This window comes from Emys orbicularis, chromosome 6, assembly GCF_028017835.1.
Source record: "Emys orbicularis isolate rEmyOrb1 chromosome 6, rEmyOrb1.hap1, whole genome shotgun sequence".
NCBI classification, from domain to species: domain Eukaryota; kingdom Metazoa; phylum Chordata; order Testudines; family Emydidae; genus Emys; species Emys orbicularis.
Genome location: NC_088688.1, coordinates 28609967 through 28712588, shown reverse-complemented (window position 1 = coordinate 28712588; position 102622 = coordinate 28609967). Strand labels below are relative to the sequence as shown.

Here is a 102622-nt window from a genome sequence, read left to right as displayed (position 1 = left end):
TAATCTTAAAGCTGCCCTTTTTCTATATAAATCTGACCCAGGACATTTTTTAAGTGAAATGCCAACTTGCATTTTTGTTGTGATTATTTTTCATGCTTTATGTGAGACAACCCACCTGCCTCATTTATTTTCTTGCATTTCTAAAATATTTAGGAGCTCATACACTGTTAGTCTTGAACTTGTCTAGCACCTTCCATCTCAGCATCTCAAAGTGCTTTACAAACATTTGTTAGTTAAGCCTCACCCTCTCTTTCTGATCTGTAACGGTTGTTGAGTCCATTTTACTGATGGGAACATTAAGGCACAGAGAGGTTAAGCAGCTTGCCTCGAGATACAGAGGAAGTTAGGGGAAGAGCTACTAATAGAATCCAAGGGTGAAATCTTGGACTTTTGAGGTTTGTGGGAGTTCTGCCATTGACTCCAATAGAGTCAGGATTTCACCCCAGTCATGCTGAGTTCCAGTGCTGTGCTTTAATCACAAGACCTTCCTTCCTTTCTCAACAATTGCCACACAATGCTCAGTTTTATTCTTTCCTGCGACAAGCATCTCTCTTCTTTTGTGGAAGAAACACTTTCTTTGTAATAATTTTATATTAAGTAACTAGAGAGGCAGTTACTTCCCAGTCAGTAGCAGAAGAAGCTTCATTTACTTTGTCATTGTAAGCTCCAGATAAATGTCTGGTTTGATGGATCGGTGCCCAGGGGCCTACCTTATAGTTGGGCATGAGGAAGAACACCTGGAAAGGCAGCACATAGGAAAAAATCCATCAAGATGACAATGGATTCTGAGACCTAGAAATTCGCAGAAGGATAGCTGTCTCTATACAGCAGCTTCACCGTTGCACAGAGAAAACCTACCTGAGCATCACTAATGTAGGAAAGAAGGGTAAAGTATTTTCCAAACTAAGTGTAAGGAGCCTACAGTAGGTTCACCAGAATATCTTTTTGTTTGTTTCTAAATGTGTATTATGACAGTGCAGGTATAATACATGGAATACAGTTGTTATCACAACTTAATTGCTTAAAACAAGAGGAATTCACTGGGAAATTGGCACAGTCCATCACATTTTTGAGTTCTACATAAATGGTAGATTCCTCTAGCAGGACATAGGAAAGAACTGAATAATATTTATTTTTTGTACAGCTCCAGGAAGCGGTCCCCCAGATAAGTTAAAATCTTGTAGTCTGGAATGAGGATGCAATGGTCACCATTTTAAAAAAAAATGCACATTTGCCAACAAGCCACCACATCGTTACCACAGTTAGTGATTTTTCCCTATGCCTAGAATATCTCAGATTGTGTAGTAACCTTGTGAATGCCTGACTTTTTAATCTCAACCGCTGCATATGGGACAGTGGAGGTAGGTGTTTTCAATATAAGAATATCAGAGAGAACAGGAATTGTGACCAATGGCTGTATGGCTACAATATATGTGCAGACGTGCAAGGTTACCTTTTGCAGCAGGTGCAGTAGACCTGTTCTGTGGCTGTAATGGAGGGCTGCTTTTTACTGGCGTGTGATAAATCTGTTGCTGTAGTAGACATTAGTCCTAGCTTGATTCCCTTTGAGCCTACTCAGTTTCTAATGCAAAGCTACAAGCTGCACTCAAGAATCTCCATTATTTTTTTAAATACAAGGTCTATGGCATTTAACTGCAACAACTTGCTGCAGTTCCGGACAAGCTAAGATTTACATATTCAGTTGACTGGAGTGGTTCCTTAAATCTTCCAGTTCAGCAAGAATGGCTTTTATGTCCTTCCATAGATTCCTGTCCAGCACACTTCTGTTTGTGGCCTAAATAATATGGGCTTAAAATGCATCTCACTTAGTGCTGACTGTTGACATTGCTTATGGAGTTAAATTGACGAAGGAAGTTACAGAACAATATTTTTGTTCAGTTAAAGCTTAACTAAAACAAACAAACCATCTGATCAGAGGGGTCAGTTACATTTCTTGATTTGAAAGGATGTTTTCAAACTGCTCCCAGAGCTGTGTAGGGTTATGTATGCCTGTGACACTGCATTCCAGTTACTTGGCAGGCAGCCATCTCCTTTTGTAAATTGTCCAGCAGACTTGATGTTCCATGACTTCCCACAGTCTCTGTGAAACACCAGGGCAAGTCTGCATCTTTTAAATGGGATCATTCATATGCATTGTGCATGTTGTGGATAATGGAGCCTAAGGGAGTTAGGTGCCCAAATTCCATCCCTTAGTCCAGCGGTTCTCAAACTGTGGGTCAGGACCCCAAAGTGGGTCATGACCCTGTTTTAATTGGGTCACCACGGCTGGCTTACACTTGCTGGGGTTTGGGGCCAAAGCGTGAGCCCCACGGCTCAGGGCCGAAGCCAAAGCCTGGGGGCTTTAGCCCTGGGTGGTGGGGCTCAGGTTATAGGCCCCCTGCTGGGGCTGAAGCTGTTGGACTTCAGCTTTGGCCCTCCCGGGGTGGCGGAGCTCAAGTGAGCTCAGGCTTCAGTCCCCCCTCCTGGGGTCATGTAGTAATTTTTGTGTCAGAAGGGGGTCACGGTGCAATGAAGTTTGAGACCCGCTGCCTTAGTCTCTTTTGAAAATCCCAGCCTATATAGTTAATCATGTGTTTTCACACCCTTTCATATAGCGTGACTAAACCATTTAAGAGCAATGACATTTTGTAGTGAATATGGTGTCTATGCAAGGTATTTTCCAGACCTAGTAGCTGAAGCCACAGGATTAGTACACTAGAGAAAGCATTAGTGCAAGTTTACCCACACCTTACCCACCTGATCTGCAGGAGCCACATCAGAGAAAAAGAAAATAGGTTGTCTCTGGGCTCTTTCAGCCCTTGGCCTCTGCTTGGACTGCTAAATAACTAGGGTGCTGGTTGAGATGGTGCTTCTTGCAGTGCACAAACCTCAAGTCAACCAGGTCATTTTACATAGGCCATTATGATAGCGTGTCCACCCCACACAGGACTGGAAGGGTTAAGATGGCCAGTCAGGCCAATTAATTCCACAGGCTGCACCTGGAGGAGAAGTCAGGGAGCAGGGAATTGATTGGAAGCAGATTCAGCTGGAGGGGCCTAAATAAGCCAGGAAGTTGGCAACAGAAGGGGCTGGAGGGAAGGAGTCTCTAGTCACTCCCTGGGAGAAGGGAGGTTTGTATGGGGCAGGAGGCACGAAGCCTGTGCTTACTCCCTGGGAGGGGAGGGAGAGTGGCTTAGCAAGCTCAGAGAAAGGGGAGAGCCAGAGAGTTAGACAAGACTGAGGGGGAAAGCAGCAAGGTATGGGGCAGGTCAAACCTTGGCTGCCAATGTCCTGAACCCGGGCTTATGTTCCCCTAGCAGCCACTGACAAAGTGGCACCGGCAGGGCAGTGAGTAGGAAGACTGCCTTAGCCTGTTTGTGAAGAGAGACTTTCCTACCCTGGAAGGGGGAACGCTAGAGTGACCTGGCTGGAGGGCTAAGTCATAAAGAGGAAGCTGAAGTTCCTAAAGCAAGAGGGGTTCAGCAGAAAGAGAGGACGATGGAAGAAACACCACAAGGAGAGAGTGCAATGCCTGGCCAGAGCTAAACCCCAGGGACTGCCAGGAAAAGATGCCACAAGCGGTGAATGAACCCGGGACAGCTTCTGGGTGTTTGACTTTTGGTGTCATCCAATGGAGACTGAACTGAAACTAGTGATAGGGGCTGCATTTACAGATCTGACTCATCCAAAATGCCCACTGATTTCAATGGGAGTTATGCATGAGTAAAGTCTTCAGGATGGGGCTCCTAGAAGTGGAAGAGGAATCCTTTAAAGAATAAGAGAGAGAGCAAGACCTGGGATTTATGGTCCAAGTTTCCTCCCAGGCTGATTTTTGTAGTTGGGTGAATAAAACCTGAATAGATTCATAGATGCATAGATTTTAAGGCTAGCAGGGGATCCTTATGTTCATCTGGTCTAATCCCCTGCATCACACACATGAGTGTTTCACCCAGTAATTCCTGCAACAATTTTGATTGAGCTAGAACATGACTTTTGGAAGACTCTCAATCTTGATTTAAAGATCTCAAGCGATGGAGAATCTATTACACATGTCCCTAGGTAAGTTGTTCCAATGGTTACTTAAACAGAGAGGGTAAGAAACTGTACCTTGTTTCTCATCTGAATTCTTCTAGCTTTACCTTCCAGCCACTGGATCTTGTTTAGCCTTGTGTTTGCTAGACTGAAAAGTAAAGCTGGGCATAACATTTCTAGCAAAACAGGATTTAATCAGAAAATGCTGATTCGTCAAACTCACCATGTTTTGCAAAAGCCTGTATCAGCTTTGACAAGCTACAAGCAAAGTTCCTTCAGAAACCTGCCAGGTTTCCTGCTAGCTCACCTGGTGGGCTGCTGGTAAGCCCCAGGTTCCCAGGGTCTGCATCTCCAGGGCAGCCTCGCTATGTGGGCTGTCCCACAGTTGGGGATTCCAGGGCTTCAATGCTCCCTGCCTCAGAGCTAGCAGCCTGGAAACCCTGGGGGTTTTCAGAGCTTCTAGGGTCCTTGGCACAGAGCTGGGAGCCCCAACTCCCAAGCTAAAAGGCTCCTGACTTCTAGGCTTCTAAGCTCCCGTGAGCCCTAGTGGACTGACAGGGAGCTGGGAGCCATGGCTGAGCCAGAAGCCTTACAGCTTCGGCTCCCAGGGTCAATTTCATTTTGAAATTAAACCTTTTGATTAGTTCAAAATTAATTTATTATGGATTTTCCCTTCCACAGAAAATTCTACTTTTTGTTCTGAAATGGAACTAGTTTTTTTCAGAATTTCAAATTTTCCTGCAGGATGGAAATTCTGACTTTCGGCCAGCTAAGAGCCATCTATTATTAGAAATCTTCTTCCTCTGTAGGTACTTTTAGACGAAGAGAGTAATACAGTTTAGAATGAAAACACTGATTAAACTGTAGCCTTCTCAACAAGCTGAAATACCCAGGGTTCCATTTATGACAATTAATTATTTCTCTACTGCAGAAGACCTGGCAGACCCAACACAACCCCAACACTTTTGAATGTTTGTTCACTTACATGTGGCTCCTTTCCCAGTCAGTGTGAGCACCTGAGGTAGGTATTTGGTGAGTGGGCCGATGGGCTGTTAGTGAAGGCCACTGCCACTAGACTTCCCTATTTATAGTGAGAAATAGATAAAAGAAATGCCACTGGCATGGCCACTCAGACATGGAGAGGAACAAGAAAGCTAGCAAGCTAGTGGTCCCCTCAATGGAAGATAAGCAGGTTAGGAAGAAGCAACTATCCTTGAAACAAGGAACTGAACCTGCTATGCTGCTTTCCCAAATTATTCCTTTAGTAGCAGGACTGACAACCCCACCTCTCTCCAGCCCTGACAAAGGGAAAAGGTTTGTTGTCACTGCATTCCAAGGAGCATAAAAACCACAGAGAACACCCACCTGTTGGGCAAGTGACCCAGCCTATTGCATCTTGGAGACCAGATCTACAGTGAAAAGAACAAGCCTTCTCCAAATCCGTTCTTGTTGGTGGGGGGGATGGAGCTCACAGCCTATTTTAGGAATACTTCTCCTACTGTCAGGGAAGGAGGACAACAGAGGCTCTACCTGCAGAGAACTGATCAGAACCAAGAGGCTTGCATGGCTGGGGCCTTGTGGTGCAATTTGGTGAGACCACTGGTTTTTTCGTGAGACAGGACAGTTGGACCATGTGGTTTGCTTGAGTTGGAAGAACAATGGGATAGGACTAGGCCGTTTAAATAAGGGCTACATAGCGCTTTCGGCCCAAGCTATTTGTGCCTTTATATTGTGAACTCTTTGGGGGCAAAGACTCATTTATATGGCACAGTTTACTTACTATATATAGTTATGTACATGCACTTACAGAATAAACAATGAATAGTGATATGCCAGAATCTGCCACACTTACTCAGATTGGGCAATACATATTCACACCATTGGTTTTGATGGGACACCTCCCATGAGAAAGCACTACTTCTGTATGATTGAAGATGACCATTTGTATCATTAACAACAAGGAGTCTGGTGGCACCTTAAAGACTAACATTTATTTGGGCATAAGCTTTCGTGGGTAAAAACCTCACTTCTTCGGATGCAATCCAGGATTGCATCCGAAGAAGTGAGGTTTTTACCCACGAAAGCTTATGCCCAAATAACTCTGTTAGTCTTTAAGGTGCCACCAGACTCCTTGTTGTTTTTGTAGATACAGACTAACATGGCTACCCCCTGATATTTGTATCATTGTTGCTATCACTGATCTACAGTTGCAACTAATCTTATACAAAGTATGTCATGTTAAGGTATCAATGGCAAAGTTGTACTCTACCAAGTAAAACAATCCTGTTTATATGCATGTATCATCTTTGTATCTGAAGTTATGAATATTTGCTATGTATTTGTATCTCAAACATGTGTTTTGTTCTTGGGTGACAACCTCAAGATAGTTTTACATCCAGTCTAGCCAGCCCAGTCGTGATGAGCCATTCAATTGTTGATGGACTATTGAAGCTAGATGGGCCATTAAGACAAATCAAGTCTCCAGATATCTCTTCCTGCAGATGCTTCAGACAGCAAGGAGCCACCCTTGTGATTCAGCAAAACATGTAAAGACGTATGATATGGACATGTGACCTTGGACTCCATCTTTGTCAGTAACTTTCCATACACAGGGGCTGAGGGCTTTGTTTGGGACAGTAAATTTCCATGCACATGGCAGAAGATATAAAAGACACCTGAGACATCTCCATGTTGCCTCATTCCTGCTCCAATTCTCTGGACTGTGGATTTACAACTAAAAGGAGTATTTTGAACTATGGACTGAGGACTTTTGCAAGCCAGCTGTCTATTCCATCACGGCTATGATCCTGACCTATGAACACTGAAAATCACTTGTATGTATAGGATTCTTTAACCATTCAATAAATCTCTTCTTTTCTTTTATTAGTAAAATCTTTAGTTAATTAAAATGTACTAAGAACTGGCTGCCAGCGTGCTATTTGGGTAAGATCTGAAATACATATTGACCTGGGGGTAAGTGTCTGATCCTTTGGAATTAATAGAACCTCACATCTGGTGAATTGAGTTGTCAGTAACCTCTCACTATATTAGACCTGTTTGTCTGGATGTGAGCCAAGGGCTGGAATGCCTTAAGGGGACTGTTTGGCTTTTTGTTAACCAGGGTGGTGCTACAGAAGCTCTTTTGATACTGGCTTGGAATCTAACTATAGAATAAACTGCCAGTTTGGGGGGGATTGTCTACCCTGTTTCTTGCAGTCTGCCCTGAGTGTGGCATTCTCAGTGTGGTCCATCCCGGGCACCTGTCCAAGAGACCATAGGAAATGGTGGACTTGTAGTAATAATTTTATTCACACTGTCATAATTCACATATCAAATAAATGTTCTCATGTCTCTGAATAGCTAGAGGAGTTCCAGCTCTATCAGGCACCAGGCACTCTTCCCTTAGGAAAGAGTGCACATCACCTTCCAGAGGAGTTCAGGGCATAATGTTCACGTGAGAAGCAAGTCTCTCAATTTGCCCTCTTTGTCCATATAATAATTTTTTTGCAGTTGCAGCATTGGATAAAGAGAAAGGAATGTGGCAACATTTCATTTTTAGCTGTTGTTAACAAGCAAAAATGAAGTTAAAAAGCCTGTTTGTGTTTTTAACTTGACTGTGTCTCAAGTGATTTGGGGGGCATTTGACATGTTTAACAGCTTCTGAATTTCAGAATACAGTGAATAACATATATTCATATTCTGTAGTTGGATACCTTCAAACCTATGGACAAGATTATGTTAGTGTACTTCCTCCTGCTGAGGGGTCCTATTGTGACCATTACCCATGGAGTTCATGGGTCAAGCTGTTCAAAAACCTGCAATAATGGAGCGTAGAGCAGAGAGAGGTTGGTCTGCACTGTTCCATTGCTTTTATGTATTCGGACATAATAGGCCTCTAGAAAAATGAAGTTCACAGTCAGGGAAGTAATTGTTCTGGCATAGGCAAGCCTAAAAGAACCAGAGGTCTGTGCTAAAAATCTCATTTTCCCTTTGGCAATTGTTGCTTCCATAACCTTCCTGATAAAAAGAACTGTTCATTTATCAGAATACTTAGATGGCAAATAAATTTCAGATCCTCCCCAAAGCATATAAGACATTTATAGATTCTCATGAAAAAGAATTAAGAATAAAGCCTGGTCTACACTACGCCTTTAATTCGGATTTAGTGGCTTTAATTCGAATTAACTCTGGAACCGTCCACACAACGAAGCCATTTAATTCGAATTAAAGAGCCCTTTAATTCGATTTCTGTACTCCTCCTCGACGAGAGGAGTAGCGTCAAAATCGGTATTGTTAATCCGAATTAAGGTTAGTGTGGCCGCAATTCGATGTTATTGGCAATTAGATGTTATTGGCTACCCACAATGCAACGCTCTGGAAATCGATGCTACTACGGTAGCTTGGACGCACACCACCGAATTAATGGTGCCTAGTGTGGCCGAATACATTCGAATTTATAAAATCGGTTTCCTAAATTCGAATTATATAAATTCGGATTAATCCTGTAGTGTAGACATACCCTTAGAGTGGGACATAATTAGTAAGTGTGTTGGCAAATGCAGACTTGTTAATGATTGATTAAATATTAATCTGTACATTGACCTAAATGTGATCACCAAGAACTTGTTATATTTCTCTTTGTCTCTCCCTTAGAAGCTGATGAACAATGAAGCTGGTTTACAAAACATGGCTCTTTTTAATCTTGGCTCCCACTGTGAGCAGGGCAGGAATCAGAAAAGGATTGGTTGGAAAGATCATGTATCTTTCCTTTAATCAGAATTAGCATCTCATAGCTTAATGCTGGATATACAGCCAATCTGCTATAGCAGACAGTGTGAGATCCTAATGGAAGAGACTGTAAACCAGTGCCCTACCAGCTTTGGGAATGGAAAGTGATGCTATTTTCATGATATATCTGGCCTAACGTGAGCAAGTAGTATCAGAAACCTCTTGTTATCCTCTCATCTTCCACCCAGTTTTGCAGTCCCATGAGCACAAGTTTGAGAATAGCATCTGAGTATTTGGGTTCTCATCTGTGCTAGCCAGACTTTCCAATCTTTTAGGGGTTCACCCACCATTACAATCAACTAAAGAAAAGCACTATATAAAAGCTAGGTGGTGATGTTGTTGTTTTTGTTGTTGTTTGTTAGTAATATATAGCTTCTTCTCAATAGACAGAAAACTAAGAAGAATAAACAATCTGTTTTTTGTTCCTTTGCTTCCTTTCAGTTTCATGTCAGGTCCCTGCTGCACCCATCTTGGTTCAGGAAACAGGCCTGTAGCAGTTGGTGGATTCCCAATGGTGCTTCCCAACTAAACTTTGCAATATAGAGGAAGTTGACTGCAGGAATAAGTTCCAGTCTGAAAAATGGTGGTAATGCTTTTCACTCTATAATCTCTAATTTACATGACTGTACATGTTTAAAAATAATTTTTGGCTGCTTATTTGAAAAATGACATGGACCAAATATGGCTCTGGCATAAGCAAACACAGCTCCCACTAAGTCGGGGACAAATAACTCCTGAGGGGTTACATTTAGAATTAACACCATGCATTCCCAGCAGCTTTTCTTGTGGTATATCTTCACTTCTATTTCCAGTCCTCCTGACTGAAACCAGGAAGCACAGAAGGGTGCAAACTTCAAGGTAAGACCGATTTCTCAAATGCTAAGGTTTCAGTTCAAGTTTCAGATGATGGAGGAGGCTATTTTTGTATCCGTGTACCTTAATCTGTGTATTCATTGTTATTGTGTATATGTAACCCTTCTGCCCATCTAAGTTGGCAGCAACAAGGGCCGGGTTCTGTATCTAGGGGTTCCGTTTCAATAACACAATGCAAAACCGGCTCGAGCCCCCACCCAGTGACCTGGGACAATTACATACCACCCCCCTGGGTACCTCTAAGAGGCAATACTTCCCCTCTCGCAAGCACGGAGTCTGAGTGTAGCAGAAAATGTTTAATAACATGAGGTAAACGACATCAGCATAAAATTGGAAAAAACACCACAAACAGGATTCATAACACAAACCATGAGCAAAACCCACCCCAGCAAATTGGGCTGTGTCCTTTCCCTTTGTCTCTTGAATCCAACAACTCAAAAATCACCCAGAGTCCCCAAAGTCCAACACCCCCAAAGTCTCTTGGGTCCAGCAACCACCCAAAGTCCCAAAAGTCCAACAACCCCCAAAGTCTCTGTCCCTGGTCAGTGCAGCCCCAGAGCAAAAAGGGGGGGGCACGCAGGGTGTTAAGGGGCACCTTACGTGATCCGAGGCTGGCCAGCCGTCTGTTTCTCCGTGGGGGTTCAGCCGCAGCCTTCACCACGAGCCAGTCCACTTTCCTGCCATCCCACGAACTGCTCCGCTCTACAAGCTGCTCCGCTCCACTCCACTCCGCTCCGCTCACCAACCTGTGAGCCGTTCCAGCCGTCCCCGCAAACAGCTCCGCTCACCGTTCCTTGGGCCACTCCAACCGGCCCCGCAAGGCTCCACGCCGCTCCTCCAGTCGTCCCCACAAATTGCTCCGCCAGCTGCTGAGCAATATAGCTTCAGGCTCCCCCACTTGTTAACACTTCACTCAGTGATCTCAGCTCTTAATAACTTTGGCTCTTTTGTGATTTCAGCTCTTAGTGATTTCAGCTCAATAGTAGGGGAGCCCCAGTGCTGGTGCACCATTGGCCCAAAGTGAATTCAGCTCAGCAGTCTGTAACTAGACTCCTAATGGAATCAAAGTTAGCTCTGACATTCAACAGTGGAGAGAGGAGGTGGTGCAATTGGTGTTTCAAACCCTCAGAGGGGGCCCATACCATCAGGTACAAATACCTGTCCCCATCCTCTCTCAATTCACTGGCTTTTGTAACCCATGCCCCTTGTCAAGCAAGTGCTACTTAGGTAATGGTGAAGGACTCACTCAGTCCTTCTGTCATACACCAGTTCCACTGGCCTTGATTCACAGAATCAGGGTAACAAAACTTTATTCTTCCTGCCCCAATAATAGAGAAACTGGGGATCCCACACCAGCCATGCCCCTTGTCAAGCAAGTGCTACTTAGGTAATGGTGAAGGACTCACTCAGTCCTTCTGTCATACACCAGTTCCACTGGCCTTGATTCACAGAATCAGGGTAACAAAACTTTATTCTTCCTGCCCCAATAATAGAGAAACTGGGGATCCCACACCAGCCAAAGTAACCACTTTCAGTTGCTGTTGTTCCATGCCAGGCGAGTGGGTGTGCCTATGCAAACAAGATCAGCCCCTGGAGTTCTTTTCCACACTCGCCATAATTCACCACCAGATGTCAGGGTAGAGCTCATCCTGACTCTGCTTACATATAGAAGTGGCACGAGTGCGGAAGGTGGGAAACACAAACACCTTGGCCCTGATCCTGCAAACTGATCTGCATGAGCGGACTCCCACACATCCCCATTGAGGTTATTGGGGCATGGCATCTAAGGCATGTATAATGCCCCTCGTTACCGGGGTAACTGATTGATTGCCTCACAGCCTTTGTATTTATGAATACCCTTCTGAGGTAGGGAAGTGCCATTATCTGTATTTTACAGGGAAGGAAATGAGGCACAGAGAAGCTAAGTGATTTGCCCAGGGAACCACAGGAAATCTGTTATGGAGCAGGGCACAGAAGCCAGCTTTCCCAAGTCCCAGACTAGTGATCTAATCATTGGACAGACACACATGCCCCTTCCTCTCATACATGAGAACAAAGGTTTGCTTGCTTAGATCAACTTTCAGGGTTGTGGCCTTAAGAGACTAGTTTTGTGGTTCTGTTTCTTCAGGTGGAAAATCAAGAGGATGATTTTCAAACATTTTTATAGCAATACAATTCCCAATTCAAAATCATCAGAACTCCTGGGAAAGTCCTCCCTCTCCAGTGATGGTTCTTCTGGGATCTCATATCTATGGTCTACAGGTACAAGCATAGGAGTCTCATCATCCTCCACCATCAGGGAAGCCACTGATTCCTCTCCTACAAAGGTAAAATAATACAGTTCTCAGTTTGTTACCCTTCTAATATCAATCTGCTTTCATCACAGTATGACAGATCAACAGAAAGACATTTTTCTTCCTGAATGTGGCCATCAAGTTGTCTCTATGCTAAATGAAAATGAGCAGGTTGAGTTGGGTTGACTTTTATTTTTCTCCGGGGGTGCTCCACCCCCACTCCACGCCACGGTCTTGCCCTCGCTCCACCTCTTCCTGATCCTGCTTCTGCTCTGCTTCCTCCCCCGAGGCCCTGCCCCACCTCTTCCCATGCCCGCTTTGCCTCCTTCTCCGAGGCCTGCCCACCGCTTCCTGCTCTCCGCTCTCCCCCAAATGCCTCCCCCAGCTGCCAAACAGTGAACAGCGGTGGCTGGTGGGTGCTGAGAACCCACTATTTTTTTCCCATGGTTCTTGAGCCCAGAGCATCCACAGAGTCGATGCCTATGTGTTAAATCCATGTTTGTTTGCTAGGTACAGTGCACACAGAATTCGGTTGTTTTGTCTGAAAAATTCCTAAAAGAGTTAGTATGTCAACATTCATTGTGCAACTCTGCTATTTACTGTGTAACAGGGTGATAACAGCAGTGAGTTTTCCTGTAAACTTGCAAAATTTTCCTTGGCTGACACTGTGCACAAAGTAGTTGTGCCAGGAAAAAGGGTAGCAGGCATACTTTTCCTTCACATGGGGCAGGAGGGATGTTTGCACTCACAGATGAGAGAGACACTTCATCAAAAGGTGCCCCTCAGAGTGTGCAAAAATTCAAATTGCTTAACTGACATTGCATCCTCATAACATGTCCAGAAGATAAGGGGATATGTGAAAATCAAGAATCCTGTGTTGCTGTATGCAACAATACAAGTGTGCAGAGCAAGTTCCTGCATCCCCTTGCGAGATTCAGTTCCAAATAATCTTTCCTCTCTTTTGTACTTTATTTCTTTCTTCATCAGTGCTGACACCTGCTCTTCCTTTCTTCTAAGTACATCTCTAAGAATACCCAAGTCATTATGCCTTTTTGAATAGGTGCATCTGAAAAACATTGAAAGGGTTGCTGTGCACATCATGGGCATTTACGGGGTTAAAGTTAAATACCTCTGCCCTTTTAGAACCACTGTCACAACCACTTCTCCATATGTTAGTGCTCACACATGTATTTTCTCGATTTACACATAGAATGCCACTAACACTAGTGAAAGCTTTTGTAACAATGATATCTTTTTGCTCATGCCTTAATGACAGCCCCATGGATTAATTGCCTGGTGAAGAAAGCTGAGAGAAACCCTTTTGCAAAACTGGCTTGCATATAACCCCCAAACTCTTCCATTCACAGAGTCAAAGTGCCTCTGCCTCATGCCGTACCGGTGTCCAAAGGATGAGAACCAGCCTATCAGAATGAGATTTGCACTCAGAAAGAAGAAATCCAACCTATGTGCAGTGGGAGCAATGAAACGTGCTAAAATGAAATCCAAAACATTGCATCCTGGGAAATGTTTGACTTAACATGTCATGGAAGCTAATAAAGAATAACTCGTCCTCATTGAAGAAATTCCGGCCTTCGCTTACAACGTTGTTACTTTACTTAGAAATATTGTCTTCAGAAATATCAATGAATGCTTGTGGAGGGCCTAATCCTGGAACCTTCATTGAAATGAACTTACCCATGTGCCAGTGGGATTTCTTGTTTCTCCATCTCTCGGTACTTATATGGCCCTCATCGACTTAATACTTGAGCACATGAGTAAGGTTGCAATATAAAGACCTAAAAATGTAGAAATATTGCATGTTAGCCTGCATGGAGTTTGTGTTTACACAAGTAAAGGCCAATGGTATAAGCATATTGAGACATAGGAGTATAACGTGTAGTTATTCAAGATCATCATAATAGGAACACTTGAAAGAGCTCTAGTATAACCTCTACCTACAGCATGCTGTAGAAATGTTACTTTGTCACAGAAGCTGGCCACATACTCATGGTAAATTATCGCAGTGCTCCCAGGCTGCTTGCCTCTTGCTAAAATTAATTCTGTACATTTAATTGTAACTAATTTTTTTTTCAAAACAATGAATACAGCAAAAATAATTTTATAGCAAACATTACCAGTGCTAAAATGAGTCAACCGTTCTGTCTGCTCCTGTCAGGGCAGAATTCGACCCAATGACTTTACAGAACCTAAACAATAAATGGAAAAAAAATCCCTAAGGAATACACAGAGAGAGAGTTCCTGAAATAGAAATCTGAACCCTAAATGAGCTAATACTTCTCAAGAATTCTGTCAGAAAAGAATCCAATATGCCTCACCCCCCATAGGGCCAGAATCCATCCTTTCTGTTGTTAAGCCAAATCTATCCCCTCTCTGGTAGTACAGAGAGAGAAAAATCAATGGCATTTTATTTTACTTGGTCAATAGCCATGTGCAGTAATTACTCCATAATTAATTGCAAGAGTGGAGCATCAAATTGCATGGAGAAGTAAATGCACAGTCTGAGAGAAGTGGAGCTGATATGTAACGTTATGAATAGCGAGATGTAACAATTTTAGGGGCACTGTATGTGACCGGGTCCAGCCCTGAAGGGGTTGGAAAAGCCCTGCAGGGGGCTGTGGCTGTGGAAGGGAGCAAAACTCCGGCTGATTGGCGGAAGTGTCTGCAGCTGGGGCCACACCCCAAACTGAGCAACTAGGCCTTATAAGAAGGCCAGGGCAGCCAGAAGCTTAGGAGTCTCACTGACTGGACAGAGAGAGAGGCAGGCCGGCCGGCCGGGCTGCTGGGGAAGTCACCGGGGACCTAGAGTGAGGCAGGGCTGGGGAAAGGCCTTGGGGGCAGGGAAGCCCTAGGCCAGCAACTCCCCAGGCTGCAGGGCCTGGTTCTAGGCCCACATAGGTTATTGGGGTTACAGAGGGGCAACCTGAGGGTGGGTAAAGGCAGCCAGTCCAAACCCCTTGTTGCCTGTGATGATTGGCTGATAGACTGCAGTCCGCCCCAGGGCGTGGGGGCTAGACGGTGACTGGCAGTAGCCATGACTGAGGTGATGTGGGGATAGGGGGTGGGGGTTCCCCTGGTGGGGAGACCCAGAGAGAGAGTGGGGTACTGCTGGGGGGGCAGCACCCAAGCCAAGGGCACTGGGATCTGGGAGGGACACGGGGGCTAACGACAGGCGGGACACCTGGCCTGCAGAGGGCGCTCCGATGACTGGTGAGCTAATTCCTGAGATGACCAGCAGGAGGCGCTGCAGGGGGTGAGTCTGCACCTGATTACAGGGAGTTATGGTGTATTTGATTATAAGGACTTCCTTCCTGACTGCATTAAATTAATTTAGATTGGGGGCTGTGGGGAGAACAAACAGGGAAGCAACACAATGGCTTCCCAGCTAAGAATACCCAGTCTCACTTGAATACCCAGACCCCACTTGAAAGACAATGGGTCAAAGTATCTGCTTCAAGGACCTTGTATCCTGTCTTGAAGGAAGATGCAAGTTTCTTTTGCCAGGCTGGGAACTTGGAGCTCAAAAGAATGCTAAATAGTTAAAAGCCCTCTGAGAAGAGATGGGCAGTCACTTGTCAGAAGCTGTCTAGAGAGACAAGCTAACCGAGTGTGTGTGTGTGTGTGTGAGAGAGAGAGAGAGAAAGAGAGACTCTGTGGAGGGCATCTAAGCAGTAGGGCCTTTCCAGATCCAGAGAGAGATACACCTTAGGGATAAGCTAGGTATGTGTACGGTCCGTTGTATTGGTTTTGAGATGTTGTCTCTGAAATGTGTTTGTTCTAAATGTAACCCCTCAGGAGTTATTTGTCCCTGACATACTATGCTAAGACTCCAGGGGACTTGCCCCTGGACAACGGAGGCTCAGGACTCCAGTTCCCAGATTGCCTGAAGTCCTGAATGCAGATAGAACAAGCTGGAAGCTACTACCAGAACCAATCAGAATTCAGGGACAAAGGGTTTGGTTTTACTTTTATTTTTGGCTGTTGCTGGAGAGCGGGGAGAGAAACATCACAGCCTGGGTGTGGGCGGGGGGGTATCCATTTAACTGCCCAAAGAATAACTTTGAACTCTGTCAGTGGTTGCTGGGTCATTGAAGGGTTGTTACACTCAGATGCACCCCAAAACTGCAATCCCAAGCTACCAAAAAAATGAAGCAAGACACACAGGTAAATTGTCAGTCAAAACAAGTAATAACCATGAACCAGTTAAGCCAGCAACAGTCTGAACAAAACAAAACAGTCCAAAAGGCTGATGTGTAGCAGCAGACCCTGAGTAGCTGCACACATTTTTTTGTTGAGCTGTCTGTGATGATGACTCCTGGGTCTCTGTCCTCAGAGCATCTTGTGAACTCAGAGCCCATCAACATATTCAAGAAGTTTATTTTGTCTTTGTCAGCATTAAATTTAATCTATCACAGTATTGCCCAATTCCCCAATGAGGTTAAGTTTTGCTGCAATTTCTCATAGTCTTCTTGTTTTTTTCTACAGTTTTAACAGCTTAATGTCCTCTGCAAACTTCCCCACTGTTCTATGAACCTCCCCTTCACAATTACTTCTGAATATATGAAAATGTACGTCCCGAAACCAATCCCTGAAGATCCTCACCAGCAAAAAGAAAACCTTTTCTTCTGTGGATGTCACAAGTCATTATCTAGATTATTCAGCCATCTAGCTGCTGCATCCGCAAGGGTAGCAAACACTTGCAGACACCCCTCCAATTGTGTTTGACCATCTGTATTGCTGCCCTGCAGTCACACTGTGAAGATTGGGCTAAGCCAAAATTCTGCATTATGGAAGCTATTCTGGCCATTCCAGTCAGCAGTCTGTTGAGCCAATCCAGGATCAGCCTCCCAGATTGCAAACAGGTGGGTGTAAATTAGGGCTTCTATCCCATAGTTGCTGCTACTCTGTGAGGACATAGCTATTGGCCCTGATATGCCATTGTTCATCCAAGATTGGCACTTGACTGGTAGCACTAGATGGGCAGCTCTGGACACGAATGCATGACAAGCTAATGAAAAAGGATGTCGCCAAGTCAGTCATGACAAGTCAGCAGGAGCTGCAGCAGTAGGTGTTTTCTTCTGGAGCTGAGTAGATCTTCTTGTGAGACGTGTGTGTCTTATGGGAACCATGTCAGCCTTGTGTGCAGCAGCTTGTTTTCATTTTTCATAGCCTTCCATTCAGTTTTAAGGGTGAGGGCCTCTTGTTGAAGCTCTGGAGGAGCTATATGAGCTGACACACCTAAATTAGGTATGAATGTGTGACTAAGGCAACCACTAATGATATGGGTGGCTGTATTCAGTTCTGAATCAATGAGATGGGTATGCCAACGTCTGCCCCAAACTGCTGTACAATATTCCACTGGAGCAAATAACAGCACCAGGACTGAGAACAGGTTTGATTCCCCCGAAGGTTCCTGCTAGCTTCTGCCCTGATGCGCGGCCAGCAGACACACATTGTGGAGGGAATCAATGAACTAACCAGATCAATATAATCCCCAGTTAAAAACTCTCAAATGAACCCAACTTTTTTGTTGTTGCTGTTAATAGGTTGAACTGATTTTGGATAAACTTCCCACCTCCTTGCTCACTTCTTAACTTTGCTGATTCTTTATTGTGGTCTCAGCTGGTCTAACCATTTTTAAATGGAAGTTGGTGTCTTAAAATCTCATTGGTTGCCCAGAGTTTCAATCAGGAGGAATAGAATTCAGTACATTCTGAGCACTTTTGAGCTGGAGACGTGCAGAGTATGTGAGATTTGAAAAGAACATGTGACCAGAGACCAGCCGAGAAATTTCTGAACTGACATTGCACTAAACGGAATATCATCGAAGACAGGGAACACCTGGGGTCAGGTAGAGGGAACGGAAATGGAAATATGAAACCAGAGGAAGCATCTGGTTAGGGTCAGAAGAAGAAGGGGAGAGGATGGAGTATGGGGTGGAGACATAGGAGGAGAAAGGAAGGATAAGAGCACCCTCAGAAGATTCAGATGAGGCAGATAAGTATCCAGACTTAAAGGGATTAGCCAGAGTGAACTGTTTGAAGTTCACCCAGCCACAATATTTTGACTGTCTTATCTCAGTCAGGCAGTAGTTTATTTTGTAAATGTGGAGATCTGTGTGCTGGAATATAATTATAATGCACCATAATTTGGTTTCTTTGAACTGTTTCTTAAGCAAGTATTTCCAGGCTTTCTTAAGGTGGTACGCTATTTTCTATGGACATTTTCCTATTTTTAAGGCATAGATCACTGGGTTTCTATTATCTGTGTGCTATTTATCAGGAATTTTCCACTAAATGTGATTTTCTTTTTGCCTCCAGCAGTGTAAGGTGGCTGCTTCTAGCCAGAGCAATAAAATCTTTGTCAATTCACATTTCATGCCAGCTGCTCACAGGAAAAGGGTAGAGACTGCAGATCTGTAACACTCGGTGCACTGCGGGGCTAATATTCTGCAGCCCTCCAAAAACATTAGAGCAGAGCAAATATTTCAGTGCAAATAATCTATTGGATTCACTGCACCTGGGTGTGGGCCTTTTTCTCCTCTCTGGGAGCAGATTATTTTCTCAAATTCAAGTTATGTTGATTGGTTTTCAAAGAACATATGTGCTGCATGTTCCTTACTCAAACTATTTGAATCAAGTTTCCATGCAAATACTCATGTTTATAAGTTCAATATTAATCCTTATTAATATTTTATTGCTTAAAATTCACTGTGTCCATGAACAATCCTGTAAATTAGGGGAGGGGTGTCTTGTGTTTTAAGGCATTGATGGGGAGTCAGGAATGTAATAGAATGCTAAACTGTATTATAATGATCAGCCACTCGGTGGCACTGTGTATAAAATACCTTATTAAAGCTAACCTCAGCGCATTACCTGGCGGAGCATTAAAAGATTCATAGATTCATAGATTCTAGGACTGGAAGGGACCTCGAGAGGTCATCGAGTCCAGTCCCCTGCCCGCATGGCAGGACCAAATACTGTCTAGACCATCCCTGATAGACATTTATCTAACCTACTCTTAAATATCTCCAGAGATGGAGATTTCACAACCTCCCTAGGCAATTTATTCCAGTGTTTAACCACCCTGACAGTTAGGAACTTTTTCCTAATGTCCAACCTAGACCTCCCTTGCTGCAGTTTAAGCCCATTGCTTCTTGTTCTATCCTCAGAGGCTAAGGTGAACAAGTTTTCTCCCTCCTCCTTATGACACCCTTTTAGATACCTGAAAACTGCTATCATGTCCCCTCTCAGTCTTCTCTTTTCCAAACTAAACAAACCCAATTCTTTCAGCCTTCCTTCATAGGTCATGTTCTCAAGACCTTTAATGATTCTTGTTGCTCTTCTCTGGACCCTTTCCAATTTCTCCACATCTTTCTTGAAATGCGGTGCCCAGAACTGGACACAATACTCCAGCTGAGGCCTAACCAGAGCAGAGTAGAGCGGAAGAATGACTTCTCGTGTCTTGCTCACAACATACCTGTTAATACATCCCAGAATCATGTTTGCTTTTTTTGCAACAGCATCACACTGTTGACTCATATTTAGCTTGTGGTCCACTATAACCCCTAGATCCCTTTCTGCCGTACTCCTTCCTAGACAGTCTCTTCCCATTCTGTATGTGTGAAACTGATTTTTCCTTTCTAAGTGGAGCACTTTGCATTTGTCTTTGTTAAACTTCATCCTGTTTAACTAAGACCATTTCTCCAATTTGTCCAGATCATTTTGAATTATGACCCTGTCCTCCAAAGCAGTTGCAATCCCTCCCAGTTTGGTATCATCTGCAAACTTAATAAGCGTACTTTCTATGCCAATATCTAAGTCGTTAATGAAGATATTGAACAGAGCCGGTCCCAAAACAGACCCCTGCGGAACCCCACTCGTTATGCCTTTCCAGCAGGATTGGGAACCATTAATAACAACTCTCTGAGTACGGTTATCCAGCCAGTTATGCACCCACCTTATAGTAGCCCCATCTAAATTGTATTTGCCTAGTTTATCGATAAGAATATCATGCGAGACCGTATCAAATGCCTTACTAAAGTCTAGGTATACCACATCCACAGCTTCTCCCTTATCCCCAAGACAAGGGGAGGGATAGCTCAGTGGTTTGAGCATTGGCCTGCTAAACCCAGGGTTGTGAGTTCAATCCTTGAGGGGGCCACTTAGGGATCTGGGGAAAAATCAGTACTTGGTCCTGCTAGTGAAGGCAGGGGGCTGGACTTGATGACCTTTCAAAGTCCCTTCCAGTTCTAGGAGATAGGATATCTCCATTAATTTATTTTATTTATTTATTTATCCTATCAAAGAAAGCTATCAGATTGGTTTGACACGATTTGTTCTTTACAAATCCATGCTGGCTGTTCCCTATCACCTTACCACCTTCCAAGTGTTTGCAGATGATTTCCTTAATTACTTGCTCCATTATCTTCCCTGGCACAGAAGTTAAACTAACTGGTCTGTAGTTTCCTGGGTTGTTTTTATTTCCCTTTTTATAGATAGGCACTATATTTGCCCTTTTCCAGTCTTCTGGAATCTCTCCCGTCTCCCATGATTTTCCAAAGATAATAGCTAGAGGCTCAGATACCTCCTCTATTAGCTCCTTGAGTATTCTAGGATGCATTTCATCAGGCCCTGGTGACTTGCAGGCATCTAACTTTTCTAAGTGATTTTTAACTTGTTCTTTTTTTATTTTATCTGCTAAACCTACCCCCTTCCCATTAGCATTCACTATGTTAGGCATTCCTTCAGACTTCTCGGTGAAGACCGAAACAAAGACGTCATTAAGCATCTCTGCCATTTCCAAGTTTCCTGTTACTGTTTCTCCCTCTTCACTAAGCAGTGGGCCTACCCTGTCTTTGGTCTTCCTCTTGCTTCTAATGTATTGATAAAAAGTCTTCTTGTTTCCCTTTATTCCTGTAGCTAGTTTGAGCTCATTTTGTGCCATTGCCTTTCTAATCTTGCCCCTGCATTCCTGTGTTGTTTGCCTATATTCATCCTTTGTAATCTGTCCTAGTTTCCATTTTTTTATGACTCCTTTTTATTTTTTAAATCATGCAAGATCTCGTGGTTAAGCCAAGGTGGTCTTTTGCCACATTTTCTATTTTTCCTAACCAGCGGAATAGCTTGCCTTTGGGTCCTTAATAGTGTCCCTTTGAAAAACTGCCAACTCTCCTCAGTTGTTTTTCCCCTCAGTCTTGATTCCCATGGGACCTTACCTATCAGCTCTCTTAGCTTTTTGAATACATCTGGTGTGCATAAGCAAGCGCCGTAGCCAGTCCAAATCGGGTACAGAAACATGAGAAGGAGGCCTGGGTTTAATTTCCAATTTTGCTCCAGACTGCCGTGGGCCATTGGGCATTAATTTCACAGTGATTTGGTTCCTCATCTGCATAGTGGGGATAATACATCTTTTTCTCCCTACCCTTCATCTGTCTTGTCTATTTAGACTATAGTGCCCAGGGAGTGTATCTCTTCCTGTGTGTCTGTACTGTACCTAGTACAATGGGGCCTGTTCTCAGTTGGAGCTTGTAGGTGCCCACATATCACAAAATAATAAGTAATAATAAGTAAACTCTTTTGTTAAAATATTCATAGAAATTGAAAACAAAAAGGGACAGGAGCATGGTTGAAGTAAATTAATTCATTTAAAAACTTGTGCAAATTTATATTCACTGTTTGCCAACCTCTAACATACATGCCTGTAAAATTTGTGGGTGCATCTATGTGTATATACAAAAGCACATTAGCACAGATGCAGAATGGGAACATGCAGAGTGGCTTGATGTGAAGTGATCCACTCTACCCCAGTCAATGTCTTTTTGTGCTCAGAGATGCACAAAAATTTGTATGTAAACAAATGTACAAGCATAGTATCTGTGTAGCGTGGCATCCCTTGGAGATTGACAGCAAGGGAGGGCCAGATGCCCCCTGGTGGGTGGAACCAGGAAAGCCATGCCCACCACACCGGAAGCAGAAGGGTGGGACAGGAACAGGAAGTATAAAAGGCAGCCCCTGTAGTTCAGTTGGGAGGAAGCCACTGAGGGAGGCAGATACTTCCACCCTGCTGCTGGAGTCTGAGCCAGCTGAGGACTACTGCCTTCTTTGCCAACTTTCTGCTCGCACAAAACTGAACACCCTTGCCCTGCCCCGCCCCTTCTCTGAAGTCACAGCCCCGGTCACTCCATCCCCCCTCCCTCTGTCACTCGCTCTCCCCACCCTCACTCACTTGCACATTTTCAGCGGGCTGGGTTAGGGTGCTGGAGGGGGTGAGGGCTCTGGCTGGGGGTGTGGGTGTGGTTCCCGACCAATGGGAGCTGCAGAACCGGCGCTTGGGGCGGGGGCAACATGCAGAGTCCCCTTGCTGCCCCTATGTGTAGGAGCCAGAGGGGGGACACGCTGCTGCTTCTAGGAGCCGCATGGAGCCACAGCAGGCAGGGAGCCTGCCTTAGCCCTGCTGTGCCGCCGACCAGATTTTAACAGCCCAGTCAGCAGTGCTGACTGGAGCCGCCAGGTCCCTTCTCAGCCAGGCGTTCCAGTTGAAAACTGGACACCTGGCAATCCTACTGCTGCCACGAGGACTCATCTGAACTGCCTGAGCTACCAGACACGCCAGATACTGAGGAGCAGCTGGGATTACTGCTTGCAGTGTACTCAGGGAAGACAGAGGATCCAGGTACACTCCAAGCAGGGCTGGATTACCCAATAGGCAGACTAAGCACGTGCTTAGGGCACCAGCAAAGCAGGGGGCTCCAAAAAAAATGATTTTTTTGAAAAAATTTATTTGATATTTCAAAAAAAGCATTGAAGTAGTCATCATGGGAAAAATCAGAACTTTGTTGGACTTCCTTACACTCCACTACACTTCCTTTGTTTTTCTATTCTCTTTTTATTACTTATCCCCACCTAAACCAGGGGGGCGTCCTACTAACGTAGATCGAAATAATGCGAGGAAATCAGAGAGTGTAACTGATCATCCTACTCCTGGTGGTAAAACAGACATTGTTTTAGAAGATGTGGATGTGTCAGAGACTGAACCTGCTCATGCTGTAAATAATAGGAGACAAGATCCTGGTATGGGGGTTGATTTCAGTACCGATGATGTAGCTTACTGGATAGATCGTGGACCAAATGACTGTCAACACCACACTGGGCCATTTGAGAAATCACATCGGACTTTTACCAATGGCAAACAAACAAGATATTGTCCACAAAATATTTTTCAGCATGAAAGTGAATGGTGAGAAATACACTCGAGAATGGCTACTGTATTCACCATCAACAGGGTCTGTGTACTGATTTGTTTGAAAACTTTTTGCATATAAACTTTCAACATCCCGGTTTGCTGCAGATGGATTTAGTGACTGGCGGAATACTGTTTTAATTGAACAACATGAAAATAGCACTACTCACAGAGATTCAATGTTGACATATTTAAATTGAAGACAGGGCTTTGGATTGACACAAAAATTGGAAGAACAAATTAAAGGGGAGTGTGAATACTGGCAATATGTCTTGCAGCGTGTTATAGCTGTTATTCAAAATTAGCTGAACGTGGTCTGCCTTTCTGGGGATCAAATGACACATTTGGATCATTGCAGAATGGAAATTTCTTGGGATTGTTGGAGCTTGTGGCTCAGTTTGACCCATTTTTAGCAGGCCATATCTCAAAATATGGGAATGCTGGCAAAGGTAACCCATCATACTTATCCAAGACAATATGTGATGAACTCATTGGTCTAATGAGTGACAAAGTTCGTTCAGCTATTGTGGATGAAATAAGTACTGCTGGGTATTTCAGTTTATCTGTTGACTCTACACCTAATCTTTCACATATTGATCAATTGAATATTGTACTAAGATATGTGTCTCCCACAGATGGAAAACCAGTTGAACGATTTATAACATTCCTCAATTTGAAAAGCCCCACTGGTGAAGAAATGGCAAATCAAGTACTGCATTATCTGTGCCAAGTTTGCAAAATAGATTTCTCAAAGTGTAGAGGTCAATCTTATGACAACGCTGCCAACATGTCAGGGCGTTATCAAGGAATGCAGAAGAAGCTTTTAGAACAGAACAAATATGCCATATTCATACCACATGCTGCACACTCTCAATCTTGTTGGCCGCAGTACTGTTGATTGTTGTCGGGTGGCAGTAAGGTTTTTCTCAACAGTCCAGTTACTTTATACATTTTTTCTCTGCCTCAACACACCGATGGGCAGTTCTGAACATAAGAAAGGCTGTACCGGGTCAGACCAAAGCTCCATCTAGCCCATCTAGCCCTACCGACAGTGGCCAATGCCAGGTGCCCCAGAGGGAGTGAACCTAACAGGCAATGATCAAGTGATCTCTCTTAAAACATATTTTGGCAATGATCATGTGTTGAAATCTCTTTCTAATACTCGCTGGGAGGCACATGCAGTGGCAACAAGTGCAATTCTGGAGTCCTACTCAAAGTTTGTGAATGCATTAGAAAGTTTAGCTGAAGACCAATCACAAAAGGGAGAAACTATATGAGAGGCAGAAAACATTGCAAACAAGATGCAAGAACTAGAGTTTGTATTCATGTTGACCATGTGGAATGAAATTTTACAACACTTTTACCACAATTCAAGCTCTCCAAGAAAAAGAATTGGATTTTAAAACATGTGCAGACCTCTGTCAATCATTAGCAGACCACTTACACACTTTGAGGAATGATTTTACGGTATAGTATTGTTTTTATTTTGAATTACATATGGGAGGGCACCATAATCTTTTCAGTGCTTAGGGCCTCTAAAGGTTTTAATCTGGCCCGGACTCCGAGGAAGGGTAGGAAGTGGCCCAGGGACAGCTGAGTGTGGTCTGGCTGGGTTGCTGCCAGAGTCTGGTTCAGTGTGTTCCGTCTGGATTCCAGCTGACCCAGTAGCAGACCACTCTGCCACTGTTAGGGCCCTTGGTTGGGACACAGTGGAGTCGGTTGGGCCTGCATCCTCCTACCCCCTGCCATCCCATCCCTGGGCTGGCAGCCACTCCATCTTCAGCCAGGAGGCCTGTGGGAGTCTACCATCTTCTTGGGCCCCCTAGACCAGTGGGGGGCAACCTTTGGGGAACGGTGAGCTGTGGCCACTGGGAGCTGCGGGCGGCTATGCCTGCAGACGGTCAATGAAAACAAACTCTCTTGTGGCCCACCAGTGGATTACCCTGATGGGCCGCATGTGGCCCGTGGACCACTGCCCTAGCCTATGTTGGGTGCTTGCCCCTTGCCTGGGCCCCCTAAACTGTTGGGTGCTTTCCCCTTGCCTGGGCCCACTAGACTGTTGGGTGCTCGCCTCTGCCTGAGAGCTGGAGCCCTAGACTGCTGGTACCCCGCCCTGCTTGAGGGTCGGGGTCTGGATAATTCACTGCTCTGCCCTGCCTGAGGGCTGGAGCCCTAGACAGTTGGTATCCTGCCCTGTGTGCGGGCTGGTGTCCCTGGATTATTCACTGGGTCTGCCCTGCCAGAGTGTTGAGGCCTAGACTGTGCTCAGTACCCTACTCTGTCTGAGGGCCTGGGTTCCCAGACTATACCGGGCTCTACCCTGCCTGAGGGTTGGGCTTAAGACTGTTGGTGCCCTGCCCTGTCTGAGGGCTTGGTCCCCTGAACCACTCGCTGCTTGACCCCGCCGGAGGCATTGAGCCCAAGACTGCTAACTTCCCCCTTGTCTAAAACTGGTATTCCAGGGGTATGACAGCCAAGAGGTGTGGCCTCCCTCGGAGATAGACAGCGAGGGAGGGCCGCACAAGCCTACACGTTTACAATCTGCATACACAGCAGTTTGTGTTGTGGCTCCCTAGATATAATAATCCAAGACACAATTGACCACATCATGGAGGATAGGTCCACCAATGACATTAACCTAGATGGTCAGGGCTGTAACCACATACTCTGAATGTTGCTAGCCTCTGTTTGCCAGAATCTGGGAGAGGTCTACAGGGAATGGATCACTCAATGATTGCCTGTTCCGTTCATTCCCTCTGAAGCATCTGGCATTGGCCACTGTAGGAAGACAGGACATGGGGCTCACTGGATCATTGGTCTGACCCACTATGGCTGTTCTTATGTACATCAGTACTTGGATTGGAGACCATCAGGAAATTATTACTCTTTAATAAGTGGATTACAATAGCATCTAGATGTCCCACCCAGCTTGCAGTCCCCTTGAGCTAAGTGCAAACACATGGTAACAGACAAGGAAGGATGGGTTAACACTATGACACGCTGTGGTGTGGTAATTCAGTAAATGCACTCTTCTTTCTGATTTGGCACTGAATCATTGCCACAGTATGATGATAGGGGTACAATGCTGGTGGAGGTGGCCTAATTCTAATACAGGTAACTACATTCTGCAAACCCCAAATCCCCCCCTGCAATTTCTGTTGAATATGAAATTCACGTAGCTGTGAGCTGTTAAACAGCTTTCTTGTTCCATCACAGATTCTGCTCCATTTCAGTGGTGCTAGCAGATAAAGTGACATAGGGACATTGTGACTGGAGAGTGGCCCAAGATGCCAAATTTTGAACACTACTGAGTTTGTGGTTTTTCTAATCTGAAGGTTTAGGTTGGCTCCTGGTAGAAATACGGGCCAGCTGCAAAACTTGGATCCAGATCTAAATTTTAATTCCAAATATACACATCAAGTTTGGGAGTGTTCAGATCTAAGTTTCCATTCAGGCAGTGAGGTTTAATTGACCAGTGTTTGTACATTGGTTTGAGATCTTGGATAAAAAGGACAATACAGAGGTGCAACATATTAGCTGTTGTTATTATCTGCTGGCCTCAAAAATAAAATTGTCAATGGCAAATTATCTTTGTACATAAATTATCATTACAGAGGAGTGGAATCTTTCTAGTATCCATATTTCCCTTAATACTAGAACGCCTGTGCCAGCCTTGTGCTGTTTGCTTGCCCTTGTGTGACAGACTGAGCATCTAGTTATGCAGTAAAGCTTGGAGCTGTTATACCCCAAAGAATGTTCTGTCTGGAGAAATCCAGTGACACTTTCCATCGCATTAGTTCTGCACTGATGGCACTTTCTTCCCTCATCAAGGGAAAGGCAAAGTTTAGGGATTTATCATTTTTACCAGTCCTCCCGTGGAAAGCTCCCCCGATGGCAAAACTTGGTAAACAGGATTTTTAACTAGGAAAATTGGCAAAGCAATCAGTCTGACAGATTAAAGTCTTTTATTATGGATAACAGGAAAACCATAACCCAACTATTTAGATTCATATCCTACCTTATCCGGACAGAGCACCCCAAAGCCCTTTACTAAACAGAACAGCTGAGACATTCTGCAACCAAATTAAACTTTCAGACAAAATAATAAAATCTGCTTTGAAGCTTGGCCCTAATATATTCAGGAGGAGCAGTGCTCGAGCTGGTTTGGTTTTAGTTAGAGAGAAGCCTTAGTTGCAAAGTCCACAGAGCTGCTCCTGCACCACTCCAGTCCATGAGTGGTGCATTCATTGATTTCAATGGCATCAGGAGGAAGCCCTAGATTTGGATGCAAATTTTCCAAAGTCCGTGGCTGGTTTGATTTGGACCAATGATTGGGCCCACTGACCCTCTGAAACCGACTTGCGGCTCCCCAGTGGGCTGCAGACCCCCTGGTTCAGAACCGTAACAGCATCAGGCTGAAGACAATGTTTGAAAATATTTACCAGAGCTCTGCTCCGGACAGCTCCAGCTGAATTTAAGCCCTGCCCTTGGCTTAGTAAAATGTTCTGTGTAGACATGCCTTTTAATTGTTCCAGGGATTCTCTTTGGGCTTGTTTACTCTACAAAAGGTACCATGCTATGATACCTTATTATGACACAGTAGTGCTTTAGAGCCTGTGTGGAAGGAAAAAAAGTGTCATAACACTGTGCTCTGACACAGGACATTTGCAAGTTAGTCAGGTCCTTATTGTTCCACAGGTTGGAGCATCAGAGTCATAGATTTTACGGCCAGAAGGGACCATGAGACTGATCTCCTGCATAACACAGGCCATAGAATTTCATCCAGTTAAAGGCTAGAACATGGTTGTTAAATGCGGTTCAAACTCAAACAGGTCAAATTACTAATTTAAAGAGACGGCTCATGTGAGTAAGCAATACTCAGCCTGAGTGAGGGCTGCTGAATCTGGCCCTTTATGATTGGGATGTGGAAACTTGACAACACTTTGCTAGCCAACAAAATAAGTTCTTGTATAAGAGCAGCTTTAGTGGTGAACCAGGATGACCAAGGGTCAAATGATAAATGTAGGAGAATCGTTCCAGGGGAAAGAAACCTCACTGCATAAATAAGCATGTCCAGAGCTTTAAGTTTGCTTCTGAAGCTAGGGCACTTCTGTGAAAATATGTGAGCTGGCAAAGTATTGAGAGGCCTAGTATGCAAATAAGTGCCAGAGGAAGACTTCAGAATTCTCATTTCCAGTACTACCACAGAATGGAGCTTTTCAAGCTGAGGTAGGGTTTACGCAGGTCAACCACACATACAAATCAGTCAATAGTCATTATATGGAGAAACGACAGGACCTGTTATGTTTGATAGGCATTTAATGATAAATATAAATCCATTGCTTTAAAAACGTACAAGTTTCACAATTTTATCCTACTCGTTTTATCATCCATCTTGCTACTCAGCCCCCAGCCCATGTCCTTGTTGCAATCTAAGAGTAACTACGAAGAAAAAAAAGGGGGGGGGGATTTTCAAACACAAGCACCTAAATTGTACTTGCAACATGTGTGTGTACCTGCAAACATGCCATTGCATGCATAAAACAGGTAGGTGCATGTTGCCTGTTTGCAGAGTTTAGGTTCACAAGCTGCAGTGTACAAGACACCCCCTTTACTGGACAGCCTTCTTCCTTAAGAAATTGCCCCAAAGTATCTCCAAGGAGACCGAGTGTAGTTTTTCTCCATTTCTATTAGAAGACGCCTCCCCAAAGCAACCCACCTTGAGAAAATTTTCCTTTGAAAACAGATTTTGCTAGATACTTTTCCATATGTAAATTCCTATTTTGCAAATATACAAATGCATTTTGGCAAGTTCAACTTAGCTGCCTATGTTTGAAAGTTTAGCTCTCAGTGAAAGTTAGGATAATGTGAAATATATGGTTATATTTGTATTAAGCAGAATTGTGTACAAGAAGCCACGGTATATTCATTCTTTTCATTATTTTAAGCTGTCTTCATTATTAGTGCATATTGCTTTGACGTATAAATGCTTCAGGCTCAGTGATAGGTACAGTGCTGTGCATGCAGTGTGCTTAATTGAATAAGGCAAAATGGTAATAAAGTTACTTCATTAAAAGGGAATAATCATCTCTTATTGCATTAATGGGCCATTCTTTCCCCTGGTTTCTACACAGGGAAGCTATCCAGTCCAATCAGTGTATGTGTGCATTTGTGAAGTGGGTTTTTTTTTTTTTTTCCAAATTAATTTACATGTTTTAGACACTTAAATCAATCACTCTTTATAAATAGCACCTTGGTATTTGCAGATTTAGACTGAGTCTACAAATTGTTCCATGTGCCTGCAGGAAATAAGATGCAGCATCAAGGCCAATTTTGGAACATTTTAACCCAGAGGGAAATGTAAAGCAGACTTGCCAATTCCAAGCTATAGGCCTAGACCTATAGCCCTTATTTTAGCTTCAATGGGACTGTTCAAGCTGAGTAAGGGCTAAGGGCCCTGATTCAAAGCCCACTGAGGCTAATGAAAAGACCCTCATGGATTTCAGTGGGCTTCATGTCAGGCCCTACGTTGGGAAGAATACGGTTTTATGTACATAGAAAGGAAAAAAACAAACTCAAAGGCACTTTTAAGCATAACTTGCCCAACTATTGACATTTTGACATATCCCATGGCAAGAAGCAAAATGAACTATAAAATATCTTATTTACTCTGTACATCACAGGGTCTTATGCTGACAGGGGTGACATTCTCCCCCCGGCATTTGAGGAGACCAGCCTCGCATTCAGTCATTGTCCTACTGGCGACTTTCCCATTCACTTCAACGCAAATGCTTATTCCTCCCTCGTCGCATTGCCCAGCTTCTCGGCACACACACGTGTTGGTTTGAGCTTAAAAAACACACACACCCCAATATTAGTATCTCAACCACTGAAAGAAAAACAGACTCATAACTGCCCTACTATCAGAAATTGTCCCAGTAACTGAGCAATTTGTAGGAGCTCCTGCTCCTGGTCAGATGTTAATCAATATTCAGGTTCAGTGGAAAAACTACAAGCACATTCAAACAGCAGTTCTATTGTAACAGGAGTCGTAAGTGTGTATTGGGGCTGCTGCTAGTCTGAGCAGTGCTTGCTGAGGATGACTGAGAGCACAGCTCTCTCCTACCCATTTGAAATTGCTTGAAAAAAATACTAGCATGATTTATTATTTATCTGGTGGACGTATAAGATGACAGGTCCCTGCTCCAGAGACTAACAAGTTAAGGCCCTGATCCTGCAAACTCCACATATGTGTATAATTTTACTACTAAGTAATCTCACTGATATCAATAGATCTGCTCACATAAGTATATGTATGCATGTGCATAAGTGTTCACAGGATCAGGGCCTAAATAGCAGCATACAAACAATAAGGGGGTATGAGATTTCTCTTCCATTTGTGTGTGTTTTTAGAGTCATAGAATATCAGGGTTGGAAGGGACCTCAGGAGGTCATCTAGTCCAACCCCCTGCTCAAAGCAGGACCAATCCCCAGACAGATTTTTGCCCCAAATCCCTAAATGGCCCCTTCAAGGATTGAACTCACAACCCTGGCTTTAGTAGGCCAATGCTCAAACCACTGAACTATCCCTCTTCCCCTTTAGGTTTAACCTTAGTGCACAGTTGTCCTTATTTAAGGCTTAGTTATTTTGACTGTCTGTTTGTTTAATCTTTGCCTAATTTCTTCCCTTTCTATTTTAACTCTTTACCCATGTTTATTGTTGTTTGCTATTTTCAAAATAACGTTTGCTAAGGATCACTGCATGAACCCACTAGACAAGATATAAAAATCTGTTTTTGATAGAGTTTTATTGTAAGAAATATAACAACTAATCTGTATGTGGGGATCTCAAAGCACTTTACAAATACTAATTCTGGTCACTCTAGGTAAAAGAGATGTAACAGAAACAGGAGATTAAAAGACCAGTGTTCAGAATAATTAGGGTCCTGGAAGAACTTCTATTTGACGATAGATTGAAACGATTGGGACTGTTTACTTTAGAAAAGAGAGTGTATAATGTTTGAGTATGTATGAGAGCATAGACCAGGCACTTCGCTTCATCTTTTCTCATAATGAAGGAACAAGGGGATGTTCAATGAAACTGAAAGGCAGCAAAGGAAATATTTTTTCCACACAATGTGTAATTAGCCACTGAATTCATTGCCACAAGATAACATTGAGGGCAAGCGCTCAGCGGGATTCAGAAAAGTGTTGGACGTTGCCATGGACAGTGACAACATCCAGAGTTAAGATGAGCAAGGATTTAATAACAAACACCAGGGGTGAAATCATGGCCCCATTGAAGTCAATGGGAGTTTTGCCATTGACTTCAGTGCAGTCAAGATTTCACCCCAAAGGTTCTAGAATGGATATAAAATTTCATGCTCCAACCTCTAATTAATGGGAGTTAGCAAGAAACTTTCCCTATTATTCCACAATTATTTCCTACAGGCTTTTTTCCAGCATAGAAGCATCTGGTCACTGTCAGAGACAGGGCACAGGACTAGATGGGCCTCAGCTCCGATTCAGGAGGGCAATTCCTATGTTCCGAACACCTCTGGAAGGTAGGTAGGAATTATTATATCTATTTTACAGATGGGTAAATGGAGGCACATCAAGCCAGGAGCAGAGTCATGGCTAATGTGCAAGTGGATAAAGGTTTTCTTTTATTCACAGGCAGCTTCTCCTAATTCATCCACGTTAAATGTGAGGCCTCTCTTACCATTACATGTTTGCCACAAATGACATGAGCCACAAGGTTTTGCAGCAGCAGCAGGCATTTTGCAGTTTTCCTCACTGGTCAAAGAGTATTTTCTGCCCATACACTCAAGAGCGTACATCTTACACACAGTTAAGGCTGTGTTTCTCTTGCTTCTCTCATCGGTGGCACAGACATCCAGGGACGGTCTGAAAAGAAAAGCAGAAATCGCATCATTTACTTCTGCTTTATCTTGGTACCTCTTAAAAGGGGGAAAAAAGTGTCATATTCTGATCTCACGTACATTGGTGCATCCCCAATGACTTCAGTGAAGTTACTCATGGCTTACATACAGGTAAGTGAGATCAGAATTAGGCTCTCTGTCTCTCTCTCCATCACAGGTATGCTGTGCCTAACTTAAGACCTTTATCCGCCCTTTGAAGTCTCTGTGAATTTTGCCATTGATTTCAATGGGAGCATGCTTTAGCCTTTAGGTCCAGATCCACCAATGTATTTAGGCACCTAAACTCCAGATTTAAGTGCCTAAATATCAGTTTTAGGCATCACTGTGATCCACACCCTCTTGACAGCTAAACTCAGTTGCTTCTACCATTTGCTATTTTAAAAACGCATAGTAGACTTACTGTATTGCTTTATTTGTCTGAAAATAACAAATTTCAACACCTGGTTTTTACAATACTTACAAAAATGTGTATACGAGGCTGTTTAATTTAGCTGAAAAGAAAAGACTAAGGGGAAAATCCTAACTCACTGATCTGCCTGCTTTGTAATGCTTCAGCAATCCAAAGCAAGTGAAAAGCTGATTGAACCAGCTGGTGAGGGATTCCCCCAGGGCAAGGATATACCAGGGGAAGGGATGTGCTGGAACATGCTGCACTCCAGCAATCCCCTTGCTGCAAAATAGCCCTTTGGGAACTGCTGCAGCCAGGCGTAATTTAGAGCCTCCTTGATGCCTGGAGACAGAATATTAAGATGCATAAGGAACGTGATGAAAGATAATATGGAGAATAATATATTGCCGTTATATAAATCAATGGTACGCCTTCAACTAGAACACAATGCGCAGTGCTGGTCACCCCATTTCGAAAAGGAGTTTGCAGAGTTTGGAGGGGGTTCAGAGAAGGATGACAAGTATGATTAGGGATAAAGAAAAAACTCTCATAGGAAGAGTGATTGAAAAGACTGGGATTGTTCACTGTAGAAAGGAGATGAATAAGAGGTGACATGATAAAAGTCTATAAAATAAAGAATGGTCTAGGGAAAGTAGATTGGGAACTTCTGTTCTTCCTGTCCTAACAGAAGAACAAGGGACATTAAATGAAACTGAAAGGTGAACTTATACTTTCCATTTTGTAGTTATGCTACTGATAATTCCGTCTTACCTGTCGTACTTTGCATTTGTCTTTATTGAATTTCATCCTACTTGTTTCAGATCATTTCTCCAGTTTGTCAAGGTCATTTTGAATTCTAATCCTATCCTCCAAAGCACTTGCAACCCCTCCAACCTTGGTATCATCCCCAAAGTTTATAAGTGTACTCTCTATGCCATTATCCAAATCATTTATTAAGATATTGAATAGAACTGGACCCAGGACAGATCACTGTGGGACCCCACTTGATACGCCCTTCCAGCTTGACTGTGAACCATTGATAACTGCTCTGAGTACAATTTTCCAGCCAGCTGTATACCCACCTTTATAGTAGGTTTGTCTAGGCTATATTTCCCTAGTTTGCTCATGAGAAGGTCATGTGAGACTGCATCAAAAGCCTTACTAAAGTCGAGGTATTTCACATCTACCACTTCCCCCCTATCCACAAGACTTGTTAACCTGTCAAAGAAGGAAATTACGTTAGTCTGATATGATTTGTTCTTGACAAATCCATGTTGATTTTTTTTACCAATCACTTTATTATCTTCTAGGTATTTACAAATTGTTTGTTTGATTATTTGCTATATTATCTTTCCAGATATCAAAGTTAAACTGACTGGTCTATAATTCTCTGGGTTGTCCTTATTCCTCTTTTTATAGATAGATACTGTATTTTCCTATGGGAGGGCCAGTTCAGTCCTGCCTCTCTCCAAGCCCACAAATGATTCAGAGACTTTGTGCTCATAAAACACCCGATGCAGTCTATTTACAAAATTAGTTTCCACCACCCTTATACACTATATAGCCTTACACCTACAGTCCTAGAGGTGCAGGATAAGGAAGGAGCTATCTACCTCTTCTCATTTCCTTCCTGTGTCTTTTGTATCATCTGCCTAATGGCCTAATTACCCTCTTAATTCTCCTCAGCCCATCAGTTAGGCACAGCTCTTCTTAATGAGGTCTACCAGGAGCATAGCCACTTAGCAGCCAGGCCCACCCAAATCTGCTACAGTGGCCCAGAGCATCTCTTGGGCACCTGAAATCCAGGACGGCGTGCAGGCAGGGCCGGAGCCCCCTGAATCCATAGGCTGGGTGGGGGTGAGTTATCCCAGATGAGGAGTGTGCCTCGTGGAGGCAGATCTGTGTGAGGCTAGCACTGGGGCCAGAGCGGAGTGAAGCCAGGCCAGACACCAAGATGCATGACTGGGCTGGGCGTGGGCAGGGCGCTGCAGACCGGAGCAGCAGCATGTGGTGCAGGAAGCACGGGGACACAGCGGCACCAGCAGGACAGAGGGACATGGGCGGGCAGACAGACACCGAGCTGGGGTCGGCAGGGGCAGGTGGAGCTCGAGCCCCGGTGAGGCCCCCCCTCCACCCCATGGGTGCACCCCGCAGCCTGTGCGCCCTGGGTAGCCTTGTCTTCTGATGCCTGCTGAGCCGTAAGGGCCAGCTGAAGGGGGTGGGAGAAGGTGGGCCCCCAGATTCCTCCTACCCCCCCCTGCAGTCCTGATCCCTCCTGTGCCCCAGTCCCATCCCTGCGCCCCCAGCTCCAAGCTCTGCTATGCCTCCAAGTTCTGCCACCTGACCCATGTCCTGTGCCCCCCTGGGTCCTGCCCCTTCCCCCCAACTCTGGCCCTTGGCCTCTGCCCCCCCTGTCCAGCCCCTCCCGTGCCCCAGTTTTCCCTCCCCGCTCTGGATAAACTTCCTCTCTTTCCAAGGCTCAAGGAACCTGTTTCCCTTGCTGGGTACCCTGCAGGGTGGGAGTGCGGGGTAGCCTTTGGACTCTGCTCAACTGAAGTGGGGGGCCAGTTCCTATTATCTCCCCTCTCCCCTAAGGAATGTGAAGAATTTCAGCCTGAAGAGGGGAACCTCTTTTACCCCGGCAGCTACCCACACTGGAGCATGGGGGTGGAGTCGTGGGCCCATGCATATGCCCAGCTCAGCAGGTGAAGCCCTGTGTCTGGGGGCACCAGGGCTAGGAAGAGGGTGTGGCATCGGGGGACAAGCTGAGCTTGCACAGTCTGTCATTGCCTGCCCACTGGAAGGTCAGGGTTCACCCAAATTTCCACTCCTAGCTACGCCACTGAGGTCTACTCTAGAGTAATTAGTTAGAGTCACAGTGACTAGAGTGGTGGCTCAGCTGCTGTTGCCCAGTATTCTGCTGTATTTCTCTTTTCCAGTCTTCTGGGATCTCTCCCATCCTCTACAATTTCTCCAAGGTAATCGCTAATGGCTCAGAGATCTCTTTTTATATTTTTAATTAGACTGTAGAATTCAGTGCCATGTGATGTCAAAGGAGGGATTAGACATTTGTATGGATAACAAGACTATAGTTTTGGAAGGATATTAACCCTTCTGCTTCAGGGTTGAAACCAATGTCTAGCTATTGGGGATTAGGATAAAACTCTCATGTGGAGCAGATTCTCTCACATCTGCCTACTGTGGGGTTTTTCACTTTCCTGCATCTGGTGCTGACCACTGTCAGAGACAGGGCAGTAGACTAGATGGACCATGGGGTCTGATCCACTGGAGCAATTCCTATGTAATCTGTCATTGCTCCCACATTTCCTCAACTGGGCTGAGCGGAGGCTGAGTTGTCTCCACAGCAAACTAAGGTACTACCAGACTCAGAGTAAGAAAACAAACTCAAGTTACATCCTTAATCCCTACATGGCAGTAAACTGCATCCCAAGTGACTAGGTGCCTATTCCTTCTAGTCTTCTTTAATAATTGATTTATTCTCTCTGCTAAAATGTTGGGGTGTTTTGTTTTTGTTTTTTTGGTTTTTTTTTTTTTTTTTGAGAAACAGTGAACTGATTGCAAAATAACTGTTTACTTACTTTTCTGCCACTTTGAACAAAATTTGTCAAAGGCTAAAAAGAATTATAAACCATGAGCCAAATCCAGACCTTTGCATAAGTGGCTGCAACACTACTGACTTCCAAGACTACACTGGTTACACTGGGCACAATTTAACAGAGCATTACACGTTGTCTATGGAAAAGGCCCTCATCACCACAGTATCTGAGCACCTCCTAGTCTGGAATGTGTTTATCCTCAATACTCCCCTGTGAAGTAGAGTAGGGCTATTATCCCCCTTTTACAGATTGGGAATGGGGCACAGAGACTAAGGGTCAGATTTTTAATGGTATTTAAGCATCTCAAGATACAGTTAGGTGCCTAATGGGATTCTCAAAAGCAAGGTGCCTATCTATATCTTTAGGTGCCTAAATACCTTCAAAAATCCTTCCCTAAGTGACTTGCCGAGGGTCACACTGGAAGTTTGGATTTAAAGCCATGTCCCAGGCTGCTGCCCTAACCACATGACATCCTTCCTCATAGCACAGTGATGAATCAGATCTACTAAAACTGAATGAGGCCCATTAACTTTAATTAACTTTCAGACATTCAAAATGTGCTAGTTAGAGCTTGCGTTGGCTAGGTGGCATTTTCAAAAATGCCTGAGTGACTTAGGAGCACAACTTCCATTGACAAGTCCCAATGACTTTAAGTCACTTAGGAGACTGAAAATCCCCTCCTTGATCACATTGAATAGAACCTTTTTCCCTGAGCCACGTCGCCAAAGTCGTTAGGATTATTCGTGTAATTAGTAATTGCTCACCAGTAAGGAGTATACACCGTGGGGCCAGATTCTCAAGAGTTCAGCTCCCATGTAGGTATCTAACCAAGTGATCAGCTGCCAGTAGCTCCCACTGGGATGGACATGGCCAGATTTCAAGAGCTCACACCCAAAGTGCTCAGCTATTATGAAAGACTCGCCCCGACTGGGGGGGCAGAGGCAATTTTGAAAATTCAACTTTTACTGCCTGGTGGGTCCCAGACATTTTTCTGTTTCCTCAAATTAAAAAAATAAATAAATCCGTGATTGAGCCATTTGATTTCATGCACAATAAAGGCAAATCCAAACCACAGCACCATTTGTCCCATTGGTAAAGTGACCCGGAGACTCAAAGCACCAAATAAATGAACAATAATAAACTCAAGCCAGACTTCACATTCTGAGGTGCAAAAAGGTGACCTTGAGCACTCTGCTGGTGTCACAGATGGCCTCTTCAAATTGCTGTGTAAATGGGAGATCAGATTATTGCATCTCTTCTAGCTCTCCAGTCTCAGAAAAACCACCTGCTTTATTGCACGTGCTAATTAGTTGGAGAATTTATATCCCTGGGGGACTCAGCTCTTACTCTTCCTTAATCTTCTAAATATCCAGAATAGCATTTTATCTTCCCCCATCCCCCATTTCACAGATCAAGTGGAGCTGAAATTATCCCTTTACCTTCAGCCATTTACCTAAATTCCATCACTGCTAATTCCCACTGACAGGTAAGTGAAGAACAGGGGATTGATTGAGCAGTAATGTAAACACAGCACAATGACTTTCCCTGGTATAAGTAAAGCTGTCTAATCTGTCACGGACTGAAATCCTGAGAAATTTAATTTGTCTTGAATAAAGTGCGAAAGTTATTGTGAATGTCAGGCTGAACTTACCCACACTCATAGGGCATTTTACATACACATTTTGACTGTTGCACTTTCTCCCATGGCTGACATTTAGGTTCTGTCAGTTCTGGTTTCACGCTGGGTACTAAAGTGAAAGAACACAGACAAAACCATTACAGATCAGAAAAATGAAGGCTATTAAATGGCGACCGTGGAATTATCCTCCTGGTTGCATTAAAAAGGTACTGGATTATTATACTATGCCATAAAATTACAGCCTGCTTGTAATAAAAATTATCGACTGTGTAGATGGAATCAATAGAATTTAAAAATGTAATACCCTCTGTAGCTAGTACAACTGCTGAATGCTGCTTTAGCTCTGGGCCCAGAGTCAGACGGGGGACGGATGGGGGTACTATATATGATTGTGGGATACTAAGACCACAGCCTATCATGCTGATCAATATTGTCCCATTGTTTCATTTTCCTCCCCCGTCAGTCTGTCTTTATCGATCTTTTATCTTTTGTCTTATACTTAGTGCCTGCTCTTCTGGGCAGGGACTGTCTTTTTGTCCTTTGTTTGTACAGCACTTAGCACAATGGGCTCATGGTGATAATGCAGATAACAAAGAATAATAATAATATGCAAGTGCTGTCTACAATCTAAAATTCCACTTCCCATTTTACAGTAACTGTCAATTTCTGCTGTACTGATCAGCACTCAATAATAGCTAGCAATGTTGACATCTACTTTGATGGATTTCATCTACACTAGGTTTCAGAGTAAAACCTCATCTGATGTAAATGGTGGAAGTTGAGACTTCAAATCTCTAGTTAGAAATATTCTGATTTGGAGGTTGCAGCCAATGGAAACTACAAATACCAGTATGTGATCCTATATGCATAAAGACTAAAAATAAAAGCAAGATTGGATCTTGTAGAACTCTATGGACAAGGGTGCTGGAACAGGGGTGCTGAGGGTGCTGCGGGTGCTGCTGTACCCCCTGGATTGAAATGGTTTCCATCATCTATAGGCTTTACAGTTTGATTCAATGGTTCTCAGCACCCCCACTATACAAATTGTTCCAGCATCTGTGTCTATGGATTGTGTTTGGACTGTGCTCTGTGCTTTGGCCTGCTGTATAATATACCTCTGTATTCCGCTTTGGCCTGCTGCATTATATTCAAAGCTTAAAAGTGAAAATGGTCCTTACTGAACTAACATCCCTCCTGAGATTTCTCTAGCTAGTAACAGTCAGACTTCGCTAAATCCCTACAAAACTGTTTTCTGTAAGAGAGAGATTTAACCTGGTTTGTGTATTGGATCTTGTAATATCACTGAGCAGAACTGCATTTTTAAAAAGAAATCTTTCTTACAATTTTAGACTTACTTTAGCAAAATAGATAAGAACAGACAAACTGTCAAAGATGGGGGGGGGAATAATAAGAAAGAGAGAGAGAGAGAGAGAACTGTAGTAGAATTTTAATATAAACACTAAGCCTAGTCCTGACTGAGGCCTGGTCTACACTAACCCCCAAATTCGAACTAAGGTACGCAACTTCAGCTACGTGAATAACGTAGCTGAAGTCGACATACCTTAGTTCGAACTTACCGCGGTTCAGACGCGGTCCATACGCGGCAGGCAGGCTCCCCGTCGACTCCGCGGTACTCCTCTCGCCGAGCTGGAGTACCGCAGTCGACGGCGAGCGCTTCCGGGATTGATTTATCGCGTCCAGACCAGACGCGATAAATCGAACCCGGAAGTTCGATTGCCAGCTGTCGAACTACCGCGGTAGTGTAGACCTGGCCTGAGTGTAGATGAGAAAATTATACACCACCCCCCCCCCCAAAAAATCCTGGGATCAGCAGGTCAACCGGTCCTGTCTTTACTCTATAGTTTATAGCTAGGAAACTTAGTTATCTACTGACTATTCTTATCCCACTCTGTCTCAGAAAACCCAGTGATGTGTTACGTCATGCACAATTATTACAGTGATTCCCATTCTTCCTTTTTTGATTTAAGTGTTTGATCTAGTACATCAGCTTTTTCGAATTCTTGTCTTTACATACCTTCTTTTGTTAAAAATGTTATATTATTGGATCCTCCATGCTCTTCCCACCAATGCAACTGTAATTCCAGGCTTGTCACACCCTTCTAGATGCATAAGGCTAGATTGTGATTTAAAGCTGTAGCTTACTAATGAGCTGGAGGGGACCCTGTGAGCCCCTTGTTAACATAATTGGCCTTTGAAGACCATAAAGGAGAATCTCAGTTTTCATTTGTTGTAAGAGTTCCTAGCCATTGTCCTTGCACAGAGCTTGAAAACATAAAGCAATGTAAGCTGGTGAAAACCAATTGCTAGGGTTGGAAGGAAAACCAGCTGGGCTACATTTCAGCAATAGGAGGTAGTTATATTTGGGGTGTACTCCAGGAAGTGATTTTGCTATCCCTTCCCAAATCCTTAGGTTGGCCCTGTTCATGGAGGTGTGATAGTGGAGGACAGGAACTGGTTTGGGGTAGTGGGTGTGACTGGGTGGTTGAGCCTTTAAGAGGAGCCAAGTCCAGCTCTCACCTGTGCCTGGTTTCCTTCCAGATCACATAACTGTAGGCAACAGAAAAGCCTGCTAGGGAGGGGAAGCAGGATATAATAGGTCCTGGTTTTCACTGTATAGGGTGACCTGGAAGTGTTTGGGAATCTTACCACTAGACAAGCTGCAGGGGAACAGCAGTGGCTGTTAGCCCTCTCCAAGCTAATGTCTGGGAAGGGATTTCCTGTAACCTAGGGGAAGAATTTGTGAGCACCAGTTCTCAGAGGAAAAAGTCACCTAGACCCTAGTGAGAAGAGACAGTGGAGAGCTAAGAGGCAGCATATAGAACTGGGAACAGATAGACGGAATCAGTCCTGAGGTGGCATGGATGAGAGAGGTTTCCTGTATGGATCTTAGGGTATATTTCATGTGTTCATGAGACTATTAACCAGACCCCAGGGGAAGAGGCTCTGTTCTGGAACATCCTCCCATCCCTCTCCCGAGAAGTGGTGCAATCCTACCCAGAAAGGGTAGCAACCCCCTCACAACAGTGAGTGCAAACAATTGTTTAGCATTTTGGGGCAAGGTTGATAAAGCCAGTGTCGCCTCCCTAAAGGCTTGACTTGAGTGGCCTGCTACTCACTCGGGCAGCTACTGCAGTGGCCATGGCAGCTGCTCCAAGGCAACGGCCCTTCTACATCACCTACCAGCACTCCTAAGAGTACGTGGGGAAAGCCTGGTGCAGTACCTGCCCTCAACTGTCTGCTTCAGCGGGAGGGGTAGATGAACAGAGGCTAAGGTGCTGCTCTGCTGAGTGGGAGTCCTGCAGCTGCTGTATCCTGCCTCCGTCCTCCCCGTGCCTGTATGCCCAGCCTCAGCCTGGAGCTTGAGGAGCCACTACTGAGAGGAAGCCTGGAGCCTCACTCTCCTAACTCAATTCCTGCCCCCAACAACCAGAGGACCCCAATTCACCACCAGCTAGGGGGACACTGCCAGCAGTTAGGGGAGGCCTGCCTGCCTCAAGAACCAAAAGGGACCCTTTTCCTAATGGACTACCCAGCCCCGCCATTGGAGATCTGCTGCCCACCTGACCATTCACCCCACAACCTCAGACCATAGTGTGCCCTGCTGTGAGGAACAGCTGCCAGGTAAGGGGGAAACACAGAAGAACTGCTTTGTGGTGCAGTTACTATGGTGGGCTGAGAGGGGTCAGGTGGAAAGATGGATACACTGGGAGGGGGATGTCACCCACATAACCAGCTGAGATGGGAGATATCGGAGGGAACTCCTTGTTAAAATGTTGGCAGCTGCCACAGCCTGCAGGCAAATGATATGTGAAGGGGCTACATCATAGGCACCGACTCCGTGAGTGCTCCAGGGCTGGAGCATTCACGGAAAAAAAAAGTTGGGTGCTGAGCACCCACCAGCAGACCCCCTATCAGCACCTCCCCCTCCCTCCCAGCACCTCCCGCCTACCGCGGATCAGCTGTTCCGTGGTGTGCAGGAATTGCTGGGGGTGGGGAGGGAGAGGACTGAGGGCGGGGTGCGCTCAGGGGAGGGGGAAGAACGGGGCAGGAAGAGACAGAGTGGGGGTGGGGCCTTAGGAGAAGGAGTGGAGTGGGGGCAGGGGCAGGGTGGAGCCGGGGAGAGCACCCCCTGGCACATTAGAAAGTTGGCGCGTATGGGATCCATTGCAAAAGGAGCCGCCAAGAGAAATAGTCTTAGGACACCTGAGGTGAACATCACAGCACAGCAACTCCATCAGCATGGGCAAGGGTGCAGCACATTTTATGACATGAGTAACTGTGGCACACTTAGGGAATAATAAATATATAATATCTAGCTCTTAGATATCACTTCTCATCAGTAGATCTCAAAGTGCCTCACAAAGGAGCTAACCCATTTTACATATGGGGAAACTGAGGCACAGAAAGGGAAATGACTTGCGCAAAGTCACCCAAGAGGCCAGGGGCAGAGCCAGGAATTGAGCCCAGATCTCCTGCACCCTACTTCAGTGCTCTATCCATTAGGAAGCACTGCCTCTCTAATCATTACAAGGATTTCATTCAGACCCAATTATTGCAGTGGCTTACCTCTTCTCTTGCACCGGATATCCTTCATATCAGGAGACCACTTGAGGCTGGGTTCACACAGAATGAGAGATGACCCTTCCAAGTGCATGCCATCTGGACAGGACAGAGTCACCTTCTCTCCAATCTCATATGAAGGTTTCCATGGCGCTCCTCTCATATCCTCCACCAGGACAGGTAAGACACAAGCTGTTTCTAAGGAATGAAGACAGCAAAAGGAATGGTGACACTGTAATTTGTTCAGACAGTGGTCACACATTTCTTGTCCTGTCTTAAATTATTTGAGTCTATTGCCCATGTTTAGAGCAAACTGTATGAAAACTCAGCTCTTATTCCTCTAGAAAGACATCAGTTGTGTTAGTGCAGAATATTAACCTATTTGTTAAACATTTGCTGTGTGCTTGGGGCTGTACCAGAGACAAAGACAATGTAAACCCTGGGGGCTGGGAATCTAGTCTGCACTGGGATCTCCCAGGATAAACTGCACTGGTATAAACCAGTGGCGGATTAATAATTTTGCTGTCCCTAGGCCAGGAAATAATTGCCGCCCTGGCCCCGCCCCGACTCCGCCCTTTTCCCGCCCCTATTCCAACCCCCTCCCCAAAGTCCCTGCCCCAACTCCGCCCCCTCCCTTCCCCTATTGGATCCCTTCCCCAAATCCCCGCCCCCGGTTAACCGTCCTGGTTAACGTTGCTACGTTGCTGATCAATTAGGGAACATGCTCGTTTAAAGTTGTGCAATGCTTCCTTCTAAATCATTTGGCAGCCACCAAATGCTTGCAGGAAGAGCAGCCTGTTGCAGCTAGCTGGTGGGGGCTTGGAACCAGGGTGGACCGGCAGCCCCCATATCAGCTCCCCGCTTCCCTAAGTTCCCTGTGCAGCAGCTGTCCCTCCCCCCACTGCCATGTGCTGCTCCTGCCCTCTGCCTTGGAACTGCTCCCCGAGACCCCTGCTTGCTGTGCGGGGGGAGGGAAGAAAGAGGGGGGCTAATGTCAGGGTGTCCCCCTCCCCCCTGCTCCTGCACCCCGCTTACCCCATCTTCCATAGAGCAGGGGGGACACACCAGGGGTCAGGACAGAGGGAGCTTGCAGCAGCTGCGGCCTCAGCAAGCTGATCTAATTAACAAGGCAGTGTACTTAAAGGGGAAATGCGCATCTCTCTCTCTCACACACATACTCCCTCCATTCCTGCTGCCTTGTAGAGTGAGAGAGTTAACCCTTGAGGGCTCAGCCAATTGCTAGTTCATCATTTAGCAGTAACGGAAATATCCCACCCTCTGACTCCTCCACCTCAACCAAACTTCACAATCATCGTCACTGTGTACCAGTATTAAATTGTTTGTTTAAATCTTATACTCTGTGTGTGTGTGTGTGTGTGTGTGTGTGTGTGTGTGTGTGTGTGTGTGTGTATATATATATATATATATATATATATATATATATATATATATATATATATATATAATATAGTCTTTTGTCTGGTGAAAAAAATTTCACTGGAACCTAACCCCCTTATTTACATTCATTTTTATGGGGAAATTGGATTCGCTTAACATTGTTTCGCTTAAAGTCGCATTTTTCAGGAACATAACTACAACGTTAAGTGAGGAGTTACTGTATATCAGCTAATAATGGTAATTCTTGGTCATAGGCGCAGGGCTAAGTTGATCACCAAATGTGAGTCTCTCAGAAATGAATTCACCATCCACTCCAAGTTGTATTAGCTAGGACCCTGGAGAGTTTTCATTTCCTAAGGAGAATTGAGCAGGGATTATTCAATATATTAGGAGGGTATATCTCAATCAACTTTCTGCTGCAGCAGGAGAAGAGTATGGAGCACCTCAATCCTATATACATTGAATAGCACTGCAATTATTTTACCTAAAATTAAAATTATCAGGGCTAGCAATCCTCTGACTTCAGGGGGGTCAGGAAGAAATTTACCCCTGCAGTTTACCTTTGGCCTGTTGCATTGTGAGTTTTCTGGTTCAATTTTTGCCTTCCTTACAACTAGACCAGATGGACCAGTTGTCCATTCTATTATAGCAATTTCTATATTCAAAGAAAGAAAAAGCAATTTAAGTCTGATTCTAGTTGAGAATTGGAAGACTGCAGCTGTCTACATCCCCCCTCTGCCCTTTCCTCTATTTTTGAAAAATAGATGTGGGGAAAAGTTTCACTGGGATTCAAAAGTCAACTTTCAATTGTACTTTGCAGTGAAAATCAATTTAAACATACTCTTGCATTGCATATCCCCAATGAGCCACTTTAAACCTTCCCCACATTTAGCAACAGGATCACCAACAAGAGAATAACCATCTCTGCAGGCGTAAACAACACTTTTCCCGACAGGATATGAGGAATCGGCATTCTGAAAGGGAATAAATAGGAGAAGCTTTGAATGTGAAACAAAAAATGTGTAATAACCACTAAAAATATCAAACTTTTTTGGTTTCTAAGAAATCTGACAGAATTAACTGAGCAAATACAATTACATGGTTTGTAGGATTTTACCTTTATCTTCTGAGATAAACTAATACATGCAGGGTGATAACCATTGACTGGGAAAACAAACGGCAAAATACATGTTAGGGTCCAATCCCTCACGCCTTATTCATTTTAGGTAGACCCAGTGGAGTAAGGGTTTTCAGGGTCAGGCCATTAGATTTTAGATTTTTTTTAACTGATTCCTAGTTCATTTGAGGGAAGGATGTTTCTTGCACATTTCTCCAAAACCTACAGTATTGCTATAAGTGTTAGTTATTTCTCATAGCAACCAAAAGGGTGCTAGGCACCTCACAGTATGGATAAGACATAATCTCTGGTCCAAGGAATTTACAAGCTCTCTTGTTACTCCCTCATTAAATCACGTCTGAGATTAGGCCCAATCCTGCTGCTGCAGGCAGTTGGACCCCTATGCATGTGTGGAGTCCTGGTGGGGACAAAAAGAGTGTATTCCAGTAGTTAGGGCACTTGACTTGGAGTCAGGAGAGCTGGATTCTATTCCTAGTTCTTCCGCCAATTTGCTGTGTAACGTTGGGCAGCTCACTTCACTTCTCTGTGCCTCTTTCCCATCCTGCCCTTTGTCTATTTTAAATGTTAAGCTCTTTGAGGCATGGACTCTCTTACTATGTGTTTGTACAGTGCCTAGCACAACAGGGGCCCTGATCTCTGTTGGAGACTCTGGGCATCGCGGGTAATAAAAATAGGAGTAAAGGGGGAGAGGGGAGAGTTACAAGTAAGTAAAATAAGTCTTGGCTAACTTCTTGTAAACTTTATCCAGGAGGAACATGCTAAAGAGATTTTCATACAGCATCATATTAAATTGATCAAGACTAATACAGAGTTATAGGGGAATTGCTATGAGTATATTAACTGCAGCTCGAAACAGATCATAGATTAAGTAATAAAGAGAACTTTTTTATAACCTACTTGAACAAATCCATTTTGTAAGAGTGGGGGAGGTGAGCAGAATTCTGTGGGGATTATGGACACATCAAAGCAGTGTGGTTCAATCAAACTGTAAAGCAAAAATTTTAAGATTGTGATTATTTTTACTAAATGTAAGAGGGTTTTTAGACATTCTTTCTTCTAAAATACTGCCCTTCTCAGAGAAGCCCCTTTTCAGGGCCAGTCTGCATTCCTTTAAGCCATGATCAAACTAAACTCATTTATCATGTGTTTTTCAGAAAGCATGTGAAGACTAGAGTGAAGTTAAGCTCATAGGCTTCACCCTTTTTTCCAGATCCACTTCACATCTAGGTCACAGCTCCTGAATTTCATTTTGTTTCAGGCTTGAACAAACACAAAAACTTGATGCTTTGGTTTAGCCAAAGCCACTGAATTGCTGTGACAGTCCGACAAATTACAAGTCGTTTTGAGTCAAAATCATAAGTTGCCCCAGATCTCCCACTTTGCATTCGTGCTCAAGGTGTTTCCACTTACCGAAAATGTTGCAACTCCTCATCCTCACACTGTCTGCTTTCAGACTGTTCTCCAATGCAGGATATCCCACCACCACTAGGTGGTGGATTATTGCAGGTTCGACTCCTTGACTTCCTTTCTCCTGAGCAAGGACTCCAAGAGGACCAGCAACTCCACCTTCCATCAATGACTCCTGTGTAATGTTAGAGTGAGACTTTACATTATAGGAATATGTAGGAAATTCTATTGTCCTCTTAGTAGCTGCTGGTATCTTAAAAACAGGAAAGAACAGTCAAAGCTAATGATGATTCCAAACCATTAGCTTGGAGCTGAATCTAAGATCTCACTATCATGGACCGTAGACTTTTCTTGCTTGTATTGCTTTTACACTGGTGTAATTCTGTGGAGTCATTGCTGATTTATACCAGAATGAGTAAATAGAAATGTAGCGCCATACTACAGCTGGACAAAAAAAATGAATGTATTCCTGTTTCACAGGATGTGAAATGGACCCATTTTTCATTTTTGTTAATTTACTCCAAAAATGTTATTGAACTCTGCATAGCAAAAACAATAACTGTGAAACTCAGTTTGTCAGGGGAAGACCAGCATAATATTAGTCACTGGTGCTCTTTGAATCCAAACTTTTATTCAAGTTTAGATTAGTTCAAATAAACCCATGCAATCCAATACTGATCTCTATGCTCTTCTACCCTCCCTGCACACATACTCCTCTCACAGATCTGATCCCTCGTTGCATCACCACTAGAACAGTCGTTCCCTTTTCTCTACTCATCAGTGGCATTTCACGTATCGCAGGACACAAGTAATGTAGAAGCCTAGGCTATTGGCAAATTTGAAAAAAAAGCAGTTTGCTCTAGTGGACTGAGTACTATACTTTGAGTCATGAGTTCTAATCCTGACTTTGTACGTAACCTTGGGCAAGTCAACTTTCAAGCTAGATGCCTAAAGTAAGGCACTTAAATAATCAGAGGGGCACATGACACAAACTCTAATTTTTTCAATAGTACTTATGGGTGCTGGATACCTCTGAAAACTGGGCAATAGTTTAGGTGCTTAAAAGTGCACTTAAGTGTCTAAGTTTGATTACCTTCCCCAGACCTGAAGAAGAGCTCTGTGAAGCTCAAAAGCTTGTCTCTCTCACCAACAGAAGTTAGTCCCATAAAAGCTATCACCTCACCTACCTTGTGTCTCTCATATTCTCGGACAGACACTGCTACAACAACATGGTAATCAATGTGTTTAGGTACCCAAGTTTGAAAATTCTGGCCTTGATCTTTTTGCATCTCAGTTTTTCTATTTGTAAAATGGGGATAACAGAATCAGAGAAGCAAGAGATGGAAAAAATCTATTAATCCATCTAGTCCATTTGCTTGCCAATGCAGGACTGCTCTCACTGTTACTAGTATTGTCAACAATACTTAAAGAAAATACTTGGAAAATGTAAAGTGCTGTATACAAATACTAAGCAGAGACACATAGTCTAACAGAGAGGAATACTCCCCATACTCATTTAACCTCTGTCCCCTGGCAACCTGACGCCCTCAAAAATCCACTTGACTTTTACAGGTTGCTGGTGCCCAATATCAACTGCACATTCAACCTGCACAATAGCACTGATCGTATCACTGCAAGCAGAAAAGTATGCTTTAAACTTTTGAAATCTCAAAACAAATGCGTACTTACCTGGTTGATCTTGTACAAGAGTTCCGAGTTCACAAGCTGCTCCAAACGTATAAGGTTTGCAGAAACAGAGGCACTGAGTTCCTACTATGGCAGGTTCGCCACCATTTTGACATGGCCGACATTTGCAGGGATCATTCTCACTCAGATACTCTTCAATGGCTAGTTTCAGGTAATGCCTTTTAACTGAGGCACAGGACACTTCCTTTACCAGCTCGTACAATGGTGTTAGCTAAATGCAATAAACAGATATGTCTTAAATTTAAAAACTACATATTTTAAGGGTGTCACAGTTTAATAACACATTGGTCACGTAAGATATTTGGAGATGTATATTGTGTGGACAATTTTGCAAAGGGGGAAAACTCTTCATCTGTCGTTAGTAGGAAAGATCAAGTAAGGCTTCATCTACACTCAAAACCAACTTTGTGCGACATTTGTTAAAGTCACTTGCAGCTCAGCAGTATTCAACACAGTTCAGCCATGGCTTTGTGGATTGGGGCTAAATAATGCCATGACATGTTCAAAAACTATGCACTAGCGAAGTCTCTATGTGAGCTTCCCTGGTCCAAGAAGTTGTATATTTTAAACAATTATAAGGTCAGTTTCATTCTATAACGATTAAGAAGATAAAAAATAATACTTTTTGCTGCTATAGCCCTTCCACAAAATCCCACACTTCCAGAGCTTACATTAAATCCCAAACTCATTGACAGAACTGATCCTTTTCATTTGACACTGTGCTCCAATATTTGGGCCCTGAGATCTAAGCAGATGGACCCCTGTGCTTATGCAAAGCAGTAGTGAAATTATTGGGGCTCTGCACAGGGGCAGTATCTACTTGTACAAAAATGCTCTATAGTGTACAAAATTCAATGCAGGATCAGAGCCTTGATTTTGTAAAAGTGCCAGTCATTACTGTCCATTTCTCAAACAGTCTGCTTTGCCTGTGCACATTTTTCTTATTTTAATTTTTCAAAAACAATCTGGATACAAAACTATTGCCATTTACAACTGGTGTTGATTAACCCCTATAGCTTAATCATGTCCCCACTTCAGATAAACCCACCTCTCAGGGCTGTTTTAGGAAAATAGTATCAAGTCTTACCTTTTGTTTAATTAGTCTGGGATAGTATTTCACTGATCGAGCCCAGAAGGAATATCTTTCACTATTTCCAGCAGGATTATTCAAATCTAGATAAGCAAGGCCAGCAACAGCCGCTGGATTTCCTCCCTCTACATAGGGATCACCTCTAATCTGATTCTGACTGACTCCTATACATTCAGGGGTGAGAAATACAGAAGACCAGCATTGGTATGTTTTCATGTAGCAATAGAAATAATGCAAATACCTGTGCGAGCAATTAAAGGGCACATCAGTAGAGAATTTAAGTAATATAGCACAAGTATCCTAGAATGGTAATTGCGGGCCAAATCCTGAAATGGTGTTTCCCAACCGTGGGAGGACCTGACTAGGGCAGAAGTGCAGATAGGGAAAGCAGCATGGCTCTGGAATCATTCCAACTTCTTACAGCAGAAATGCTGTTTTGAGTAAAGAAGGTGCGCATCTTTTAGAAACCCACCTTTATCCCCTACTTCTGCAGTGGCTCTTAATGCAAAAAGCCACTGGAGCAGCTCAGGAAGCAGCTCACCAGCCCAAGCTTTGTGTGTCTGTCTTGTAACACACAGCTCAGCTCTGCAAGTGTGTGTCTATTGCCCCATAGAACCACCCATGGATGCTCCTCACCCTGAGCTGCAGGTGGTCTCCTGGTGAGGAAAGGGGCACATAACAAGTGAAAAACAAAAATGAATACAAATAGAAAGCAGACAAGAGTGAATTAGAGGAGTAGGATGGAGAACTGGAGAGGGGAGAAGGGACAGAAAAAAAGTAGATGTATAGACCTGGATCCACCAAGGGACTTAGCCATTGCAGTGCTAAAGATCACACCTAACTTTTAGGCACCTAGAAAATCACAGGAACAACATTGCAATTCACAAAGCCTGAGTTAGGTGCCCTGAACAATGCATGAGGAGAGACAGGCACCTAAGAATGCAATCCACAATGCCAGCATGCTAGGCAGGGAGCCTCCTAAGCCAGCCAATGGGAGATGCTGATAAGAGGGATGTGTGCTAAGCCCTGCCCCTGTCACGGAAGTAGGCATCTAAGTCCAGGCTGCAGGGAGGCACCTATCTCTGCTAGCAGTTCATGAACGGGACCCCCTCTCCTGGAGTCAGGTGACTTAGACGCCTAAGTCATTGTTTGTGAGAAACACTCCACACACAATGAGAGGAGGTGGAAGTGGTGCTGATGGTGCCCACTTTATAACTTTTAGCCCAATGGCAAGTGCTTTAACCACTGGGCTAAAAATTATAAGGTTAGCACCCCATTACCATTCCTCTTACTCCCCACCAGATTTTGAGTGGGACCCACTCTGGCGGGCAGCCTCGGAGCACGCCTACCAGATTGGATCCCACGGTGAGATAGGCACTTCTCCGCCTACCTTCCCCCACTTTGTGAATCACTCTGGGGCAACAGGTAGATGTCCAGATGCCTAGTGTAAGGCAATAGTGCACCCAGAGGCACCTATGGAACTGTTACAGTAGAAATTTAGTGCCAAGTGAGTTAAGCACCTACAGAACTAGGTGGCAGCCAAACAGAAGGTTTGTTGATCACACTGGTGCATACACCTGGGACTTAGTCTTCTAAGTACTTTTGTGGATCTGGGCCATGGCAACTGTGAATGAGTATGGCTCAAGGGATGTGGAAAAGAGGCTCTCCACAAATCTACCACAAGGTGGGCTCTAATCAAGTCAGGCTGGGAACAGCTGTCATAAAATCATAGATATGTAGGGCTGGAAGGGACCTTGAGAAAACATCTAGTCCAGCCCCCTGCACTGAAGCAAGACCATCGCAACAGGTGTTTGTCCAACCTGCTCTTAAACACTTCCAATGACAAGGCTTCCACATCCTCCCTTGGAAACCTATTCCAGAGCTTAACTGCCCTTATAGTTAGAATTTTTTCCTAATATCTAACCTAAATCTCCCTTGCTGGAGATAAAGCCAATTACTTCTTGTCCTAGCTTCAGTCCTCTTTATAACAGCCCTTAACATATTTGAAGACTGTTATCAGGTGCCCCCCCTCCCCATCTTCTTTTCTCAAGACTAAATAAGCCTGGGGTTTTTTAACCTGTCCTCACAGGTCAGGTTTTCTAAACCTTTATCATTTTTGTTGCTTTCCTCTGGTCTCTCTCCAATTTGTCCACATCTTTCCTAAAGTATGGCACCCAAAACTGGACAGAGTTCTCCAGATGAGGACTCATCAGTGCCAAGTAGAGAGGGTAAATTACCCCCCATGTCTTACATACAAAACTCCTGTTAATACACCCCAGAATGATATTAGCCTTTTTCACAACTGCATCACATTGTTGGCTCATTTTCAATTTGTGATCCACTAGAACCCCCAAATCCTTTTCAGCTACTGCCTAGCCAATTATTCCCCATTTTGTATTTGTGCATTTGATTTTTCCTTCCAAGTGTAGTAGCTGGCACTTGGCTTTATTGAATTTCATCTTGTTGATTTTAGACCAATTCTCTAATTTGTCAAGATCATGTTGAATTCTCATCCTGTCCTTCAAAGTGCTTGTGAACCTTCTTAGTTTGCTGTCATCCACAAATTTTATAAGCATACTCTCCATTCTGTTACAAGACATTAATGAAAATATTAACTAGTACAGGATCCATGACTACCTCTGCGGGATCCCAGTAGATAAGTCTCCCCAGTTTGACATGAACCATTGACATCTCCACTTTGAGTATGGTCTTTCAACCAGTTTTGCACCCATCTTATAGTAATGTAATCTAGACCATATGTGAACGTCCTGTGGGACTGTGTCAAAAGCCTTACTAAAATCAAGGTATATCACATCTACTGCTTCTCCCCTATCCAATAGGTCAGTAACCGTGTCAAAGAAGGAAATTGGGTTGGGGGTATGATTTGTTCTTGACAAATCCATGGTGGCTATTACCCTATTATCCTGTCCTGAGAGATGCTGAGCACTTGCCATTCCTACTGGAGCTCAGCACCTGCCAGGATTGGCCTAGTGACCAAACGGATGAAAGGGACTGCTTTGCATTTGTTTTTTCTGCTCATTCCACCAGCTTACACAATATTTTGACAATTGTGATACCTTTTCCAAGCTCCTCAAATGTTAACCCACTTATATCTGAAATCTCAATTATGTCACCAGACATGCATCATTTACAATGAAAACTCAGTCCCTCTTATCTGAAACCTGTTTATGCAAATATATTCCCTGTAATTCCATTCAGATAGTCAGGGTTCTACTATATCCAAAAAGCCCTTCTGTTTTATTGATCTCCCCCATGTAACCAGTTCTGACATATCCCGCAGTGCAAGAAATCTCTGTGCCGTGGAATCATTTACCTGAAGAGGATTTTAACAGCTCATCCAGTTTTGAGCAGGTAGTCTTTTTCTTTTTTACGATGAGTAAGTTCCAACCTGATGATGTACATTTGTACATGTCTGTAATACTCAAACCTGGAAAGAAATAGATCCAGTCACCTTCACAGTAGGCTGAAAATTAATTTCTGCTTTTGGATTCATGTGTGAGGCTCCCATTGACTGAGGGCCCACTTTAGGAATAGAACAACTGCAACATTTTCTTGAAGGAGACAACTACAAAGCAGATCCCATGCTAAGGGTTACCAGTAACCAGTAGTTATCCCTAAGGATACTGGCAGAGAGCTGAATGATGTATTTGCCTGATATATTATTTCCTTTTTTCTGATTTATCCTTTTTCTCACCCCACCCCTGCCCTTCCAGCAATGGCTGTGTCTTTGAGTATCACCATATGTGCAGTTTTACCCTTTGCTTTGTTTTTATTTTGTTCTGCCTTTGCTAGAGACGGACTTTAATCACACCTCATATCCAAACACCTCTGAACTTTGGGGCTGTTCAAAAGCCAAACCAGGATTGGGATCCAAATTTTTCAAATGGCCCTTTACATATATAATGTGTGGAACCAAATGTATAATAGGCTGAACCCCAAATCCAAATCTCCCTGAACTTTGAATGTTCAACACCCAGATCGGGATCTAAAGATAGCAGCTTGAGCCCACCTCTAGTTTATTATCGATAAGGAGAGTCTCTGGCGACTGACTGGTGAGAAAGCAGTCTCTTTATTTTTGTTTTATTTGCTAGCTGGGAGGATCTAGAGAGGAGTTTCTTCACTTGTTCATTCTCTTGGTTCATTGTAACAAATGCAGTACTCTACCTTCTGCTTTGATTTTTTCAGTATCCATATAAAAGAGAACTTTGTAATGTCCTCCCAGAGATCCAGAGTGCAGGAAGTGAGTACCAAAATGTTCAATTAATCTTCGGTATGCACTATATTCATAGACAGCAGGAAGGTTGGCAAGCTCTTTCCAGAATGGCTCCGTAAGAGTTAGAAATTCTGGGTTGTTATTAATGAATTGAGCAACTTCCACATCATTCTCAACAACCATGAAGTGGTTACTCTAAGAGGATGAAAATAAATCAGTCATACAGCTATTTAAAAATGGAATGGCTTCTGCCAATCAGCTCATCAGGATCCTGTACTTGCTAATGGATAATAGTTTCTACAAGTGTTCAGTATGTTACCCGTGCATTCTGATTCACTCCTGTCCTCAGGACTTATCATTTATGTATGGCTCTTGTGATAAGGTGGTCTGTTTCTTTAAGAGACTGGATTTTTGTTTTGTTTTGTTTTTCCCTTTGAAGTTCTGTAGTGGGGTTTCCTGTTTTGTGTGATAGGACCGTCTGAATGAATGTGATATGAATAGTGTGGGAGGTAGACAAAATCACTTTTTTCCCCCCTTTTTAATGACTGCAGAATTCTTTCTTCACTCTCCACCTCCCAAAAAAGCTTCAAAGGGACAAATAGGCAAATGCATATTCCTATGTAAAAGTTAATGGTGGTTGCCAGGCATTAGGTGCCTGGCAGAGCCTGATTAATGAGCCCGGCTGAAGACAAAGGTACTGCAGTTCAGCAAAAGGGAAACTGAGGCACCAGAAAATTCTCTTTTCTTTGTATCCTGACTGGTCTGGAGCACCCTTTTCTTTATAACTCCCCCACTCACTCTTGTCTTTGTGATAGCTTCTCAGACACATTCCCACAATAAATATGGTCTTCTTAGCTTTTCTTCCAGTTAAAAAATAAGCATTATTTTGAACTTATTTACTGTAAGTCTCAACATATGTAATCAGTGTACACATTTTAGTGTACTAACAACAGAAGGGTAGTTTCTGTCAGCTTGGTGGAAATCATATTATGAGCTAAAAACATATTAGCCTTCAGCGTCTGAGTTTATTTAGCCCAAGATACTAATATTACCACATAAACGGGAAGCACTCAAGTTATTGAATTAATACTTGTTTTTAGTTAACTCCAAATTATAGGCACATAGGAAACAAAGGTACTTTATAAAGGAGTAGGTAAAGTTCTCACTAGAGTTCAATTCTGAAATACATTTTTTCTTGTGGGTAGGCAAAACAAATTTTAACCCCTCATTGTAGAATTTTTTTTTTTAAATTGCCTCTAAACGCTGAGTAATGTAATAAAAAAGGCAAAGAGAAAACAACATTTAAATGAACTGTTCAGAAGAAAATTATCAGCATAGAGAATATTATTCAGTTATTAACCAATCTTTCTTTCCTTATAGCAAAAGCAGCCAATAAATCAAATGAATAGATAATAAGCAATTACAATGGCAACAAATAAACTAACATAACCCAGACCAGTGACCTTTTTGTATAGATCTTTGAGGAATTATGTTGGTTTTGTCTAAGTTGCACCAAAAGTACCAGGATAAAACAAAAAAATGGTCATGGAGATGTTCAAATTATAAAACAGCATTGAAGGAAGGAAGACTTTAATCATTCATGGGAAATTCTAAGCCAAAAAGACCGTTTATACATACCTTTTTGCTGCTTTTCTCCTGTGTATTTTGTGAATAGTAATGGCCACTGTTTGATCGTACATTGTGCACTGTGTGTTTCATATAAGACCAGCTACTGTTGTAAAACTCATAGCTAAAATCATTCTGAATTTTCACCTAGAAAAAAGGAAAATGCAGTCCTTTATGAATGGCTGTTAGAAGCACATGCACTTCCTGGCACAGAGAGACTAGGAAGATTTCTTTGGGTTGAATACATTCTAGATGGTGTATGAATACAGGATAAAGCAAATATCTTTATACAAACATGGCAGTAGTATGGCGGTGGATTTAAGGACTGACCCTGTTCCCACTGATGTCAATGGGAGCAGGATCAAGCCCATTAAGGATATGACAGTGAACAAAGCATTCCTCTAAAAGGGATGTAATATATCTCTGCAAATGTCCTAAGAAGCATATGCATGCTATACTTCTAAAGAATGAGCAGGTGCATTAGCTGCTCATGCTCAGAGAAAACCAAGTGAGGACAGACCCCTGCGCTCTGTAAAGATCTGGCCCTGAGAGATGAAGACTATGTCTACCACACTTTGGCCCTCATCTTGCAAACATTTATGCACATGCTTAACTTTAAGCCATTATTTGGTTATAATCTTCTCTCTGAAGCCCTCAGTGAGTTGAACACATTCCATGGGCACGCAATGCTTCTATTGAAATAAAGGGCGCACAGGATCAAGACTTTGATCTAAGCAATAACATTCAGGGGTCTGTTCCTTTCTTCTAGTGATAAATCCTCCACTTTACATCTATTAAAACTACTAAACATATATACAATTTTCTGGGAAGAGATAAACTTAACTCTAAGTAGATGCATGAGCTAGATTCTCACCTGTTGTAACTTGGCATAACTCCATAGACTGACAGAGCTATGCCGAATTTCACCAGCTGAGGATCTGGCACGTGGTCTCCAACACTGCTTTTTTGCTGTTGGCAATCCTGTTCCTTAAATGCATGGGCTGTTCAGGAGACAGTTACCCATGCACTAACTGTCATGGGTTGTGCATGACAGTTAGTGCATGGGTTGTCAGCTCAATGGTGTTGGCTGCTCCTCTCTCTGGATTTAATCTTGTGAGAGGTGCTGAGTATTGACTTCCCCAGGGCCAGATTTCCAATTAGGTACAGTAGGCACGTGCCTAGGGGTGCCAGCATTCTAGGGACACCTTACCTCTCTAAAACTGTGTGCAACATGAAGGTCAGCTATAGGCAGGGGGGGCACTGAAGATGCTGTGCCTAGGGGCACATAAGGCGAAAATCCAGCCCTGGATTTCCCCTTGGAGGCTGGCCAGGTGAAGGAGCCACCATCTAACTGAACCAGTGAACCAGACAGCTGGGGCTGGCTGAGTGCATGTCTGCCGCAAGGAACTCTTTCCAGGAAGCTTGCCACCCTCATGAAACCTTTCATGTTTCTCATTATTCTCCCAGGTCTAAATATGACTCTAAAAACAAGGCTATAGTAAAGCAAACATACTTGGAATGTGTAGGCAAGAAGGCTTTCACTCAGTCGGTAGTATTCTCTCTGATCACCACTAAACACCTTTCTGCACTGTCCACCAAAACTTTTAGTATGAATCACTCTCCCCCTAGTCTCACCAGAAATGGCATCAAAGCTGCAAGAGAGAAAATACAAAAGATAGCTTAAGGTAGCAGAGTCACTGAGAAGAATGCATGGTTGACAGGATGTTAAAACTACAAAAAGCTGTTGTAATTGAATAGCGTTACATCTGCATATAACAATCAAAAATAGACTTAGGGCCTGTGTAGTCAGCAAATTAGTGCACAGCAAGCCGGAGAGGTGCACTAGCTGCCTATGCGGACACTGCTACCGTGCGCTAAAAGTTCCATAGTGAGCACTGATGTACTAATGTTTGAAATGGGAGTATGCCAAAGTGTACAATGGAATTTTTAGTGCACTGCAGCAGGGTCCACATGGTGAGTTAGCGTGTGGCAAGCTAATGCCCTGTTGATTTACACCCTGGCTTGCCATGTGCTAACTCACCATGTAGACAAGCCATTACATAAGAAAATAGGACACTATATTATAGACTCCTAGGTGGGCATAAAAGTGCTGCACATACATACTACAGTAGGGAAAGTAAAATGCTATTCTTAATTGTGTCAGCAATGAGTACATATTTCACACCTGCTAACTCCAATACAGTTGTATCTATGGCAACTACTTATGTTTAGCTATATCGGCAAAATGCCCAATCCATTACAAACTTCACTCCTCTTTATTACATCTGAGCTAAGATCATTCTCAAGGCGATAGGGCTACATTAAACAAGTTAAAGATAATCATTTTGTTATACTAATACTTCTGTATATGTAGCTGAGGTCATTAAAGAGTATAGAGCCACAATGCTATTGCATAGCAGTATTTCTTTAGAAAAAAGCAACTGCTATTGCTATGCCTTTAGAAACCTGACTATAACCTATCCTGGTTATAGACAACTAGTTTGTAACATTTCATTTCAAATTAAAAAGATGTGTTTAAGTTGCAGAAGTGCAACTGTTTCAAATCATTGTTCAAAATCAAAAGGCCAGATTCATAGTTATACTCTGGCTGCTTTAAGATGCTTCTGTGAAGCAAGACAGCTATAAACCCAGTTAAAACAGGTTCCTAGCTGCTTTGTATTGGTGGAGCCAGAGCACAGCAGCCAAATCATAGCAGTGAATCTTGTCCAAAAATTATACCTATATTGAGATCTTAGGCCTGATTCTCCACCACCATGCACCTTGTTTAATCATCACACTTATACAAAGTCATTGTAAAATGCTACCATTTTGATTTGGGTGCATTTTATATACGCAGTACACAGATGTCAATGACTATTCAAAGTGTAAGTCAGGGAAGAACTAGGCTCTTTTAGAATAAAATTTCAGCTCATAGGGCCAAATTCTGCAATCATCTCTCTGTTTGCAACTCCCTTTGAAGTCAATGGAAGTTATATGTGTGTATCTGAGGAGAAAATTTCACACCCATAATGAAAACATATGGCAAAGCTATGAAGTCCTTCAATCATCTGTTTAATCTATCTAAATTGGCAGACTAGAGCGAGAAAGAGGTTGTAATGTGTTATACACTGTGCATGTGTATTGCTGCCTTCTGTTAGGTGGAATGCCTGCTCATAAACAATAGTTATAGATTATGGTACACTTTCATGAATGCCCTCTAGAGAGACTGTAAGCGCTAATTCTACTCTAGCTAAAGGAGACTTTTCTTTAGTGCGGCTGTTTGTCCAGCACCTAGCACAATGGGGTCCTGGTCCATGACTGTGACTCCTAGGCACTATGGTTAACACAAATAATAAAATAGTAAAAATAATAGTCTTGAGATCGGGAGCTGATCCCTCTGTTGCATGTGAGCAGGTTAACTGGAGGCCAAGATGTTTGTCTCTATCTAGTCACAGATTTGTTGTAAAATGCTACAAAAATACAACTAGCACAGATATTGCTGTAACACATAAGATGAGATCTGCAGAGAAGCTTACCCAGCTCCTGTAAGTTCTGAATTAGGAGGCATTTTATTAATGTCACAAGCTGGTCTGCTCTCTTCACACCGATCCTCATCAGCACCGTCTTCCTCACAATCCTGGTCTCCATTGCACACCAGAGATTTGCTAATGCATTGACCTAAAACCAAAACAAAAAAAATCTCAGGGAAAGGGGGAAACATGTTTGTCCATCTGGATACACAGCAGCTAAAATTAAAGCATGTTAATTAGCCAATTTAATCACACAGTCTCATTTTGTGCAGTTCTAATTAAAAACAAGCTTTAAGAAAAATTATGGAAACTCAAGAAAAAACTTGGACTCAGGGGCCTGCCTCTGTGACCAATATATCACTGGAAGACCAGGGTTCAAATCCTGTTTTTGGCAATAGTCAAAAAGCAACACTATGTCTCTAAAAAATGACACTTGAATTGAACAGAGGGCATTTCAGAGCATGTTTTAAACATATAGCTAGGTTTGCTGGAGCGTATACACTAGAATGCAACCTTTAATTACGTGCTCATATATTGGGCCTGATTCTTCTCTGGTTTAGACCAGTTTTACTTCATTGTAACTCCACTGATGGCAGCTGAGTTACACCTGCTTTACACTGGTGTAAGAGAGGGGAGAATTGGGATCATCATTTCCACACAACCCCTAACTCATTCAGTGTGCTGATTGGCCAGTTGGCAGTGGTTGTGAACTATGCAATTATAACACAGAAAATCCATCATTCCAATTATTCTGGTGTAACAGAGCAAAACTGGGCCCTCGGTGTGCAGGCTGAACAGTGGGCATACAGGAGTGCTGGTGTCATAATAGTATGTGATCATGTAAAATAATATAGTGGGGCAGGGGAGATGCATGGGGGTGGGGTGGCGGGTGAAGGGTCACATGCCCCTCCCCAATTGCCTGGGGTGGGGCAAGGACCCAGCAGCACCCAGGGGTCAGAGCTTGAGGGTGGAATGTGAGGAGTTCTGTGCTAGGAATGACTTCCCTCCTTGGTGCAGGGAGTTTGTTTATAAACAGAGGCAGGGTGCTTAAGATAACAAAAGGCTTGTCATTAAATTAAATTAAGGATCATTAGATGAGCCTGAAAGCATTCCCAGGCACTCCAGTTAAAAGACAGGAAACAAAGGGTAGGAATAAATAGCCCGTTTTCAGAATGGAGAGAAGTAAATAGAGGTGTCCCTAGGGGTCTGTACTGGTCTGGGATCAGTGCTGTTTAACATATTCATAAATGATCTGCAAAAGGGGGTAAACAGTGAGGTGCCAAAGTTTGCAGATGATACAAAATTACTCAAGATAGTTAAGTCAAAAACAGACTGCAAAGAGTTACAAAGGGATCTCACAAAATTGGTTGACTTGGCAATAGGGTTGCCAACTTTCTAATCGCACAAAACCGAAAACTCTAGCCCCCCGCCTTCCCCGAGGCCCTGCCCTCCACTCACTACATTCCCCCCTCCCTCAGCGGCTCTCTCTCCCCCACCCTCACTCACTTTCACTGGGCTGGGACAGGGGATTGGGGTGCAGGAGGGGGTGAGGGCTCTAACTGGGAGTGTGGGTTCTGGGATGGGGCCAGAAATGAGGGGTTCAGGGTGAGGGAAGGGACTCCGGGCTGGGGCAGGGGTTGGGGTGCAGTGGGGGTGAGGGCTCCGTCTGGGGGTGCAGGCTCTGGAGTGGGGCTGGAGATGAGGGTTTGGGGTGCAGGAGGGGGCTTCAGGTTACCTCCGGCAGCTCCCGGTCAGCGGCGCAGTGGGGGGGGGGAGGGGCTAAGGCAGGCTCTGCAGGCTGCTCTTGCCCACAGGCACCATCTCCGCAGCTCCCATTGGCCGCAGTTCCCGGCCAGTGGGAGTGCGGAGCCAGTGCTCGGGGCAGTGCACAGAGCCCTGTGCCCCCTTCTCCCCCACATCCCCCCCCAGGAACCAGACCTGCTGGCCGCTTCCAGGGTGCAGCACGGAGCCAGGACATGTAGGGAGTAGCCTGCCTTAGCTCTGCAGCACCGCTGACCGGACTTTTAACAGCCCGGTTGGTAGTGCTGACCGGAGCCGCCAGGGTCCCTTTTCAACCAGGTGTTCCAGTTGAAAACCGGACACCTGGTCACCCTATTTGGCAAGAAAATGGCAGATGAAATTCAATGTTAAATGCAAAGTAATGCACATGGCAAAATATAAACCCAACTATACATACAAAATGATGGTGCCTAAATTAGCTGTTACCCATCAAGAAAGAGATCTTGGACTCATTTTCAGTACTCTGGAAGCACTATATTTCCAGAGTACTGCAAATGTATAAGAAACCTTCTCACTGTGCCTGTATCGTCCTGAACTCATTCTCCAGCTTCAGAAGACTTAACAATTATCTTCCGTCATCAGTGGGACAGATGCAACTGAATAATGCAGCTGTCCTTAATGTGCAGGTTATGGGGGTGGCCATTTGCCCCCCCCTTTAGATGGTGCCCCCTTTTGTGTCCCTCCAACGTGTCAGTGGGGTAAGGCATATATGCACAGAGGGACCACAGCAAGGCTATATAGTGGGTTAATAAGGCTGTGTCTGATCTTTGGCCTGTGAATTTCTTTCCTGTAAACACTGGAGCTTTCATCCTTTGATTTTATTTAACCTATGATACTGTGATTGTCTGATAAACAGGAAGCACCTTTACATAATCATCTTCATAACTTTAAGTATCAGAAAGTGATGAAAAATAAACTAAAATAAAGTACCTGAAAAGCACCTGAACCTATCACCACAGCCCTCCTCTGTTGGGCATCCTCTCGTAGGAACACATTGTCGTGTTTCAAAGGCACTCCCAACACATGGATTTCCCCCATACTGGCCATAAACTGCTATTGTCCGTCTGCGAATCTGAATGCAAATCAATAGAAACCTTTAGAAAGTGTAAACCTAAAGCAGAAATATTAGACTACTTTCATGACAGCACAACAAATCCTTTGCTGTAATTAATTGAAACGTTTATTTACGTTTCCTGAAAACAAAGACACTACTCCTCATGTTACTACAAACTAACAACATATCAATAAAAATGGTTTTACAGAAAGGACTCTACTCTTTTTAGCCCTAGTAGACTAATCAACCCAATTGCTCTGTTCTAAAACCTAGGTGCCAACTGCAACTAGTATGAGCCAGTTGAAAATACTGTCAAGTATCAGAGGGGTAGCCGTGTTAGTCTGAATCTGTAAAAAGCAACAGAGGGTCCTGTGGCACCTTTCAGACTAACAGAAGTATTGGAGCATAAGCTTTCGTGGGTGAATGCCCACTTCATCAGATGCAATACTGTACTCTTTTTGCATTTTATGAACATTTTTAATGGTGTTAGTCACTCTTGGAACTGACCTGCCAGAACTAAAATAAAACAGCCATCGATCCCAAGAGGAAGCAGGTAGTGCAAAGGAATGTGACAAAAACTAAAGATAGACAAACTGGGGGGTTTTTTGCATCTCAAAACAAATTCAGGTTCATGTCAAGTCTTGAGAGAAAGTGCACACTGACCCTTTTTTAATCTGAACCCATCCAGCCACCTATCCCTAATTAATGACTTATCAAAGGAAGCAATAAGGAATCTAAAAATCAAAAATATCTCTCATCTGAGTGAAAGTGCCAATATAGAAAACTTTCAGCTTGTTTCTACTGATTCCTGTTAGGAATGGAATGGAATGGAATGGAGCAGTTGGGTCATCCAATAAAAACTAATAGAAATCAATAGATATCAGCTGAAGAATTATAACAGAGTTTACTGGAATTTCCACTAGGACATTTTTTGTAACTATCACCAAAACGAAAACTGCTGAGTCAGTTATGCTTATGATTATTATCCTCCTTCCTAACATCAATGTCCTTTCCTTCTGCACTGTCAGCTCTTAGAATATCGCATCCTTGCAGACACAAATCATATCCTTTAGGCTTTTGATCCTCTTACAGATATAATGCTACCATAATTATTATAAAAATGCATGTTAAGGAAAGCAAAAGGAAAAAAGCATTAATAGCATTATACCTGAGTTTTAGTGCAGCCATCACATTCAGACCAAGGGCCATAAGGATTCCAGTGGCAATTGACCAGAGAGGAAGGACTGCCTCAATATTATTTTTTGCATTATTAAAAAAACAGAAACAAATTATAAGGAATTGCAATGTCTCCATTCATAAGTATTAGAGCCAAGTTTTCAGACACAGCTAAATGAATGTTGATTAAAAATATGGGGCCTGATTGGGCTCCTACTGAAACCAATGGGATTCACTCATCCTGCCACAGAAGAATAAAACTGACTCCCAATCCTTCTGTCTAACCACTAGACAGACAGGAGAAACTATCCCTGAGGAGGCACAAGCTCAGTCCTGAATGCTCGCATAGACCATCTCAAAACTATACACTGGGATCCAGATTGTGTCAGCAGCACACAGCCCTGTGTCACGGGGATCGTGGGGAGGCCAGATTGCAGTGGGAGCTCCCTGTGGAATTCACAGGCTCAGCCAGAATTCCCAGGAAGTGCACAATTCCCCTGGAGCTTGCCAGCTCTTTCAGTGTGTTCAGAAGGGAGGGAGGCAGTGGCCTCTCACCGCACTTCCCCCCTGCCACTGGAGTGGTTGGTGGCACTGACAGTGCTGATGGGGAAAGTGGCTCCACTCTCACGGGGCACAAGCTGAGACATTCCTTTAACCCTCTCCCCATGTTGTGGACCAGCCACCTCTATGTAAGCACTTATATATACGTATATTAAACAATTCATAGTCATTCTTTAGCATACACAATTCCAAATAAATACTCACCTGGAAAAAACTGGAAAGAAACCTGTAACTTCTACCAGAAGGAAAAACTCAAATACCTGAACAAGAAGGAGGGAAAACATTAGTTAATTTTCAGTTTGTTTTGCTTTTTCTTTTGCATGCGTTTTGCCAACTTTGGGACCTGGTCGGCAGCCCTTACTCAGCCAAACTCCAATGCAAATAAATAATAATGGCACTGCTAATAATGATGTGAAATCTGAACACTCATCAGATTAGCCACCCAAACCACTTTTTCTTGTTTGTCTACTTTATTGCAGTTTTATCCCATTACATTTCTCAGCCAAGGATCTTCCTTTTTAAATTAATATTTCATCTTATTCATTTCACTGGTAGAAATTAGCTAAGTGATTGTCTTACCTTCATGTTAGGAGAAACACTCAGATATCCAGCAACTACCAGGGAAGAAATGTGCCTCCTTTGGGACTAGGAGGCAAGTCAGCAGCAGGAGGAGTCTGTCTGTCTCTTCTGGAGTCTCTCTGCCTTGCTGTTTTGCTTCTCTTTCACAGAAAGACTGAGCAATACAGAGGAATTTTAATCTTAACCCATTTAATCACCTCCTGGGACACAAGCAGCCTGTTCTTGTAGCTGCTCAATATCTTAAAGACAGAATAATATACATATAAATCAAGGCTTGGCTATGCTAACTAGGGCTGGCATGAAACTATGGGAAGGACTCACTGAAAGAAAACTTAGTTTCTCTCCCTTTTTTCTATGGTGCAATGTCTTTCACTGTTCAGAGACCACAAGCCAGTTCTAACCTCGTGTTACACAAATTCAGAGTCACTTCACTCTCTTCAGTGGATGGAGTTACTCTGGTTTACACCTGTATGACTGAGTTTAGATTCTGGCCACAAATCCTTAGTACACACGTCTGCAGTGGTGATGTGCAGTAGCAAGCCTAATCTCCACACATCAGTTTCTATCGTGAAAAATCAGGTCAGGGGCCAAGTATTCAAGGTCTGGATGCAAGTTTTGTTCTCAATCTTGCAATTGCCCCTGTAGCCCCACAGAGCTTCATTGGGGGGAGGGATAGCTCAGTGGTTTGAGCATTGGCCTGCTAAACCCAGTGTTGTGAGTTCAATCCTTGAGGGAGCCATTTGGGGATTTAGTGTGGGATTGGTCCTGCTTTGAGCAGGGGGTTGGATTAGATGATCTCCTGAGGTCCCTTCCAACCCTGATATTCTATGATTTCAATGGAGCTCCATACAGAGGTCTGTCTGTGTGGAGGCAGTTACAGGATTGGGACCTTTGTCTATGGGATACTCTCACTTTCTCAGAATTCTACTCCTTCCCCTACATGCCCTCTCACTTTCTCCCTAAGTTCTTCTCTTCCATGGTGCTCTCTCCCTTCTTCAAGAATTGCCCCCCAATCCAGAAACACCATTAAGATGTTGCAGCTGGAGAAATTTCCATTAATTTGCACCAAAAGTAGAGAAAGTCCTTATGATGGGGTGAAGGTATTCTTCCTCCCAGGAAATTCTTTGGATGATACACACCATTCTGTACAATCTAGTGTAATCCAAAGGTAAAACAATTGCTCTTCAGAAGTATTACTCTGAAGCAGCAGGAGGGTAATGAACATTCTACAGAGGAGTGGGAGTCCTTGAAGAAGTGGGCGGTAGCCCACGAAAGCTTATGCTCAAATAAATTTGTTAGTCTCTAAGGGTATGTCTACACTACGAGAGTAGTTCGATTTTAGTTAAATCGAATATGTGGAATCGATATTACAAAGTCGAACGTGTGTGTCCACACTAAGGACAGTAATTCGACTTTGTCAGTCCACACTAACGGGGCAAGCGTCGACATTGGAAGCGGTGCACTGTGGGCAGCTATCCCACAGTTCCCGCAGTCCCCGCTGCCCATTGGAATTCTGGGTCGAGCCGCCATTGCCTTCTGGGTAAAAAAATGTGTCGAGGGTGCTTTTGGGTAACTGTCGTCATCCAACCGTCACTCCCGCCCTCCCTCCCTGAAAGCGCCGGCGGGAAATCAGTTCGCGCACTTTTCTGGTCAGTGACAGCGCGGACGCCACAGCACTGCGAGCATGGATCCCGCTGTGACCATCGCTGCAGTTGTGGCCGTTGTCAACGCATCGCAGCTCATCATCGACCTTTCACTGAGGCAGATAGAGAGAAATCAGGCGAGGAGGCTACGGCACCGGGGTCAGGACCTGAACTCCGAGAGTAGCACACGCCTGTCTGAAACCACGACACCCAGTGCCGAGGACATCACGGTGGCAATGGGTCTTGTGGATACTGTGGAACGGCGATTCTGGGCCCGTGAAACAAGCACGGACTGGTGGGACCGCATAGTGCTTCAGGTCTGGGATGAATCCCAGTGGCTGCGAAACTTTCGCATGCGGAAGGGGACTTTCCTCGAACTTTGTGAGTTGCTGTCCCCTGCCCTGAAGCGCAAGGACACCCGGATGCGAGCAGCCCTGACTGTCCAGAAGCGAGTGGCCATAGCCCTCTGGAAGCTCGCAACGCCGGACAGCTACCGGTCAGTCGCGAACCAGTTTGGCGTGGGCAAGTCTACCGTGGGGGTTGTTGTCATGCAAGTAGCCAAGGCAATCGTGAAGGTACTGCTGTCAAAGGTAGTGACCCTGGGAAACGCGCAGGCCATCATAGATGGCTTCGCCGCGATGGGATTCCCAAACTGCGGTGGGGCTATAGATGGGACTCACATCCCTATCCTGGGACCGGACCACCAGGCCAGCCAGTACATCAACCGAAAGGGCTACTTTTCAATGGTGCTGCAAGCACTGGTGGACCATAAGGGACGTTTTACTAACATCAACGTCGGATGGCCGGGCAAGGTTCATGACGCTCGCGTGTTCAGGAACTCTGGTCTGTTTAGAAGGCTGCAGGAAGGTATTTACTTCCCGGACCACAAAATAACTCTCGGGGATGTGGAGATGCCTACAGTGATCCTCGGGGACCCAGCATACCCGCTAATGCCCTGGCTCATGAAGCCCTATACTGGCGCCCTGGACACAGAAAAAGAACTGTTCAACTACCGGCTCAGCAAGTGCAGAATGGTGGTGGAGTGTGCTTTTGGCCGTCTCAAGGGGAGATGGAGAAGCTTACTGACTCGCTGTGATCTCAGCGAAACCAATATCCCCATTGTTATTGCAGCTTGCTGTGTGCTCCACAATCTCTGTGAGAGCAAGGGGGAGACCTTTATGGTGGGGTGGGAGGTTGAGGCAAATCGCCTGGCTGCTGATTACTCCCAGCCAGACAGCCGGGAGATTAGAAGAGCCCAGCGGGACTCACTGTGCATCCGGGAGGCTTTGAAAGACAGTTTCCAGACTGAGCAGGGTCACCAGTGAATTTTAAGTTTGTGGACTCAGAACCTGAACTTGCCACCGTTTCTTTACCCAGTTACCGTTGACTATCCTCTCCAGTTACATACCCCCTTCACCCCCTTCCCAAAAAATAAAATCTGTTCTGTTTTGTTAATGAACACCGTTGTCTTTATTACTGTTTTCGCGGGAATGTTTTAAACCTGGGACGCAGACTGTGGCGGGGTGCGGGTTTACTGTTGTGATGCAAATGATGCTTCTAAACTCCAGGAATGACGGGTTCCGCAGTGGTGGACTGGTTGTTTCAACAGAGCCTGCCAGCCCTCCTGGGAGGGACAGCGTGTATGTGTCGGCTATGTGACTGTCTGGCAGGGGGAGGAGGGTTACAGCTCCCCTGCTGCGGGGCTCTGTGATGCATTAGATCTGTAACTGCCCTCCCCCGCCACAAAGTCACAGAGCAACCCCCCCCCCCCCCCCACAGAACATGAAAACCACCTCCCAGATTGAACAGGGTCACTAGTCACTGCACTGGGTATGTGTCCTGATCCTGGACCTGACCCCGCCTCTGTACCCTGGTAAAGGTGACTGTCCTGTCCAATTACCATGCCCCTTCCCCTCGTTCAGACAGACTCTCCTCCAAAATAAAATCATGGAAACAGTAATTAACAGAAACGAATATTTTATTATGAACCAGACATGAAACGTGGGGGTTGAAACTTGCACGGGGGCTTCTGTGAGGTGTGTAGGAAAGGACTTTTAAAATTTTGGGGAATGAGAGCCTTCTAGTGCTAGAGCAGTCTGCAGGGGTTGACTGAAAGTTTTAACGGCCCTTGCCGCCCCTCCTTCTTTGTACTTTGGGTGAGGGGGGTGTGGGACTTGGTGGCGGGGGAGGGCGGTTAGAGATAGACTGCAGCGGGGCTCTGTCCTCCTGCCTCCGGTCTTGCAGAACATCCACAAGGCGCCGGAGCGTGTCCGTTTGCTCCCTCAGAAGTCCAAGCAGCTTTTCAGTAGCCTGCTGGTCCTCCTGACGCCACCTCTCCTCCCGTTCCATGACTGCTCAGTGCATTTGGGACAAGTTCTCCCTCCACTGTGTCTGCTGGGCTGCCTGGGCTAGGGAACAGCTCATTAGTTCTGAGAACATGTCCTCCCGCGTCTTCTTCTTCCTCCTCCTAATCTGCGCTAGCCTCTGGGACTGTGCTGACAGGCTGGGTTGGGAGACAGTCGCAGATGTGTCTGTGTGAATGGGAAAAATGGAGTGAATTCCTGAGACAGATAAATGAAGTTGTGTACAAAGAACCTAGTCTTTCTCTGTGAACAAGACCATGCACTGCACCTCTCACATGCGCACTCAGGACAAGGTCGAATTTTCGGCCATCGCCTTCAGTGCCTGGGGTCCTGCAGTGGTCTTGCAGTTATCTGAGAAGCGTGGCAGGACACCTGAACTTCTGTAGCGTGCAATCATGGTAAGCCGTAGACTTCTGGCTGCTGAAAACTGTACTAGTAGCACTGGCCTCCTTTCACATTGAAAGCAATGCCAGTCTCTGCTGCCAGCAATCAGGACAGCATGAACTATGCCCCTGTCCCACCCCCTCGCGGCTGTTCCAGGGAAAGATCCCTGTATGCTGCCCCTCTCCCTCCACCGCGTGGCTGTAAAGCAGTCCCAATACTAACATTCCCCTCCCTAATTCAAAGCAGGGCGTAATGAGCGACATCACCCTGCTGAGGATCTCGGAGTCCCAGAGGGAAAGGATGTTTCGAGAAAGCCTTCAGAAACCAGGGCCGTTTGCCGCTATGCTCTGCAGGGCGATGATACCAGAGTATCTGATGGTGTCGTGGCGCGGTAACGTGTCCTACCACGGAGGGCCCACTAAGATCGCCCTACCCAGGAACCTGATGAACAGGCTGGAAATTTACCTTCATGAGACCTACGAGGAGTTCTCCTATGAGGATTTCGCCTCCATCCCCGGCCATATTGACCGGATTTTCGCGTAGGTGCACTGGGACTAAAGAGTGGAGCGTCTTGGGCAGCATAATCATGACTTACCGGACATTGTAAAAAAAATTTTAAATACTTGGGACTAAATTGTGAAGAGCCTAAGGCAGACAAATCATGAAAAACCCTTTGTTACTATTGTAAATATTCCAGTTTTTTTGCAGATAATTGTTTACATGTTTAAGCACTTTAATAAACAGCCATTGTTAATATTATAAATATTCCAGTTCTTGTAAAAATAAATGGTTAGATATTTAAAGCACTCACTGCTTGATCCTTCCCCTGATTCTGTCTCCGGGGTAAGGGATGGGGACGGTTGGTAGGGGATCTCGGTAAGGGTGATGAAGAGCTCCTGGCTGTCGGGGAAATCAGCGGTGCCAGCGCTGTCGACTGCCTCGTCCTCCTCATCTCCTTCTTCATCTTCCCCGTCCGCTAACATGTCCGACGAGGAACCTGCCGCGGACAATATCCCATCCTCAGAGTCCACGGTCAGTGGTGGGGTAGTGGTGGCGGCCGCACCTAGGATGGAATGCAGTGCCTCGTAGAAACGGGATGTGTGGGGATGGGATCCGGAGCGTCCGTTTGCCTCTTTGGTTTTTTGGTAGCCTTGTCTCAGCTCCTTGATTTTCACGCAGCACTGCGTTGCATCCCGGCTGTATCCTCTCTCTGCCATGGCTTTAGAGATCTTCTCGTAGATCTTTGCATTCCGTCTTTTGGAGCGCAGCTCTGAAAGCACGGACTCATCGCCCCACACAGCGATGAGATCCAAGACTTCCCGATCAGTCCATGCTGGGGCCCTCCTTCTATTAGATTGCACGGCCATCTCTGCTGGAGAGCTCTGCATCGTTGCCAGTGCTGCTGAGCTCGCCACGCTGTCCAAACAGGGAATGAGATTCAAACTGCTCAGACAGGAAAAGGAATTCAAATTTTCCCGGGGCTTTTCCTGTGTGGCTGATCAGAGCATCCGAGCTCGGACTGCTGTCCAGAGCGTCAACAGAGTGGTGCACTGTGGGATAGCTCCCGGAGCTATTACCGTCGATTTCCATCCACACCTAGCCTAATTCGATATGGCCATTTCGAATTTAGCGCTACTCCTCTCGTTTTGGAGGAGTACAGAAGTCGAATTTAAGAGAGCTCTATGTCGAACTAAATAGCTTCGTGGTGTGGACGGGTGCAGGGTTAATTCGATGTAACGGCGCTAAATTCGACATAAAAGCCTAGTGTAGACCAGGCCTAAGGGTATGTCTACACTACGGGATTAATCCAAATTTATATAATTCGAATTTGGGAAACAGATTGTATAAATTCGATTGTATGCGGCCACACTAAGCACATTAATTCGGCGGTGTGCGTCCACGTACCGGGGCTAGCGTCGATTTCTGGAGCGTTGCACTGTGGGTAGCTATCCCATAGTTCCCGCAATCTCCTCCGCCCATTGGAATTCTGGGTTGAGATCCCAATGCATGATGGGGCCAAAAACATTGTCGCGGGTGGTTCTGGGTATATCCTCCCCCCTCTCCAGGAAGCAACGGCAGACAACCGTTTCGCGCCTTTTTCCTGGGTGAACAGTGCAGATGCCATACCACGGCAAGCATGGAGCCCGCTCAGCTCAAGACAGCAGTCATGAACATTGTAAATACCTCGCGCCTTATCGTGCAGTTTATGCTGAACAAGAACCTGGAAAACCAGGCGGTGAGGAACAGGCTACAGCAGCGCGGCGACGAGAGTGATGAGGATATAGACATGGAATTCTATCGAACCGTGGGACCCGGTGCTTTATGAGATCATGCTGTTAATGGGGCAGGTTATAGGCATGGAACGCCGATTCTGGGCCCGGGAAACAAGCACAGACTGGTGGGACCGCATAGTGTTGCAGGTGTGGGACGATTCCCAGTGGCTGCGGAACTTTCGCATGCGTAAGGGCACTTTCATGGAACTTTGTGACTTGCTTTCCCCTGCCCTGAAGCGCCAGAATACCAGGATGAGAGCAGCCCTCACAGTTGAGAAGCGAGTGGCAATAGCCCTGTGGAAGCTTGCAACGCCAGACAGCTACCGGTCAGTCGGGAATCAATTTGGAGTGGGCAAATCTACTGTGGGGGCTGCTGTGATGCAAGTAGCCAAAGCAATCACTGAGGTGCTGCTACACAAGCTAGTGACTCTGGGAGATGTGCAGGTCATAGTGGATGGCTTTGCTGCAATGGGATTCCCTAACTGTGGTGGGGCGATAGATGGAACCCACATCCCTATCTTGGCACCGGAGCACCAGGGTACCCAGTACATAAACCGCAAGGGGTACTTTTCAATGGTGCTGCAAGCACTTGTGGATCACAAGGGATGTTTCACCAACATCAACGCGGGCTGGCCGGGAAGGGTTCATGATGCTCGCGTCTTCAGGAACACTACTCTGTTTAAAGGGCTGCAGCAAGGGACTTACTTCCCGGACCAGAAAATAACCGTTGGGGATGTTGAAATGCCAATAGTTATTCTTGGGGACCCAGCCTACCCCTTAATGCCATGGCTCATGAAGCCATACACAGGCAGCCTGGACAGGAGTCAGGAGCTGTTTAACTACAGGCTGAGCAAGTGCAGAATGGTGGTTGAATGTGCATTTGGCCGTTTAAAAGGTCGCTGGCGATCGCTACTAACTCGCTCTGACCTCAGCCAAAGAAATCTCCCCATTGTTATTTCTGCTTGCTGTGTGCTCCACAATCTCTGTGAAAGTAAGGGGGAGACCTTTATGGCAGGGTGGGAGGCTGAGGCAAATCGCCTGGCTGCTGATTACGCACAGCCAGACACCAGGGCAATTAGAAGAACACACCAGGAAGAGCTGTGCATCAGAGAAGCTTTGAAAACCAGTTTCATGACTGGCCAGGCTACAGTGTGAAATTTCTGTTTGTTTCTCCCTTCATGAAAACCAGCCCCCTTTATTGACTCATTCATTCTCTGTAAGCAACCCACCCTCCCCCTTCCCCCAGCTTTCTTTCAAAGGAAATAAAGTCACTATCGTTTAAAAATCATGTATTCTTTATTAAGTGATTATAAACATAGGGAGAGAACGAAGAAGGTAATCTGGGTGAGGTTTGGGAGGAGGGTAGGAGGGAAGTAAAAGGCCACTGAACAAATTCAATATAATGACAGCCTTTTGGTTGGGCTGTCCACTGGGGTGGAGTGGGAGGGTGCACGGAGCCTCTCCCCCCCCCCGCGTTCTTACACGTCTGGGTGAGGGGGATATGGAACATGGTGAGGGGGGAGGGAGGTTATACAGCGGCTGCAGCGGCACTCTGTCATCCTGCTGCCGTTCCTGAAGCTTCACCAGACGCCGGAGCATGTCCGTTTGCTCACGCAGCAGCCCCAGCGTTGCAGCCTGCCACCTCTCATCTCGAGCGTCCCTCAAGACCTCACGTTCACTGGCATCTTTCCTAAATTTAGATACGGTGTCCTTCCACTCATTCAAATGAGCTCTTTCATTGCGGGTGGATTCCATTATTTCTGTGAACATGTCGTCTCGCGTCCTCTTTCTACGCCGCCTTATCTGAGATAGCCTTCGGGACGGAGGAGGGAGGCTTGAAAAATTTGCAGCTGCTGGAGGGAGGGTTGAAAGAAAGGAGAGAAGTTTTTAAACTGATACATTTTACAGAACAATGCTTATACTCTTTCATGGTGAAAAACACTATTCACATTACATAGCACATGTGATTTCAGTACAAGGTCGCATTTTCCATCTTAATATTGAGTGCCTGTGGCTTTGGTGTTAGAGATCACAGACGCAGGTCCGGGCAACAGAATTCAGCTTGCAGGCAGCCATGGTAAGCCAGTCTTTCGGCTTCTGCGCCCTCCTTTCCCACATACCAAGCAAAGCCTGTTGACTGCTGCGGTTTTCCTGTTAACCTTCAGCAGCAGAAAACAAACTAACCCCCCCACCATCCAATTCTCTGGGATGATCGCTTTATCCCTCCCCCCACCGCGTGGCAAGTATCAGGGAAGATCCCTGCAGAAACCAAACTAACCCCCCCGCCCCCCCTCCCGCCATGAATTCCGTGGGATGATCAATGTACCCCTCCCCCGACCGCGTGGCAGGTATCAGGGAAGATCCCTGCAGAAACCAAACTAACCCCCCCGCCCCCCCCTCCTGCCATGAATTCCCTGGGATGATCAATATACCCCTCCCCCGACCGCGTGGCAGGTATCAGGGAAGATCCCTGCAGAAACCAAACTAACCCCCCCGCCCCCCCCTCCCGCCATGAATTCCCTGGGATGATCAATGTACCCCTCCCCCGACCGCGTGGCTGGTAACAGGGAAGATCCCTGCTAGCCAAACGCGAAAAGCTCAGGGCCAATTCCCACCCCCCCCCCGTGCTTGGCTAACTGCAGGGAAGGATTTCTTTTCAGCCACAGGCAAACAGCCCAGTAGGAACGGCCACCTCTGCCCCTTAATTAAGTTCCCGTATTTCAACCAGGTTACCATGAGCGATATCACTCTCCTGAGGATTACACAGCTAGATAAAGAACGGATGTTGCTTGAATGCCAGCAAACACCGGGACCATACGCTGCCAGGCTTTGTCAGGCAATGATACCAGATTACTTGCTGCAAGCATGGCGTGGTCAAGTGTCCTACCATGGAGGACAGAATAAGGCTGCACTGCCCAGAAACCTTGTGGCAAGGCTTTTGGAGTACCTCCAGGAGAGCTTCATGGAGATGTCCCTGGAGGATTTCCGCTCCATCCCCAGACACGTTAACAGACTTTTCCAGTAGCTGTACTGGCCGCGAATGCATCCCAAGTCCTCAGGGCAAATTAATCATTAAAAAGCGCTTGCTTTTAAACCATGTTTTATATTTTAAAAGGTAAACTCACCTGAGGTCCCTTCCATGGGGTCATGGTCTTGGCTACTGGCTTGGGAGGCTTGGGAGGGTACTTCAGTCAGGCTGAGAAAAAGATCCTGGCTGTTGGGGAGAACGGAGTGCTGGATGCTCTCTGCAAGCTCGTCCTCCTTCTCCTCCTCCTCTTCCCCATCCGCAGAATCCTCAGGTGTAGCTGATGAGACTATCCCTGACCCGGAATCCACGGTCACAGGTGGGGTAGTGGTGGCGGCCCCCCCCCTAGAATTGCATGCAGCTCGGCGTAGAAGCGGCATGTCTGCGGCTCTGACCCGGAGCGACCGTTTGCCTCCTTTGTTTTTTGATAGGCTTGTCTGAGCTCCTTGACTTTCACGCGGCACTGATCTGAGTCCCTATTGTGGCCTCTCTCCATCATGCCCTTGGAGATTTTTTCAAAAGTTTTGGCATTTCGTCTTTTCGAACGAAGTTCTGCTAGCACTGAATCCTCTCCCCATATAGCGATCAGATCCAGTACCTCCCGTGCGGTCCATGCTGGTGCTCTTTTTCGATTATCAGCCTGCATGGTTACCTGCGCTGATGAGCTGAGGTATCTGTGGTATCTGTGGTCACCTGTGCTCTCCACGCTGGGCAAACAGGAAATGAAATTCAAATTTTCCTGGGGCTTTTCCTGTCTACCTGGCCAGTGCATGCGAGTTCAGATTGCTGTCCAGAGCGGTCACAATGGTGCACTCTGGGACAGCTCCCGGAGGCCAATACCATCGAATTGCGGCCACACTAACCCTAATTCGAATTGACAAAATCGATTTTGGCGCTACTCCGCTCGTCGGGGTGGAGTACAGCAATCGATTTTAAGAGCCCTTTATTTCGAAATAAATGGCTCCGCTGTGTGGACGGGTGCAGGGTTAATTCGATTTAACGCTGCTAAATCCGAATTAAAGTCATAGTGTAGACCAGGCCTAAGGTGCCACAAGTACTCCTGTTCTTCTTGCTGTGATGTAGTAACTTCTGCATTGCACTAGGTGGAGGCTGTGTGCAGATTCATAGGTTCAGAGTTTAAAGCCAGAAGGAACCTTAGATATCTAGCCTGACATTCTGTATAACACAGACCATTCATTTTCACCCACTTACCCCTGCATTGAGCTCAATAACTTGTGCTCGACTAAAGCATAACTTGTGTTTAGCTAAAGCATATCTTCTAAGAAGGCATCTAGTCTTGATGCAAAGATATCTAGAAGAGCTGGAGAATCCACTCCACTGATAGTTTGTTCCAATGGTTAATCACTCTCAGTGTTAAAAATGTGTGCCTCATTTCTAATTTGAATTTGTCTCGTTTCAGTGACCAGCCATTGGTTCTTGTTATGCCTTTCTCCTCAGATTGATGAGCCCTTTCTTACCCAGTATCTTCTCCCTGTGAAGATTCTTATACACTATAATCAAGTCACCTCTCAGCCTTCATTATGATAAACTAAACAGATTGAACTCGGATTGACAAACTAAACAGACTGAGCTCTCTTATGAGGCATTTTCTCCAGCTCCTGAATCATTTTTTGTGGCTCTTTTCTGCACTCTCTCTAATTTTTCAGCACCATTTTTGAAATGAGGACACCAGAACTATACACAGTATTTCAGTATCAGCCTCACCAATGCCACATATGGAGGTAAAATCACCTCCTTACTCCTACTCACCTGTTTATGCATCCCAGGAATGTATTAGCCCTTTTTGCCACATGATTGCACTGTGCTGATTGTCCACTATGACCCCTAAATCCTTTTCATTGTCACGGCTTTCCAGGATACCGTCCCCCATTCTGTCGGTATGGCCTGCATTCCTTCTGCCTAGATGTGGATTCCTAGATTAATTATTCCTTGCTCCTAGATCTGGGGTCGTGTTTCTCTGTTTAAGTCAGGGATGATGATGACCTGTTTGCTAGAAGAAAACAGTTCCAGAGCCAATTTAGCTGTATCAGGAGCCTACTTCAGAGACTCTTCAGGCTCTGTAATGGCAAACCCTTTTGATAATGTGATCTATGCTGTTTGAAGATACTATTTGTTTCTTTATTATTTTACTTGTCTTCGCCCATATCCAGGACTTGGAGTCCTTATTCAATGTGTACTCATTGCTTACACTAGCAACCTCCCCAACTCCTTCTTCCCCACCATCTCACAGTGAAGTCAGTCTTCTCTGTAGTCTAGACACTTTCTCTCCTTGAAACTAATTGATAGGATGGAAGAATATTGCAAATTCATAGTTGCAATAGTCTAATATTGCAATAGTCATAAGACTATTCACATGAGGTGAAATTCATCCCTGTGCTGAAGGGAAGTGGAACTTAAGTGATGTAGATGACTGATTTTTACCTGACTCATTTTTTCCAGGTTCATTATCCATTGTATGCCCAAACAAAATCTGTGAAACTAGTTTTTGTTCTAGCAACTATTTTGCAACAGTTTTTCATTACAGCAACTAAGGGTCATTGCTGATTATTTTCATTATACATTAAGAAGTGCACCCAATGTTGCACCCTTTTCTATTAAAGTAGTGTTGTGTGAAAACATCTGGAAAAAGAAGCAAAAGGCCAACCATAAGGCAGAAATTGTCTTGTCCAAAATGAGAATTCCACCACAAGAATTATTAGTGTAATGCTTGATTCACTGGACTACTGATATTCTGCCTAGTCTGGAGATGGCATGAAATGCTGCTGTCTGTATTTTAATTCAAACTAAGGTTAGCCAGTATATAATTACATCCGTGATATTTCCCTGCTGGCTTTTGATACTTTTACAGGATTGATATGTTGGGTTTCTCCATAGTTTACAAGGCTTTAAATGGCCTTGCATCTTCACTTTTGTCTGAGTTCATTATCTGTTATGTTCCCAAGTATAATCTATGCTCTGTGATTGCTGCGGATGCCAAGGACCAAATCACAGTTGGGTGGAGAAAGAACACGTTGTCATTATGGTTTTTAATTGTGACATTCACTCTCTCTCTCTCTGAGCGTTTCTGGATTTGTATGGGAGTGTTAATGTCATCTGGCTTTTTCTAATTAGCTGCAATTATCTGCTTTGCTTTCAAGGTATTTATTACATTTCAGGGATTAATGTAAAACGCCTTGGGATGCATCTCCATAAAATGTGTCAAATGACATTAATGTTGTACTGACTACAACTCAAATGATTTTCTCCCAAGGGACCTCTCAGAATGTTTTCTTATATACTCTAATATGTGTGCTGCAGTATCTAGGTAAAACAAACAAAAGTGAAATGCTGAAAGAATTTCCTAGCTTGCATGAATTCATGTAGACTAAACTCGAGGGGACGTTTTCATCATTCAATGCCTACATTGAATTTTGAGGGATTAAGTGTGACTTGAGTGGTGCAGCCTCATGTTGGTCCGGTGCCCAGGGCGGAATTTCACCCAATATGCCTGCATGTGCCAGCAGGTTTTTTATGTTATTTATTAATTATTTAGGGCTAAATCATGACACCTTGTCCTGTGTAAGGAGTGGCATGCAGCTGGCACAGCACTTAAATGGCCTACGGTAGGCCAGTATGTAGGGGAAGACATATATACTTTATGTGGCAGGGAATAGGACTCCATTGGTCCCAAATAGGCTAGCAAAGAAGGGGCTAATAGGAGTAGGCGGAGGAGGGGCCATTGCCTCTGTGCTTTATATGGATCCAGTGACACAAAACCACACATAGCATACAGATGGGCTGCACTAACGTTTAAGTTGTTTTTGGGGTGGGGTATCTGTCCCTCACAAAACCTAAAGACAAAGAGGGTAAAGTTTTTCAACATGCCTAAGTGATTTAGGAACCAAGGTGCCATTGATATTTTTTAATGGGACTTAGGTTTCTAAGTCACTTAGGTGCTTTTCAATATAGTATCCACAGTCTACTCTGGCTTTGTACAGCAAGTTGAATGTCAACTATGAGGCTTTGATACTTCCAGTTCTACTGGTATATCTGCATTATTATTATTGGAAATATTGTTATTAATTGATCAGAAAACAAAACTCTTCCTGTGAGAAATTTTGAATGAAAAATCTTTGCTTAAAATGTTTCAGGCAAAATTTTTCGATTTTCCTTCAGGAAGTTTCAAAACAATTTGGAACAAAAAATATAATAAATGCCTCTCAATAAAGAAAACAAAATGTCCTTTATTTTGAAGGAAACTAGAAAAAAGGCTGACAGACAAAACTTGACATAAACAGAAAGGCTTTCAGAGTTATGTTTTTCAAAGTACAACGGCATTCTTAGGGCCATCTGAAATTCATCAAGATTTTGTCAGGTTGCACAAGAGGTTTGTAATTAGTTCTGTCTGCAGCTTCAATGCTTCTCATAATGTGCTTTCTTCTCATAGAGACACTGTCAGCTCTAACTGGACCCAAAATTTAAGTTTTGTGAAAATAAGCTTTTGCAAATTTAAGACAGTGAGCTAGATTCTTTGCTGTGGTCAAGAACACAGTACAACTTGTGGGTGTGGGTAGTAGTATTTAATGCACGCAAAGCTGACATATAGCTCACTTTTGCACTCCCTGATTCTGGGCTGGCTCTATGTTGGTCCAGACCCCCCAATATTAAGTAGAGCAGCCTGAAGACTGAGCTACATTAAACTAGCTACCAACAACCTCAAAACGCCAATTTGGCAGGTGGGTTCAGCTGTGTTTAAAGGAACGTTGGCCTTGCCTCTTGGCAATGGCCACATCATAGCTAAGCTGGACCCCCAGTATTGGTGTGATTTTCCTATTACTGGTTACACTGGCTTTAGAGCCCATTTGCACCAGCAGTTTAACTCAAGGCAGCTGTACTGTAGCAAAGACTCTGGGCCACTATGCTCCTATGATATTTTAAAATAATGAAATAATACAAATATTTCTGTTTGTATGCTTGTATTAATGGTGATTTATTTGTACTTTTTTATTTGAAAATAATAAATATTCATGCAGTATTTACACCCCATATTATGCAGCTAAAAATGTATAGAACCTGTCTATAAATAAAACTGAAAGTGACTAACCTTTTGTCATTTTCCAGATTATGCTCTAGAGCCATAGCTATATAAGGATGGAGAGCATATCACATGAGGGCTTTTAAAAGGACTTCCATCCCAAAAGGTGGCATTCATTCCAAATTATCTTTTAATCCTTTCTGAGTCTAGGCTTATTCAGACGGAGGACCCCAGGAGTGGAAGCCAAATGATGATGTTTCTAATTTGAGGCGAATACCTAGAGAGCAGTTTATAGCTGACAAAAATGTTCATTGTACAGCTCTGTTGAGACTTCAAGCTAGCAAATGGTTTGGAGAAGTTTTGGATGATAATGGAAGAAGAAAATACACAACAATTCCAAGAATAGAAAGCTCAAATCTAGGCTCTAATGTAATAATAAATCTAGAGGCCCCAAATAAGACTGGGGTCCCATTATGCCTGACACTGTACAGGCACATAGTAAGAGACAGGTATACTCCTCAGCATATTTACTAAGGACTGTATTGTGCCTCTAAGGCACTGGCGTAACCACTACAGCAAGAGAGCCAAGAAGCACTGGGCCTGAAAAAGACATAGTGGTTGTTACCCTGCTACAATAGAAGTCAATGACAAAACTCCCTGTAAACTGATGGAATGACTCAGCAGAAAAAAGTCAGTCAGCAATGTTTTTTTCCTCAAGGGTTAGTATTTATAATATCTTAGTAAAATAAGTTAACAGAGTGAGTAGAAAATTCCCCTGTTTAGGATTCATCCCAGTCCTATGAGCTTTTTATTGTGGAGCTCAACCTTCCCAAAAGTATTTTTTCCCTCTCCCAAGCAGACACTCTTAGGGTATGCCAACACTTACCGTGTTAAACCATACCTAAAAAATTAACATAATTATAAATTCTAATGTAGACACAACCATGCTGTCTGGAGTGGCTCATAACTCTGAGTGCCTGTCTCAGGGCAGACTGTCAGAAAAAAGATTGTTCCAGGACACAAACTTTTGTTGCTACTTGGGTTAAACACAACTAACAACAAACATTTGTGCCCTGTTTAGGCTAGAATTTGCAATAATTGGTTAATATGTTAAAATATGAGTAAAAATTCCAGAGTAGACATATTTCATAGTGTAGACATAGGCTTATAGACCTTCCCCTCTCATCTGCGCAAGGGTAGGGGGAAGCTGAGCTGAAGTTAAAATAGCCCTTTTTCTCCAGGACTCCGAGGGCCAGATTTTCAAAGGTATTTAGGCACCTAAAGATGTAGACAGGTACCTAGCGAAATGGGAGTTAGGTGCCTAGTCGCTTTTGAAAATCCCACTAGGTGCTTAGCTGCATCTTTAGATGCCCAAATAGCTTTGAAAATCTGGCCGCCAGTGACTTCATTGGAAGCAGGATTCATGTTCAATACCACAGTTCCAAAGAGCCCAGCTGCTGTGCCACCCTTGAAGAGGGTGCAACAAATGCAAGCCTTTGTGCCCAGCTAGCTCCATAGCCACTCTGGAGAGGTTAGCACCACTATGCATACTAGACTTGCGCTCAGTGAAGCACATGGTCCACCTTGGCTCTTATGCAGGTATGGAATAGTTCAGGAAGCTCCATGTGCTTTCTGTGTTCCCTGTGCACATGCTTGCAGGGCTGGGCACAATCTAGTCCTAACAGTTCTTATTACGAGAAAGAAAATGAGAAACTGCAGGCACTGCAGATGTTATGTTGGAGTGGAATTCCCAGATGCAACATGTATGCTTTGTTTCCAGTAAATGGAAAATTGCCTGGACCCAGACAAATACGTTCCAGAATAAACACAGGAAAAGATTTGTAATTATAGACTAGCACTGATCTACTTTATTGGTCCTTAAACACTTAGGCCCAGATCCTCAGCTGATGTAAATTGCAGTAACCTTATTGACTTCAATGGAATGTGCCAATTTACGCCAGCTGAGGAATTGGCTTCCACTGTCTACAAAGTCAGAATTGACAATCAGCTACTTCATTTTTATCTCAACAGATTTTTTGATAATGTGTGCATTATATCAGTCAAATAAATACACAAAAGAAAGCCAAACAATTCTGTAACAATGAGCAGAAGAGCTTGTGCAAATGGCAGTTTTTCCTACTTTAAAATGAGTTAACATATTTAAAGTGGTAGCCATGTTAGTCTGTATAATCAAAAACAACGAGGAATCCTTGTGGCACCTTAGAAACTAACAAATCTATCTGGGCATAAGCCCACAAAAGCTTATGCCCAAATAAGTTTGTTAGTCTCTAAGATGCCACAAGGACTCCTTGTTATATTTAAAGTAGGGCAGCAACTTTCTAAAACAACTTTACTCTTTCCAGACAAGCTACAACGACATGATGATCTATTAAAAAAAAAAAAAAAAAAAGATCATTTGGATCAGTTGCACATCAAGCTCAATGTTTGTAAAGTGCTTTGGGATGAAAGGTAAATTGTTGTAAGTAAACATAAATTTTTCTTAGGATTATTTTTATTATTTTCCAGATCAAGCCTAAGTGACACAGTTTGGTGTATTTCAACTTCCTTGACTTTCTGATTAATAATATTCACTGTGACAAACATTTTTTTCTTCACTTTTGCACAATGTTGTAAGCATGTGTCATATTTTTCAAAACTCAGGACCTAAATTACTCCTTGGAATATGTGAGGAAGTGGGCCTTAAGGATTTGTGTGCAGCAAACATGCATTTGTGAACTCAAAACAGATTCCCAACACTTAGCTCATGTATGTTTTATACAATTGGCTTTGGCTCATATTCTTAGGTGTAGAGTTTTGAAAATGTGGTCCTTAACCACCATATTTGGCACTAACTCGGACCAATGTTAGCAGCCTCAGCAAAGAGGCCAAAGAATGACTGGGTCATGGAAACTGAATTACCCTCTTACCTTTGGCCATGGACGCTGCTGTCAAGCATTCATGCCCATTGCACAAGATGTATAGCAGCTTCCTGGGAAAAGGGGAACAAGATGTCATGCTCTTAAGTCAGACTGTTTAAGGGAAGGTTGGTGTCTAGTAAACTTATCAGCATCTATAATTTAAATAAAGGTGAGACACTTGACAATAAATGTATAACTGGTTGGATGACACAATGAAGGTGTTGTGCTGGCATAGTTGCATCTGGCAAGATGCAAGAAAGAATCCAGAGGGTGATGTAACCATCTTGTTTAAATCTGGCCTTAAATTTAGATCTCCCTTTCCAAACTGCATATAAATGAGTGTCCTGGGAATGGGGTTAAGATGGGACCAAGATTAGTTTATCACCAATTGTCCTGCTATGCCATAGAGTCCCTTTTGAGCTAGTCAAGTTCCTCTCTGCAGTTGTACTGGAGTCGCTAAAGCAGATTGTTTTTGAAGATGGCAAGTCTTCTGGTATAGCTCTGATTTTGTGGCTAGAATGACAACCATAAGTCTAATAGTGGTTTCTGGGTCAATTCAATGCAGCTTGGGTTTAGATTGGGATGAACTGAAGGTTACACCCTTCTCGTGGACTCTCAGTAGCTTTAGGGAAGGAACATGTCTTTCCTGTCAGGGAGATGGTTGTTTCAGTTGCTTGCCCTATGAGGTAAATGGAGCCAAGACACTTCTAGAGAGTTCTAAGTGAAAATACTGTTCTGCTGACTGTTCTATTCTATTGATGGCTTGGTAGGACTTTATAATGATCTTCTGTCCTTGTATATCAGTATAGTAGCCTTGAATGCCCTGACTCCATCTCCACAGGTCACTCTGGTGTCCAGATGATGAGACAGATGTAGTGTAAGGGAGGGCAGCTAGCAGAAATCATACACTGAGTCTGACTATTTGGTCCCTTAAAGACTTTTTGAAATCATATGCTGTGGTTCCGCAGAAAGTAAGAAAGCATTTCATTGTCTCCACTATAACATCCTCAACATCCAGAAATGTGGAACTGTTCAGTGTGGCAGACAGTTATGGAGCATGATGTTTTAGTGACAAGTCTGTGGTTTCTAATGGGGTAGATGGAATCTCTCCTGGGTTGCTTCATCCCTTTCTTTCTGAGAGGTCTGAGAGAGCTCCTGGGTGACTGCTCATCTGCCCTAAAAGCTCTCTCATGGGGAACCACAGGTTTCTGTCTGTCACTCTTCCTGTTCAATGTGAACGTCAAGGTTAGGACCTGATCCAACTCATAGTTCAGTCAAAGGAAAGAGTCTTGTTAGTTCAACAGCACCTGAACTGGTTGCTGCAAGACTCATCTATCTCCCCCAGCTTTTGCTAAGGAGCAGATTGAATGACACTGGATAGTCAGATGTGAGGGATTATTATTAAAGTATATTTTGTGACATGGGATTGTTTTGAATGGGTGGGTTGTAATTATCCTTAATTTTGTAAATTTAAATATCTGTGCAAGCACCTACAGACTTGGATTGACACTTCTTAAAGAAATATGATTAAATAAAGGAAGAAATGTTATGACAAAATGTCAATGGCCACAATCTGGACATCTCTGTACTTAGGGCTGTCTGACACATCTGATTATAAGACCCTGTTTTCAGTTGATCATAATTTTGCCAAACTTTAACCATTCAGGCTGAAATTTTTCATGCCAGGTGTCTGCTTCAGGCTGAATATTTTTTAAAAGTTTGGTAAAAATGGTTCAGTCATTTCTGAGAATGTGATTAGAAAAAAATACATTGCTTTATCCATGTTAAAAAAAATTCTTACAGTCATTTCATTGAGAAGCCCTAGCATCTCCATGCTGTGGAGCAGGAACTTGACATTTGGCAGAGGTGGCCTCTGTATCAAGGATACGCCTTTTGCTGTTCCTGTGAAAAAATACCACTTAAATGCAGAGAGCACAAGAACCAGATCTGGAGTGGGAGGGGGATGACAGAGGGAGTAAATTAGGACAAGGAACCAGGGGTTGGAGGCAGAGGGAGAGACTGCTGGTATGTCTGCACTAGAAATGCTCCAGTGGCATAGCTATGCCAGAGACAGAAGGGGTTCTTCCATCACGGTAGTAAATCCACCTCTCCGAGAACCGGTAGCTAGGTGAATGGAAGAATTCTGTTGACCTATCAGTGTCTACAATGGGGCTTAGGTTTGCTTAATTACATCGCACAGGGCGTGAAACTTCCTAACTGTAAGAACAGTAGGACAAGGGAACAGACTGCCTAGGGAGGTCATGGAAGCTCCTTTACTGGAAGTTTTCAAAAGGAGGCTGGATAGTTTAAACACAACAAATCCTGCATCTTGGCAGGGATTAGACTACATGACCTTTGCAGTCCCTTCTAACACAATGGTTCTATGATTCTGTGACTGGGAGCCAGTGAGGTGCGGGGAAGATCAGATGAGGAGCTGGGCCAGAGACTGAGACTGGCTAGGCAAGGAGACTGGAAGTCTGTGAAGGAGAGGGCTGAGTGGGAGAGCGAATGGAAGCCAGTAAAAGGGGGAAGACAGATTGGACAGGGAGGCAAGGCGGGAACTGGGCCTGGCTGGGCAAGGAATCCGAGGGAATGGAGTTGTGGGTGCTCAAAAGCTGTGAAAATCAGGCCTCTTACATTTAGATATCTAAATATGGATTTAGGAGCCTAACTTTGGTCATCCAAGTAGGAAAATGTTAAGCATAGTGTCCAAAGACTGTCTGTGTTGGATCGATGATAGAATTAAAAAAAACCATAGGCCATGGCCAGTATGTTTGGTGGGATGGGGTGTATCTGTATGAACAGGTGTTTATGATGTTTCTTTTTTCTTTTGCAGAATGGCAAATCTTTTCAGTTTGGTGTTTCCTGGGGTAATCCTGAGCTATGCAAATCTGAGATAGAAAGTACATTGTGGAAAAAGGAACATTTATAAGGCATGTTCCTTAAAGGAGAGCTTATTACTGGGGCAAAGTAAATACTTATATGAAATCAATTACACATTAAATTATATATCCAAGTGCGTGTGTCTTCACAGTCCAGTTAGGTTGAGTTATAACACACAAAAATTTCTCAAATCATGTTGATCCATTGTGGGGATGCAACAACTCATTAGCAGTTAATTCAATCACTCTGCTAATCTAATCACACTCTGCTGCTACTGAAATCACTATATATATCTCCAGTGTTGTTCTGAAGTGTGGTTGCTCTAAGGGCTTGTCTACATTTACATTTTATAGCGCTCTAACTTGCTGGCTCAGGGGGGTGAAAAATCACCCCCCCTGAGCGCAGCAAGTCTGAGCTCTTTAAAGCGCTAGTGTAGACAGGTTCCGAGCGCTGGGAGCCATGCTCCCAGTCCTCAGAGCTAATCCCCTCGTGGAGGTGGATTACCAGGAGCGCTGGGAGAGCTCTCTCCCAGTGTTCGCTCGCGACCACACTTGCACTTCAAAGCACTGCCGCAGGAGCGTTTTAAGTTTCCAGTGTAGACATACTCTATGGCTGTATCTACAAAGTAGACTCTTGCTAGGGCTATGGGAGGGGTTCTCCCATCTGCATAGTTAATCCACTTTCTGAAAAGGTGGCAATTAGGTCAATGAAATAATTCTTCTGTCTTCTGCACCAGGGGTTAGGTCGGCTTCACTGTTGCTTAGTGGTGTGGATTTTTCACACCCCTGAGCAACATAGCTGGGTCAACCTAACTTTTTAAGTGTAGACCTGCCCTAACTTGAGCTAGGTTGGCATGAGTGTAGTAACTTGAGTGTACTCACTGAAGCCGTGTCTACACTACCACTTATGTCAGCAAAACTCATGTCGCTCAGGGATGCATTAAAAGAAGCTAAAACTATATTAACTACTCTCATAATATTATTTATCCATGTGAGCAATTGCTATAGTTCTAACAAGAATGGGAGGTGAAGTGGAGTCCAAGCAATCATGAATGGAAGGAGAGGTGTCCATGAGACTATAAAAGAACCCCTGCATTAAAAATATGAGTTCTAAGAAACTTTATTTTCACTAAATTGTGGTACTGATTTGGTTTCATTATATGTGAGTTATTTTTTTGTGCTGTTTTTGTGGAAGAGGAAGATTTTAATGTTTGGGATTGAGGGGATTATGGGTATCTTTTGTTACATATAGAAGAGAACAGCACATCCAGGGGGGTCTCTCCCAGTAAGGTGTAGGAATGCTGGAGGCAGAAATGGTTACAGTAGTCAGTTTTGTTGCAAGCTTTTTTTGCTTGTTTATTATGCATTTTACCAAGCAATTTCTTAAACTAAATATTTTTTTCTTCTACCAATTTTCTTTTTTAAATTATTTTAATCAAGTAGAAGCTTTTAATGCATTCACTGATTTCTGAATGAGATGCCCCAGCTTCTCACATATGTACCATCTTTGTTTGTTTCATTACAGTAATGGAGATTTAAGAATTAAGCACAACTATAACTTTGTAATATGAATTTCAATCAACTGACACAATTCACAGTCATTTAATAGAGAGTCATCAAAGGGTTTCTTAGTAAATTATATGATAGGAAGGACTCAGCTAAATTACACTGTCCTCTAGTGGCAATCAATGTTGCTGGGCTCTACATTCTTACTAGAAATAATAGACTGTCTTGTGGTTAAAGGAGAGCAGATATACGGGATAAAAATTGTCAGTAGTGTGTCCACTAATCTTAGGTGCCTCATCATTTGAGTGCCATCTTGATACATTTTGGACTAGATTTTCAGAGGTGGTGTGCACCCACATCTCCCAATGACTTCAGAGAGAGGCAGATGTCCACAGCTCTGAAAATCAAGTTGGCACCCAGAAATTAAGGCACCCAAAATTACTAAACATTGTTGAAAATTTTGCCTTGGGTTCTATTCCCAGCTCTGCCCCAGACCTCTTGTGTGATTGCAAGCAGCCACCTAGGTCACAATGTTCAAACTTCAATGGGAGCTGCAAGCACTCATGGCTTGAGGCATCTCAGTTTGGAAGCATAGGCTTTTAGCTTCCTTGGCCTTGTAAAGAAACTTGTAATACAAGCACCTGTTATGCTTGTAGGATATGTCAGGCCTGAATATTTACTTGTGTAATCATCTTCTCCTGTGCAAAGTATTTTACATCTACTTTGTAACTCACTGTGCCCAGGTATAAATGACTATACAGGGTGAAATCAGGTCCTTCATATCCTCACCACAAAAGTTCTTGCAACAGTGCACCAGTTTTGCTAACACCAATGCAGTGGTAGTGTGGACTGGAAGTGCTGTGCTGTAGCTGCAATGGTATAATTACTTATTGAGTCCCTGGGCACTCCTACAAGGCTCCTTCCCGTGCTGCTGTGACAACTCTGAACACTGAACTGCTTGTCAAAACACTCACTCACTGTCTGCATGCAGGGCTGAGAACAGCTGAGATGGTACTTGGTCAATCTTAAGATTGACCCGTTCCCTACCTCCAATATCCCAACCTCCCATAGCACTAATTAAAGGTTCAAAGAGATACAGAAAAATACACCTTTATTAACATTTTTAAGCATGTAAGCAAACTGGGTTTTTTTGGTTCTACAAGGGACTAAAATATTTTTTAAACAACATGTACATGGCACACATTCCAGTGTGCTTACTTTAGTGGCCGTTGCCACGCCAGTCTGTCCACTACCATTGCAGCATCTCCCAAGCTCCTGAGATCAAAATAGAAAACAGGGAAGGGACATTAGTTAAAAGATACATAGCAAGGTTTATATGAGGAGGATCGCCCAGATAAAGTTTGTATGCTGTAACATATATTCATGCTGTCGGAGTTGTTTGGATTTCCCATGGTCTCCTGGATCCCTGGACTGTCGTCATCCTGATCCTGAAAGATGTCCTGACCAGGCCACAGAGAGAAAACCATATGACTTTATCTCCATTGGCACTGGCTAAATCCCAAACACTACCTGGATGTGAGCCTCTTTCTCTCTCTTCCCCTCCCCCCACTCCACATATCCTTTTCCTTCCCTACCTTATTTCTTCCCTTTCCTATCCCTCTCCTTTTGTCTAATAAGAGTCCAGCCTAGCTGGTCAACACTGAATATTTGACAACACTGCTGTAAGCTTGTGATCAGAAAAAGGCAGCAAAAGATTTGCCCTAAACAGCCTGATGCTGGTATTGTACAAGTTTACCAGGTCTCAGAGGGTATATATACACTAGTGCAATTAAAAACCCATGTCTGGCCCATGCCAGCTGATTCGGGTTTGCGCTAAGGGGCTGTTTAATTGCAGTGTAGATGTTCAGGCTCAGGCTGGAGCCCGGACTCTTAAGACCCTGAGAGGTGGGAGGGTCCCAAGCTCAGGCTGCAGCCCAATGTCTACATACAATTAAACATCTCCTTAGCCATGAGTCTGAGTCAGTTGGCATGAGCCAGTTGCAGGTGTCTAATTGCACAGTAGATACCCAAAGTGGCTAATATGACCATGTGCTGTGCCTGTATTTTTCCAGCAGCGAGACTGCAAGAAAGACAACACCAGAGGCATTTTTTCTATCTTTGCTGTCCCTTTCTTTCCCCTTTTCTGTGTGTTTATGCTTGTTTTGTCCTCTAGGAAACAGGATCACTTTATCAACAACAGTTCCAGCCCATCTCACCTAACTTCTTCTCTTTTCCCCAAAAAGACAATTACCATCTAAGAGACTCTCAAACAAGGTGTTCCCCCCACCCCCCCTTAAAGACTCTCTTAAGGCTAAAGGAAAAAAAATGTTAAAATAAAAGCCTTACTTAATTCTTTACATTTCAGATGCTTTAATTGTTTTTCCTTCTTTTCTGTATTTTTAATACGTGGTTAAAAGGATTTTTAATTATGTGTTTGCCATAGTATTAAGCAGGCTGAGATCTCTGTATATGAAACCCCCAACCTTGTTTAAAACTGTGTAATGTTGGACAGTTTCAGGCAGGGCCGGCTCCAGGCACCAGGCAACCAAGCACGTGCTTGGGGCGGCACCTGGTAAGGGGCGGCCAATCTTGGGGTGGCGGGGGGCAGCGCGGCGTGGCGCTCTGCAGGGGGGGGGTTTCGGTGGCGCGGCGCTCTGCAGGGGGCGGGGGTGTTCGGCAGCTCGGCGGGGGGGCGGGGGGTGTTCGGTGGCGCAGCGCTCGGTGGGGTTTCGGCGGCGCGGCGGGGGCTGTTCGGCGGCGCTCTGCGTGGGGGTGTTCGGCGGCGCGGCGGGGGGGTGTTCGGCGGCGCGGCGCTCGGGGTTACGGGGGGGGGGGGGGCGGCGCTTTTTTTTGCTGCTTGGGGCGGCAAAAAGTTAGAGCCGGCCCTGGTTTCAGGGTCAAATTATCACCTTTGTGTCATATAGTCCATCTAAATTAATACAATACATCCCACTGGTGTCCATCCAAAACCTCCCACTTCCATACTCCAAGGAAGTGTTCAGGAGGCTGGTGGTTTACAGATGCTATACCAGCCCTCTCAGTTTACCTCACAAGAGGGGACACTCCAGTTGACCATTCAAGCAGCTTTAGTTCCTTTGCACTAATGGAACAATGAAAAAGATGACTTCACTTATAATTATGAAGTCTATTATGCCATGATGCCTTACATTGTCAGATTCTTCCTGAACATAATCACAAGCACAGATGCTGTTGCTGGATTCACAAATGGGATTGAGGGTAGGGACATCCCTGACTTGTTCCACGGATTAAAATGAGTGTGGAAAAAATTATACCTTATGAGTAACACTGCATATAATAATTAACTTTGTTAAAATGGACTTGGACTAACACATTTATGTACTAGAAGGAAAAAGTAAAACTGTTCTATAGAGTTGGGAGACTTTTCTTTATCAACTATAAGCAGCCATTATCCCATATTTTCAGGATCTGTAGCACACTGCATTACTTCCTGAAAGAGAATGAGAGGTGGCCCTGTTGAGCATCAGTCCCAAGTCATGAGGTGAATGAGATTATCACACATGTTATTCTGATATCCAGTAATTTTAGGAAGCTTTGTAGATCAGAGTTGAGCAACGGAATAGGTCAGTAGGAAGACAGGTAAGTGGTGCTTACAAGGTTTGCAAAGTAGTGACATCTGAATCTGTCTATAAATGGCAGATTACTTAAAAAATAACCTCATGATTTTTGAGCATTTCGGATTGGTGACACTGCATATTATTCTGTGTCACCGTGTCCGCCCTCCCTCATCCTCCCTTCCCCCATCCTCCCAGACCAGGCAGGTCCCCCTGTGCTAAACTTGCCAGTTCTGGTTGGATCTATTCTGGGAGTTTTCATCACATGACATAGCGGCTTTAAGGCCTGAGCTACTGGGGAAATCATTTACAATTACCCCAGCAGTTTGCCCCAGTGGAAAATAAGGACCTGCGGGTGCAGCAAATTCTCCCTAGGCAAGCAAAGAAATTCAAGCCAGTCCCATAGTCATTGTGAGAATTCCCCAGGGTTTTTCCCCTAGTTGCTCACAGCAGCATCTGGGGAATTAATGTGTAATTCCTGGGGCTTCAAGACAACACTGGAGGGTCGGCAAACAACCCACCTCCCCTGACCCCAAATGCAGCTGCTGTGGACAACCTGATCTCCTCCCCCGTCCTGCCCATTTCCCCTCTGCTCCCCCAAGCTCCCCCACCATGCCACCCTTCGGGCCTGGGCTCCCCTCACCATATCACCTCCCATCCCATTGCCCTCCTGGCAGGCCTGGGCTCCCCTGCTGTGTCATCCCGACTCCTGTCCCCCTCCATTCGGGCCCGGTCTCCCCCACCATGACACCCCATCCGGGCTCTCCCACAGTATCACCTTGTCTCGTATCCCCCCTCCCTCCGGGCCCTGGCTCTCCCCGTGTCACCCCGTCCCGCTCCCTCCAGGCCCTGGCTCTCCCCGTGTCACCCCGTCCCACTCCCTCCGGGCACTGGCTCTCCCAGTGTCACCCCGTCCCCCTCCCTCCGGGCCCTGGCTCTCCCCGTGTCACCCCGTCCCCCTCCCTCCGGGCCCTGGCTCCCCCCTGTGTCACCCCGTCCCCCTCCCTCCGGGCCCTGGCTCCCCCCGTGTCACCCCGTCCCCCTCCCTCCAGGCCCTGGCTCCCCCCTGTGTCACCCCGTCCCCCTCCCTCCGGGCCCTGGCTCCCCCCTGTGTCACCCCGTCCCCCTCCCTCCGGGCCCTGGCTGGCTCCCCTCTGTGTCACCCCCTCTATCTTCCCCCAGGCTCCCCTGCCGTGTCACCCGGCCCGTCTCCCTCCCCTCAGGTCCCCCGTCATGTCACCCCAACTGTCCCCGCTCCCCCCGAGCCCGGGCTCCCCCCGTGTCCCCTCGTGTCCCGTCCCATCTCCCCCTCGGGTCCAAGTTACCCCACTGTGTCACCCACTCACCCCGTCCCCCTCTGCCTTCGGGCCCAGGCTCCCCTCCGTGTCACCCCGTCTCCCGTCCCCCTCTCCTCAGGATCCCCCGCTCTGCCACCCGGCCCTCGGGCCCAGGCTCCCCCGCCATGTCTCGACGGGCCGGGCGGAGCGGTTTCCCCGCAGCACCCGGAAGTGGCGGGCGGGATATAGCGGAAGCGCTGGGCGGGCCCGGGTCTCTTTGGTGTTGGCGGCCGAAGGAAGATGGTGAGTGCCGGGAGGGGGGTCGGGGGAAATCCGCTGCCATCCAGCGGGATTCGGGGGCTTGCGAGGCGCGGAGAGGCTGCCCGGGGCCCGGCGAGTCCGTACGTCACGATGGAGTTGCGGGCCGGGGCTCCAGGCCGCCTCTGCTGTGAGGCCACGGCGGGCCCGAGCGGAGGCGCCGCTGCCGGGGCCGGTCCTTGCTCCCTCTTGCCGCGCTCGGAGGCTGGAGGAGCTGGACACGCTCCCACTGAGAGACCGGGGGGCGCGGGGTGTCCCGCCTCCGGGGTCCTCTCCGCGAGCATCTTCCCTCGCTGTCCCCCGCCGGGCTAGAACCACGGGGCTCTGCGTGGAGCGAGGCCTTGTGCTGGCGAGGCGGCGTTAATAGAGCTCGGTATTGAAGGGTAAACCACCAACCTGCCCTGTAAAGAACCGGTAAAAGCCTCCTGCGCGTTGGGGCTCAGTGGTGCCAGAGGGGGTTGTGGTAGCTCTTTAATAAGGGGAGCCAGGCAAACATTGGGGGACATGAGGTAGGGAGGGCTGCCTAGATCTGTGACTTGTCAAAACGATCCTGCCGAGTTGTCCTTTTGACGAAAAATATAAAAAATTATCATTGGCTTGTGCAAAACGAGCCTGCCGTGTTGGTGAATGATGCTATTCCCCCAGTTTACTCGCAATGAGAGATCACATGGGGGGTTGAGAACAGAATTAGGAATCTGTATCATAAAGGTGGGATATACAGAAATGTATGCAATTCCTGTTTAAGAAAGTGAGATGTGATACATAAAACTGAGATGTGTATGTTAGATGTATTTCCACCTCTGCATTTGTGTGTACCTTTGGTTGTTTCATTAAAATGTCTGAGTGTTAGAGTTTCAGAAGACTTTACTTTGTTTTGAGGTACGTGGTTAAGCACTAGCCAAAACTGTATTTTTATTTAATACAGCTTCCTGACATGCATATTCCTGAATTGTATTTCAGACGAAGGGAACATCGTCATTCGGTAAGCGCCGCAATAAGACCCACACTTTGTGCCGGCGGTGCGGATCCAAGGCATACCATCTCCAGAAGTCCACCTGTGGGAAATGTGGGTACCCTGCTAAGCGCAAGAGAAAGTGTAAGTGTGGAACCTTCAAAAATTATTTGTGTAAACTTGTTCTTTGAATTAGTTTTTCATGAAGAAACTATTCATACAGTACCAGGATAGTCACTTGTGAAAGTGATGGTTCTGTCTAAATGAACACAACCAAAACAGTGGGTTTTTTTGTGATTTAATAGAAAAAAATATTGTTTGTATAAGGAGTTCTGTGGTATTTTGCAATGCACTTTAGCGTTTTCAAGGAGCTTTTTGTTCACTACCTTCTGTTTTCTTTATTTACATAGGTCTGGTACACTGGGGGGGGATCGACCTAAGATACGCAACTTCAGCTACGAGAATAGCGTAGCTGAAGTTGCGTATCTTAGGTCGACTTTCCTCACTGCGCGGGGTTGACTGCTGCCGCTCCCGTTGACTCCACTTCCGCCTCTCGCCGCGGTGGAGTACAGGAGTCGACGGCAGGGCAATCAGGGATTGATTTATCGCATCTACACTAGACGTGATAAATCAATCCCTGATAGATCGATCACTACCCACCAATTCAGCGGATAGTGTAGACGTACCCGTAGAGAAACCACTATGAGAAAATGAGCACTAAGTTCCCATTGCACATGGGATGCTCTGCATATAGCTATACGTCTCCAAATCAAATGTATACATATATACAACGTATCCTGTAGAAACAACCATTGTTCAATGTGCACATATTTAAAATATTTTAGTGGTATTACTGTTGCTCTGCTTCATTCCCACTGTAGAACAGGGATGGTATTTGCCTATCTCATTTTATACACTTAATTGTGTAGGTGAAACAAAATAAATCTGTAAATTGCGTTCTAGATAACTGGAGTGCCAAGGCTAAAAGACGCAACACCACTGGTACTGGTCGTATGAGGCACCTGAAAAATGTCTACCGTCGATTCAGGTACAACACTGAATTTCAAGCATGCAAGTTACACTAGAACATGAGATCTTACACAGACTTCAAATACCTTTTAAAAACCCATTATCTAAATGAACACTTATTGCCATTTTCTTTTGTAATTTATGCAGTATGTATTTCGTCTTAAATTTTTCAGTTTATTGTAAACATCTTGTGATGTAAAAGGTATTTGATTCATATATTTGACCCAACATTCCTTGGTAGCGTTCTCCATTTGTTTAGACTGAAAGTTCTGAGTTCTAATGTAGGATCTGCAACTAACATGCCAAGTGAACTTACCTAAGTCAGGAAAGGTTTAATGAATGTTTATAAATGCTTTGGAAAGCCCAGTTAATGGGGGCTACATAGGGCATAATATTGTTAGTTTTGAATGTAATCCAGTTTGGATTACATGAACATGGATCAGAAATGGAAGCAATATTATTTCTTAAGTGTGAAGCAGTGATCTGCACTTGTGGTAACTTAGTGGTATTTTAATTAAAGTAACTATACCAGTGTTTTCCACTATTGTTGTGGAGTGAAGAACACAAGAGGAAAAGGAGCTAGAGGGGTTTTGCGCAATGATAATACATTCTCTTTGTGATGGCTGGCTTTTTTTTTTTTTTTTTTTTGCACTACTGCATGTTTGGACTAGATATGCTCTAGCAGACTTTAAAGAACTTTCAGACTTTCACTTCATTACTAAAATTACCTCTTTTTAGAAGGAATGTCTTGTCCAGCACTTGTTTCTGTTGAGCAGATTACTTCATAATGTTGTTAGATCTGCCGATTCTGCCAGGCACTGATAAAGTGAGATGAAGGCATTCTGCATCTCACAGAATTGGGCCCGTTGTCCACTTGAAAGAGTACTTATTTTTTTATCTTCTGGGTGGTGGTAGTTGCATAGTAACTACCTGCAACTCAACAAATTCCTGAAGCAGAACTTCTTGTAACAGGTCCTTGAAAGATTTCAGAGATTTTTGCCCACATGTGACATTGCCAGCAGAATCCCAGGGATATGATTGTGATCATGGTATTTTGTTTTAAATTGTGGAGGAAATCACATCATATAAAAGATGAAATCACATCATATAAAACCGAAATCTTTGATTAATTTTGATTTCCATAACAGCAGCCTGTGAATAGCTAACGTATTTTTGTTAGCCTGTTCCTTTTGCAAGAAATGCCATGATTGCCAGTGTTGATCAGTTAGCAATTTGGTATGGACAGTACAGTAATAATAATCCAGGAACATGTACCTTATTAACACTGAGTTATGTTTGATAAATTGAAATTGCATTCAAAATGAGAATTAATCACTTAAAGGTGTGCCTTTCATGTTTCAACATGGAGTTCATATATAGTTTAAAGCATCACTGCTCCATGAAGGTATAAAATAAAACTGAAACTTCCTTTAAAATGAACATTGATTTTAATAGTGATGTCTGTAGTGTTGCTCTTGAAACTCCAAAAAAGATTTATAGCTAGGGTCAGTGTTAGCTCTTATTCTTTTGTCCCGTGTAGTCCTTTCCCAACAGTGGCTGTCAGAAAAAAGTTGTAATAAATCACATAATGTCCCGCTTTCTGCAACCTGCTACTTGATACATCTAAGGCCATGTCTATGATACCACTTAAGTTGCTCAGGGTGTGAAAAAACACCCCCTGAGAGACATAAGTTACACTGACAACGCTGTCTATACCTTCTCCTGCCGACATAGCTAACTCTGCTCGTGGAGGTGGTTTTATTATGTTGACAGGAGAACTCTCTCCTGTTGGCATAGAGCGGCTACACAAGTGATCTTACAACCGCACACTGCGGCTGTAATATCACTAGTGTAGACATGGCCCCAAGGCATTGGTTAGCTGCATTTAATTGCCTTATCTTGGTGAACTTTGCAGTGACTGTTCCCTTGTTTGTTTCTTTCCTAGCTGCTCTCACTTTGCTTTAGTTTACTTCATTAGTAATTGGAGGCTTGAGGGATTTGTGTTTGGAGTAGCCTTGCATCTAATCATACAGTACTTACTAAAGTGAAACTCCCCTTGGCTTCAAAAAATCACTTGCTGGGAAAAGAAAAATAGAATGATTTCAACTGGAGTTTTACCTGAGTAAGCACTGCAGGATTGCGTCCATTATGTTGGGACATGAACTTCTGGGTAATATAACTTAACTCTTTTTTACTCGGAGTGAAATTTTAAATAGACACACTGAAATGTTCATGAGCAGCTTGTCAATGATGTTTCTCTTTAAAAATGTCTGAACATATGAGTTCCATAGTGATTTTGACCTGTAACTGAGATAAGCTGAACCAAATACATTGTCTGAAACTTTCTAATAAATACCACTTAATGGAGACTGGAATATAAAATGCTTTCAAAAAACAGTAACTCTGTTATTGTTTTTGTACATACAGGAATGGATTCCGTGAAGGAACAACACCTAAGCCCAAGAGAGCTGCCGTTGCAGCATCCAGCTCATCTTAAGGACTCATCTGTTTGTTAAAATAAATGGTCTAATCCAGAAAAAAATTGTCAGTTTTTTTTTTACACATATTTTGCTTTAGTGAAATGGTAAGAGTATCTATATATGTGTCTGTGTGTATAATAGATTCTGACAGAGTGTTGTGTTGAAGTTCATTAAACACATTTCTTTAAGTGATTTCTCATCTGATCATATTTATATCTTTAAGAGTGTTCATCTAAATACTGTAATTGCTGAAGTTTTTTATGGGCAAAGTTCTTTATATCAACACAACTTTTACTCTGAATAATTTCAAAACTCCCTACTGCATAACAAGTCTTCCACATGTACAGCCGTAGGAGATGTTCATCACTTAGTAGCTTATGGTCGATATAACTACTAATTTGTACACAAACATGCACAGTTCTAGATATGACTGTAAATAAGATGTACGTTTTTTCCTTATTCTGTCTAAAAGAAAGCAGTTCACTTACCAAGGAACTATAAATATTCTCATCCTAATAGTCGCTATATGCACTGGAGTGTACTTTAAATGACAGCCATCAGCTAAATAAAGCCATAAGTTCTTCTTAATGTCAGTATGTAAAGTTTTTATTGACTTAGAACTGCCTACTTTCAGAATATAAGGGAAAACTTTTTTTTAAAAAGGGGTTTGGTCTTATTTATCTTGTATTTTAGTGTTCTGTTCACTGTTATTTTTCACAATTTAAAAACGACAGGTCTGCAAAAAGTGTCTAACCCACTTGTTCAGAGGGTCATCGTTTGGGCTGAGTGAAATTTCCAACTATGGAAAGAATAGTGTTTGTCACTAATGAACATGTGGTCTTAGCCTAGTCCTTATTACTAACAAGACCTAATCTGCAATTGAGGGTCGGGCTCTGGATAGACACCTCCCCTGCTCCCCCAAAAAGAAAACAACAAAAAAAGCAGGACAGTAGTAACATTCTATTGCTAGGATCACGGTACCATGTGTGAGGGGTTTCCCCCCACCCCCAGGGATTAGTGCTCTGGGGGTTAGAGATGTGCTGTACAAGTGAGTTACTTAGGTTAAATGAGCGGATGCTTTCTGTATTAATCTGTATGTTGTGGGAGAGGGCTGGTTAGGAGTCTCTTGGAATGGGTGTTGATGGTTCTGATACTCTATAGCCTGCCCTGGAAGACTTGGTTGGTCACCCACAACTGGTTCTTTCTCTCTCTCAGGATGATGCCATTGGAAAAACTGCTGTATGGTGAGAGTAGGCTGGGTGCAGTGACTTGAGGCCCCTTAAGTGAGGGGGAGGGCAGAACAGGCAAGTCAGCAAGGGTGAGCATTTCCTGGTACAGTAGGCCTAAAACCAAGCTGAGATGTTTATGGTTCCTTTTGTTTCACCTTGTAACAGTTCAGCAGTGCAGGGTGTCAACAAGCATCTGTTACTTCACCTTATTACACTATTGAAAGAAGGGTCAGTTACGACTAAAGTTTATACTCTGATATTTTAAAAGGATGTTAGTCATGTCTTTGCTTCCATAACCTAGACCAGGCTTGGAACTGTAGAATGATTACTGTTGTGGTAAAGGTCTACAATATACCCATCTCCAGCCTGGTATATGGTAGCGCACAAGCAAAGAAAGATTGGGGAGGGAGTACAGCAGATGTATCCAAACTATGTAATTGTAGATCTACTTGGGCCATTTCTAAACTAGGAAAAATTATTACTGCCCTACTCTCCTTCCCTCAGCTGATCCTGTTATGATAGCAGAAACCCACTCTATCCATCAATTGTTTTGATATTATCACTTTTGTTAAAGGAGACATTTTAAGACTCAACTTATTTTAATTTCAAAAGCATTTTTAATTCTACAACTACGTAATGTGCTGTGGTGGTGGTTTCTCATGTTAGTCTTGTAAGTATGTATAGTTTGGCTAAAAAATGTCTATGCTTCATATGTGTAATGAAATGCATCTATAGCACATGGACACCATCATGGCAGAAGTGTAACTAAGCAATGGGGATGAAATTAAAAGAAGTTAGGAGAGCTTCCTACTATTGAATGCTTTGGCATATCCCACTTCTCCAGCGTCCTTGAACGAGAGCATCCCCAGCCCTTGAACCATAGGGAAAGCTTCTGTCCTAACGCACCTAGCAATAGTAGATGTGACCTGCTAGGTCTTTCCTTCAACGGTATGTAAATTCTTTTTCTATGTGGCAAAAAAAAGTTAATCTCTCATTTTTCAAGGACACAACTGACCTAGGAATTTTTATTTTGTGAGCAATCAGATCTGCCTAAAAAAATCCAATATGCTGTTGTAAAGAAAAATGCCTAGCCCTTTGCTACTACTGTTTGTCAGCTTCCCTGATGTGAAATATATTGGACTGAAGTATCTGTCAGAAAAAGGTCAGTTTATGTCATGATCAAATAGAAGTGCTGGAGCAGAAAATCAATAATGTGTATAACTGAAAGAGGAATGAAAAGGGATTTTTATACAGTACAGCAGTATAATAAGCTGTTGATTACTTGAACACCAAGTGAAAATTGTGCAAACATGTTCAATTATACTTTTATATTGTATTCAGGGGAATTTCATAAATGATAGAAACAAGTCTTATATAGGCACAGTTGTTGGAGCAGTTGGTCAATATCAGTTGAACATTGTTGAATTTGTATTTGTGGACTGAAGACTGAATATCATCAGTTTCTCCAGATTCTTGCTTTGCTGTAATCTGCTAAACTACTGATGTTTATTATTGTAAGAAACACCATAAAATAGTTAATGTGATAATTACTGGTGAACTATTTAATGTTAAAATCACACTTGTATTAGAGAACCATTTTTCTTGAAGGGTAGGTGTGAAGCACTTATAAATAAAAACTAAAGTTTACAGTTTTTTAAACATTCTGAAGCTTTCCAATACATTTAAGCTTGTCCATATTCTCCCCAAAAATTCTTTTAAATAAATATCTATTTATTGATAACTATCCTATCGATGGTGACAGGCATGGTAGACTGGTAGCCATGTTAGTCTGTATCAGCAAAAAGAACGAGGCGTACTTGTGGCACCTTAGAGACTAACAAATTTATTTGAACATAAGCTTTCGTGGGATAAAGCCCACTTCATCAGATGCATGCAGTGGAAAATACAGTAGGCAGGTAGATAGATAGATACACACAACACATGAAAAAATGGGGGTTGCCATACCAACTCTAATGAGACTAATCAATTAAGGTGGGCTACTTTACTTTTAGGTCTGTAATTGAGTGACCAGGGAGGTTGAAGTGTGCTCCTGTCAATCTGTTTCTTCACTACAGCAGGTGGGTACTGTACTTGTAAGAGCACTTGATAGAAATCTTGTAGGTGTTTGTCTCTGTCTGAGGGTTGGAGCAAATGCAGTTATATCTTAGAGCTTGGCTGTAGACAATGGATCATGTGGTGTGGTCTGGATGAAAACTGGAGGCATGTAGGTAAGTATAGCAGTCAGTAGGTTTCCAGATTGACAGAGCCAAAAGAGTACCCAGAAGTCACTTACTACAGGACAGGTCCAACAAAGAAAGTAACAACGCCACTAGCTGTCACCTTCAGCCCCCAACTAAAACCTCCAGTGCATCATCAAGGATCTACAACCTATCCTGAAGGACGATCCCTCACTCTCACAGATCTTGGGAGACAGGTCAGTCTTCGCTTACAGACAGCCCCCCAACCTGAAGTAAATACTCACCAGCAACCACACAACAAAAACACTAACCCAGGAACCTATCCTTGCACCAAAGCCTGTTGCCAACTCTGGCCATATATCTATTCAGGGAACACCATCATAGAACCTAATCACATCAGCCACACTATCAGAGGCTCGTTCACCTGCACATCTACCAATGTGATATATGCCATCGTGTGCCAGTAATGCCTCTCTGCCATGTACATTGGCCAAATCGGACAGTCTCTACACAAAAGAATAAATGGACACAAATCAGACATCAAGAATTACAACATTCAAAAACCAGTTGGAGAACACTTCAACCTCCCTGATTGCTCAATTACAGACCTAAAAGTTGCAATTATTCAACAAAAAAATCTTCAAAAACAGACTCCAACAAGAAACTGCAGAACTGGAATTAATTTGCAAAATGTACACCATTAAATTAGGCTTGAATAAAGACTAGGAGTGGCTGAGTCATTACACAAACTAAAAACTATTTCCCTATGCTAATTTCCCCCCTACTGCTACTCAGACCTTGTCAACTGTTTGAAATGGGCCATCCTGATTATCACTACAAAAGTGTTTTTTTTTCTCCTGCTGATAATAGCCTACCTTAATCGAGTAGTCTCATTAGAGTTGAAATGGCAACCCCCATTTTTTCATGGTGTGTGTGTGTATATATATAATCTTCCTACTGTATTTTCCACTGCATGCATCTGATGACGTGGGCTTTAGCCCACGAAAGCTTATGCTCAAATAAATGTGTTAGTCTGTAAGGTGCCACAAGTACTCCTCGTTCTTTATCCTATCAATAACATAGGACCATTCAGACCCCATTGCAATCAATTTTAGTCTTTTTGCCATCTCTCTTTCAGAGCTTGGATCGGGCCCTTGTTCATAAGAATCCTCTCTGTTTCTGTAGAGGGCTATAGCTTGGAGGATTTGGCAAAGGCAACTGATAGCTTTCTCCTCTGACATTCTCCAGGTTGGTTAGTTAAGTCACATTTCTCTCAAGTTTTGTTGAAACCTAATAGACCAAAGTAGGTAGAGGCTGTTTTGTTTTCTTGTTTGAGTGCAGGTTAACTTTTTGTCCAAAGTCTCTGAGAGAATTTCACAGCATTTAAAGTAAGATAGGGAGATGGAGACATCCATGTGGTGACCTGACATGATGTCCTAGGAGATGTGCTGCCTGCCAGGAGCCCACATCTGAGAAGCTACGGAAAGGGTGCTGAGGATCATCTGTCCCTCTGACAGCTACTTCATGCTGTTTATCCATGGAGGCACTAATGATACTGTTAGGTCTGACCATCAACAGTGACTACAGGGCTCTGGGAGCGCGAGAGTAAAGGAGTCAGGCGCAGGCTGTGTTCTTCTCTGTGCTACCAGTCCCAGGGTAAGGGCCCAGGTAGGGACATGCACATCCTGAGGATGAATGAATGGCTGCACGGATGATGTTGATGGGAGGATTTTGGCTTCGTCCACCATGGGATACTGTTTCAAAAAGAAGGTCTGTTGGGACGAGAAGGGGAAGAGCATCTTTGCGCACTGACTCACCAACCTAGGGAGGAGGGTTGTAAACAAGGTTCAAAAAGGGCAGGTGACAAAATCCCACAGGTAAGCATAAAAGTGACCTTACCAGAAGTCGGAGGCAGGGGGGTGAATAAGAAAAATTACAATAGGAGCAACAAGAGGGAAATCATTTCAGATGTCCATACGTAGTATGAGGAAAAAAACAGGAAGAAATGGAAATATTAGTACATAGCCAAATTATGACTTAATTGGTATCATAGAGACTTGGTGAGGTAAATCTCGACTGGAACATTGGTATAGGGCAGTGGTTCTCAACCTGTGGCACAATCAGCACACAGCTGTGGCTTATATGACATCCTCAGGGCCACTCCAGTAGTATTGAATGCGGCCCACATAACACATTGTGGGCCGCATATGTGGCCCACAATGGTAAATAGGTTAAGAACTACTGGTGTAGAGGTGTATAGCTTGTTCAGGAAGGACAGGCAAGAAAAAAAGGAGGAGGTGTAGTTGTTCTGAGGTCCAGAAGAAAGTGAAAATCAGACCAGTTGAAAGTCTCTAGGTAAAGATAAAAGGGGAAAAAATAGGGATGATGTCATGGTAGGGGGTCTACTCAGACCTCAAAATCAGGGAGAGGAAGTGGATGAGACATTTCTAGAACAAATAATATCCAAAACACGAGGCCTGGTGATAATGGGGGACTTCAGCTACTCTGACATCTGGAAAAGTAATATGGCAAAACACAACCGATGTTTCACTCCATATTTTTTATGAAAATATGCTTGATATAAATATGACATAAATGAGAAGTACTTTATGCAAGATGGGTCTTGTAAGATATCATTGGAAAGGTTATAATTTACTGAATGTGATTATCCAATTTATATGCCTGTATCATTTCTGTATCTGAAGTTAGGAATATTAACTATGTATCTGTATTTCAACTATGATACTTTGGATGGTGCCCACTGCTAACACTTCAGGTACAACAATGGAAAAGCCAGACAGGGCTGGTGGCCCATCAGCGAGGACAATGGACTGTGAAAAGGCTTGGCCTTCCTGCGGATGCTCCATACTGCACTGACTCATGGACACTGATGCTACAGAGTCAGGTGGTCTTGTCACCTGATACTAAACATTACCTGGGACTGCTTGTAACTTGAATGGGAAGGGGGGGGTCAAGTTTGGGAAACAAAGGATTCCCGCCTTATGTAAATCCTATTTAAAAGTGGGGAGGAAGGTAAACGAGAAACCTCTCCGTGGCCTGTCTGCCCAAGAAGAAAGTGAGCTAAAGCCACCTGAAGCCAAGGCAAGGGGGAAGTCCAGACTGAGACGGGTCCAGTCAGAAAAGAAATATAACTGGAACTCTGAACCACAGAAACATTGCAACCTGCCTAAAATAATATCTAGGGTGAGAATTTACATTTTGTAACCTGTTTCTTAAGTATATTTAGCTTAGCTTGAGCATTTTTGTTTTATTTGGTCAGTAGTCTGCTTTGTTCTGTTATCTCTTATATTCACTTAAAATTCACCTTTTGTAGTTAATCTTATTTATAATATAACCCCAGTTCATGTAATTTCTAACTGGGGTGGGGACAAGAAGTTGTGCATAACTCTCTTCACATTGAGGAAGAGGGTGGATTTTTATGAGCTTGTGCTGTGCAGATTTGTCTATACAGTGCAAGACAGTATTTTGGGTTTTATGTCCCAAAACAGTTTTGACTGTTAAAGGACATTGATGTCAATTAATTAGAGGTTTAATTGGAATTTGTAAAGAAACTGGGCACCTGACATTAATTATTCATGTTTATAGAGATAATGCAAAATTAATTATAATGTAAATAATCTTCAGCTGTTCCTTGATAAATGGAGTCATTAATTAATAATTATTTTAAATGTATTATATATTTAGAGAGGAGGAAAAGATCAGAGTTATTTCTGATAAAATTTTGGAATAAAATTTCAGGTAGACATCTAGTTGGCCTCAACTTTTACATGTGCAAAAATCACA

The 102622-nt window shown here is 44.0% G+C and overlaps 2 protein-coding genes and 1 non-coding gene across 3 annotated transcripts; 2 read left to right on the top strand and 1 right to left on the bottom strand.

The window, feature by feature from the left end:
• Positions 1-29907: 29907 nt before the first annotated feature.
• Positions 29908-63719, bottom strand: C7 (complement C7). Its single transcript, XM_065406652.1, has 18 exons — positions 63714-63719; positions 63339-63394; positions 62566-62641; positions 61274-61415; positions 58550-58691; positions 56527-56665; positions 55026-55160; positions 53339-53582; positions 52488-52601; positions 49151-49317; positions 48046-48274; positions 46360-46531; positions 45847-45934; positions 44653-44785; positions 42420-42611; positions 37845-37941; positions 31969-32153; positions 29908-30095 (listed from the first exon to the last, which is right to left on the bottom strand). Exons 1-18 carry the CDS (start codon positions 63717-63719, stop codon positions 29908-29910), a joined length of 2505 nt encoding a protein of 834 aa, XP_065262724.1.
• A 27108-nt stretch (positions 63720-90827) lies between these two features.
• RPL37 (ribosomal protein L37) lies at positions 90828-95453 on the top strand. The gene is made up of 4 exons (XM_065406221.1): positions 90828-90915; positions 91891-92026; positions 92846-92930; positions 95339-95453. Exons 1-4 carry the CDS (start codon positions 90913-90915, stop codon positions 95406-95408), a joined length of 294 nt encoding a protein of 97 aa, XP_065262293.1. The 5' UTR covers positions 90828-90912; the 3' UTR covers positions 95409-95453.
• LOC135880743 (small nucleolar RNA SNORD72) lies at positions 95150-95230 on the top strand. The gene has a single exon (XR_010561519.1). It is a non-coding gene; the product is annotated as a small nucleolar RNA SNORD72 (small nucleolar RNA).
• Positions 95454-102622: the final 7169 nt, after the last annotated feature.

Bases quoted from the DNA above. Each gene is read 5' to 3' on its own strand.
- C7 (XM_065406652.1), bottom strand. The intron at 56,666-58,549 runs GTAAGCTTCTCT...TCTCTCTTGCAG, and splicing joins TCAGAACTTACAGGAGCTGG to CTTTGATGCCATTTCTGGTG. The intron at 30,096-31,968 runs GTAAGAGAGGCC...GTGTTTTTTAAG, and splicing joins TTTGTGGCAAACATGTAATG to CTCAAACCAACACGTGTGTG.
- RPL37 (XM_065406221.1), top strand. The intron at 92,027-92,845 runs GTAAGTGTGGAA...ATTGCGTTCTAG, and splicing joins TGCTAAGCGCAAGAGAAAGT to ATAACTGGAGTGCCAAGGCT. The intron at 92,931-95,338 runs GTACAACACTGA...TTGTACATACAG, and splicing joins AATGTCTACCGTCGATTCAG to GAATGGATTCCGTGAAGGAA.